General features: G+C 38.8%; 4 protein-coding genes across 4 annotated transcripts; 2 read left to right on the plus strand and 2 right to left on the minus strand.

Annotated features, from left to right (window-relative positions):
- Positions 1-4,314: 4,314 nt before the first annotated feature.
- Positions 4,315-28,826, minus strand: CAPS2 (calcyphosine 2; the record flags this gene model as incomplete). Its single annotated transcript, XM_079714237.1, is given in 12 exon segments — positions 4,315-4,401; positions 4,405-4,490; positions 10,800-10,896; positions 12,855-12,974; positions 15,789-15,943; positions 17,533-17,603; positions 18,656-18,774; positions 21,846-21,939; positions 22,028-22,123; positions 22,990-23,064; positions 24,342-24,430; positions 28,791-28,826. Coding segments are annotated over 12 exon segments (1,125 nt in total).
- Positions 28,827-30,056: 1,230 nt separating this feature from the next.
- On the plus strand, positions 30,057-59,800 carry GLIPR1L2 (GLIPR1 like 2; the record flags this gene model as incomplete). The annotated part of the gene is made up of 4 exons (XM_079715146.1): positions 30,057-30,290; positions 37,973-38,218; positions 40,033-40,136; positions 59,686-59,800. 4 exons carry the CDS (start codon positions 30,057-30,059, stop codon positions 59,798-59,800), a joined length of 699 nt encoding a protein of 232 aa, XP_079571272.1.
- A 28,625-nt stretch (positions 59,801-88,425) lies between these two features.
- Positions 88,426-114,702, plus strand: GLIPR1 (GLI pathogenesis related 1). The gene is made up of 7 exons (XM_079715029.1): positions 88,426-88,524; positions 98,241-98,514; positions 99,318-99,563; positions 108,911-109,023; positions 111,351-111,436; positions 114,290-114,316; positions 114,416-114,702. Exons 2-7 carry the CDS (start codon positions 98,341-98,343, stop codon positions 114,568-114,570), a joined length of 801 nt encoding a protein of 266 aa, XP_079571155.1. The 5' UTR covers positions 88,426-88,524; positions 98,241-98,340; the 3' UTR covers positions 114,571-114,702.
- A 668-nt stretch (positions 114,703-115,370) lies between these two features.
- On the minus strand, positions 115,371-135,122 carry KRR1 (KRR1 small subunit processome component homolog; the record flags this gene model as incomplete). Its single annotated transcript, XM_079715145.1, has 10 exons — positions 115,371-115,676; positions 117,157-117,250; positions 117,359-117,436; positions 119,483-119,653; positions 121,383-121,439; positions 122,753-122,836; positions 122,924-123,049; positions 123,242-123,376; positions 124,772-124,944; positions 135,038-135,122. The coding sequence occupies 10 exons, from the start codon at positions 135,120-135,122 to the stop codon at positions 115,534-115,536; spliced, it is 1,146 nt and encodes a 381-aa protein (XP_079571271.1). The 3' UTR covers positions 115,371-115,533.
- Positions 135,123-144,179: the final 9,057 nt, after the last annotated feature.

Below are 144,179 nucleotides of genomic sequence, written 5' to 3' on the forward strand. Positions count from 1 at the left end.
CACACGTGTATCCTGTCAACAAATTTTGATTTAACACCTACCACAGGTCAGACACAATGCTAGACACCATAACGTTAAATAAGATATGGTTCTTTTTTTTTTTTTTTTTTTTTTTTTTTTTTTTTTTTTTTTTTTTTTGTGGTACGCGGGCCTCTCACTGTTGTGGCCTCTCCCGTTGCGGAGCACAGTCTCCGGACGCGCAGGCTCAGCGGCCATGGCTCACGGGCCCAGCCGCTCCGCGGCATGTGGGATCCTCCCAGACCGGGGCACGAACCCGTGTCCCCTGCATCAGCAGGCAGACTCTCAACCTCTGCGCCACCAGGGAAGCCCCAAGATATGGTTCTTATCCTCAAGAAGCTTACAATCTAGTTGGAGACACATAAGCAAAATAATCACTATAGTATGAAGTGATAAATGCTGGATTAAGGGCACATCCAAGGTGCCAAGAGGATCCCAAAGAAGGGCAACTACATCAGACTCAAGAGTTTGTCTGATGTAGTTTTCTAAAAGACATGGTTCTTGAGGTAGTATCAGAACACAACTATGAATTAATTTAGATGCACTAAGTGGAAGAAACAATTTTGGACAAAAGTAGCAGAGCAATTCTGAAGGCAGAGAAGTTTGAAACCTCACAATCCATTTTCAAAATTGTAAGTAGTTCAGAATGGCTGGGGGATCAAGGAGAGTGAGCTGAGTGGAGAGAGAGGAGCTTAGGGAGACAAGATCGTTCAGGTTTACAAGTTAAGGTTGAACTTTTCTAAAAGATATGGTATGCCAAGGGAAGATTCTAATCATGGAAGAAGTGTACATTTTAGAAAGATCATTCCAACAGCAATACGTAGGATGGGTTGAAGTAGGACTGGGGAAGAGTCAGAGTTGACGAGGCGGTATGTGGTAAAAGCTTGAGCAAAGGCATAAGCAATCGAGACTAGTGAAAGGAACAGATTCAAAAGAAAGAAACCAGGGCTTCCCTGGTGGCGCAGTGGTTGAGAGTCCGCCTGCCGATGCAGGGGATGCGGGTTCGTGCCCCGGTTCGGGAAGATCCCACATACCTCGGAGCGGCTGGGCCCGTGAGCCATGGCCGCCGAGCCTGCGCGTCCGGAGCCTGTGCTTCGCAATGGGAGAGGCCACAGCAGTGAGAGGCCCGCGTACTGCAAAAAAAAAAAAAAGAAAAAAAAAAAAAAGAAAGAAACCAAAGGACTTGGGACTGAGTGGATATACAGAGTGTGAGAAAAATTTAGAGTACCTCTGCCTTGGGCAATTGTATGGATAGTGCTACACAATAGGTGTAAATGACTGAATGAATGAAGTAATGATCAAATGAACAGTGGCTCCAATATGGAATATTTATTCTTTACTATATGAAGACATCCAATACCTAAGTTGTCCTTAGAAGTCTGTATAACCATAAAGTAAAAGTAGGAGGCAATGACACAAGCTTCTTCTCTTATCAGTTTCTAATAATCCCTGTCAACCCATTGGATTCTCTTCTCTTGCTTGGCTTCTGTTATACAGGCTCAGTCCCTTCTACTTCTTTAAGCACTTTCACTGTAGATATTTTTTTCTTGCTGGTCAACCTAGTAGTGATTACAGTTTATCACAGTACATATTTTATTTTGCAAGCACTATAGCATAAACTGTAATCTCACAAATGCATGTTAAATAATCTGCAGTAAGCACAGCTTACTTTATACAATTCTCTCCTGAGGTAACTGACAACTTAAGATTGACTAGAAATCCAAAGTAATTAATAAACTAAGATGTGTTTTACAGCTGCATCTACATTATGAATTATCCTAAGTGACTCTCCCTGTGCAAAATCACTGGCTTATTAAGGACCTATGTTCATATACCATAAAATTTAAAACAGGAACATATACTTTTATCTCAGGTTTATACTCAGGTTGCTCCATCATACAAATGTATATTCTTTCCTAATTAAAATATAGCTAAAAGTTCCTAAATAATATCCCTTTTCTAATTAAATATAAATTTTCCCTGAAAATCTGTAAAACTTTACTTATAAGAATAGAAACAGTAAAATCAATATATAGAATTCAATAAACAGTATGGTTAACTGGAAAAGCAGTTCTATACCACAAACAAACAACTACCTTTTAAAGATCTAGAGAACTATGAAATACTCTTAACCATAAACTTCATGTAACATCGTTACAACATATAACAATATTTTAAAGCTAATCAAGGGATTTTTAGAATATGAAGACTATATTTTTAATATAATTTCAAAAGTCAATTATTATGTTGTGGATGTTTGAAAAATGTAACTTCTATTAAATGCTCTTCTATTAAATTGAATACTAAACAATAGATTTTTACTATACCAAAGAAGAATGCAGACAGTGAGGCAAAAGCATAATGATTTATTGTGCCACCAATTATAATTTAACAAACTATGCCAAATAACATATTGAACATGTATTTTCTAGCTCTACATGGAAATAACAGTGTAAAATAATAAGAAATTAACTACAAGAAGTTACATCTCCTAAATAGAGAAAATTCCTTTAAATGATCACATGAATATTTATATTCAGAGGGTGGAGGTTTACTGAAGAATATGCTGTTATATTAATATGTTAAATCCTGGAAGAATCTCCTTGCCCCCCTTTTTTTCCCAATATGACAGCCTATACATTTTCTGATTATATTCACAGGAAAATATGACATAACAATATTAAGAATAGATCTGTAAAGGAGAACTAAATAAAAATTTACCAATGAAAAATATTACATGCATACTGAACACCCAGAGTTATTAGTCATTTTAATGTAAAAACAATTTGTAGGGCTTAAAATGACTATAGTTGGATAAATGTTTCCAAGAAAAAGAATGTGACTCAGAAATAGTGTTATAGACTTATTTCTGTCAAAACATCTTCCAGCATATTGTTTTAATTACAATAACCTAATTGAAGAGGGAATAAAGAATTTAGCTAGAGAAAATAGCACTAAAATGTCCATGTATACTTTGTTTCTGATATTTCAGTAGAAAGTTTTAGTACCTCCTCGAATCTTGAAAAAGTACTACTTTAAATTTGTGGGGCTCACACACATCACATTTCTGATAATGTTGTCAAAGATATGAAGTTATATGCCAAAATTCATATTCTACACAGTATGTATTTTCATTTTTGAACCACTTCTTATTTTGCTTGACACTATTTTTTATAGTTTATCTTAATACATAAAATTTTAAATCATAAACTTGAAAATAACTCCATAAAGTTTTTTCTTCTCTCTGTATTTCCAAAGAGATGTGAGGAACGTAGAAGTATTTATAAAGAATGATTACATCTAACTGTTAAATAAGATCTATTTAGAAAAAAATGTTTCAGTTGTTTAGTATACCAAAAAGAGGTGTTATTTAGGATAGCATACATTCATTTTAGGACACAGATGAACTTTTTACATTTTGGTTAAGAATTACTAAATTATCCCTCAGTCCATACAAGTGATAACATACTTTTTGAGTTCTTTATTTAATATTCTAGAAAATATTTCTCTTCCCATTTTGTATTGTTTCTAGTTAAATAATAATTCTGTGCAAGTAATAGGAATTGCAGTTAAAAACAGAATAAAAGAACAAATAGAACTGGTCACCAGAATAATTACATTGTGCTCTACTGAACAAGCAATAGTATATGATTTAGAGGACAAGAATTCACAAGTCAGTGTTTAAATAAGGATTTGAGGGGTAAGCCTCCACCATTCTAAATATTTATGTACAGAAAACATCTATAATCACACTGCATGGAAAGTTTCTTTTGCATATCCTTTAATTCATTTAACATTTTCAGATGTTTGAAGCAAGCTGAACTATTTCAGTCTCATAGGCTTTGGGTCCAAGTCTAGTTCATCAAATTGAGAATGGTGGCAATTATATTTTGGGGAATGGGTAGCAAAAAAAATCAATGGACAAGAAACGTGGTTACTGTATACCTGCTCACCTATTGTTTGATACAGATGTTACTTTTCTATGAAGGCTAATAAAATATGACCTACTAAAGTTATTTGAATAATTACTTATTCAAGATAAGTAATAAATCAAAAAGACAGACCTTTATAAACTTATAAGCAGGCAAGCACTCGTACGTGTGTGTGAGTATACACATACCCTTACATCTATCTTTCTGAATACTTCTCTTTCCAGGTTCAACTTTTTTGAGAAAACAACAACAACAAACAAACAGAATAATGAGAGCCCTAGAAAAATACATTCCAGTGTTTGATACTTTAAATTCATCTCTCCTTTAAAATGCTTAGTACTGATGACATACTCATTTTAAAAAACTAGATCCCCCATGGAGTACGTAAGACATTAACAAAATCTTCATCATCTACTATCCCTATACTTAGACCTTCATAGTAATCTTCAAATTAACCATATGACACTTCATCAGACTTACTGCAGGCATCTTTCAATGTTTCTAGAAAAGATGTTTTGATTTCTTCCTCTGTGGAATGTCCTGTAAAATAGTACTATGAAACAATGTCCTTAAAAGTTCAGTGAAATGGCTGATGATGATAAAGAAATACTTAAGTCACCTGATGAAATCTTGCCAACAATTTGAAATCTTATGTCAAACCACCCTTCAATTTATTTAAACATTTTCTTGCATGAACTAGAATTTAATGGTGAGGACTTTAACACACATTTGAAGCATCTTTTAAAAGCGTCTGACAGGGTGTATCCTTATATATAGGCAAAATAACAGTTACTACTGTAGATATTCTTGTATTTGTTAATGTTTTAGAGAACTCGGTTTCATTCCCATTAGAAATGAGGAAAGAAGAAAACAAGTAAATAGTTTCACGATTTATAGGCTGATAACACAGTAATGCAATGTGTTAAAGACATTAGTTACTTTATGAAGCAGTTACTCATAACTGCAGCTAGAAAATATTACTGCAAACACAGGATTCAGAGGCCTATGAAAATCTTTGCTGGAAGAAATTTTACTTGATTAACTCATTCTATTTTTAATCTCTGACACTAAGTAGGCTATTTCCACTGTTCGGTTATACTAAATATGATTAAATTTTACCGATAGGAAGATGCATTGAGAATCACATATGTAACCAAAAACACTGAATTCTTTAGCTTGTTATTTAAAGTGAGAACATAAAATATCTGATTCATCCTTTTTAAAAAATTCATTTGATTTTTTTAATTTAGAAAAGGAACAATAAGCTATTTAAATAATACCTTTGATTATATTATGGCCAGTTAAAGGCAAGAGTGATCTCAGCTTAAATACTTTTTCCTTAGGGAGGAAATATTAGGATATTTTCTGTACCTTCAAATTTTGATAGACATATGTATGTTCATTATATGATAGCTCCATGCCTAGAGAAAGGCATTTGCTTATTCTGCCTTAAATCTTGAAGCATAAGCAGTTACAGTAAAACTAACTCAGAGAACTTGCACATGTAATTATCTATTCTCTAAATCTATTCTGTTCTAACTCAGTTTCATCACATCACTCCTCAACAGGAAATAGAAGTTAATCTCAATTATAAACATAAAAGAAAAAAATAAGTACAGATAATAGACCTAAGAATTTTTAAATTAAGAAGCTCTCCAGTCGCTGCTAATGTGTTTAAGGAGAAAGAGCTCCATGGCAGACCACTTACAGAAAAGAACTCATAGGGCTCAAGAACGCGTCCAGTATCACACAGGCAGTAAATGGTTAAGCAGTGAATTACATGGATCTCTCTGATTGGAATTCCCAGTTTTCCCATTAAACTTTGCTGTATCTCAGGAACGGCCTCAGCCGTTTATAGTAAAAGAACATACTAAAGTTTACTGTTTGGCTTCAAGATGGCGGAGGAGTAAGACGCGGAGATCACCCTCCTCCCAACAAAAACATCAGAACTACATCTACATGTGGAACAACTCGTACAGAACACCTACTGAACGCTGGCAGAAGACCTCAGACCTCCCAAAAGGCAAGAAACTCCCCCATGTACCTGGGTAGGGCAAAAGAAAAAAGGAAAAACAGAGACAAAAGGATAGGGACGGGACCTGCACCAGTGGGAGGGAGCCGTGAAGGAGGAAAGGTTTCCACACACTAGGAGCCCCTTCGCGGGCGGAGACTGCGGGTGGCGGAGGGGGAAAGCTTCAGAGCTACGGAGGAGACCGCAGCCACAGGGGTGCGGAGGGCAAAGCGGAGAGATTCCCACACAGAGGGTCGGTGCCGACCGGCACTCACCAGCCCGAGAGGCTTGTCTGCTCACCTGCCGGGGTGGGTGGGGCTGGGAGCTGAGGCTCGGGCTTCAGTCTGAGCGCAGGGAGAGGACTGGGGCTGGCGGCGTGAACACAGCCTGAAGGGGTTAGTGCGCCACGGCTGGCCGGGAGGGAGTCCGGGGAAAAGTCTGGAGCTGCCGAAGAGGCAAGAGACTTTTCCTTCCCTCTTTGTTTCCTGGTGCACGAGGAGAGGGGATTCAGAGCGCTGCTTAAAGGAGCTGCAGAGACGGGCATGAGTCGGGGCTATCAGCGCAGACTCCAGAGACGGGCATGAGACGCTAAGGCTGCTGCTGCCGCCACCAAGAGGCCTGTGTGCGAGCGCAGGCCACTCCCCACACCTCCCCTCCCGGGAGCCTGTGCTGCCCGCCACTGCCAGGGCCCCGTAATGCAGGGATAACTTCCCCGGGAGAACGCACGGCACGCCTCAGGCTGGTGCAACGTCACGCCGGCCTCTGCTGCCGCACGCTCGCCCCGCACTCCGTGCCCCTCCCTCCCCCTGGCCTGAGTGAGCCAGAGTCCCCAAAGCTGCTGCTCCTTTAACCCCGTCCTTTCTGAGCGAAGAACAGACGCCCTCAGGCGACCTACACTCAGAGGCGGGTCCAGATCCAAAGCTGAACCCCAGGAGCTGTGCAAACAAAGAAGAGAAAGGGAAACCTCTCCCAGCAGCCTCAGAAGCAGCGGATTAAAGCTCCACAATCAACTTGATGTACCCTGCATCTGTGGAATACATGAATAGACAACGAATCATCCCAAATTGAGGAGGTGGACTTGGGAGCAACGATATATATTTTTTCCCCCTTTTTCTCTTTTTGTGAGTGTGTATGTGTATGCTTCTATGTGTGATTTTGTCTGCATAGCTTTGCTTTTATCATTTATCCTAGGGTTCTCTCTGTCCGGTTTTTTTTTTTTTTTTACTTAAAAAAATTTTTTTCTTGATATTTATTTTTTATTTTAATTATTTTATTTTATCTTCTTTCTTTCTTTCTTTCTTTCTTTTCTCCCTTTTATTCTGAGCCGTGGGGAGGACAGGCTCTTGGTGCTCCAGCCAGGCGCCAGGGCTGTGCCACTGAGGTGGGAGAGCCAACTTCAGGACACTGGTCCAAAAGAGACCTCCGAGCTCCACGTAATATCAAACGGTGAAAATCTCCCAGAGATCTCCATCTCAATGCCAAGACCCACCTCCACTCAATGACCAGCAAGCTACAGTGCAGGACACCCTATGCCAAACAACTAGCAAGACAGGAACACAGCCCCACCCATTAGCACAGAGGCTGCCTAAAATCATAATAAGGCCAAAGACACCCCAAACACACCACCAGACGTGGACCTGCCCACCAGAAGGACAAGATCCAGCCTCATGCACCAGAACACAGGCACCAGTCCCCTCCACCAGGAAGCCTACACAACCCACTGAACCAACCTTAGCCACTGGGGACAGACACCAAAAACAACAGAAACTACGAACCTCCAGCCTGCGAAAAGGAGACCCCAAACACAGTGAGTTAAGCAAAATGAGAAGACAGAGAAACACAGCAGATGAAGGAGCAAGGCAAAAACCCACCAGACCTAACAAATGAAGAGGAAATAGGCAGTCTGCCTGAAATAGAATTCAGAATAATGATAGTAAAGATGATCCAAAATCTTGGAAATAGAATGGAGAAAATAAAAGAAGCGTTTAACAAGGACCTAGAAGAACTAAAGAGCAAACAAACAATGATGAAAAACACAATAAATGAAATTAAAAATTCTCTAGAAGGGAATCAATAGCAGAATAAGGCAGAAGAATGGATAAGTCACCTGGAAGATAAAATAGTGGAAATAACTACTGCAGGCCAGAATAAAGAAAAAAGAATGAAAAGAATTGAGGACAGTCTCAGAGACCTCTGGGACACCATTAAACACACCAACATTTGAATTATAGGGATCCCAGAAGAAGAAGAGAAAAAGAAAGGGACTGAGAAAATATTTTAAGAGATTATAGTTGAAAACTTCCCTAATATGGGAAAGGAAATAGTTAAGCAAGTCCAGGAAGAACAGAGAGTCCCATACAGGATAAATCCAAGGAGAAACATGCCAAGACATATTAAACTATCAAAAATTAAATACAAACAACAAATATTAAAAGCAGCAAGGGAAAAACAGCAAGTAACACATAAGGGAATCCCCATAAGGTTAACAGCTGATCTTTCAGCAGACACTCTGCAAGCCAGAAGAGAGTGGCAGGACATATTTAAAGTGATGAAAGAGAAAAACCTACAACCAAGATTACTCTACCCAGCAAGGATCTCATTCAGATTTGATGGAGAAATTAAATGCTTTACAGAAAAGCAAAAGCTAAGAGAATTCAGCACCACCAAACCAGCTTTATAACAAATGCTAAAGGAACTTCTCTAGGCAGGAAATACAAGAGAAGGAAAAGACCTACAATAATAAACCCAAAACAATTAAGAAAATGGTAATAAGAACATACATATCGATAATTACCTTAAATGTAAATGGATTAAATGCTCCAACCAAAAGACATAGACTGGCTGAATGGGTACCAAAACAAGACTCGTATATATGCTGTCTACAAGAGAACCACTTCAGACCTAGGGATACATACAGACTGAAAGTGAGGTGATGGAAAAAGATATTCCATGCAAATGGAAATCAAAAGAAAGCTGGAGTAGCAATTCTCATATCAGACAAAATAGACTTTAAAATAAAGACTATTACAAGACACAAAGAAGGACACTACATAATGATCAAGGGATCAATCCAAGAAGAAGATATAACAATTATAAATATATATGCACCCAACATAGGAGCACCTCAATATATAAGGCAAATACTAACAGCCATAAAAGGGGAAATCGACAGTAACACAATCATGGTAGGGGACTTTAACACCCCACTTTCACCAATGGACAGATCATCCAAGATGAAAATAAATAAGGAAACACAAGCTTTAAATGACACATTAAACAAGATGGACTTAATTGATATTTATAGGACATTCCATTCAAAAACAACAGAATACACACTCTTCTCAAGTGCTCATGGAACATTCTCCAGGATAGGTCATATCTTGGTTCACAAATCAAGCCTTGGTAAATTGAAGAAAATTGAAATCGTATCAAGTATCTTTTCTGACCACAGCGCCATGAGACTAGATATCAATTACAGCAAAAGATCGGTAAGAAATACAAATACATGGAGGCTAAATAACACACTACTTAAGAACCAAGTGATCACTGAAGAAATCAAAGAGTAAATCAAAAAATACCTAGAAACAAATGACAATGAAAACACAATAACCGAAAACCTATGGGATGTAGCAAAAGCAGTTCTAAGAGGGAAGTTTATAGCTATACAAGCCTACCTTAAGAAACAAGAAACATCTCAAATAAATAACCTAAACTTACACCTAAAACAATTAGAGAAAGAAGAACAAAAAAACCCCAAAGTTAGCAGAAGGAAAGAAATCATAAAGATCAGATCAGAAATAAATAAAAAAGAAATGAAGGAAACGATAGCAAAGATCAATAAAACTAAAAGCTGGTTCTCTGAGAAGATAAATAAAATTGATAAGCCACTGGCCAGACTTATCAAGAAAAAAAGGGAGAAGACTCAAGTCAATAGAATTAGAAATGAAAACGGAGAAGTAACAACTGACACTGCAGAAATACAAGGGATCATGAGAGATTACTAAAAGCAACTATATGCCAATAAAATGGACAACCTGGAAGAAATGGACAAATTCTTAGAAATGCACAACCTTCTGAGACTGAACCAGGAAGAAATAGAAAATATGAACAGACCAATCACAAGCACTGAAATCGAAACTGTGATTAAAAATCTTCCAACAAACAAAAGCCCAGGACCAGATGGCTTCACAGGCGAAATCCATCAAACATTTAGAGAAGTGCTAACACCTATCCTTCTCAATCTCTTTCAAAAAATAGCAGAGGGAGGAACACGCCCAAACTCATTCTACGAGGCCACCATCACTCTGATACCAAAACCAAAAAAAGATGTCACAAAGAAAGAAAACTACAGGCCAATAACACTGATGAACATAAATGCAAAAATCCTCAACAAAATACTAGCAAACAGAATCCAACAGCATATTAAAAGGATCATACATTATGATCAAGTGGGGTTTATCCCAGGAATGCAAGGATTCTTCAATATATGCAAATCAATCAACGTGATATACCATATTGACAATTTGAAGGAGAAAAACCATATTATCATAGGGAGTTTGGGAGGGAGACACAAGAGGGAGGAAATATGGAGACATATGTATATGTATAACTGATTCACTTTGTTATGAAGCAGAAACTGACACACCATTGTAAAACAATTATACTCTAATAAAGATGTTAAAAAAAAAAAAGCTCTCACATTTCTGGTTTAAAAAATAATTATTTATTTCCTCACTTAATGGCCTCAAGTCCATGCTATAAGTTAATATAATTTAAAGATAGTATTTTGATTAACTCACATTTTAGAAATCTAATGCATTTTGACTTGTAATAATTACCTGAAATTACTTGAAGATGCTTCTTTGCACAATAACATTTTCTTATGTCTATAACAGATGCACTGCCTGTTTTGTTAAAATCGATTTTCATAAAGGCCTAAATAAAGAGAGAAGTGTGATTTTTTTCTATGAAATCATTAGAGCCTAATTTTCTATTCTGCAGTAGGTTATTTTTGACCTCTAAACAAGACAGTTTAAAGTACTAAACTGGTATATGAAGGAAGCATCATGAAAACAGGGAGAAAGATAGTGGAGCAAGATATTAGGTAAACTGCACTTAAGGTGCACTACCACTTTCTAGCACCCTGACCTTGAGAAAGTAACTTAACCTCTGTTACCCTGGCTTTCCTCTTCTGCACACTGAGGAGTTGGGTAAAAGACCTCTCAGGTAACTTTCAGCTCTACGAATCACATGAAATTGATAAATGGCCAAGACAAATGACCAGGAGTATTTTGAGTCAAAAAGTAAACCTGCAAATATTCCATTACTAAAATCAATGAGAAAGTTAAATAATTCTTAAATGGGTTTTGTTACTCTATTTCCTGAAATTTAACACTACCTTTCAAAATGCTAGTTGTTTTATCACTCCTCTAATTCAATGCAATTCTGAGGATCATAAAATATATTTTATTGAGAGAGGAGTGTGTCCATAGAAACGTACAACTGACCAAAAGCAACATCCTACATGTGCAGATGAGTCAAAACTAGAATCAAGTTTGTTTATTCACAATAATGTCACAGGTATGTGGTACCTGTTATGGGCTGAATTGCATCCTCCCCCAAATTCATATGTTGAGGCCCTAACCCCCAGTACCTCAGCATGTGACTGCAGAAGAAGATAGAGCCTTTAAAGAGGTGATTAAGTTAAAATGAAATCATTAAGGTGGGCCCTAATCCAATATGACTGGTATCCTCATAAGAAGAGGAGATTAGGACAGTGACAACACAGACTGAGGGATGCCCATGAGAACACAGGGAGAAGACAGCCAGTTAATTACAAGCCAAGGAAAGCAGCCTCAGGAGAAACCAAACCTAATGACACCTTGATCTTGGACTTCTAGCCTCCAGAATTGTGAGACAACAAATTTCTGTCGTGTAAGTCACCCAGTCTATTGTATTTGTGATGGTAGTGCTAGCAAACTAAGTCTACTTTTGTCCTCTATTCCCAGGACCAAGACTTATGAAAGAGACAACCTTCCAGTTTCTACTCCTGATACTCACGCATATCACTAGGACATGTAAGGTAAAAATATATGCAAATTTATAAATGTTATGTGGTGAATTTAACATAAGGTTTTTATTTTGTCTTTTGGCCAGTAAAGATAAAGATTTTGACATATTCTATTGGAGATTTGTACCCAATGTAATTGTTCATACTACCCTATTCACAATAGCTTTGTTTCAGTATTAGATAAATATACATTTTATATTAGGTACATATACAAAAGAAAAAGAAAACTACATTGCTCAAAAGCATGCTCTAAAAATGGCTACCAGAACCTAAGTAATATCTTCTCTCCTACATAAGTCAGAGCTCCCGTTTTTAATTACAATTTAACATGATCATTTGAATCTTCATGTTAACATTTAGCATGCATATTTAAAAACTAGAGAAACGTGTTTTAGTCATCATCCTAAGATAATGTGCATTGAGCCTTGACACTGGGACAGCTATAATGCTCATAATTTTACATGTAATACCTTAGACCAGTTCTATGAGATAAGAAACTGAGGCTTGGAAATATTTAATAATAGATATAGACATATAGCTATATAGAGCCAGCAATTTATGGAATTAGTAATTTGTGAACTGAAATTTAATTTCAGATTTTATTTTCCTTTTATACTATTTTCCTAAAACATAGGCATATGTTATGTTGCTTTATTACTGGGTAGATTTGTATGTGTATGTATGTGTTTGTGTTTTACTAAACCCAAAATACATTACAGGGAAAGGAATTTAAAACATTTTCAAAGGTAATTCATTAAAGATTTAAAAGAATGAACCTAAAAATGTATTAAAAGTAGCTATTTGAAAGATTACTTCAGGTTACCTTTTGAACAAATGATTTCCTGTATTCATTCATTTCACCTATAATGGCACGCTTGAATTCTCTGTAATCAACCTTGTCATTGCCATAACCACTTAGAATTAGCCACAAAGATTCAAAATCCTAGAAATAATCACACAGAGACCACTGTTACACCTTTAAGTTATATATGGCCACAACAATAATCATCATAATAGCATTTTGTTACATCTGTTGTAGCCCTAGACAAGGTAATGGACTTAATAAGAAAATTCCAAAAAGTTACATATAAATCCAATCAAAGGCACTAAAAAAGCATATTTAGAGGAACTGTGTAGTGGACAGTTCCATAAAGTTAAGAAACATTTAAGAGTGGCAATAAATCACAAATGTATCTTCTTAATTTTTTTTAAATAAAAAATGCTTACCATTCACTTGAATTTGACCATTTAATTATCTTTAATGTATTATATCAGTGACAATTAAGAAGTCACTTCACTTACTGGAATGCCTCCAAAAAGCATTAAGATACTGACTGTACTTCTGCTAGTCTTCATACTTGAAAGTATAAGAGATTTGAATGACTCTAACAATTATTCCATGATTTACACTGAAAGGTGCTGTTTTGAGTAGATCCCTTATGCCAATTTATTCATTTTACCATTGCCACTTACTTCTTTGGTAAATGCACTATTTAATAGAATATTCTATTCATAAAGTTCCTAACAACAACCAAAAAAATACAGCATGAGATTTTCTTAAACTCAGATAAATAGATTTTCAATATTTCAGTCAAGTTGTTAGCTTTAAATGAGAATATAAATAAAACATCTAGCAAGGTGACTGACAAATAATGGTTACCCCCAAAATATTCTCTTCCATTTCCTCCTAATTTTTTCAATTAAAATTTTAATAAGGAAACTTAAGACGCCCTGCCCCCCCCACATTTCTCAACAACCCATACATTTTTTTGGTCTGTTGTAAGGCCCTGTACATAAAAAGACTTTAAGTTCTATAAAATGAGCTTTTAAGAGTGAAAATGAGCTTAATCTTTAAAATCATACGTAATATGGATAGAAGATGAATTTGCTCACCCAACTCAAGGGATACTAGAATTAAAAGATAATGCTAGAAGCTTAAAAGAAACATTTTTCAAGAATTGAATAATTTACCAAAAGTGACAACAAATTTATATAACTCTTTCTTTCTAAAATATGGTGCAGGATGGAAAATGATAATTCAGTTGAAAAAAAACTAAGGTATATTTATTGATAGTATCTCTATATAAATTAGGCTATTTAGGGGGCATACCAATTTTTTAAAATTTCAAATTAGTAGGAATGACTTTGCCTTCCCCAAAACTACTGCCAGAATTAGACCCAGGTTGGTGATTCTTATGTTCTTGTTTTTGCTTCTCATTGCATGGGCAGTCTCCAGTGATATTATAGAGGAAAAGAAAAAACAGGGTATAAGACACCACATCTTTCTGATTTTCTATTGCTGTTTTATTACTATTATTATTATTATTATTAATGCAAGGAAGAGATGAAGTTAGATAATCCCTAGTGTGTGTCACTAGGTGGGCCACAAGGTTAAACATTGTAAAAAACACAAGACAGGTATGGCACAGCAATGATAAGCAATACCATACTGGCACAGAAGTTTACAATTGATAAAGCATGTAATTTTCTCATTAGAGTTTCAGAGCAACTCTGACTCTAAGTGTTATCTCTGGATTACTCCAGCAGAGTCTGTCTGTCAGAAAGGCCTATTCAAGATCACACATTTCAAATGTTAAGGCTAGAACTTGAAACTTTATCTCATAAATTCGATTTCCAGTGTTCCTCCCACAAAATGTACTATATCTTGTGACAAGACAATTTGAAGCAAAAGAGAACAATGCAAGACAATGCGTTACCTAAACCCTTGAGGTAGACATGTTTCAAATTCATATACACTCAGGATAAAATCCAAACTTCTGAGCATAGCATGCAAAACTTTAATGTTATGGAACCTGCTAGGCTTATTTCTCTCCATTCTTCTCTTTTCCTTCCTCCCACCTATCTATCTATTTCAACTCATGCATCATCTATTTATTCAGCACCTGCCAAATGCCAGGTTCTATTCGAGGTATTAGAAGTAGAGCAGGAAACAAGAAGCACCTTGGTCTCTGCCCTGATGGGACTTCCATTCTACTGCAGGCAGAGCCAGAGAATATATACAAAGTGGTATAAAGAAAACGACATGGATAAATGGTATGGAGAGGACCAGGGATCAGATGGGATGCTCCTTTAGATGGAGATGTCAGTGTAGTGTTCTTAGCAGACAAAACCTGTATGATGAGAAAATTCAGCCATGCAAAGGTCTGGTGGAAGATTACTCACAGCAGAGGGAAAGGTAGGGGTGAAGCCTCTGGGGCAATTCCTGGAACCTGCCACACTCCCTCTCCCCTGGAAGCCTTCACATGTGCTTCTCCCTTTCCTGAAGTAGCCATTGTTGGATCCACGCTCCTCCTCCCCTCTTGTCTGCTTCATTCCTCCTCATCCTTCAAAACTCAGGTCTGACACATACCCAGCTCCAGGAATCCTATGAACTTCCTTCTTAACCTGGCTTGCAATTTATCTCACATGTTCTGAAAGCATTCTCTATTTAACACTTATCATGTTGTTTTGTAATCATTTATATTTTTCTTTCCTTTACTTATGAAGACCTTAAGAGTACAGAGTGTGTCTTCTCACAGTTTAGAACAATGCCCACTTATTAGGCTCTTAATAAGTATATGAGGGAGGGATGAATGTTGACATTTAAAAAATCAGCAGGACTTGCCTGATGGCTTAACACTGATAATGAGGCATAAAGAACGAGACAAATGAGCTACTAAAATTTCAGTAGAAAAGTGAATAAGACCACTGAAGAATATTATGTCATTCACTGCAGAGAATGATCTGTGGTACATACATTTTCAGACACTTCTAAGTGAAATACTTTTAAAGCTTGCTTAGAATCATCCTTATCTAAAAGTCCATTTCCTTCCTTGTCCAATTGTTGAAGGTATTTTCTCAATCCAGTCAAAATACGAACACCTCTTTTACATAGCTGTTCGATTAGCACATCTGTTTAAGAAGAAGAGAGATGGAAACTAATTATTCCTATGCACAAATGTATCAAATTGCAATTGTCTTTCCGGTAAGAAAATTAAAGTTGATATAACTGACATAAGGGATGTGACTATGCAACCAGATCATACGTATGACTGACAAAAGGCTTTGAAAAATAGAATGCTCTTAGTAAAGGGGGTTATATACAAAATCACATGTAAAATATAACAGAACAATAGCACCACTGTGTGGTGAAAGTGTTATATTTTATATATAGGAAAATAATGGTTCACTTTATCAGCATGAAAATAACCTAAATGTTACAAATAAAATCTTAGTTTTTAAAAAATTTCCAGGTTTCCTCTTCATCTATCAAGCCCATATCTTTAATCTCTTTCATCTTTCTCTGTAATTACCAACTGAATTACAAATTTTTGAGTGATCTGCCTGATATCAATTCATCAGTTCAAAATTTCTAAAATAGTTTGAAATCTTCAAACTGTAGGTTATTAAATAGCATCAAGGCTTTGGAATGCTATCCTATACTTATACATTTAAAGTAACCCTTTCTTCTAGGAATTTATAAAAAGTTATATTCTTAGGCTCATTCTCTTTGTGGGACAGATTTCATTTGATGCAGTTTGTGCCATCTTTACTTAAGAAAATATAGGTAACTTTATCAGAGCAGTTATTAAATATAATATATTAGAAGAAAAAACAAATGTCACTAGATACAATAGTGACAAATACCATATTGATCATGATAGAATAGAGAAAACTATTTAGTAACAATGGCATCGAGAATATTTGAGAGTTCACATACCAATCCCAGACAACTTGTTAATCTGTTTTTAGCCTTCTTACTCCCATATCATCTTTTATGATAAATCAGGATTTATCAAAACTTATAAATTATATGTTGACTTCTGTGATTACTTGTTTAATGCCTTCCTCCCTTCTTGACTATGAGATTCAACAAAGGACTTGTCTATTTGAGCCTAGTATACTGTACTGATTACAAGAGTGGATTCTAGAAACAAATCTATAAAATGTTTTACAGTACAAAACCTACATATATTTCACTTATCACCTACAACAACTCTGAAAGTTAATAAAGGAGGTTATTATCCCTATTTTAGATATAAAGAAAGAGGTGCAAGAGTATACACAGTCATATGTCTACTGAATGAAAGGGTCCAAACATAAATCTGGCTCCCAGTCTAGTATTTTTTTTTTCACACTAGGCCGCCACAAATCTCTTTAGGATATCATCTAATGCATAAGACAAGTACTATATTGCAAAAATCACTTTATATTCATTTCATGAATAAAACCCATACTATCTAGTACTTTCTAAAATTTTTAAATTCATAAATCATAAAATACTAGTTATTCAGTTAGACAGGATCATTAAAGTAGGAGAAATACTATAGATATTTTTAAATATGTATATGTGTGTATAAATTTATAAAAAGATAGGAAAGCAAACAGGAAATATAAATCAAGTGCCAAAAATAAGAAATATCTGGAAAATACTGCTTTACTACTTACAAAGAAAATGGTTGAAAATTAAAACTACTTGAGAGTATAGTAATGATACACACCTTGAATGGCCTTGAAAACCAGTCTGTCATTGGCTTCATTGATTACATCATCATGTTCCACAGAATCTGTTCTGCAATTGACATGTTCGCAGTGATAAAAATATATTGTTTTGCAATCTTGAGTATGGAAACTCTAAGCTTTCCCTGCTCTAGACTCAAATAAATTCTCAAATAAATTCTCACTCTTAATAAGCTCAGAAAATTGGAAGAGTGCTTAGAGATTAATCAAGTCCCACCTTTGCTCCCTGCTTTAATCCTTGGGAGAATTAAATATGCTAAATCAAAAGCTAAAATCCTTAAACCTTCCAAGAACTACCTTTAAACATTATATTCAGTTTTGTAGCTATTTCAATGTTCTTTTAAAATACTTAATTAAAACGATTAAATTTAAAAGCAGTTTTATCTTTAAATGTATAAAATGTAAAAATGTTATTTTAAAAAGCAAAAAGAAAAAAAAGCAATCATATTGAGCAATACAGTAAAAGACAAAGAAGCACAGACTTCCTTATAGCCAATTTATGGCAAATGGCCTCTAATGTACAGAGAGCACACCAATTATTGTTATCCTGATTATATTTAGCACCAAAAAACACACCACAAGAATGGCATATATGTTTTCTGTGATAAGAAAAAAGAAAAAAACCTCAAAATTCATTTAAAAGCTTTTGATTCATAGCATTGTTTTTTCATTATATGTATTATCAATCAATGAATACCACAAGCATGTGGGACCCAAGACTTTTTTTAGTGCTTAAAAAAAGGATCACACTAAAAATGTGGAAAAAGTTGTTATTATATTGTATTGTATCCCATCTTTTAAAATGTATTACTTTGGTAGCATTTGGTAAAATAAAAGTGTTATAGTACAGGCAAATTAATAAAGTACTTTAACAAACTTAAAATGGGACATTTTAAATTTCTACTTGATTATAACTGTTCCCACACATGGAATGTATTTGAGTACAAGATATAGCACATAAAATGGATATGTATAGCTATGCTTTATTTTTTTTAATATAAATCTTAACTAAAATCAAAATGATTTGATATAGAATCTCATTTTAATATAATAAAAATAATGTTTTCACTTACCTCCAAAATGACAAATGCATGTTTGACTTACCTGAGAGAATCCAAAGCTCTCTGATCAATATTTGTGATTCGAAGTGTAAGCAATGTGTTTTCTTTTATGCTTTCTGGAAGTCTGGGATGATCAGAGCTCAAAAATGTCAAGTTTTCACCCTAAAGAAATGAACAAATTGAATTATTTAAACTATAAAATATATAAGAAGTAAAATACAACTAATACTAATTTTAAATATTCAAGTTTGATTATATCTGATGTGGTATACTTTTATACTAATAAAAAGTTATATTGAGAGAATATTTAGAAACCACACAGGCTTCAGCTAATAATATAGGAAAATAGGAGAACTAATTTCCCAATCTCCCAATTAGAACAATCTTAGATTTAACAATTCATGTGAAAAAAATAAGAACTCCAATTCTTTTTTAGAATCAGAGGAAGAAAGGACAAGTTATTTCAGTGGAAATTATGACACCCCAAAATACAGAAATAAAGCTATTGATCCACAGAAAGATGTGCTCCAAATTGATGAACTATGACAGATTCATCACCCTCTTTCACCTGGTCTTTTGATGACAAACATTATATAAATGTAAAACTAATTTTAAGCTATTTCGAGCATCAAGGCTTTGGTGAAAAAATTCCCCTCAAAAATCCTTAATCCAAACTTAGAAAATTGTTATTATTTTAATTTCTGAGTTTCTCAAATAAATATGGTCAAATATGGACAAACACAAGTTTAAAATAAGAGGCTTAATTATCTCTTTTGAAAATAAGGGAAGAGATTTCTCTCCTCTCCTTTTTTCTGGAGCATTTACTTTAGAAAACTTGTAGCTATAAGTGCTTTCTTCACTCTTTGAAATGTATATAAATTTTCTTGAAATTATTATTTAAGCAATTAAAGAGACTACATGATATGTGTAGCAGGGTTATGCATATAAGCATATGTGTGTATACATCCATGTGTGCATAACGGTGCATCTATGAGGTCTGTGTCAGTGCATCCAAAGCAATATATGTATGTATGTGAGTGAACATATGTGGGTGCACTTTTATGTGTGTGTGTCTATGGACACAAGTGCATGTTTCTATAAGTATTATCTTAACAGCTGGCATTACAATTTATTTTAGGGAGTATTTAGAAAAAAGACCTTGATGGGGCATATAGAAATGAAAAACTAAGTTCTAGAGCAACACCTGGAAGGCAAAAGAGACCCAATGCCCCCCAAAAAGAAAGAAAAGGTTGAATATTTCTGCACAAAAAATAGAAGATTGTGGGGAAGAGCAAGAGGTGGAAGGAGTCAGAAGATTGAGAGGAGGGCCTTTACCATGGGAAATATTCAAAGGACATATTTTTAAGAATAAGAATATCTAATAACAAATTGTAAATTCCATACACTGCTGCAATATAAACCTCCCTCCATATCCCCTTCAAAATGTCTGCCACACACCCAAGGTATCATATATATAGTTTGTGTGTGGCTCTTTCTCTCTCTCTTTTTCTCTTTCCCTCTGTCTCTCTTTCGCTCTGTTCCTCCCTCCCTCCCTCCCTTCCTTCTTTCTTTCCTTCCTTCCCTCTTCTCTCTCTCTCCCTCTCTCTTTCTCTCTCTCTTTTTCTTGGAAATCATAAGAGGGAGCAAAGCTCCACATCTGGTTCAAGTAATATGGAACAGGGATAGTGAGAACAAATAAATTATTAGAGACAGCAGCTCAGGGCTAGAGGTAACTTTCATCTCTGGGATAGGCATTAAACATTCTTCCTACAGATTGTGAAATGTGAGTTGGAGCTAATTTTCTCAATGTCTAGAGGCTGGCTTAATAGACATACACACAGATATAGATATAGATAATAGATACAGATATAGAGTGGATGCATAATGTATTAAATCCAAGTTTGAGATGTAAAGGTTTTCCTCACCCCCAACTCCTCACCCAGCTGGTCACTACATCTTATGATTCTACTACCTGAAGATTTTTTTTTTAATTTTTCTGATTAGCTTCATAGCCACAGTCACTTGCCTAATTCAGGTTGTCTCAGCTGCCTTCCTAGATTAATGTCGTTCAATCCAATCTGGTCCTTTGTACTGGTCTTCAATCCATTCCCCACACTGCAACCGGAGAAGTCTTTCTAAATCACAAACCTGATGATGCCACCTCCCTTCATTTCATCCACCTCTCCCCTTTCAGTGACTCCCCAAGACATTTTCGACAAGTCTTTAACAAAAGGCCACTCTTAATAAGCTCTGACTTGTCTCTCGCCCACCCACACCTTGACGCAGAGTTCAACAACACTGAACTGCTTTCAGTTCTCAAAACAAGCCATGGCTTTCACGCTTTTGTTCCTTGCACCAGCTGTCTCCTCCACCTGGAAGCCTTTCCCTACCCTCTTCCATCTACGTATCCCAGCCTACCTAGGTCAAGGTTAGATGGCACTTTCTCCAAGAAGCCTCCTTTGACTCGACAAAACTGGATCATTTCCTCTCCTATCTGGCCCTTCTGACTGTTTCCCATTAGACTGTAATTCCCACAAGAGCAGGGAATGTTTTTAAGTTATTCACAGTTCCATTTCCAGTGATTTAGCCTATGAGTATATTTTTGTTACATGATCACTGTGGATAGTGCTACATTGTAATCATGAGATCACATGAATGTAACAATTTAAAATTTAAGAGCACTATACAAATTCTAACATTACATATGATGGACTCATGCTAGGGAATCCTTGTTATACGCTGTACACCAGGAGGTGTGCAAGGCAGGGAAATCACAAGGAAGATAAGCTAACTAGGAAATATATGACAGCTCCAGAAGCCAAGTGCCCCATGTGGAGAAAAATGTGTGTCCTCAGAAGATAAGCCTGCATTAGGTGGAGAATTACTCCTGGTACTATTGAAGTGGCCACTTACCCAGCGGTATAGCCTGGCAGGGCCTTTAAAAGTACCAAGAGACAAGCTCTCCTGGGCTTATATTGTGGGATTGGCGGTGGTGGAGGGAGTGTTACAGGGAATAAATGCTATGCTTAGATTCAGACCATTGGGATCTGGAGTTGAGAGACAGAACCTCCTGGGGAAATATCAACCATTAGCCAACACAAATGTCCCTGCTCAGGAAGGAGGGGAATAAATAAACTGGAAACTAGAAACTCTGCTCCACTAGCCCCACAGGATCCCTCAAAATTCAACACCAGTGAGTAAAACATATGCGCACTCACACACGCTCAACTTACAATATAAAAATCACCAAGTTGGTATTGTTTTCCTTTTCTTTGTCCATGCTGATGACAATAAATGTTTTTTTGAATAAAAGGAAGCACATTTGTTCTAGAAGTTAAATGACAAAAATGTAAAGTTATTCAGCTTCTCTGGGAAGTAATCATCTTGAGAGTTGCAACAACGTTTTATGGCATACCTATTTTTCTCCAATTGCCGATACTCATAAATTGTAAGGGACTGGTCATGAGTAAAAAAGAACCCAACCAGCTCTCTGCAAGCATCACGTCCATTTCTAGAAAAACAGAATAATATCAAAGATTTTCAAGTAGGATACTTTTCATATTTAATAATAAATGGATAGTGTATATCAAGGAGGGATAACAGGACTTGCTCAAATGTGTGGTAATGGGCAAGAGTTATGGAAAACCATGACAGAGCTTGCTGAAGTGTCAACTTAAGTCAGATTTGGATGGAGAAAAAAGCTTTATCTTATACTGATACAAATATGGATATATTACAATATAGGTTACTATTTTGGCATAGACTTAAGATACAGTGAAAGACCTTAAAAAAATGTTGAGCTTGCAAGAAGCCACTCAAAGATAGATATACATTTATTACCTTTTCTCATGGCAAGTTTAAAATCACTGAACAAATATAATTTTTTAAAAACCACCCTACCTTTAATATTCATGTAGAACATCAAGTAGCATTATGTATTACTGAAAGTTTATAAGACTGGATAACAGATTTAAGAATCATCTTCCTTGTCACTTTACATCTACCAATAGTTTAGTGTTAACTTAAGCCATTAAAATGAAATTAAATAAAGCAGCTTACATATGGGTTGATTTTTAAATGGTTTAGAATCTTCTAGTAGTAATATGTATCTTTAAAGATTCACTTGTAAATTTCTTTTTGAAAGACATTTTTAAATCACATTTTAAATAACTTCTAATTGAAATATTTGTCTTTTAGACATACTTCCCATAATTTTTGTAACATTAAATATATATCACCTAAAAACGTTTGTGCTAAGTTCACATTTTTCACTTAAATGTGACAAATTTAACTAATATTATTATTGCTATTTCTATTTGAAAAGAAAATACCTTTTTATAATCATAGGATTAAAAAGTTTAGTAAAATGACAATTACCTTGATATGATCCTACCATCAAATTGTACTTTATGAGAAAGCATACTTTCCGTTAATGTAGACTGAGTTCTTACCCTGTTAGGAAATAGAATTGTTAATAATTATATTTAAATTACAAATTTAAATTTGATGTAAATGATAAAATTACCAAAAAAATTAATATTTTGAAAATGCACATACTGGATAAAGATGAGGTATAAACCTCTTTTTATTCCAGATTGCTAGTTGTGGCAGACAGAGAAGAAATAAGCCAGAGCTATGGTATATAATACATGAATGACTTTAACGTTAGAACTTATATCAAAGTGCTACACAGTCAGTACGGAGCAGAGATAGCACATTTGTGCCTGGCACGGTTGCAGGGCTAGCTGACAGCCATTTCTAACCCTCTTCTTTGCCTCTCTCCCACCACAGAATTTGCTTTCTTAGCCTCTTGCAATTAGAAGTGACTCAGGGACCCAGTTCTTCCAGTAAACTTCCAGGAAAGACTTTCTTTTGTCCTCATAAGAGAGTGGCATGGGAAGAGTTCCTGCCTGTGAACATGGCAGGGATATGATGCTAGGAGCCATTGCAGCCATCAGGCAGCCATGTCGGAGAGGCCAATATGGTCTCAGGGAAGCCAGCCCAGAGCTGCGCCTCACTGAGCCACTGAACTAAAACCAACTTGCCTACCTCCAAGCAGCTAGTTGTATAAGGAAAATAAATCGTGACTTGTTTAAGCCACTGTCAGTCAGGTTTTCAGTTATGTGTAGCTGAAAACATTCTTTGCCAAAATAGAGTAGAGAAAAAGAGTACTGGATGAGGTTCCAGTCTTGGCTATAGTTCTAGCTGTGAAACTCAGATCAGTTATTCAATCTTTATGGCCTTTAGATATCTCAAAAGGACTGCCAGTCCTAAAATTCTATTTCATAATATAAAGCAAAACCCAATGACACATACTTTGACACCCTACTACCAATAATCTCCTTTATATTAAGAAATCTGAAGATTCAGTGATGTTTCTTTACTTCCCTTCCTAAGTAATTTTATGATATTCCCATAAAACTGTAGGTATAATGAAATTGCAATAATGTAAACAGTAAGTCTGTAGCTCATTGAGATCTTGAAAAGTTATACCTTTATAAAATCTAGGTCTCTATGAAAGGTAAGCAGGATATAGCAAATAAGAATCTGTAAACCAAATGAGAGTTTGTGAACACAGAGTGGAGCCATGAAAGCTTGGTCATCTTAATTCAGTTTAATCCGTTAGTATTAATGTGTTTATTGAATGCCCACTATGTGCCTGAAACAATTCTAAATGCTGAGAAAATGAAAGTAATAACAATAGCTATTATTTATTAAGAACTTCTTACACACTAGTCTGTGTTAAAATCATTTTAATGTGTATTGGTTCACTTAATGCTTGCAATAACTCTAGGAAGTAAGTACTATTATCTGCATCCTAAAAATAAAGTTTACAGAGTTATACAGTTAGCACATGGCAGAGTCAAAGAAAATTGCTCATAACCATTACATTATATTGCTTCTCAAAGGTAAACAGGACTCAGTTTAACAGTGATAGGTTGACATAATAGCTTCAAGGAGTCTAGAGTCTTTTTGAAAACATAAAAGAATTAAATCGGCATTTATATTATAAAATGGAAAGTTCCATGTTGGGGTTTTATGTATCCAATAAGTAGCACCAATACTTCTCCAAGTTCTTAACCAACAGAGAAATAAGAATCAGGCAGATGAAGACTTACATATGAATTTTATTATTGATAAAGCACTTGGAAACCATGGCTTAGAAATGTAACAACAATAACCTAAGTCCTTAACACTAGAATTAAACAGACTAAACCACTCATTCCAGCTGGGGAGGGACCCTGTAAAACTTAGTGCATAGGTGAGAATGTGCACTTCTGCAGACAGCTGGCTCCTAAGAAAAAGAAGGGAAGGGCTGCACTACACATGCCAATTCCTGCTTCCCACTCTATGAAGCAGAATTTTCTCCTCCTCCTCTGGGAATAATGAATAAGGGGAGTGAAGCCTATCACTGCAATAACTGTAAGCAATACCCCCATAGGACTTTTCATAGAACTAGACTAGCTAAATCTAAAATTTATATTGAAGAGGAACGAGCCAAGTATGCCAAGACAATATTAAAGCTAAACAAGCTTTAGGTATTTAATATATAACAATGCTAATTAAGACAGGATAATATTGGTGCAGGAATGCATAACAGGTAGATGAGACTGAAAAAAAAAGCCTAGAAACCAACCATACATTTATAACAACTTTACGTATGACCTAAGTGGCATTATGAGGCAGAGGGATGAGTTGGTGGTAGGGAGAGATTTTGTAAAGAAGACACAAAGGACACTAACAATAAATGGAAAGATTGGTAAACTGGTCTATAATAAATTTAGCAACTCTTGTTCATCAAAAGACATGGTCAAGAGAATGAAAAGGTGACCACAGGGTAGGAAAAGATACATCCAATAAATATAGCTTAAAAAGGGCACATAACTAGAATATAGAAATAAGTTCCACAAATCAATATGAAAAAGATAACCCAATAGACTTGGATGGACATTTCCTATAAGAGGATATCCAGATGACCAATATACATATGAAAAGTGTGCAACATCATTAGTCTCCAGTGAAATGCAAGTGAAAATCACCAATATATACCCATAAGAAGAACTAAAATGAAAAATATAGACAATTCCCAGCCCTGGCAAAGATATGGCGCCACTAGCACCTTCCTACTGCTACTGGTGGGAGTTTTAATTGCAGCAACCACTTTGGAAAACTATTTGGCAGTATTTTTTAAAGCTGAACATATGCATACTAAATGGGCCAGCGATTCCACTTGTAAGTGTGTACTAAGCAGAAATGGGTACATATGTTCACCAAAAAAATGCACAAAAGTTCATGGCAGCACTATTCATAAATTGCCAGATTTCCACCAACAGCTGTGAGTAAATAAACTGTGCTATATTTATACAATAAAATACTGTACAGTAATGAGAATAAAGGACAGCTACAAATAACATGGGTAAAATTCACAAACATAATGCTGAGCAAAAGAAGCCAGACACAGCGTCCAAATTTTGCGATTTCATGTAAGTATATAACCAGATAGTTATATTTACAATATCAAGGTAGAGAGGTTAACCTGGCATGGCAGAGGAAGTGGGCGGTAGCTGAGGGGCTGCACGTGGAGGGTTTCTGGGGTAACGTCCTATTCCTTGGTCTAGGAAGGATACATGAGTATTGTTCAGTTTGTGAAAATTCCTATGATGTGCATTTAAAATGTGTATACTTTGTGAATCAATGTTTTATTTCTCTAAAAGTTTACTTTAAGAAAGAGATGTTTAGGTATATGGTAGCTGAATGACGGCCTGCGAAAGATATTCATATCCTAATCCTCAGAACACGTAATTAGTTAATTTACATGATATGGTAAGAGGGACTTTGCAAGTGTGATTAAGTTAAAGATCTGGAAATGAGGAGATAAACCAGGATTATCCAGGTAGGTTCAATGCAATCACAAGCGGTTTCTTTTCTTTTCTTTTTTTTTTTTTTTTTTTTTGCGGTACGCGGGTCCGTCACTGTTGTGGCCTCTCCCGTTGCGGAGCACAGGCTCCGGACGCGCAGGCTCAGTGGCCATGGCTCACGGGCCCAGCCGCTCCGTGGCATGTGGGATCTTCCCGGACCGGGGCCCGAACCCGTGCCCCCTGCATCGGCAGGTGGACTCTCAACCACTACGCCACCAGGGAAGCCCCACAAGTGTTTTTATAAGAGGAAAGCAGAGGGATATGTGACTACAGAAGAGGAGTCTCAGAGTGATATAACACGAGCCATTACTGGCTTTGAAGATGGACGAAGGGGCCACAAGCCAAGGATTAAAGGTAGTCCCTAAAAACTGAAAAAGGCAAAGAAATGAATTCTTCCCTGAAGCCTCCAGAAGGAATGCAGCCCTGTCAACACCCTGATTTTAGGCTTCTGACCTCCAGAACTGGAGAAGAATAAATTTGTGTTGTTTTAAAGTACCGTTTGTGGTAATCCGTTACAGCAGCGATAGGAAATTAATACATGATACCTTCAAATATTTAAAGACATGGAAACAAAGCCTTCCAGAAAATAAGAATGAGATAAAAAGATAAAAGTTATAAGAAAGTACTAACAATTATGGCAGTCTGAAAATATAAAAGAACTGCTGCAGGAACTGGTGGGTTTTCTATTCTCTTAAATCTGAGGCTAGATGTCAACGGTCAGTGAAGTCACTGAGAAATTTCAGTGGACTGCACTAGCAGACTGTAAAAGTCCATACCAAACCAAAGATTTTATAAAGTACAAAGTAAAAGGCAGAAAGTAATAATTTTTAAACAATACTAATTTTGAATATGTCATTGAAATTCAGCCAATATATATTGTGCACATACAAATGTCTCAGTTACTATATTGTGTCTCTTCACACATATTATCACCTAAGGTTCTGGCTGTGATTCCTAAATTCTAAATACAAGATCTGGAGGGCAAAGTGTACCCCAATATCTTAAAGTGGCAGAACTGGGATCTGAACTCCAAAAATTCCACTTTCCTTTATATAGAAAAAAGCAAAAACATGCAGAAAAACTTTAGAAAGAGAAAGACAAATACCATATGATATTACTTATTTGTGGAATCTGAAATACGACACAAATGAACATAACTATGAAACAAAAACAGACTCACAGATATAGAGAACAGACTTGTGGTTGCCAAGGGGATGGAGAGGTGTGGGAGAAAAGGATTGGGAGTTTGGGATTAGAAGAGGCAAACATATATAGGATGGATAAACAACAAGGTCCTACTGTATAGCACAGAGAACTATATTTAATATCCTGTGGTAAACCATGATGGAAAAGAACATGAAAAAGAATATATATAAATATAACTGAGTCACTTTGCTGAACAGCAGAAATTAAACACAACATTGTAAATCAACTATACTTCAATACAAATTTTAAACATAATATCTGTTTCTTAAGGTTTTTATGATTTAAATGAGTTGATATTTTCCAAACATTTAAAATCTCACCCGATAGTTCTGGAAACAACACAGTGAATATAATTGACACTGAATTTTCCACTAAAAATGGTTAAAATGGTAAATTTTATGTATATTTTACCACAATAGAAAACAAACAAAATAGCTCCAGACACACAGCAAGAATTTTTTAAATTTTAAACTAGCACTTTATTACTCTGTATTATAGTTATTTGATGATTTGTATCACCTTTAACTAAAAGCTTCATGTGGATAGACTGTGAATCTAATTTGCTGAGAATTTGTAGCTCTAACACCTAGCATGGGTCTGACACATAGAGGTCCTAAAGAAATACTTATTAAATTAATGAGTAAGTTGTCCAGCAATGACATGGGCTGCCTAAGAGATGGTGACTTCCCTGCTAACATAATTATTTAAGCAGAGGATATGGTGATCACCTGTCAGTGATGTGTCAGATATGTCTAATAGAGTGGGACGAGTAAAAGGCTAAAATTTCTTCCTAATCTAAGTCTGCATTATTGTATTTATCTTGTGCTTTAATATAGCAGTTTTCATAGCCTAACAACAGTACCAACATAATAAAGGAATTCCATCTTTCAGCACTTGCCACCTTGACCCGCCACAATACGCTCTGGTCATACTAAAACACTTTTACCCTTTTTTGATCTCCTAGCATACTACATGCTTTTTCCTTTGTTTAGAATGCACTCTTTAACTTGTGTGCTTCACTTTCTTGATGTCACACTCCCCAAACAGGCTTACCTGGTCCTCAAAAAGGGTGTTAGTTGCCCCACACATTATGCCATAGCACTTTGGCTTTATATTTATCCATGGTATAAAGTCACCGATTTGCTAGTTCTCTAGACTAGCAAACTAGCTAGTTCTCTAAGCTACTTGGAAGCAGGGTTTGTGTCTTGTCCACTGGCCTTTCTCATCCACCTAACACACTACCTGATAATACATATTTATTAAAAGAATTAAGGCATGAGCGAAACCATCTTGTGAGGTCTACTGCTTTCAGTTGTGTACACCATAGATAATCTTTAAAAGCACATTTATTTTTAGATATTTTTTGGTCAGGCAGTTGCAATGCTTTCTTTGTGGCAAAATTCTGTTCCTATGTCAATGATTCTGAATATCTCCTTAATGCTATCCAGCACAAGTGTGATATGCAAATATGTACCCCAAAACGAATATTTGTTTTTATTTTGTGCCTACAACTTATATTCTTCAAAGCAAGTTTTCTTGAGCCAAATACTTGAAGCTAAAGAAACCAGGCCAAAATATGCTAGGACACTAGCCATTTTTGTCTGAAAGAAATGAAAACCAAAAAAAAAAAAAAAATGAGTTCTTACCTACTGTTAACATGACAATTTGTCAGAGAAGATGAATATTGATATTCCAGACATGCTGGTGAAAGTAAAAAATGAAAATATTTTAACTTTATGAGAATTTGATGATCCCTAGTCTACCCCCTACCTGCTGAGCTTTCCACTTTTCCCATTTATCCTGTGGTTTCCCACAAATGATCATTAAAACATTGAGAAAATCTCAGGAAGTTGGCCTAAAAGAGGATATTCTTCTGTCCAGGAGGAAAATAAAAGGAAGGTCTTGCATTAAATTCCCAACTTAACAAGTAAGGATTTTTTTTTTTGGTTGAATTTTCATCAGTGTCACAGAAGAATTAGAAGGTTCCTCAGACATGTTACTTATTCAGCAATTGGCATTTACTGGGCAGTTGACACATTAATAAACGATGACACATCATCTGGTGTCAGAAATCGACTCTGGATATTTAACTACATTAGTTTAGTGAAAAGCTTGCACTCATTTAACTCAAGCCTCTGTTGTGGTTAGTTCTGCAGACAGCTTTCACGAGCCTTGCCGCACTTCTGGTTTCCCTTCATCATTTCCCTCCGTTAGCGGGGAGGCGGGGCCAGACGTGCCTGCACCGCCCCTCCCCGTTGATTGGCAGGTCGCTGGGGCGGGCCGGCGCGTGCGCACTGGCCTGGCCACGGCCAGTGAACCATGGAGACCCCGAGGCGGTTCGCCTGGGAGTGGTTCGCCCAAAGGCTTCCTCGGGCGCAGACGGTTGTTTGGAAGGTGTGGCTTTGTGAGTTCTGGCTACTACTGCTGGGTTCCGGTTTGAACGCGCATTTTTTGCCACACGAAGAGGACGTAACGTTTATCAATGAATACGTGAATCTCCACAATGAGCTCCGAGGCAGCGTCATCCCCCGAGGGGCTAACTTGCGCTTCATGGTGAGGCCCTAAGGCGGTTGCCCAAACCTCCAACAGCCCCTGTCAGTACCGCCCCCTCGGCCGCGGAGAGTCTGGGTCGCTGAGCCTTAAGGATCGCGGACAACCGCGCTTAGAGTTTGGGTTTTAAAATACACGTAAAGTTTATATGTTCAAGAAATAAAAAACACTGTCACTCTAACGCATAGTTATTACCAAGGGTTTGCACAGGGCTTGGACTAGGGTCAGTAGAGGTACTCACCAGAGGTGCAAAATTCAAGGGAGCTTTAATTCGAGAAAATGATAGTCTAATGCAATTTTTTTTGAATTTAAAAATCAATGCAAAAGTATTATTGATGAAACAGAATCACTTTAAACAAAGACAGGATCTTTGAGCTTGAATTTGGGAGAGACCAGTGAGGCACTCTCAGGATAATGCAAATGAAAGGTCAGATTCTGTTCTTACTTAAAATTTTGAATTTTTATCATGGATGTTTTCACACTAATTTTGCCTATTTAAAATATTTTTTATCTTGATTATTGAGTTTTTTGGTATCCAGCCTAAATTTTGCTCCCTAGAGGGTGTTTCATTCACCTCGTCCTAGACCCGGCTCTGATTTCGCGTTCCCTTACAATATAGTTCTTGCTTTCCCATTTTTTCCCCGTGTTTCTTTGTAATGTCTCATTAGCTGTTCCCCTGGTGCTATAGAGTCTTCATGATTGCCATTAAAAACGAATGCAAAATGTATTGAGTAAATATCGGGCAATTAGGGCCTTCCAATTTATGTTGTAAATATTGCAAGGACTGTCACCCTAGATATGTCTTTTCGTCCTTCTGGATTAGTTCCTAAGGAAAAATTCCAGAAATATGATAAAGTATGTGATTTTTTTATTTATACGATACATAGCAATATGCTATACATAGCAATTGCATAGCAATCCCCTGCCATTTCCTGAAGGACTGCCAAATTAAGCAAATATCAGCAGTGTAGAAGTACAGTAAGTCCCCTACATACGAACGAGTTCAGTTCCCAGAGTGCGTTCTTAAGTCCAATTTGTTCCGAAGTCCAACAAAGTTAGCCTAGGTACCCGGCTAACACAATCGGCTATATAGTACTGTACTGTAATAGGTTTATAATACTTTTCACACAAATAATACATAAAAAAACAAACACAAAAAATAAAACTTTGTTTTTTAAAGATGTTGGGGGTAGGAGTTTATTAATTAATTTATTTATTTTTGCTGTGTTGGGTCTTCGTTTCTGTGCGAGGGCTTTCTCTAGTTGTGGCAAGCGGGGACCACTCTTCATCGCGGTGCACGGGCTTCTCACTATCGCGGCCTCTCTTGTTGCGGAGCACAGGCTCCAGACGCGCAGGCTCAGTAGTTGTGGTTCACGGGCTTAGTTGCTCCGTGGCATGTGGGATCATCCCAGACCAGAGCTCGAACCCGTGTCCCCTGCATTAGCAGGCAGATTCTCAACCACTGCGCCACCAGGGAAGCCCCCAAATAAAACATTTTTAACCTTACTGTATAGTACCTTGAAAAGCACAGTAGTACAGTACAATAGCTGGCATACAGGGTCTGGCATCTAGTGAACAGGCAAGAAGAGTTACTGACTGGAGGAGGGAGAGGAGGTGGGAGATGGTAGAGCTGAAGGATTGTCAGCAATAGGAGATGGAGGGCAAGCTGCAATTTCACTAACACCTGTAGTTGATGGCACAGGTTCTGGTTCCTTGCTGGATTCACTTCTATCTACCCTCTTGAAAAAGCAATCCAGTGATGTCTGGGTAGTAGCTCTTTTTTTCTTGTCATAGATGACATGGTAGCACTGGATTGCATTCTGAACGGCTGCTGCAACCTTCGTGTACCATTCTACGTTCAGGTCCTGTGCCTCAAAAACTAACAGTGCTTCCTCAAATGAAGAAAATCCCCTTGCCATTTCCTGTGTCATGAACCTCTTCTGTTCTTCAGTTACTTCTTCTTCCTCTAGTCTCTCTTTGTCCATTCTCTGGGCCTCCATTTCCATCAGGTCTTCATTAGTAAGCTACACAAAGTAAGTACACAAAGCACAACCACTTGTAGAGGATTCATGCACGTGACAATGTACACCAGACACGTGAACTAATTTACTGCACTGGACATGTGACATACCATACGTACATGTGACTGGACATACCACATCTGACTGGCTTGGGCATTTTCAGTCACTTGCTAAACTAATAAATTATAAAAGGGAACTTTGCTTTAATGTTAATTTTAAAATGTTATTTTGATTGGATGTATTTTGTACGTGTTTTGTTCTTTTTCTTTACCTTTTGAATTGTCAGTAAGTTTCCTCTTCTGTTTATATATTTTCTTATAAAAATATATCAATACTAGCATTGAATTTGCTGAAGATAGTTTTATCCAAGCCAATTCTAATCTTTTGAATTTAATTAGAATTTGAGGATATTTGAGAGTTATATCTATGTATTTCCCACCCTTTGTGATGAATTCTATTTCTTCCAAGTTTGAAGATTAGCATTCCTCCTGATAATGAATAAACATAAAATATTTTTAATGCAACTTTTTATAGGTTTTGTATTCCTAATGTCTAAAATTTTTATTTCAAACATAAAGCATAGAGAATAATATAAAGAATAATATTGTGTCCCCTCAATATATATCTTAATATGCGAACATTTTTGAAGGAATAATGTTTTGGGTACAGTTTAAAGCTCCACTCTAAATTTTATCCTTCTCTTGTTTCTAAAAATTTGTATATATTTTCCCATGGGTTTTACTAGGATGTAAATAATAACTGTAAATAGTATAGTCTATCATAATAGTATGGTCTACTTAGAACTTTTCCTTGACAGGTTTGGAAATCATACATTTTATCTTTATTATTTATTGGTTATGCTTAACATTTTTTTTTTTTTTTTTTTTTTTTTTTTTTTTTTTTTTTTTTGCTTTTACGCGGGCCCCTCACTGTTGTGGCCTCTCCCGTTGCGGAGCACGGGCTCCGGACGCGCAGGCTCAGCGGCCATGGCTCACGGACCCAGACGCTCCGCAGCATGTGGGATCCTCCCGGATCGGGGCACGAACCCGCGTCCCCTGCATCGGCAGGCGGACTCTCAACCACTGCGCCACCAGGGAAGCCCTGCTTAACATTTTAATGTATATACTTTACAAAGTCCAAAGTTGATCAACATCTATAACCTCCTTCTAAAGATTAAAAAGATACTACAACACATAAATTGTTTGTCTTCTGCCCATGGCCATGCTGTTGGTGGTGTCACCTGGTGTTTTTGTACTACCTTATTTTTAAACTCAAAACATTTATTGGGGTTTTTTAATTGTAAAATATACATAACATAAAATTTACCATTTTAACCATCTTTAAGTGTACAGTTCTATGACATTTAAATACATTCACATTGTTGTGCAATCATCACCACCATTCATCTCCAGAACATTTTCATCCTACCCAGTAGAAACTCTGCACCCATTAAACACTGACTCCCCATTCCCTTCTTTCTGCTGGCTACTACCATTCTACTTTCTGTCTCATAAATTTGACTACTCCAGGTACATCATATAAGAATCATAAGTGTTTCTCTTTGTGACCGGATTGTTTCACTTAGCATGATGTCTTCAAGTTTCCATTCTGGGACTTCCTTGGTGGTGCAGTGGTTAAGAATCCACCTGCCAACGCAGGGAATATGGGTTCGAGCCCTGGTCCGGGAAGATCCCACATGCCGCGGAGCAACTAAGCCCATGCACCACAACTACTGAGCCTGCACGCCTAGAGCCTGTGCTCTGCAATAAGAGAAGCCACTGCGATGAGAAGCCCATGCACTGCACGAAGAGTAGCCCCTGCTCTCCACAACTAGAGAAAGCCCACACAGCAACAAAGACCCAATGCAGCCAAAAAAATAAGTCTTTTAAAATTAAAAAAAAAAGAATTTCCATCCTTTTAAAGGCTGAATAATATTCCACTTTATGTATATACCACATTTTGTTTATCCATTTATCTCTCCATGGACAGTTGAGTTTCTTCCACATTTTGGTTATTGTGAATAATGCTGCTGTGGACATAGGTATGTGAATAAATATCGTACGAGTCCCTGCTTTCACCTTTACTAGGTATATACCCAGAAATGGAATTGCAAAAACATGTACAAATTCTATGTTTAATTTTTTGAAGAACTGACATTCCGTTTCCCATAGTGGCTGCACATTTCACATTCCTACCAGCAATGCACAGTGTTTCAATTTCTCCACATCCTTGCCAACACTTGTTTTAATGGGTGTGAAGTGGTATGTCATTATGGTTTTGATTTTCATTTCCCTAATGATTAGTTATGTTGAGCATATTTTCAGGTGTTTATTGGCCATTTGTATGTCTTCTTTGTAGAAATGTTTGCACAAGTTCTTTGGTCATTTTTTGGTCAGGTTGTTAGGGTCTTTTGGTTAGCTGAGTTGAAGGAATTCTTTACATATTTTGGATAAAATTCCTTGTCGAATATATGATCTTCAGACGTTTTCTCCCCTCCATAGGTTGCCTTTTCATTCTGTTAATAGTGTCCTTTGATACACAAAAGTTTTTAATTGTAATTAAGTCTATTCTTTTTATCTTGTTGCCTGTGCTTTTGGTGACATATCTAAGAAATCATTGCCAAATCCAATGTCATGAAGCTTTAAAACCCTTTGTTTCTCATAAGAATTTTATAGCTTTAGCCAGCAGGTACATAAAAAGGTGCTCAACATGACTAATCATCTGGGAAATGCAAATTAAACCACAATAAGATATCACTTCACACCCATTAGAATGTCTATCACCAAAAAAGACAGGAGATAACAAACATTGGTGAGGATATAGAGAAAAGGGAAGATTTGTGCATTGTTGGTGGGAATGTATATTCGTACAACCACTATGGAAATCAGTGTGGCGGATTCCTTAAAAAATTAAAAACAGAACTACCATATGATCCAGCAATTCCACTCTTAGGTATAAAAACAAAAGAAATGACAACAGGATATCACAGAGATGTCTGCACTCCTGAGTTCACTGCAGCATTTTTCACAATAGCCAAGATATGGAAGCAACCTAAGTGCCCATCGATGGAGGAATGGACAAAGAGGAAGTGGTGTGTATATACACAATGGTATATTGTTCAGCCATGAGAAAAGAAGGAAATCCTGCTATTTTCAACAACTTGGATGGAACTTGAAGGCATTATGCTAAGTGAAATAAGCCAGACAAAGATAAATATTGCATGGTATCACTTATATGTGGAATCTGAAAAAAAAAAGTCAAACTCATAGAAACAAGGGAGTAGATATTCCAGTGGCAGCAATTCCACTTCTGGGTATTTTTCCAAAAGAAAAAAACAAAAAAACCCCACTAATTCAAAAAGGTATCTGCACTCCTGTGTTCATTGCAGCATTATTCACAATAGCCAAGGTATGGAAGCAACCTAAGTGCCCATCGAGAAATGAATGGAAAGAGAAGATTATACATATACATATATATATATACACACACACACACACACACACACAATGGGATATTACTCAGCCATAAAAAAGAATGAAATCTTGCTATTTGCAACAACATGGATGGACCTAGAAGGTATTATGCTAAGTGAAATAAGTCAGAGAAAGACAAATACCATATGATTTCACTTATATATGGAGTCCAGAAAACAACAAACATAATCAAACAGAAACAGAGTCATAGATAAAGAGAACAAACAGGTGATTGCCAGAGGGGAGTGGGCGGGGGGATGAGTGAAATAGGTGAGGGAAATTAAGAGGTACAAACTTCCAGTTACAAAATAAGTTGAGTCAGGGGAATGAAATTTGGGAAATACAGTCAATAATAAGGTAATATCTTTGTATGGAGACAAATGGTAACTAGACTTGTGCTGATCAATTTGTAATATATGGAAATATTGAATCACTATGTTGTTCATCAGGACCTAACATAGTAGTGTTGTAGGTCAATTATACTTCAAAAAACAACGAAAACAAAAAAACTCATAGAAAAAGAGATCAGATTTGTGGTTATGGGGGTGGGGGCAGGGGGGATTGGATGAAGGTGGTTAAAAGGTACAAACTTCCAGTTATAAGATAAATAAATACTAAGGATGATGTCCAAATGATTAATATAACACTACTGCTGTATGTTATATCTGAAATTGTTAAGAGAGTAAATCCTGAGTTCTCATCACAAGGGGAAAAAATTTGTTTTTATATCTATATGAGATAATAGATGTTCACTAAACTAATTGTGTTAATCATTTCATGATGTATTATGCTGTACACCTCAAACTTACACAGTGCTGTGTTTCAATCATATCTCAATAAAAATGGAAGGAAAAAAACCCACTTAGAATAGTGACATAGTGCATTGTAAGCATGTGGTGTGTAAACAGTATGCAAAATTAGGCAGTAGAAAGATGGTCCTGGAGCATTGTTTGCAAATGGCAAAGAATCTGAAGAGCCATTAATAGTGAAACGGTAACCTTTATTACATGCTGCTAGCCATACTATGGAATACTATGAAACGTTTGCAAAAAATTAGGTAGATCTAGTTGTGCTAATATGGAACAATCTCTCTAAGTGAAAAATGCAAGTTACGGGCCAATAATATTGTGTATGGTATGATTAAAACCGTGCAAAGAAAAAAATCACAAAATACTCATCTAAAACACCCTAACATATCTTATATATGAATGTGTGTGTATATGGAGCTAGAGAAATTTATACATAAACAATTTTTTTAACAATGATTACCTCTGGGGAGGGAAATATTGTGGAGAGGGAGGGGATATGCTAAAGTTTTCTATAATATATTTTCTGTATTGTACTTCTGTATAATCTATGAAATTAACCAAGAAAACTCTAGGGAAATCTTAGTATTGTTTTTCAGAAATGTTTATTTTCAGATTTACTGTAATGTATATATATTTAGCATGTTGGTTTTACAAATATTTTGTTGATTTTTCTATTTGTGTTGTTTTTGTTCTTGTGCTTAACTAAACAATGAATTTAATGAGGCTCTAAATATGTCAGAAATACACATTTCTGGATATTTCCATAAATGGAGGGGAGCAGCATCTTGTGATATTTTCTTGCATTTCTGGGAACATCCATAAAACTTTACATGTGCCTCTTTTATAACATTTAACAACTACCACTATGTGTTAAAATTATATATATATAAATATATATATGTATGTATATATTATCCCAGGTTTTTCTCCTAACAACAGTAAGCAACTAGAGGACAAAATTTATGTTAACTTCATATTTTATTCCTCACAATACAATAATTTGCATATAATCAGTGCTCAATAAATAGTTCTTAAATATTTTAAATTATTGTATTATTACATATAAAAGGCATGAGATTAAAAATACACATTTTCTGAATAGACTACATGTAAGAGTATTATAACCATTTGCATCATCTAACAATCTGATTTTTTAATTACAAATATATGCATAAGACTTCATCTCAGGAAATAGTTGTTTCATTTATAATTGTCTCAAAACACTTTTTCTCCTACATAAATTCCACAAACCAGACTCATAAGCACAAAATAAGAATTGTTTTCCTTACATCTACTTATGAGAACTCAAGGAAAATAATTTAGAGCCCCCCCCAAAAAAACTTGTTAATTTTTCTTCTTTACTTTTTGCATTTTTTTTTCAGACTTGGGATGTAGCTTTGTCACGGACTGCTAGAGCATGGGGGAAAAAATGTGTGTTTGAACGTAATATTCATTTAGAAGAACTAAAAATGGCGCATCCTAGATTTAATGGTATTGGTGAAAATATGTGGGTCGGCCCTGAAAATGAATTTACTGCAAGTGTTGCTATCAGAAGTTGGTTCGCACAGAGGAAGAAGTACAATTTTGAAAAGAACAGTTGCTCTGATAACTGTTCTAATTACCTACAGGTATCTAATTTTATATTATTAATTCAATAGAGTCCTTAATTGCTTTACTACTAAGTTGTTATTGTGTTTCAATTCTATAAATAAACTCAAATGGTAAAATTATTACCTCTAATAGAATCAAAATTCTAATCAGTCCTAGATCTTCTGAATATTCATAATTTCTTCTATTATTTGAACCATGCAATTAAAACATGCCTTTAAATATAGTAAGTCTAATCTCCATACCCAAAGATGAAAGGTACCTTTCTAAAATAATGTACACTGGAAAAGAAAGAAACTAGCAAATAAAAATCAGTTTTAGTTTATTGACTATAAACATAAGTAAAAGATGATTTTTTTGCACAGATCAGTACACATACTACTATATAACTGATTAAAATATTTTAAATGCAAATACATATAATTATTTTCCTACCTTATGTCTAACAATTCACTCTTACACCTTGTACTCCAAGAATACTGAACCACTTTTTATTTCCTATACAAACATTTATTATTTCACATATTACATTGTTTTATAATCGTCTGTTTATATATCTAATACTACACTAAGGGCAGGGGCCTTGTCTTCTTATCCATGTATTCTCAGCACAGCAACATGACATTATTTAGGTCTTCAATAAATATTTGTATCAGGAATCAAGAAACTATTGAATTAACTTCCAAGCTCATTTAAAAGATGATTATTTTTCTGTCAATAGACTGTAATGTAGAACTTAAAATCTTGGAATTTTTTCATTTTGAACCCATGTCTTCCTGTTCCATCAAATGATTTATGTTTCAAAAATTTTTTAATCAATTTTTTCTCCTAGAAAGTTAGAGTGGTTCTCTACTGTCTTACTCATGTCAAAGCTAGACTCCTTAATATGACTTCAATACTCTGAGTAAAATAACCAAGTCTACTCCCTGACCTACTCCTCTGTATTTTTTCCTCCTTAAGTCTAGTTTCCTAGACATTTTCATTTCCTGAATTTGACCTGTTTAACTTCAACTGTTACAGACATTCTATTCTCTATTCTTTTAATGCATCACTCTATTTCTTTTGGAATCACTAAGACTTGAGCTATAGAGAAAAGGAAAACAAATGGTTTCTCCCTCTCCCACAGAGGTTAACAAAACAATTTTTTGTTGTTCACTTGTAATTATTAGGAATATTAAAGCCATTCAGAAATTTCTGGAATATCTTTAATTATTCTCATATTTTCACTCCAAGACCTATTTTGCAAGAAATTGTTTTATAGGAACCAGCTCTTGTACTCATTTTTTTAATGAAAGGCCCAGACTTCATTTTATTTTGTAATGGAATTTCCTCAATAAAAGAAAAGAAAAATGCTGATAACATTCAATTACTTTCTACTCTTGTATTTCTTTTCCTTCCCTTCTGTAATCTTACTATCCCCTCTTTTTTTCCTTTTTATTCACAACTTCCATTCTTCCAAAACGTTTTGTCTTCTCATTTCCCTCTTCCTCTTTGCCAATAACCTAGAACTCTCAGATTCAACAAAAGGTCGAAAATTGATTCAGCAGGTGTCTTCCTTTGGCTCTAAAACATTATTCTGGATCTGTTTTTCTCAGACTCTTTATCCTAGGAATACAGTATTGGTAGAACCTAAAGTGTTTCTCTAAATACAGTTTTGGAAATGCTTCCCTAAATCCATGATAATTCTCTACCTGCATCCAAATGAAGAATTGTTCATATTCCTTGAATTGCTTCATTATAGGTCCTATGTGTATTGAATATACTATTGTTTATACAATGGCAGAGTAAATGTTTAGAATTAAATTTTATGTTTCCTTTGAAAATTTTATTTTAGCTTGTTTGGGACAAGTCTTACAAAGTTGGTTGTGCTGTTACTCCATGTTCAAGAATTGGTCATATTAAACATGCAGCACTTTTCATATGCAACTATGCACCAGGGTAAGTTCCTTTAAATTTTTTAAATAATATAAAAATAAATTGGGGATTTTTCAAGGTTAAGTTTTCCTAACTTTCAACATATTCTTCTAAATGTCTTTGCAAACTATAAAAGAATTAAGTATGAGATAGCAATTAAAGACTTTATATTGAAATATTTTAAATTTCATAATAAAATAAGTCATATTTAGGCATATTGATTTTATGTATAGACTAGCCAAATATTACTTCCTGAGAGAATTTTAACTTTAGTATTATTTCACAGTACCTAGCCTAATTAACATAGGATTTAAATTATTTTCCAAAATTGTTTAGCTCCATATTTATTTTAAAAAGTCAAAAGAAAATAAGGTTAAGTGTGTTGAAATGTATGTTGTAAGAATTGTTTCAAGAGTACATCAGTTTTATAACATGAAGGACACTTTTACTTGACTATCCTCTGGAGAGTGTATTATTAATTGGGGCTAGTCTCATACATATAAGGAATCATAATAACTCACAGGTGGAAAAGTACTTCACAAATCTTCTAGTTAAGCTATGCATATGAAACTTGAATTCTTAACACTTACTTACCATGTGGTTACTTACCTGTACCTAAAAACTTTCCAATGATGGGAAAAAACTACCTTCCAAAATAGCCTCCATCTCTGGAGAACTTTGTTGGAAAGTCTCAAGTTTTCTTACAGGTCAATATGATACTATAAGTAATACTGTTAAAACGTCTAACTGAAGTGAGAAAATATCCTAATCGACATGCCAAGAAAAATTGACTACATGCTAGGATTGAGAAGGAATTTCTTAAAAATAAAATGCTTCTGGGACTAAACCAAAAAGAGAAAGAAAAAAAAAACATTGATTACTAATTAATGATTGTATTCCCCTAGATAGGGAAAATAACAGAACTATGATGTAAGTCGAATTAGATTCAGAAAACCCTTCTTAAATGGAAGCTTTGCTGACTTTGAACATAGGCATGCAAAACAAGTTTGGAATGTAGAGTAATTGCAAAACTGTTTTGGCCTCTTTCAGTCCTACAGACTGGAAGTACTGGGATGATATCTATTACGTGGAGAAACTTTTGAAAGTTAACTACTGATTGGTATTGAAAACTCAAACAGACCACTGGGCATGGGTGGTGGGGAAGGAAGAGGTTCCTCTGGGGTACTACTCTTCATTTACGCTCTCAGCAATTACATACAAGGCTCTGATCTGTCTACTGACAAACCAATAAAGACTGACCATACTTAGTTTGTAGTCTTGGAAGAGAGACAAACAATAAATAAGTGAACATAGAAATAAATGATATTTAACTAAATAATAAAATATGCCATAGAAACGAAGCACAGTAAGCAAATAGGGAATAACTAGTATAGAATATGGAGAGGATAGCTGCAAAAGAGGTGGTATTTAAACTGAAAGCCAAAAGATGAGGAGATGGCTAAAGAATATTTCAGGTGAAAGTGAGAGCACATGTAAAATCTCTGAGCTTGGAATAAGTTTAGCATGTTTGAAAAATGAATAACTGTGGTTAGAGGTAGGAGACGAGGTAGAGAGTTAGGTGACAACTAAATCAAATAGAATACCATAGGCCAGGTTAAGGATGTTGCTGCATGCGGGCTTTCTCTAGTTGTGGCGAGCAGGGGCTACTCTTCGTTGTGTTGCACAAGCTTCTCATTGCACAAGCTTCTCATTGCAGTGGCTTCTCTTGTTGTGGAGCACGGGCTCTAGGCACGTGGGCTTCAGTAGTTGTGGCGCTCAGGCTCAATAGTTGTGGCTCACGGACTTAGTTGCTCCACGGCATGTGTGATCTTCCCGGACAAGGGATCGAACCCACGTCCCCTGCACTGGCAGGATTATTAACCACTGCGCCACCAGGGAAGTTCCTCATCTATGTTTTGAAAAGAAAACTTAGCAATAAAAGATTGCTCTTGCTGTTGTGTTGATAATGAAGTATAGGAAAACAAGGGTACAAAGAGAAACAAGCACAATTAGGAGATTGTTTCTGTAGTGCAGGCTATAGACTGGTATCTTGGATTAGGATTTTAGCATGTGGATTGGTTTTCTATTGCTGCATAATAAACCACAAACTTAGTGACTTAAAACAGCAGCCATTTATTATTAAACAGGTCTGTAGGTTATAAGTCCAGGCACAGTATAGCTGGATTCTCTGCTCAGGGTCTCAAAGGCCAAAATCAAGGTGTTGACTGAGTTCTTATCTGGAGGCTCTGGGGAAGAATCTGCTTTGAAGCTCCTTCAGGTTGTTAGCAGAATTCAGTGCCTTGTGGTTATAGGACTTGGGTCCCCATTTTCTTGCTGGTTCTAAGCCAGTGGTTGCTCTCGTCTTCTAGAGGCTGCCCACATTCTTTGATGTGTGGCTTCCACCATCTTCATATCCACAAAGGCGCATCAGGTCCTTCCCATGATCCAAATCTCTGACTTCTCTTCTGTGACCAGCCAGAGAAAACTCTCTGCTTTTAGAGTGCCCAGGTGATTGGGTCAGGATATTTTCCTGGATAATTTCCCTATTTGAAAGTCAGCTGTGCCAAATAACATAATTTAATCATGGAAGTAAAGTCCATTACATTCACTTTCCTCAGAATTATGCAAGGCCTGTATAGCAGGGGTAGGGGAGCTTGTGCTCCATTTTAGAATTCTGATTACTATACCATGGAAATTGTGAAGAAAGGTCAGTTTCTGGATATATCATGAAGGTAGAGCTAAAAATACCAGTTGATGGATTTGACTTTAGGGATAAGAGGTATAGAATAAACTATGGCGATACCCATGCTTTTAGTCTGAACAACTGGATAAATGATGATACCATTAACTAAGATAAGGAAGAACATCAGAAGATGTGTTTTATGTTTGGACACATTAGGTAGAAATATAAATGTGGAAAATGTAAATGAATCATGAGAAGGAACTAGCTGTATGAGGGTCTGGGATAGGTTTTGAAGTAGAGGAAACTGCTACTATAAAGGCCCTGATGTAGAAATGAGTCACAGTCCTGAACAAGAACCCCCTTATGAAAGAGTGAGTATGGAGACTTAATTTAGGATTAAGTCCTAGAGCACTACAGTATTTCAACTTCAGGCAAAAGAGATAACAAAGGAGAGTGAAGAGGCTAACAAGATAAGAAGGAAACACAAACAATGCTGGTAAGGGTACTTGGAAATCAAGTGAAGAACGTGAGTCATGATGCCCAAAGTGGTTAACTGTATGAGATGCTCCTGAAAGAATGAAAAAAAAAAAAATGAGGAAGGAAAGATGACATTTCTGTTTGATAAGATGAAGGTATTTGGTGACCTTAATAGCAGTAGTGACTGCAGGGTTATCCCATGACTATAGTGATAAGATGAACCTACTAGTTGTTAGGATTACTCTTCTTTCCACTCACCTGTCCCATAGGCTTCTTTGTCTTGAAATTTCTATCAACCATTTTTTCCTTGATACAAACTTTGGAAAGTCCACTTGTGAAGGATCTAGGTTGGCACATATATTATGTGAGTCAACTCAATTATGAGTTGACTGAGTCAACTCAGTCCAATTTTATTTGATATGTACTCAAAATAGGCAGTCATAGGTATCTTTCTTAAGAATAATTGGTAGAAAAATCAATTCATCACAGTCTTATAAAATACTTCGTAGAAATGAAAATAAGAAAGCCAGATTGGGGACTTCCCTGGTGGTGCAATGATTAAGAATCCACCTGCCAATGCAGGGGACATGGGTTGGAGCCCTGGTCTGGGAAGATCCCACACGCCACAGAGCAACTAAGCCCGTGCGCCACAACTACTGAAGCCTGCATGCTCCATGGCCCACGTGCTGCAACTACTGAAGCCTGCATGCCTAAAGCCCATGCTCTGCAACAAGAGAAGCCACTGCAATGAGAAGCTCACGCACCACAACAAAGAGTAGCCCCCGCTCACCACAGCAACTAGAGAAAGCCCGCGCGCAGCAACAAAAACCCAACACAGCCAAAAAAAAAGAAAACCAAATTGAAAATTAGAATGTGTAATGGACTGGATGGTGGCCCCCACCAAAGGATGTATCTAGTTCCTAATTCACAGAACCTGTGAATATTAAGTTACACGTCAAGAGTAAATATTGCCTTATATGGCAAAAGACATGTTTAAGATAAGGATCTTCAGAGGAAGCGCTTATCTTAGATTATTCAGGTGGGACCTAAATGTAATTACTTGTGTCCTCATAAGAGAGAGGGAGGAGATTTCAGCACTAGACACACAGAAGAGAAGGAGGCAATGTGACTGTGGAGGGAGAGGTTGGAGTGATATATTCACAAACCAAGGAACTTCTGGAGTCACCAGAAGCTGGAAGAGTCAAGGAATTCCCTCTCTGAGCCTTTGGAGGGAGCATAGCCCTGCCAACACCTTGATTTTGGACTTCAGGCCTCCAGAACTGAGAAAATAAATTCCTATTTTTTTAAACCACCAAGTTTGTGGCATTGTTAAAGTAGCCACAGCAAGCTATACAGAATGGAAGAATAAAACAGATTTGGCAATAGGAAAAATATGAGTCAACCACGATCTTGAAAAATTTCAGAACACAAAGATGTAGAATAGAAGTAAAAGTATATATGGAAAAAGAAAGGAACCATGTAGGGTGATAAATCTATAAATTATTGCTCCTAAAGAAGAGAGAATAAATGGAACAGAAATAATAATCAAAGAAAAGAAAATAATAAGCAAAAGAAAAGAATATGTATAGATACCTATATAAAGATTAAGGTAGATTATAATGTGTCAGAAAAAGTGAACTGAAACAATATTTACATATGTCATTTTCTAGTGATTATTTTTCAATTTCAAAGATAAAAACTTATACATTTCTGGGAATCCCCTTGCAGTCCAGTGGTTGGACTCCGTGCCTTCACTGCCGAGGGCATGGGTTCAATCTGGTCGAGGAACTAAGATCCCACAAGCTACGTGGTACAGTCAAAAATAATAATAATAATAATAAAATAAAAAACACATTTCTAAGAAAAATAAAACAAAGTAAAATAAAACAGTATTAATTAGATTAGCCTTGAATTTCGGTATTGAACGGGGCACAATCAAAGATGAGCATTAGAGTTTAAGCTTAAGGGATAAATAATTTTATTAACTGAGTTAGGAAAAGATGTAGGGTGGAAGAAAAAAGGATTTGTTTTAGACATGCTGCATCTGCAGGTTCCTGCAGGATCTTTTATTTATTTAAATATGTTTATAGTAGGTACATTTAAACAATAACTAAGCAATAGAATTCCACATTTTTTACATGGTATTCATCCTGAAAACACTTATAGACTGTTGGGAAAGAAATTTAAAAAACAAAACAAAACACAACGTTAACCAAATACATACATCTGTATTTTAAATAGAAAAGATCTGTTGTAAAAGCAGGTATGAAATCATAGAAGCAGTTAGCCAGGATACAGATTCAGAAGCAGTTAAGTTTGATGCATAGAGGTGTGTTAGAAGGGAAAAGAGGCCAGTGGGGGAGGCAAGAGTTCTGAGATTGAAGAAAATGACTTGAATCTAAAGCTGGACCTTTAAAAGAAGTAAATTATAGTGTCCAAAGGTATTTAGTAAAGAAAATTTTCTTTATTTAAAAATTAAGGAAATGCAATCTGGCAGGTGGTGCCATTTTCTTTACTTTATGAACAGACAGCTAGAATATGTTTCCCAGCCTCCCTAGAAGTTTGGTTGGGCCATGTGACTAAGCTTTGGCCTGTGGAATTTAGGCCACTTCCAGGCCTGGCCTTTAAAAGCTTCCTACATGAACCTTCACACTCTTGGTCTTCCCTCATCTACTGGTTGGATACAGAGGATCTGGTGGAGGATTGAGATGTCCTAGAGGGCGGCAGAGCCACAAGATGAAATGAGCCAGTGCCCCAGAATCACTGCATGGAGGAAAGCTCCTGTACACTGCCAAAACCCATACTGTACCATGACATGGATTCTGCCTACATAAAATGGAAATAGCGAGGAAAGGTCAGATTCGGGATATAATTTGAAGGTGGATTTAACTTTAGGGGTGAATGGAATAGAATAATCAAGGATGACACCTGTGCCTTTAGTCTCAGCAGCTGGATGAATGGTGGTGCCGTTAGACAGGGAAGACTTGTGGAGGAGCAGAGCTTGAGAGAGGATCCAGTGTTTTGGCTCAGATACGTTTGGTGGAGGAATAGATGTGAGAAATGTGAATGAATCAAATGAGGGAGCTAGTCAGATGAAGGTCTAGGATGGGTTTTTAAGTAGTGGGAACTGCAGATATAAAGGCCCTGAGGCAGAAGTGAGTCACAGTCCTGAAAGAAATCACCTTGTGAGAAAATAAGTATGGAAAACGGAACAGAAGAGACTTAAGGACTAAACCCTACATCACTACAATATTTCAACTTCAGGCAAAGGAGCTAGCAAAGGAGTATAGAAAGAGACTAGTAAGGTAAGAGGGAAACTAGAACTGTGCTGGTAGATTTTTAAAATAACATTTAGACTTACTTTCTCATCAGTCTCTATTATATATGAGGTGGCTCTCTTTCCATGCTTTTCTTCATGCATAATAATTTATGATTCAATGATATATTATTGTGATCATTTTAGACATTTTGAATAGCAATTTAGATACATAAAATGCAAACAATGCATATAACCCATTTCAGGTATGACAGTATGAAAAGCTATGACAAGTTCACAATGTGCAGTGACAACCATATCACGTTCACTGCCTGGTCAACTGTGATTTTAAGATGCCATCAATGTTAAGATGCATCTCAATTTCAGAGGTGCTAAAATAAGAAAAGATGTACATCTTAGAATTATGAGGCACAGTACATAACTGAAAGAAAAGATTTACAAAACAATGTGTATCCTTGCTATGAATGATAAAATAAAAACATGTTATCAATATATGAAATAGTATATTATTCACAGTTAAGTACAGCTTTCTAGTCTGTCTTATATTCTAAAATATTGGATGTGAACTGTGAAGCACTAAATTTGATTTCATGACCTATTAATAACTCATAACTTGCAGTTTGAAAAATAATAATGCCAGTTTAGAATATTCTATATAGATATTTGGCAACGAAGTAAAGGAAGGTGTGTAGGTGTGTAGAGTTGAGTGAAAGTTTTTGTTTTATGACTTTGGTTTCTAATGTATTTTTATAAGCTAAAGAAAGCCATCGCAAATAGAGAGTAATAGAATATATTAGAACATATGAGAGATGGGGGAAGAATTGAAAAAGAAAGTTCTATCTGGAAAAAAAACAGGAGGAGAGAAGTATAGGAAGAGAAAATTAGAGAAATTCTTAATAGTGAATATTTTTCTTCCTTTCTTGCTCATGAGGGTTTAATCTATTTTATTGATCTTTTGAAAGAAAAGATTTAGGGGGTTATTTATCCTTTCTCATTCCTTTGTTTTGAGATATTTAATCTTCCAAGTACTTTTTAGGGAGAGGGGCTGTTATATGTTGCTGTTTTTATCAAAATATATTACATTCATTTATCTTTAATCCTACTTAATAGTGAAGATATTTACAGTTATATATTTTCCTTTGATTACAATTTTTACTAGACCTTAGGATCTCGTATGACATAGTCTCTTTCTCATTGCTTTCTATGTATTGTAATTTTAGGTCATTTAATAAATCATGTTTAGTACTTGATATATATTCATGATGGAAAAATCTATCCAAGGAGAAAATAATGTTCCCATCCTTGTCTTTCAGTTACTCTCTCCAAAATTTTATCCTAAAAAATATATTCTGTGCATATAGAAAAGTATATCTAATCTTTGTGTATGTGTGTCTGGGTGCACAAATGTGTGCATTTCCATAATTCAAACAGGAGTGCACTACGTTTCTTGTGATGTTATTTAATTTTTTACTTGATATGAACTGGAAGTCTTTCCATTTGAGTACGTGAAGAGTTTTTAGATTCTTTTTAAGAATTTCACAGTTGTTTTTTTTTTAGTGGATTTACAAAAATTAATTTGAATAATGCTCTCCTTCTGATGGACGTTTAGGCTATTTTATTAATTTTATTTCAAGCAGTAATTATCCAGTTAGACATGTAATTCTGATATGAGTTAGTAGCTATAATATAAACGTATAGTCATGGAAACCCTAGGCCAAAGAGAATGTGTACTTTTAATTTGCATAGATATTACTAAATATCTATTCATCATAGTCATGCCATTTTTTCTATTACAACTTTTTTTTACGTCAGCATATAAGAGGGGCTATATTTAAACTCCCTTGCTAAGATAATATATTTTCAAATATTTTTCTATTTACTACTATGAGTTATGTATATATTTAATTTTCATCTTCTATTTTTCATGAGTTTAAGTATATTTTTTTATATTTTAGAATATGTGGATTTCATTTACTGGGACCTGAGGGTTCCTATACATTTACTGTTTTTCTCTTAAGTTGTTGGACTTTTTTTTTTTTTAACTTGTAGGAGTGTCTTATGTACAAGAAAATTAGCTCTTTTATGTAATATAATTTACAAATATTTTCTAGTTTTATGTTTAACTTTTGACTTTATTTATAATGCAATTTATTTTTGCCAAATAGAATTCTTTTGTTTCATTGTAGAAAAAAATGTATCAATACTTTTTTTTTTTTTTTTTTTTTTTGCGGTACGCGGGCCTCTCACCGTTGCGGCCTCTCCCGTTGCGGAGCACAGGCTCCGGACGCGCAGGCTCAGCGGCCATGGCGCACGGGCCCAGCCGCTCCGCGGCATGTGGGATCCTCCCGGGGTTCGTGCCCTGCATTGGCAGGCAGACTCTCAACCACTGCGCCACCAGGGAAGCCTTATCAATACTTTTTTCATGGGTTTTGAGGTTTGTATCATACTTAGACAAGCCTTTCCCGAATATTATTATCTCACATTTTCTTCTAACGATTCTTTTTTTTTTTTTTTTTTTAACTTTTAAATATTTGATCCACTTTGCTTCTGGACATTATGTAAGCTGGTATAAGAATTAGCCTCCTGGGCTTCCCTGGTGGCGCAGTGGTTGAGAGTCCGCCTGCCGATGCAGGGGACACAGGTTCGTGCCCCGGTCCGCGAAGATCCCACATGCTGCGGAGCAGCTGGGCCCGTGAGCCATGGCCGCTGAGCCTGCGCGTCCAGAACCTGTGCTCCACAACGGGAGAGGCCACAACAGTGAGAGGCCCGCGTACCGCAAAAAAAAAAAAAAAAAAAAAAAAAAAGAATTAGCCTCCTGCTTAAAGTAACTATAAAGACTGGACAAAACATATAAAATAACTGTTTTTAGGCATTAGAAAACAACCAGTACAGGGCTATGATCTTTGCAAATAGAAAAGAACTCAGTGGGAACCCTATATGTGCCTTGGTTTTCTCTCTGTGAGCATCCTATTGTACAAACCATAGCCAAAGCAAGCAAAGATTGTGTATTTTCTGGGCAAAGGAGATATCAGTGTTGATTGATGTTAAGTTGTCTAGGATTTAGGACAGGATCCCAAAGAGGAGGGGGCTGCAGAGAAGGACCCCCAAAAGTCTGTGTACAAGTTCTCTGCAAGTCCTTGGGCAGCTCCTAAGCTGCACTCCTCAAAGCGAGATTCTGGAAGGATTAGATAGGAACAGTTACTTGCAGGCTGAAGACCTGCACAGAGATTTCAGAAGTTGCACAGTGCTGAGAAGACAGAGCTGTAGTTTGGGCCTAGCCAAAATGGAGAGATGTTGACGAAAAGCCTGACCAAGCAGAACATTAAAATCCAAAAAACATGTATCTGATTTTATAAAAATTTCAAACTAATTAATGACTAAAGAAATACTATAGGTAATAGCCAAAGAAAAATTGATATACTGGAAAATATGTGTGGAATATATGGCAGAGACAGTCCCCTTAATTTACAAAGAATTCATACAAATTCAAAAGAAAAAAAGAAACAACCCAAGAGAATAACGTGCAGAAGATATGAAGAGGTCATTTACTAATAAGAAAAGAAAATGACCATGAGTCATATGAAAATATATTTAGTCTCACTCATAATTGAAGTAATTCAGGTAAAAACAAAAATAAATGATCACTTTCCACTCATCCATTTGAGAATATAGAAAAGCTTAATTGATACTCTGCATTTGCAATAGGGCAATAAATTGGTACCGTCTTTCTGGGTCTGGCAGTGTAACAAAATTTAAAATATACTTACCATTTGATCTTGTAATCTCCTTATCAGGATTTTATCTTAGTAATATCTTCATGAAAGTTGGCCAAGATATACATACAAGGATACACATTGGAGCATGTTTTAATAGCATGAAACTGAAATTAAAAAAACCAACGACTCCAGCAATAGGGGACTAAGCAATTAATTTACTGTACATTATTGTGTAACCATTGAAAAAACTGGTGTACTTTTCTATGTCCCAGTACGGAAAGGTCTCACTCGTTAGGTGAAAAAGTAAGATAAAAAACAATAATAGGGCTTCCCTGGTAGCGCAGTGGTTGAGCGTCCACCTGCCGATGCAGGGGACACGGGTTCGTGCCCCGGTCCGGGAAGATCCCACATGCCGCGGGGCGGCTGGGCCCGTGAGCCATGGCTGCTGAGCCTGTGCGTCCGGAGCCTGTGCTCCGCAACGGGAGAGGCCACAACAGTGAGAGGCCCGCGTACCGCAAAAAAAAAAAAACAAACAAAAAAACAATAATAAGTAAGAACAGGTCTTTTTGTTATAACAGTTACTATTACCAAAAGATGTAGTGATTCAAGATAAAAGTGGGAAATTTCAGTTTGGTGGGTAGCTGTGCTCCATTAGTCATTCAAAGACCCAGGTTGCTCCTATTTTGTTTCTTCACCATCCCCTGGGAGCAGTGTCTTTGTCCGCATGATCAAATCCAGGGCACAGACATAAACTAGCTCAAGCTCATAGTAAGGGAAAAGAAACATGTTGGCAGCATGAGTACCAGGTGCGAAGTGGTGCACATCACTGCTACTGCCATTCCATTGGACATAAAATTAACCTCATGGCCACATCTAAGTTTCAGGAGAGGTTGGGAAATGTACTGAGACTAGCCTTAATGTGCCAAGGTAAAATACTGTTATTTCAGTACTTCAAGAGATATTTAGATTGACAGCTAGCAGTCTCTATCACAAGCATGTAAGCACTGAGAATTTTTATGAAAAACTTTCTTCTGGAAGGACTCATAAGAAGATGTTAACAGATGTTATCTCTGGAGAGACAGATGGCAAGTGGAGGATGGAGACATTTTTTCCCCTTTAAAGGTGCCCTTTTCTGCTTCCTCCTTTCTATCATATACTTATAAATAATATATATGTATTACTTTTATCTTTTACATCAGCAAGGGATGTCTGGATTGAGATTGGAGACATATTTAAGACATTTCCAGAAGGTATAAACAACAAGATTTGCAGGTCATTGTATTAAGTAATCAGAGAGAGGAAGTAGTCAAGGAAGATTCTCAAATTTATGATCAGGCATGAATGGTATTGGCATTAACTGCGAAGGGGAACACTGAACATTTTCGGAGGGAAGATAATGAGTTCCCCTTTGTACATAATGAATTTGAGTCGGCTGTGAAATACTCACTTTGAGATGTTTAGTAAGCAGGTGGTTATTTAGGTCAGAAGCTCATGAGTGAGGAATGGCATAGAAGAAATATTTGGAGTGCCAGGAAACATAGGGTAATTTAAATCATGGGAATAGATGAGAATGCTTAGCAAGAGAGTATGGAATGAGAATAGAATAGGACCTGTGGAATGTCATGCCAACATTTAAGGGCAGTTAGTGGAAGATAAGTGGGAGACCTAAGAAGAGTGGCCAAACAGGTAGAAGATAAAGCAGAAGAGTATGGTATCAGGGAAGGTGTGGGGAAAGAATAGTTTTAAAAGGAAAAACTTGTCCAAAATTTCAAATTCCAAGATGTCAAGCAGAGTCAGGACTTAAAAATATCAGATCTAAAGAGAAGTTCATTAATAAACGTAGGAAAACTGTTTCTATGGAGTAGAGGAAACTGATGCCAGGTTGGAATGAATTGAGAACTGTTTTGTTGTTTGTATTTTGTTTTGTTTTTAAAATGGGGAGGCTGTGAGCCTATTTAAATATTGACATGAAGGATCTAATACAGAAAAAAAGTAATTCTTTATAAAGAATAAAGGCAGGGTATATGTAAAGATACAAGTCCCTGAGAAAACAGAAGGCTTTAAAAGAGAAAAAGGAAGGCTTTAAAAGAGATTAGGGGGGCTTCCCTGGTGGCGCAGTGGTTGAGAGTCCGCCTGCCGATGCAGGGGACACGGGTTCGTGCCCCGGTCTGGGAGGATCCCACATGTCGCGGAGCGGCTGGGCCCGTGAGCCATGGCCACTGAGTCTGCGCGTCCGGAGCCTGTGCTCTGCAATGGGAGAGGTCACAGCAGTGAGAGGCCCGCGTACCACAAAAAAATAAAAAAATAAAAAAATAAAAAAAATAAAAGAGATTAGGGCTAAAAAAACTATACTTAAAAAAAAAAAAAGCAGACAGAACGGTAGGACAAATGGTAAAAGCAAAGCTATACAGACAAAATCACACAAAGAAGCATACGCACACACACTCACAAAAAGAGAAAAAGGAAAATATATATATATATATATATATATATATATATGTATATATATATATCATTGCTCCCAAAGTCCTCCTCCTCAATTTGGGATGATTCGTTGTCTATTCAGGTATTCCACAGACGCAGGGTACATCAAGTTGATTGCGGAGCTTTAACCCGCTGCTTCTGAGGCTGCTGGGAGAGATTCCCCTTTCTCTTCTTTGTTCGCACAGCTCCCGGGGCTCAGCTTTGGATTCGGCCCCGCCTCTGCGTGTAGGTCGCCGGAGGGCGTCTGTTCTTCGCTCAGACAGGACGGGATTAAAGGAGCCGCTGATTCGGGCGCTCTGGCCCCCTCAGGCCGCGGGGGATGGAGGGGCACGGAGGCGGGGCGAGCGTGCGGCGGCGGAGGCCGGCGTGACGTTGCATCAGCCTGAGGCGCGCCGTGCGTTCTCCCGGGGAAGGCTTCCCTGGATCCCGGGACCCCGGCAGTGGCGGGCTGCACAGGCTCCCGGGAGGGGAGGTGTGGAGAGTGACCTGCGCTCGCACACAGGCTTCTTGGTGGCGGCACCAGCAGCCTTAGCGTCTCATGCCCGGCTCTGGGGTCCCCGCTGATAGCCGCGGCTCACGCCCGTCTCTGGAGCTCGTTTAGGCGGTGCTTTTAATCCCCTCTCCTCGCGCACCAGGAAACCAAGAGGGAAGAAAAAGTCTCTTGCCTCTTCGGCAGGTCCAGACTTTTCCCCGGACTCCCTCCCGGCCAGCCGTGGCGCACTAACCCCTTCAGGCTGTGTTCACGCAGCCAACCCCAGTCCTCTCCCTGCGATCCGACCTCCGAAGCCCGAGCCTCAGCTCCCAGCCCCGCCCGCCCCGGCGGGTGAGCAGACAAGCCTCTCGGGCTGGTGAGTGCCGGTCGGCACCGATCCTCTGTGTGGGAATCTCTCTGCTTTGCCCTCTGTACCCCTGTGGCTGCGGTCTCCTCTGCGGCTCCGAAGCTTCCCCCCTCCGCCACCCGCTGTCTCCGCCCGCGAAGGGCCTTCCTAGTGTGTGGAAACCTTTCCTCCTTCACGGCTCCCTCCCACTGGTGCAGGTCCCGTCCCTATTCTTTTGTCTGTTTTTTCTTTTTTTCCTTTTGCCCTACCCAGGTACATGGGGAGTTTCTTGCCTTTTGGGAGGTCTGAGGTCTTCTGCCAGCGTTCAGTAGGTGTTCTGTAGGGGTTGTTCCACGTGTAGATGTATTTCTGATGTATCTGTGGAGAAGAAGGTGATCTCCACGTCTTACTCCTCCGCCATCTTGAAGGTCCCCCCAATGGAACAGGATAGAGAGCCCAGAGATAAACCCATGCACATATGGTCACCTTATCTTTGATAAAGGAGGCAAAAATATACAATGGAGAAAAGACAGCCTCTTCTATAAGTGGTGCTGGGAAAACTGGACAGGTACATGTAAATGAATGAAACTAGAACATTCCCTAATACCATACACAAAAATAAACTCAAAATGGATTAAAGACCTAAATGTAGGGCCAGACACTATAAAACTCCTAGAGAAAAACATAGGCAGAACACGCTCTGACATAAATCACAGCAAGATCCTTTTTGACCCACCTCCTAGAGAAATGGAAACAAAAACAAAAATAAACACATGGGACCTAATGAAACTTAAAATCTTTTGCACAGCAAAGGAAAACATAAGATGAAAAGACAACCCTCAGAATGGGAGAAAATATTTGCAGATGAAGCAACTGACAAAGCATTAATCTCCAAAATATACAAACAGTTCATGCAGCTCAATATCAAAAAAACAAACAACCCAATCCAAAAATGGGCAGAAGACCTAAATAGACATTTCTCCAAAGAAGATATACAGATTGCCAACAAATACATGAAAGGATGCTCAACATCACTAATCATTAGAGAAATGCAAATCAAAACTACAATGAGGTATCACCTCACACCAGTCAGAATGGCCATCATCAAAAAATCTAGAAACAATAAATGCTGGAGAGAGTGTGGAGAAAAGGGAACCCTCTTGCACTGTTGGTGGGAATGTAAATTGATACAGCCACTATGGAGAACAGTATGGAGGTTACTTATAAAACTAAAAATAGAACTACCATACGACCCAGCAATCCCACTACTGGGCATATACCCTGAGAAAATCATAACTCAAAAAGACTCATGTACGACAATATTCATTGCAGCTCTATTTACAATAGCCAGGACATGAAAGCAACCTAAGTGCCCATCGACAGATGAATAGATAAAGAAGATGTGGCACATATACACAATGGAATATTACTTAGCCATAAAAAGAAATGAAATTGAATTATTTGTAGTGAGGTGAATGGAGCTAGAGTCTGTCATACATAGTGGAGTTAAGTCAGAAAGAGAAAAAAAATACCATATGCTAACACATATATATGGAATCCAAAAAGAAAAAAGAAAAAATGGTACTGAAGAACCTAGGGGCAGGACAGGAATAAAGACACAGATGGAGAGAATGGACTTGGAGAGAATGGAGAGAATGGGAAGGGGAAGGGTAAGCTGGGACGAAGTGAGAGAGTGGCATGGACATATATCACTACCAAATGTAAAATAGATTGCTAGTGGGAAGCAGCCGCGTAGCACAGGGAGATCAGCTCGGTGCTTTGTGACCACCTAGAGGGGTGGGATAGGGAGGGTGGGAGGGAGACATAAGAGGGAGGAGATATGGGGATATGTGTATACGTATAGCTGATTCACTTTGTTATACAGCAGAAACTAATACAACATTGTAAAGCCATTATACTCCAATAAAGATGTTAAAAAAAATGTAGGACCAACAACAACAAAAAAAGTGCAAACAATTAATTATATGACTTTTGAACTTAAAAAAAGAGAGATTAGCCTTAGAAAGAATGAGGAGCAGTTCTTAGGTTGTATTAGAAAGGAGAGGGTAGGTATATTTGTCATATTTAGTGAGAGAAAATTTCTCGAGTTCCAATCTAATAGCTGTTATGATTCTCTGTGAAGTAGAATAGATCATGTCCTGAGAATAAAGGGAGAGACAGTGAAGCTGGAAGTTTGAGGACTGGGAAGATACGAAATAGTTATTATGAAACATGAAAGCAGAAGCTGAATAGAGAATGCTAGAGATATTCTCTACCTAGTTTAATGATTTTCCTCCAGCACCACCCAGCAGCCCTGAAGTAGGAATGGAACATGCAGACAGTAAGATTCCTTCACTTTTTCCAACACTGGGGTTTTGTCAGGTGGATGTAAAGGAAAATAGTGCAAGGAATTTCAGGATTTTAGGTAGAGAACATGCAAAGTGATGGACCTAAGCTGGATTGAGAAAAGACAACACGATGGATAGGGAGAAAAATAGGAGAGAAAGTACACTGTGGAAACAGTGAAATTAATGGACAAGTGTGACGGGAGTGAATGAGTTAGCAACCTGGAAGGACAGGAGGTTACAGTCAATGAGTGGAATGTGTGATTTTTATGGGTTCAGAGGTAGAGCAGATTTAGGAGATAATAAGATGCAGAATGTGGCTACAAAAGTGACAGTTATGGAGCATTAGGAAGTTTTATGATGGTGAAGACATTCAATAACATAGAGACCAAGTCATTGGATGAATTCTCCATTAGCATATTGTAATCCTCTAGGTCCCAAATTTGTAGACAACGGCACAATTTTGACTAAAAAGCAAAATGGTGAGCCAGATACCAAAGTGAATAAGGAGGCATGATCAGAAGGTAAATGGTATCTTGGGGAGGATTAGAGGACGGTACAACTACATAATATCAGCCTCAAGGAGCTTTATAGGTGTTTAACTGTGTTCCCTGGTCCTTTAGGTGCAAGATGTGGAAGTGAAGGGAGGAGATGTGACCAACTGATTTTCACAGAAAGTGATATAAAGTGAGGTAGCTTTGCATATACAGGGATAATTTGAGGCAGAAAACAACAGGATCCATACCTTCCTTGACCTTGAATAGGTCCAAGAAGTAGTCATGGAGTTTTGGGCAAAGACAAATATATTAGATGAATCAGAAGAAGAGCCAGATAGAATCTCTAAAAGATAATCTTTGCTGCTTATTGCATTGTATTTTTCTCTAGCTTATTGGGATAGGTTCTTTAAGTCTCTTGGGAAATCTATAGATGTTTGGATATGAGCCAGAAGCCAGCACTGTGATATTTCTCAGTGCCATATGGATGTAGTAAAAGTGAAAAGAGTTACTGTAGGTGGCCTAGTTATTCTGGTTGTATAATATGGAAAAATCAATATCTATTTGATGTACTCTGGCCATTGTTCCATGGACAATATACAGACTATATGAGTCTGCACATGGAGAACTTTGAAGAGAAGAATCTATCTACAAATTGTAATTCCTAGATTGTCAATCCATGGAGCTGGATTATCTCCTTCATGAACAAAGTGGCAGGCAATAAAAGTTTCCATCACCACCAGAGTTGTGTTCTCATTCTGGAACAATGTAGATCTATTATAAAATTTGAATAATGGTTTTCTAATGGACTTTGGGTTGGGCATAGGAATAGTTTACCCATTGGGCTACCCAGGTGACATGTCCTTATCTAGGGCCTGGACGCATATCCTATAGGTGGCAATATACTGAAGATATGGCCAGATGCAAGTCTAAGAAAAGTTCCCGAGGACAATGTTCAGAGTCAGGACTTGGTCTCAGCGAATGCTTGGGCTGCTTCTCGGAAAAGGCAGATGCCTAAAGACAGAGAATATCATCTATTTCTTCAGGCACCACCAGGGCAGCTATGAAATTTCAATGGACTTTGCTAGTTGTAGATACTTATCTGTTGTTTCCTCCTAATCCAGCCCAATAATTCCAATTACAGTTGTGGACTTGTAGATTCAGACTCAAGTTGCTTTAGGTTAAACTTTTTAGAAACTCAGAACAACAGGAAGATTAACATGAGAGAGTATTAGCTTGCCATTTCTGGCTACCTAATATAAACAGTTTTATAATATTCATATCTTTGAAAAGGAGGGCCCATTGTATTCTAGCACAATGTGAATTTATTTATTTTGATTAATTCATGTATTTATTTATATATTTATTTGCCTTTCCAGAGTTATTCCAGACCATGGTTATCAGACATTATGGTCATGGGATGATCGGCCTATGCTCCAGGTTTTGGGGTTGTTGTTTTTTTTCACATCTTTATTGGAGTATAATTGCTTTACAATGGTGTGTTAGTTTCTGCTAGTTTCTGCTTTATAACAAAGTGAATCAGTTATACATATATCCCCATATCCCCTCCCTCTTGCGTCTCCCTCCCTCCCACCCTCCCTATCCCATCCTCTAGGTTGTCACAAAGTACCAAGCTGATCTCCCCATGCTATGCAGCAGCTTCCCAGTAGCCATCCATTTTACATTTGGTAGTGTATATATGTCAATGCTACTCTCTCACTTCATCCCAGCTTCCCCTTCCCCCTGTGCCCTCAAGTCTGTTCTCTACGTCTGCACCTTTATTCCTCACGTGCCACTAGGTTCATCAGTACTGCATTTTAAAATTCCATATATATGCGTTAGCATACGGTATTTGTTTTTCTCTTTCTGACTTACTTCATTCTGTATGACAGATTCTAGGTCCATCCACCTCACTACAAATAACTCAATTTCGTTCCTTTCTATGTCTGAGTAATATTCCATTGTATATATGTGCCACATCTTCTTTATACAATCATCTGTTGATGGACATTTAGGTTGCTTGCTCCAGGTTTTAAAGGCAGTCTGTATAGTGAGTAGCTTTTTGCATAGGTATAAGAACAGAGGTCCCCCACCCCAGGGATTTTAGAACAGTATAAGCTCTGCTTTTGTGTTGGAGACATCTGTTTCAGTGATAAAGAATTAAGGCAGTAAAAGTAGACTACGGTATTAGGTAAAAGTGACTGGATCAATTCTTGGATTTCTTGACAGCTAGTATTCTGGCTGGGATCCAAACAAAATTCATTTCTTTCTTGAAATGGTTTGATTGTGGAACAGTGAAATTAGAGAATGATATATGATCTGCAAATAACAATAGATATCTGTATATCCTTGATGTACTTGAAAGCTTGCCATTTGAGGGTGTCAGATATCTTATTGGGTATCATCAAAAACTTCTGATAAGATGTGACTCAGAAATTTGATATTCACGTTTTTGAATATGTATTTCTAAGGTTTGGCCATTCTTCTAGATGGCCAAGAGTGGCCTAACCAAGGACCTAAATGCCTAATGTTTGTTTTTATAGCTTGCAACTATATACTGAGTAAATAAGCAATCATGTTTAACCACAATTAATGACCCTCTTCTCACTCAAAAATATATTTTCCCTATCTATCTTCTCTATCTTTCTTATTCAGATATTTTAAAATACGCTTCACAATTCATACCTATTTTGGGGCCTCTTTTCCTAACTTACCTCTGGGCAATTGATGTAATAATTTTTTACTTCTCCCCTGTGCTCTGTACGATGGATTAAACCAACTTTGTAAAATCCCATTTACATTTATTTGCTTGTTTATATACTTATGTATTTTTCATGTAGACCTCAAAATAATCCATGCAGCTGGGTATTTGTGCCAATAGGCATTTCAGGATTTTGCAAATTTTTCAGAAAACTAATATATCATTTATATATAGCTTTTTATACGTATGTGCCAATCAGAAAGCAATTAGTTATAAAACATTCTATAACATCCATTTTTAATGGAAAATTTTGATACAAAATAAAATGAAAGAAGCTTTAAAACCCCCTCATATTTAAATTACAATACTTTAAAATTAATGCGAATTAGTTTCAGAAGACAGTATTTCTGGGGGGAAAAAAGGGGGGGAAGATTACATCTCCAATTTAAGTACTCCCTTAAGTCCATTTTTTAAATTAAATCGCCTTTATGAATTAACTAAAAAATGGTTAACCATATTATTTAAATAACATAAAATTTGAGACTTTTTCTAACAAAATGTTTTCTGCTTTTTTGTAGAGGAGGTCTGTCAAGAAGTCCCTATCAACGAGGATTAATGTGTTCTCAATGTAGCAACTATGACAGATGCACAGATTTTCTATGCAGTAAGATAAAGAAAATAACTGAAACATGAAAAAAATCCATAATGCATTGGATAACAAGAAAAAGAAGTGGTGAACTTTCATTGTCATGTTAATATTGTTCCTTTGTTCAGAATGGTATTGTTATATTATCAAAGGTGGTATCAAACAGTATCATCTTTAGATTATTTTAAACTACACAACCTCTTCTGCCCTCTCTTACTATTATTCCTGCCCCTAAGTACATACTAGAATCTGAAAGAAGGAAAGAGAACTAACAGTTATGCCCTGAAAAAGCTTCTCAGTTAATTCCTGAAATAGCGGCCTGTATGAGAGTGACTGCTCTAAAGGATAGGATATTCCAAAACATGCAGAAAGAGGAAAGAAGTAAAGTAGCAAATATTTAATAGCCTTTTATTTTCATTTTTCCCCTAAACATTCAAAGGATAAAAGTAGAAAATATGTTTTGTTAAATTTTTCTTTTAGTTTTTCTAAACATGAGAGCATATAATCCAAAAGTATAACTATATCTGGAATATATGATGCTTAGAGGAATGTGGTAGGCGATAAAGTCAGACAGTAAATAAGGGGCATATTAGGCTTTTATGTTAAAGAAACTAGTGAACAATTTCATTATAATGCCACTGCTGGAGTGACTCCACATAACATTTCTTCCCCTGCTTCCTTTGAATCAAGATGCAAAACCTTGCTCTTCCTCTTCGCCTTTTCTTTCTCTTCCTGCAAATATCCAGACCTAAAGCCATTGGGTAGGTCAGAAAGAGGTAGGCATCCACACAGAGGGCATCCAGATGTGATATGTTAGAACCTAAGCAAGAAGACAAGGGATTCATACATGATGTGGTAGGCATGGGGAAAGAGCCTAAGTAGGGTGAGAACAGTGTCCACATGGTATGGCCTTGTATGGGAAGTTAGAGCCCTCATGGAATGAGGTGAGTGTACCTGCATGAGGTCAGACTTGGGGTATAAGATCAGGGTAAAGGGATGTCCATGCGGGAGTGGCTCACTATGTGGTGTCAGAGTCCAAGCAAAGTGAGGATAGAATCCACGTGGGGTGGGAAGGAGAAGCCTGACATAACGTATCATTTAAAATAACGTCAAAGATCCACCAGAAGTTCAGTTCATCTCCAAGGTGCCTGAGGAGTGATTTCTAAATTTTCCTCTAAGGGTACCATCATTGCAAGACAAAGCCCTGGTTGACATTGGGCTCTCTATGGGTGAGACTGCATTTATTCTCCCACTCTCCTTTCTAGTGGAATCTGAGAATGATTGTTTGAACTTCTCTGCCCACGTGAGCAGAGGAAGGGAAATTTATTTCCTGAAAAGTATTATGATAACATTGGGCTAGATAGCAAAAACAAGGAATACCAGGCTCTGTAGTTAACCTTGCCATCTAGGAAATGAAGGGCAACTGAAAGCTTCTGAAAATAAGAATTAAATGAATAAAGTGAGTAGATTCAGAAAATTAATTTTGAATGATCTTGGGGGGAAGTGGAGAGAAGAGAGATAAAAATAAGAGATGTTCTAACAGGACATTGCAAATTAACTATACTTCAATTTTTAAAAAAGAGAGATGTAGAATTCTAGAATGTCAAAGATGGAACAATCTTTGAAAGGCAGGAGTGGAGTGGCTTATATAAGTTGTCAGGATTTAGAGACGGAATTAGTACTAGAATCCACACCTCTTCCTCCTGTACTTCCCTGCTCTCTCTGGTAGGCCAGGAGGACTTTTACTAAAAGAAAATATGTTGTACTTTACAATTGGCTACTGGTTGAAGGGGAGACATCAAAGATGAGAGCATGGTGCCTGAAAACTAGGAGAATGATATTATTATTGTTGAGAAACATATCTTATATTCTAGAAAAAGAAGAAATTCTATGTAACTTTATGAACTTTCTTTTTCTTTCTAGGTAACGCAGATCGTGACCAAGCCATATGTATGTATTGTTGTCCTTTATTTCTTGAACGATTTCACTACTTTATGTGAAATCCAGCTTTCAATTACTTCTTTATTTACAGATTACCAATTTTGGTATCCAAGATGGGAAGTACCCCGGCCAATTGTGTGCGATCCACTGTGCATGATTATTTTATTTCTGAGAATGCTGTGTTTTTCACTAAGTGCCACAATTGTTTTGATAATACAGTCTCATTTTCCAAATATGTTTTTGGAAGAAGAGATAGTTTTTATCCCTGAGGTAACTGGGCCAGCAAAGGAGGAGGAAAAGGTAGAGAAAGAGGAAGAGGAGGAGGAGGGGGAGGAGGAGGAGGAGGAAGGGGAGGAGGAGGAGGAGGAGGGGGAGGAGGAGGAGGGGGAGGAAGGGGAGGAGGAGGAGGAGGAAGGGGAGGAGGAAGAGGAGGGGGAGGAGGAGGACAGGACAAAATAGGAAGAGGAAGAGGAAAAGGTGGAGGAGGAGGTGAAAGGGTGAGATTTACCACTATCATAGGACAAAAATGTAATACAAAAAAGGCAAAAATAATAAACACTGAAAAAAAAACCCACTGAGCTTTAACAAAAGAGAATATGCACAAACCACAATTGCAACACCTTTTATTCCCTTCTCTTTCCCATATTTATTCAACAAATTTAAATTTGAAAAATAAAGAAACAAACAAAAAACATGTATTTTATAGTAAGTACTGTAAGGCAAGTTCTTGGACACTAAGAACAAATAAAGATGTGATGACAGAAATACTAAAAAAAGATTTGACCAGTCTAATTAATCTTAAGATTTCACTATGTTATTCTGATAAAGAAGAAATTTCCACTTTCTAAACATGTTTCTATCTCTGTGTTTTTTTGTTTTTTTTTTTTTTTTTGCGGTACACGGGCTTCTCACTGCTGTGGCCTCTCCCGTTGCGGAGCACAGGCTCCGGATGCGCAGGCTCAGCGGCCATGGCTCACGGGCCCAGCCGCTCCGCGGCATGTGGGATCTTCCCAGACCGGGGCACGAACCCACATCCCCTGCATCGGCAGGCGGACTCGCAACCACTGCGCCACCAGGGAAGCCCTATCTCTGTGTTTTAAGTATTTTAAATGGCTTAAAAAAATTCTTGAGTATTAAATAAGATTATACATGTAAGGTGCTTAGGACCATTCCAAGTTCAGGACAACCATTTGATAACTTTTGATTTTGTTGTTTTTATCATTCCTATCACAGTTGTTATTGGTGGTGATGATGGTGGTGATATTTTCCATGTGTTATCAAGGCTTCTAATACCATTATTTATCTTTGTAGTATATGTGTTTTGGAATGGCTTAAGTGGTATTTGTACATGCTGTTAGGAGACAAATTTATTATTTCTACTTCATGTTTAATATTTCATTAAAGCCTTGCTGTACTTCTTTACTAGGCTGTACAATTTGTTGACACCAAGGGCTAATAAATGTCAAAAGTTTAATTATTTGTGATTGAGCAATATGGCTGCTTCCAAATTTTTTTTTTTTTTTTTTTTTTTTTTTTTTTTTTTTGCGGTACGCAGGCCTCTCACTGCTGTGGCCTCTCCCGTCGCAGAGCACAGGCTCCGGATGCGCAGGCTCACGGGCCCAGCCACTCCGTGGCATGTGGGATCCTCCCAGACTGGGGCACAAACCCGCGTCCCCTGCATTGGCAGGCAGACTCTCAACCGCTGCGCCACCAGGGAAGCCCTGCTTCCAAATTTATGTTATAAAATAAAATAAAAATTTTTAAATAGTTATTTACTTATAGTTATTCAATATCTATAGTAAAAGTTCATAACTTAGTAATATAAATTAACTACTTACCACTTGTAGTACTAATAAATGAACTGAGTAAAAATGCGTAACATAAGCAAAATACATCAAATGGTATAAACTTGATGTTTATTAACTGTATTATATCAAAAGCCTGTTCTTAAATGGGACAACATGAGAATTATATAAAAAAGCAATGAACTATCCTCTTGTATTTGATAGTTTCTGGGTTTTTGTTTGCTTGTTTTCACTTGCTTTGTTTTGTTTTTCAAGAGCTCTGAGATAGATATAGATATATAAAATTTCCATGAAGTCAGCCTCTTTTCTACCCAGCCTCCTGAGAAAAAGCCTGAGGTAAAGAAAAGGGCTGGTTCTCTACAGTGATTTTATTTTTTATTATTATCTTATATTTATGTATCATTTCATAGCTTCTGAAGTGCTTTCACATAATTATTTAATACTCAAAGCCACTCTGTGGAGTTGGTATTGCTTCCACTTTTAAACTGAGAAAACTTGTTTTGCATTTGCAAAGTGGTTCAATCTAGGACTGAGAACAAATTACTTTCTGAACATTCTGATGCATTTATAAGCATAAATTCCTCACCATACCATGTTCTATTCCCACTGCGACAAACCTTGATCTGTATCTATAATCTGACTCCTACTCCTCTACATCTACTCTTCGCCATGTTCTCTGGTGATTTCATGGAATATGATTGCTACAGGCCAGTGGTTCTTAACTGGGGGCAATTTTGCCACCTCTCCACCAATGACATTTGGCAGTGTTTGGGAACATTTTTGATTGTCACAACCAGGAAGGTGCTGCTGTTGTCTAGTGGGTAGAGGTTAGAAATGCTGCTAAACATCCTGAAGTACACAGGACAGCCCTCACAACAAAGAATAATCTGGTCCAAAACACCAATAGTGTCATTTTGTTTTTGTGATTCTCTCTCCCTAGTTTGGGTGATGGTCTACTGACCACAGCTGGGCCCAGTCATGGTGTTTGGTTTGGGGATCCAGACAGACATTCAAGGCAGGTCCTCCTTGGTGGCTAAAATTTTAATATGTGAAGCTCTGAGGCTATGCAGCATACCACATGGAAAGAAAGAATGAAGTCCAAACACAGAGAGAAGCAGTGAAAGACTGTTTGTTGTCTCTGATACCTAGTTTCATCCCAACGTTTCACATGAACTGTTTTGTTTTGTTTTTTCAGAATATATCCTAATTTTATCCAGTAAGTTTTCCTCTTTTCTTAGGTTATTTTGAATTCAATTCCTCTGATTCAACTGAAGGACATTCATACTACAAATTTATTTTAATTAAAATTTTCATTATCCTGAAACAGCATGAACAAAAACTCAATTTATAGATGTTCTTCATATCATCATGTGGTCAAAGGAACAGTTTCTTAAGTTTTATTTCCCAAATCTTTGTTTTTGGTATCATCTCTAGCTCTCCTCAAAATGGATTAAAGACCTAAATGTAAGGCCAGACACTATAAAACTCTTAGAAGAAAACTTAGGCAGAACACTTTTTGACACAAATAGCAGCAAGATCTTTTTTGACCCACCTCCTAGAGTAATGAGAATAAAAATGAAAATAAATAAATGAGACCTAATTAAACTTAAAAGCTTTTGCACAGTAAAGGAAACCATAAACAAGATGAAAAGACAACCCTCAGAATGGGAGAAAATATTTGCAAATGATTAATGAAGTTTAATAGTCCTGCTTGGGGTGGAGTAAAAGGACTAGAATGAATATGAGAAGTTTGAGGCCAATTTGTTCATTCTTACACTGGTAAGATTCTTCTTATTATTATTATAGTAATCTAGTACATTTTCTCATCTTTCTCAGAGGAATCTCTCCTTATCCTTTCCTTTTTCAAAATTTTTTTGCTCTTCCCAATCTTCTGAATTGGGATTATTTTGTTAAGTTACAAACAAATCAGTAGTATCTTTAATTGGGATTATTATAATTGTGATTGTATTAATTTATATTATACATTATTGAACTTGACACTTCTCAATGTAGTTTTCCAATTCAAGATGTTAGTTCCAGATTTATTTCATGTACTTTTGTACTGTCACTCATTTCTTAGTTGCTTTCCTCTAAGGGACACTATTTTTGCTCTGTCTCTTGGCTCCTTTTCTTCCACTCTTTTTTCTATTTCTTCCCTGAGTCCTTCTTTCCCACATTCCTTGCTTTTTCCTCAACTCCTGCTGTCATGATACATTACTGTATTATAACCAGGTAATATGTTTATGTATATATTTGAGTCCAGCTTAATAGTTTTCTAATTTATGCATAATTATTAGGACTTAAATAAAAGTTAATGGTCTCATTTAATAGTTAATTTAATGTCAAAGGGACTTTTGCATAAACATTATTCTGTACCTATTTTAATGCTAAATTTATTATTTATATTCTAATAAAAATTATGAACATTAATTTTATTAAACATGTATTAAATATTTACCTCTCCTTAAAAAATAGATTATAATTGCAGCTTTAGAATGAGGTGTTCTATTGAACTATTTATATAACTTAAAAGCAAGACAGGGGCTTCCCTGGTGGCGCAGTGGTTGACAGTCCGCCTGCCGATGCAGGGGACGCAGGTTCGTGCCCCGGTCTGGGAGGATCCCACATGCCGCGGAGCGGCTGGGCCCGTGAGCCATGGCTGCTGGGCCTGGGCGTCCGGAGCCTGTGCTCCGCAACGGGAGAGGCCACAATGGTGAGAGGCCCGCGTACCGCAAAAAAAAAAAAAAAAAAAAAAAGCAAGACAAAAATAGTATTTTTGTAAATATAATAACTTAAAAACTTTGTCCTATTCTAAAATCTCAGTACTCTGTGTTTATTTATTTATCTTCTATTTCTACTTCTGATTCCCTTAGAGGGGTATAATCATGTTTATGTTGCTACCCTCCCAGGATGACACCGAAGAAAACTTTCCTCTAAGCAGGTTCTATCTTATTATTGTCCTCTCAAGTTCTGGAACTCAAGAATTAACATCTAGTCTTCCCTGGTGGCGCAGTGGTTAAGAATCCGCCTGCCAATGCAGGAGACACAGGTTTGAGCCCTGGTCCGGAAAGATCCCACATGCCACGGAGCAACTAAGCTCGTGCACCACAACTACTGAGCCTGCACTTTAGAGCCTGTGAGCCACAACTACTGAGCCTGCGTGCCACAACTACTGAAGCTCACATGCCTAGAGCCTATGCTCCACAACAAGAGAAGCCACCGCAATGAGAAGCCCACGCACCACAAAGAAGAGTAACCCCTGCTCGCCGCAACTAGAGAAAAGCCTGAGCGCGGCAACGAAGACCCAATGCAGCCAAAAATAAAGAAATAAAATTTTTTAATTAAAAAAATAAAAAAGAAATAAAAAGAATTAACATCCCTCAAATCTGGGTTGAATGCTATGTTAGTTTCCTAGGGCTACGGTAACAAACTACCACAAATTGGGTAGCTTAAAACAAGAGAAATTTATTCTCTCACATTTTTGGAGGTTAGAAGTTCAAAATTAAGGTGTAGTTTGGGCTGTCCTCCCATTGAAGCCTCAAAGAGATTAAGCTTCCTTCCCTCACCCAGCTGCTAGTAGCCCAAGGCATTCCTTACCTTGTGACAGCACGATTCCAGTCTCTGCCTCCGCCTTCCCATGGTCTTCTCTCTTTGCCTCTGTGTCTGCACATGGAATTCTCTTCTCTGTATCTCTTCTCCACTTCTTATAAGGACATTAGTCGTATTGGATTACAGTCCATCCTAACAACCTCATCTTAACTTGATTACATCTGTAAGGATCCCATTTCTAAATATCATTATGAGGTTCATGGGGTTAGAGCTTCCACATATCTTTTGAAGGGGCTCAATGCAATCCATAATAGGTGCCTTGACTGGGGATGCTGATATCTCTCTGAATAACTTCTGTTAAAGTAGCTTTTATCTTTCAGCCTCCTACACAAAGCAGAAACTTGCTATCTCCATCGTATCCCCAGTCTGATATAGGCACCATTCCTTCTTTTCTTTTTCTTCTTCATACTTAGAATGTGGATGTGAAGCTGTAGGTGGAGCACCTGTCTTGTGACCATGAGATAAGAAGCATGAGTGGAAAAGCCACACGCTAAAGATGACTAAGCAGAAAAATAGGAAGAGCTAGAGACATTGACCTCATGTTGCCACTGCACCAGCCCTGGACTCCCCACCTTTGGACTTACTATTATTTTAGAAAAGGTATAGCCCATTGTAGTTAAGCCACAGTAGATGAGTTTTTGTGCAACCCTCCCCCCTTCAAAAACAACCTCAAAACAAAACCGCTGTGTTAATGGCCTGCTTCCCCTGGCCTCATTGCTCATGCAAGCTGCATGAAGTCAATCATGTTTATCAGTGATTTAGTACTGGCACATCTTAGCAGCTCAACACAAGCAGCTGGCATCTTACTTTAAATAACAAATAGTATACGTTTTAGTTCTGTTTTTTGTTTTCTTTCTGTTTTAAATCAAAGTGTGACCTTCTCCATTTCCACACCTATTTGCAAAGTTGTCAGTTAAAGTCCCATCGGTGACAGGTGTCCGCCTTACAAAAGGACTATCAGTACCAGCTCACTTGTCCATGTGTCTGACTTCATCTTTGCTAACTTTGATTCTAGATGTCAAATGACCTCAGACACTGCCCACTGACAAATTTCCTGTTTTGGTTTCTGCTTTGACTGGCTACATTTCTCAATCCTTTCTTTCTGCCTGGTTCAGCTTTCCTAACACTGACTTTGGCAGAAGCTTTTAACTCTCCTTACAACTGTCAGCCTCATGGCATCCTGGCTGAGCCTACCTACAATGAGAAAGGCTGACTGAGGAAAAAAAAGAGACAGAAAACAAAAATCACCAGTATCAGGAATAAACAAGGGACACTACTAGAGGTCTAGAGAAATTAAAAGAATGATAAGCAAACATAATGAATAACTGTTTGTCAATAGATTCAACCATTTAGATGGAATGAGCAAGTTCTTGAATGAGTCCACTTCCAAAACCAACACAAGAATAAAGAAAAATATTTGCAATGGCCTCCTGTCAAAAACTGTGAAAGGTCTGAGACTGTATCCTGCAAGTTAACAAGTTAGTCAAGGATACTTAGAGAAAATGCAAGACTTCTGGGTCAGAGACAAAGGACAGTATTTTACTCACAACAATGATAATAAAGCTTTTAAAAACATGTTTGTTTCTTAAATTTTATTTATATTAAAGATATACATATGCATACTTTAAGAAATCAAATAATCCTATAAGGCCTGTAATAAAAACAGAGCGTAGTCGCCCAGAACCACACCTGACAAAACATGTTTTAGAAGATGTTTTAGTAATGAGACTGAAAAAAAAAAAAAAAAGTTCAAAGGAAACGGCTAAATTGCTGTTGAAACCACCATTTCCTTAGGGTAGAGCAAGTTCAAAACAATTTCCTTCTCAGAAATGAGAAGTTAACTAGACTAAAATGTGTAGCTAGTTGAATAGTGTTAACATTGGATAAGTCTCAATGCTACAAGATTATATTGGCTACATTATCTCTTTGACCATTTATGTCTTGTATTCCTACCTGTAAACACTCAGTTTATATTTAGAATGCCTAGCAAGTTTAACTCAGGAATGACTAAATCTAGCAGTGTTATTCAGTATAATGTAAGCACTTCATAAACACAAGCATTAATCTATTAATATTTATTCATTTCTGGATGTTTATTGATTTGGAAAGTACATTTATATCGTGTTTGAATTTATAATGATTTTGAAAACGTGGCCATCATAATTATCTTATGATAACTGGTACTGTATCAGAAAAGGACTGTTCAAAGAAAACATACATTAAATGAGCGTCAAAAATTCAAAATAAAATGTGGGAGAAAATTATTGAAATGGAGTTTTCTTTTAAAAAATGAACGTGCAAGGATTAAGTGTTAGTGATAAGGGAATAGGAATGTTTGAATTGGAAGTAATTGTATATAAGTTTATTAACAAATTTGTGTGTGTCTTATGACTGCTTTAGAACTGTGCCACCTTGTAACTGTGGTGACGATATGAATACTTGGATAATGAGGATGCTATATATTTTTTTTTTTTTTTTTTTTTTTTTTTTTGCGTTATGTGGGCCTCTCACTGTTGTGGCCTCTCCCGTTGCGGAGCACAGGCTCCGGACGCACAGGCCCAGCGGCCATGGCTCACAGGCCCAGCCGCTCCGCGGCACGTGGGATCTTCCCAGACCGGGGCACGAACCCCCGTCCCCTGCATCGGCAGGCGGACTCTCAACCACTGCGCCACCAGGGAAGCCCGAGGATGCTATATTTTAATTGTTACGCAAGAATATGTTGGGACAGAATCTATAGAACCTTCTGATAATGAGGTGGACTAGGCTTGTCACTAAGTTCTTTCTAATTTTAATCTCATATTGATAAGAAACTAGAATTTACTGTACAGTTTGGAGAATTATAAAAAATGAAATATTCTTATAAGTACAGTTTTATACACAAAGTTCCTAGGTGATAATATTTCTTAACTCTATCAGTCTATACTTTTGTGTTAGTCAGTATATTCATACTGATCGTCGTGGGTTATTTACTTAAAACATCACTGTCTAAAGAAATATAATGCAAGCCACACATGTTATTTTAAATTTCCTTGTAGCTGCTTAAAAAAGTAAAAAGAAGCAGGTGAAATTAATTTTAATACTAGATCTTATTTAGTCCAACAAATTCAAAATATTATCACTTCAGCATGTAATCAATATTAAAAGTATTAAGGAGATGTCTTATATCCTTTGTTTCATACAAATTCTTTAAAATCCTGTGTGTATTTTACATTTCAAATACCTCTCAATTTAGACTAGCCACATTTCAAGTGCTCCTTAGCCCATGTGGCTAGTGGTTATAACACTGGACAGCACAGATTTAAAGACTGAGCTCTTGAAAGTGCTTTAGCTCTAGAGCACATCTTATCCAATATCCAAGTAAGCTTCTGTTTACTTTCTATGCTTTGAGGTGGGGATTCCAAATTAGAGGGTGCATTGACTGAATGTTTGTGTCCCCTCCACATTCACATGTTGAAGCCCTAACCCCCAGTGTGATGGTATTAGGAGGTGGGGCCTTTGGGAAGATGAGGCATGAAAGTGGAGTACCCATGATGGGATCAGTGTCTTTTCTCTCTCTCCCCCTTTTCCTCGCCTTCTCCCTCTTCACCGTGTGAGGACAGAGTGGGAAGGTGACCTTCTGCAAGCCAGGAAGAGGGCCTCACCAAGAGCCAAGCCAGCTGGCACACAGGTGGTGGGACATCCCAGTCTCCAGAACTGTGAGAAATACAATTCTGTTGATTCAAACACTGGGAAGAGCTGATTAGAAGCAGTGATGGGTTATCACAGTGTGGACATTCTAATGCACCCCGAGGTGCGTGAGTCAGTGGTGTAAAGAAGCGAGATAACCTTAAGTTTAATTCACTTCTTTCATTTACTAACTGTGTGAATGTCAGCAATTTACTTAATGCTGGCCCCTAAATGTAGCTGTATAATACACACTTTCCAGGACCATAATGAAGTAAACATTAACTGAGAACAGGCTGGGTCATGCTATGCCATGTCATGGATCTCTGTCTTGTGAATGGACCATAGTGAACTGCCAGAAGATACCTGCCTCTTGGAGTAGTCCAGCATGCAATTAGTAGGCTTCCCCAGTCTTGGGCAAGGCAGAAGCTAAAGGCAGAAAGAGAAGGCACAGTGCTAAGGTAACTGTACCCCAGCTCCCTCAGCCTCTCCACATGGCAGCTGATTTTCTTGCACACAATTTGCAGTTTGTACAGAGATCTTAGCTCAGCTGCTGAGGCCAGTAGTATAAAAACTGAAGCATATGAGTCATTCTCTGAGGTTACCCCAGCAGAGAGGCCCTGAAGGAACTTGACAGAGTACACGGTAAAAACTTCTCTCTTGCCTTACGAAATCAGAACAGCATTACTCTATAGTGAAATGGAAAAGGAAGCACCAGGCAGACTTTTATGCCGAAATTGAGTTAACTCAAATTTGGACTCTTATGAAATTAAGAAATGCAACAAGAGGAGGTGAACCCTCAGTAAATGTTTTCCTCTGAAACATATCTATGCTAAAGAAAGTGTTTAGAAATATTTATAGAAAGACAAGTGCAGCTATGTTTAAGAGTTTAGCAATGTTATGTTGCTCAATTCTCATGTTAACATTATCTTTGAATTCATACTTTTAAAAGTGACCACTCTGTTTAAGTATGAGCAGAATTGATCCCAGTGCTTATAACTTTGTTTGGGTGCTGTTCCTTTTGCCATATCGTACAACAAATCAAAGGCAAAATTTAGAAATTCCACTGTGGCCTCCTCTTTGGACAAACTATGCCTCAAAGTCAGCTAAAGTTAGGAGATGATAAACTAAAATCCGGCATAGAAAGGGAGAGAAAATGGGAAGCACCCAAATATGCATATTGACAAGACACTCTCCCTGACCGAACTCTTTAGTCAGACTTCTCTAAACTCTGTTCCTGACTAGGCCTTGAATTTGCATCCTTATCCCCATCCTTGCCAAATGTGCATAGCCCAGTTTTAGCAAGAATCCTGCCAAATCAGTGTAGAGAAAATCTCCCCCACTCTTCAGATCTGATCACTCTAAATAGCTCATCAAATATCTCCTCCCCAACCCTTGCCACCTGATTAGTCTGGCATGCTACTACTAGTAATTTTCCATCCACCAAGTCTCTCCTCCCCCACCCTTGCCACCTGATTAGTCTGGCATGCTACTACTAGTAATTTTCCATCCACCAAGTCTCTCCTCCCCCAGCTCTGTTCCTTGGCTATAAATCTTGGCTGCCTTGTATTGAGCTCAGTTCTAAACTGAAGTCTCTTCAGGGAAGCAACCTAAATGTCCATCAACAGATGAATGGATAAAGAAGATGTGGTACATATATACAACGGAATATTACTCAGCCATTAAAAAGAATGAAATAATGCCATTTGCAGCAACATGGATGGATCTAGAGATTGTCATACTGAGTGAAGTAAGTCAGGAAGAGAAAGACAAATACTGTATGATATCACTTATATGCAGAATCTTAAAATGATGCAAATGAACTTATTTACAAAACAGAAACAGACTCACAGGCTTAGAGAACGAACTTATGGTTACCAGGGGGGAAGGCCGGGGGGAAGGGATAGTTAGGGAGTTTGGGATTGACAGGTACACACTGCTATATTTAAAATGGATAACCAACAAGGACCTACAGTATAGCACAGGGAACTCTGCTCAGTGTTATGTAACCACCTAAATGGGAAAAGTTTTTTTTTTTTTTTTCTGTACACGGGCCTCTCACTGTTGTGGCCTCTCCCATTGTGGAGCACAGGCTCCAGACGCGCAGGCTCAGCGGCCATGGCTCATGGACCCAGCTGCTCCACGGCATGTGGGATCTTCCCAGACCAGGGCACGAACCCGTGTCCCCTGTGTCGGCAGGCAGACTCCCAACAACTGCGCCACCAGGAAAGCCCAGGAAAAGATTTTGAAAAAGAAAAGATACAAGTATATGTAAAAAAAAAAAAAAAAAATTGTTCCACCTCCAATAATAAAGGGTAAATTAAAACAAAAGGAAAAAAAAAAAAAAAAAAACAACTGAAGTCTCTTTTCCCCTATTGCAATAGTTTCTGAATTAAATCTATCTTTACTGCTTTAACTAGTGTCTGGCTCTGGTTCTCTTTGACAATATGCACAAACAGGTACATATATACACATAGTTCTGATGTTAAAGATAATATATGGTCTCAATGTCCATATGATGATAATGGAAGTATAAATTAGTACAAGTTCTGAGAGGGTAATTGGACATTCTGTATCTGAAATCTTTATAACACTCATACCTTGTTACTCAGTAATTCTATTTCTAGGAATCAATCCTACTATATATGCCTTATATTTAAAGATATCCACAGCAGCATTATTTATAATAAAGAAAAATTGAAAAGAATCTGAATATCCAACAATAATTTGCTATGTAAGTTATGAGGCACTCATAATGGTTTGAGGAGACATTGTGCAGCCCTCAAAATGTTTGTGAAAAGTCATAATAACAAAAGACATACTTATGAAATGGTGGTAAGTAGAGAAAAAAGCAAGATACTAAATTGCATAAAATTATGCCCTCATTTAACAAATTTCTGCATGCGTATTATATAGATATTGAAAACGTACATATATATGTGAATGTATATATATGAACGTAAAACACTGAAAGAAGTACACCAAAATGTTAAAAGGTGGGGAGGGTCTTCTGAGGTGGACTGATAGATTTTTTTTTTCCTCCTCAAAAAGTCAAGATTCTTGTGACTTCCCTGGTGGTCCAGTGGTTAGGACTCTGCACTTCCACTGCCAAGGGCCCAGGTTCAATCCCTGGTTGGGGAACTAAGATCCCGCAAGCCACTGGGTGTGACAAAAAAAAAAAAAAAAAAGAAGAAGTCAGGATTCTTAGTTGCAAACAAAAGAAGCCACTCTGGCAAAATTAAGCAGAAAAATCATTTATTAAAACAAATAAGGTAGCTGACAGAATGATTGAGGGGGCTGGAAAAACAATCCCCAGACTCAGCTTCCTAAAGCAATCCCCAGGTCTGGTTGATAAGAAAGCCATCATCACCGCTGATGCTATGTAAGAAATGCCAACAACAGGACTTTTCTACAACTGCTGGCTGTCAGCAATTCTAGAAAGCTACTCTTAAACTGCAAACCCCAGAAGCTGTACATGTCTGATGCCACCCATCCAGCAAAAATGGAAAAAATGCGGAGGCTATTTCCTCATGTTGCTCATCTCCAAGTGATCAGAGGAGTGACATAACTGACTGACACTGTAAAAGGATAATTCTGACTGCTGGGAGGAGAATATAATGTAGGGGATGGGGAGGAAGTGAGAAGACTGCTTGGGAGGTCATTGTGATAATCCAGGTGAGAGGTGAAGATAGACTGGTAGAAGGGGAATGGTGAGAAGTCGTTGAATTCTGGATATATTTCAAGGGTGACTCCTGGATATTGGCCTGAGAATTTGGAAGACTGGGCTGTAATGTACTGAGATGGGAAAGATCATAGGTGGAGATTGTAACCAAGCAATGGGCTGGTGTGCCCGCAGCGCAGAAAGCCAAACTCTGACAGCAGGTGTTTGGAGCAAAGTAAGGGTTTATTGCAGGGTGATTTTGCAAAGCTTTGTGGTCTTATTTTAGGCAGTTGTGAGCAAGAGACAGTGAGGTGTGTGTTACTAATCTAACTTGATATGGTTGGCTCTGCTTGAGAAGAAAACTCCGGTGTCTCAGAGGAAGCAGTCTACACTGATATCAGCTACTTCTCCTCCTAATCAATGTGATCTGAAGGTCTCCAGCATTTGTACCAGAGCAGATGTCAGGTGCAGACTTCTTTCTTTAGCTGTGAAGTGTGTACCCAAGGCACAAGCCCCTGAAGTTTGACTGCCATCTAGGTAGTGAGGAGGACTTTTCAAGGAGATTCAAGGGTAATCTTTGTTATTACTGATTCCAAATCAGAAGGATGGAAAAAAATTGGAAATGTTAGTTTGGAGAGTCCAGATAGTTGAGGAAATTAGAATTCAGGATCCAGTCCAGTTTACAGATAGTACAAATCCACAGAGATAATTAACAGGGTTAGAATCTAACATAGAGAAAGGTAAAAACATAACTTTTCTCTCTACCATCCCCCTCCATTTTTATCAAAGGTAACCTTGGTAAAACTAATTTGCTTGCATTAAACTTGGCTTGATAATTTACATTGACTATATAAGCTCTTTTTAAGGCTGCCTTGCTGACACAAGGCACCAGGTGGATGTTTCCAAGGGGCTTTATTGGCCCCATAATGTCAACCTTCGTTCCTTAAAGCTGTCTGGTCATGTCTGAGTCTAGGCATATCTCTGTCAAATGTGACAATCCAGTCAACTCCTGGTAATATGGCCCATGTTTTCAACTGTGTCCTGTTACAAGGAGAACAGATTCTTATTGAACTTATGCAAATAACTAACTGTATTGCCATGAAAAGAATACTTAAGGGTTTCCAAACTCTGGAGAAAAAGTAAATATTTCATCTTTGTTTACAAAGGTATACTTTACGAAAATGCTGCAAGACATGGATAGCTTGCAAGAAGTTTCCTTAAATTTGGAAAAGCAAAACATAAAAGAATTGGCAAGTTTAAAACAGAAAGTCATAAAAATCATAATCATCCTCATCAGTTTATTCAGTCTGATGTAATTAATACTTGTTCTACTTGAATCTAGTTGTTCCATTAGTTTTGGAAATTTTACCCAGTTCAGTTTTATGATCTTAAAGTTATCAGAAACCTGTACTTGTCAAAAGCCTTTGCATGAATTTCTCTGAAGATGACATATTTTTGCAGAAACACTTCTGCTGAAGCATCTGAGTAAAACGGTAACTCTGTAAATGACAAAAGACCTTTGAAAACTGTTCATTATTAAAGATCTGATGAGAGTGCATTATAATGGAATTTTCAAGGATATTTGGTTATTTCTGTAACATACTGTTTTATGATAATATCTGATCAGTTCACCCAAGGTGGCCGTCCCCTTGTTCTCTGTACAGCCCTTTCTCCTAGTTCTGCTTTACCTACACCCTCCTCACAGGACTGATCTTTCCTCCTTTTTTTTTTTTTTTTTTTTTTGCGGTACGCAGGCCTCTCACTGTTGTGGCCTCTCCCGTTGCGGAGCACAGGCTCCGGACGCGCAGGCGCAGCGGCCATGGCTCACGGGCCCAGCGGCTCCGCAGCATGTGGGATCTTCCCGGACCGGGGCACGAACCCATGTCCCCTGCATCGGCAGGCAGACTCCCAACCACTGCACCACCAGGGAGGCCCTCCTCTTAATCATAGATCCTACTCAGTAAATGCCTGAATACTTGTCCCAGGCCCCAGCTAGTGGTTGTTCTAAAGATTAGGGATGGCTTATCAAAGGGACAGACGGTTACGGGCGCGCTCCTCTGCTGTTTTCCCTGGTAACCAAAGAGCCAACCTGAGGTCAATTCCCTCTATAACTGGTAACTTCTCCCCTTTGCCCCAGTGCCCCAGCCCCTTACCCACCACCCCGTAGCAAGGACTACTGCCATGTCCTGCCTGCTGTCTACCACGCACAGTGGGGTGTTGCTCCAGGACTGCTTCAGACACGGAAGATTCCACCCCTACCCACTAAGCCATTGATGTCTCTGTCACTGACTCTGTAAGAGGGCAGAAACTTTGTATTCTGTTTCAAGTTAATCACTAAAGGGATGTTGCCCATCAGCTTCAGTTATACGTAAGGGTCCATCTGTGGGAACTCTGCCTCTCAGGTAATGAGCATTCAGCTAAAATACCTTCGTTCAGCTCACAGAAAACATCCTGACCAGGCCCACCTGTGAATGACAGCAGGCGGGAAGAAATTAACACACCCACCCCAGAGGCTGATGGGAACCAGGAAATGCTGGTCTTCACTCCCTCCACTTTTAGTATAAAAGAAGCCTGAATTCTAACTCAGGCAAGCTGGTTCTTTGAGGTAGGAGTTCACCGTCTCGTTGGTTGGCCGACTTCCCAGATAAAGTTGGCATTCCCTGCCCTAACGGTTCCTCTCTTGATTTACTGGCCTGTCATGTGGCGAGCGGTTCAAGCTTGGACTAGGAAACAAAGTGTGGCACCGCCAGCAGGGTCCTTGCTACTCCTGGCTAGCCGGACTGATGGCGGAATTTTCGGGTAAGGCCCCAGCAGCTGCGGGATCACTTGTGGTGAGGATATTTCCTTCAAAATTCCCCAAAGCCAGAAACTAACACAACATTGTAAAGCAATTATACTCCAATAAAGATATTAAAAAAAAAATTCCCCAAAGCAGCACCGGCTGCCCCAGTGCTTGGCATTGGAACAAGGAATCAACACTTGGGAGCAGCTGACAGGCTCCATGCAGCAGGGTAAGTCCGTCCAGTGTATACAGCTGGAAACTTTATTTCCTCTCTATCTGGGGCTTTTTCTCTGGAATAAGCAAATCTGTTTTGTATTTGAGTAGGGTACCTGTTGGAGAGAGAAAGAGATTTTGGACTTTTACCGGATTTGTGAACTGGTTCATTTGTTTATTTGGATACTAGCATTTGTGTGTGCAGTTTGTGCTTTGTCTTGAATTTCTGTTTTTAAAAATGGGGAATGGGGCTTCCCTGGTGGCGCAGTGGTTGAGAGTCCGCCTGCCGATGCAGGGGATGCAGGTTCGTGCCCCGGTCCAGGAAGATCCCACATGCCGCGGAGCGGCTGGGCCCGTGAGCCATGGCCGCTGGGCCTGCGCGTCCGGAGCCTGTGCTCCACAGCGGGAGAGGCCGCAACAGTGAGAGGCCCGCGTACCAGAAAAAATAAAAAAGGGGGTGGGGGGGAATGTTTCAACTATCCCTAAAGAAAGTCCTCTGTGGCGCATTTTGGATAAGTGATCTGATTATAGCTGTGAACTCATGGGTGAGAGGAAGATGCTATCTTATTGTAACAGTGTGTGACCACAGTACCTGTTAGGATCTCCACAAGGGGTGTAGGCAGGGTTATCTTGGGACCCTGTGCACCATGTACTGTTACTGTTGCTGTGTTAATTATGTTGTTTATGGTCTCCTGTGTCATTGGTATGTGTAAAACCCCAAGACCAAACTTGAGGGTTTATTTAGGATTTTCTGTTAGCCCTTTGGGTTTTCATTTTGTTTAGTACTGTTTCTCCATTTACACCTGATCTCGGGTGGCCTCGGCCTGCAGCGGCTTGAAGCAGGGTTTCGGTTCCCGGCCAGTGATTGAGGTCGGGACACAGCAATGAGAGTACCGAATCCCAGCCACTAGACCAGTGGCCAGTGACAAGGCCCTGGCCCTATCGCTTTGCAGAAAAAGAATTCTCACAAAGACGGAAAGTAGTGAAACAAGTAAAGTATTTATTAGGAGAAAAAAGAAGTACAGTACATGTGGATAGACACACGGGAGGGCTCAGAATAGCACCCTCCCTCGTGGCAATTTGAATCACTTTTATGGGCATTTCTTCCAGGTTTCTTTTGGCCAATCATTTTGATTTGTCTGGTTCAAAGTCTGTATTTGGTAGAGCTCAGGATTTTCCCATGTGTGCACGCGCATCTCTTAGCCAAGATGGATTCTACCGAAGAGGCCTAAGGGTAGGTTTGGCAACTTGGCATCACTCCCCTTTTGACCTCCAGGGAGCCTTTCTGCACATGTGTAGTCGGGGAGGTCTCTTGACTTAGAGAATGAGGAACATGTGGTCTCTTGTCTTCTATCTGGGCAGGGCCCAGCCTCCGCTCTCAATTGTCCTGTTATTCTGGTCTCGGGAGTATTGAACTCTATTTGCCCTGAGGGCCCATCTGTCTCCTGCCTCACACCCAAATCAGCTTTGTGATATTTAAAACGTTTACTGATGTCAAATGGAGGAAAAGAACAGGAAAAAAAAAAAAAAAACACCTTTCCTTGTTGAAGAGTGGGACATTCCCAGGAAGAAAAAGTTTCTACTTGGTTCCTAAAATCAGCAAAAGCTACAAATAGAAATAGACGTGTCTTTTCCATAAATATTAGTAAAAAGGGCTTAGCTATCTAAACAGGTGAGCTTGATTTGTCTCATCTGCCAGAAACCCAATGTGAATCCAATCTATTTTGTAACTGAGTTTTGTAAGGTCGGATCTTAACAGATGGCACCGCGAAACAGAGGAAAGCTTCACGTGAGATTTATTAGGGGGCGCTCCCGGGCGACGTTCACTGGTCCGAGAGAAAGGGGCCAGAGAAGTCGCCCCCGGCCGAGGGCTGGGCAAGATTTTATAGGGGAAGAAGGGAAAGGGGTGTGGTGAATCTGGGAGGGCGCAGGGAATTCCTTATCTGGTGGTCTCTTCGGGTGTCGTGGCACTATCTGGTGCCGGTTACATCAGTCTTGGGACCCCTAGTCCCGTCCCTCGAAAGGCGGCAAGGCTGGGCCGGGTGGAAAGCCCCCAGGTCAGTTCCTGGAACTGGGTGGTCCTGAATGTCTCCAGGTCAGTTTCTGGAACTGGGTGGTCCGGAGAGTTTCGGTCTGATGCAACCTGTGAATCTGATTGTGTTCCCCTGCCTCGGGCCAGTTGGCCTTACAAGTTTTACAGTTGTATCTGATTCATGGCTGAAATTTTGGAATGGGAGCTATGAGGTCTGTGTTTGTAGGTGTGTTATAGATGTGTGGCATTACCGATATTAATTTGTAAAAGAGCTCTGCTTGATTGACTTAAAGGAAATTAAGTGCTTATATAAATGCTCAAAATATAAAACTGGCCAGAATAAATTTTGGGTTCATGTGATCTAGGAAATATTCAGTATTGAATTAATATCTAGTATTAAAGTTAGCTCGAGCTTGGTGGTTTGATTAATACAGACCGATCTTTAGGGTTGTCAACATTAAGTATAATACTTTTATTGTACCCAGGTTTACTAGAAATCAATAAGAGCTGATTATTCCTGTTACAAAGTTTGTCAGCAAGAAAAATAACAATACGACAAAGCTTTTAAGTAAATAAAATAGAGGTGAATGAGGTAAGAGTTTTAGGTGAACTCTATAGGAATAATTATGTTTTGGGAATGTCTATCTATAATAGTCTCTCCAGATTTTTGTAACTTTAAACTAAGTTAAAAGAATTCATTGACTATCTGGTTCATTTCAAATAGGACAAAATATTAGAACATAAGTTTATCAATCAGAAAATGCTGTTATGACAGTTTACAATTACTTGCATCTTGGTTTTCACTAGAGATTAAGGTTTTAAGATTAAGAATTATGAGGGAAACATTTCAGTATGAAAAAATGTAGGATGTTTGTCTTCAGCAAAGAAGGAATGAGGAGTTGAAACAGGAGGGAAGAGGACAGCACAACCTTTGGAAGAATGACATAGCCCGAGAACATGGCATAAACTGATTAGAAGCAAATGGGTCCAAGATGGCGGACAAGTTGACTTTCACGAGATCTTGAGCCTCAGTTTAGCTCTTCGTAACACATCAGCGAGCTAAATGACACACCCACAGGCACCATGACAGTTCTAAGCCTGACCCTAAAGGTCAAAAAGTGACCAGTGGCCCAATTTCTGGTAATCCCCACACCTTCCCCAAAATAGCTGGAATATTCCTCCTGCTCATTAGCCTATGAAATTACCCACCCCTATCAAAACTGACAACTCCATACCCTGGTGCCTTTCTCACCTTCTGTGGTGACCCACACTCTGTCTGTGGAGTGTGTTTCTCTCTAAATAAATCCACTTCTTACCTATCACTTTGTCTCTCACTGAATTCTTTCTGTGATGAGACATCAAGAACCTGAGCTTCATTAAGTCCTGAAACCAGGTGTGTGAGCTCAGTTGGAAGACTGTGGGTTTTGCTTGGGTTTGAGTCCTGGCCGCGTGGGTTCACGTCCCAGTCTGATGTGCATGGTTTCAGCATGAAAATACATTTTGTTAAAGGGAAAAAGGTGGTCCTGTCCTAGAGCTGGTTGTTTTTAAATGGAAAAGAAAGGAACAGATAAATAAGGATACAGAAAGTTGTGGAACGCTGTGGAGGAGGAACGCTGAAAGAGTTTTGTGCATTGTCAGGATTGGCTAAGGTAGTATTGAACTTAAATAGAATTTTAAAGGTAAAGTGGTACAAAACCTGAATTTGGTTCTCTAAGAGGACAAAGTTTTCTTGAAATATTGAACTTACGGTAACTGAGTTTCTTTAGGTGATTTGTATTTGCCATTGAGATCTTTTATTATTACTGGTTAAAATGTTTGATATTTCTGACAGGCTTCCCAAAGATCAAATTCTAAATGAAGCTCACTTGACCTCTAGTTAACTTTTGAGATTTTTCCAAAGGGTCCCTGGAACACCTCAAATTATTTGTATTCTTTCCATCTCAGAGAGAGGAATATTAAACTAACTAGGCTTACTTGGTATGTTAAATTACATGGGAAGCACTGTCAAATAAATGGTGATAAAACTTCTTAGATTGTATCACGGGTAAACACTTAATATACACATTCTGGAAATTATATGGAACTTCTAAAGTCCTGGAATATCCTGGTAAATGATATCACTAATAATTTTAGTAATTATCTTAAACTGTATGTCACAGCAGTAACCAATTTTCTTTTCAATTGCATTGTAATCCTGGCTGGTTGATGCCAAAGCAAAAAGGCATCCCTTTAATGGTTAGAGATGATCAACTGCTATTTATGGTTTTACAGTGACTTTTGAATGACTATAGCAATTTTGTACAGAAGCGGGGAAGGATGATAAAATCCTTTATGTTCAAGTATTTGTGCTATTACATCACGGAAAATAAAAGGAAGGGAATGAGAGTGAGAATATGTTGCTTCAAACCTAACTCCATTGACTGAGCTCGGGACTTCCCCTCCTTCTAAGGATCAATTAGAAAATCCTGTGTTGACATAGAGAACTGACTTATAGTTGCCAAGGGAGGGGGGGTGGAGGAGGGATGGATTTGGAGTTTGAGATTAGCAGATGCAAACTATCATATATAGAATGGATAAACAAGGTCCTACTGTATAGCAAAGGGAACAACAGTCAATATCCTGCAATTAACCATAATGGAAAAGAATATGAAAAAATTATAGATAATTGAATCACTTAGATGTACAGCAGAAATTAACACAAAATTGTAAATCAACTACAGTAAACTTAAAAAAAGAAAAAATCCCGTGTTTAGTTTCTGGGACACAGGGACTTGGTCCGGTATCGCCATCTAAGACCCAACAGGGCACCCAGTTTGGGCCAGGAGCCACTCCCAGGGCAAGGCACTTTCCATTCCTGTTATCTTACATGAGGGCTAAATGCAAATGACCAGCCAGCTGGGTTTCTCAGACTTGTTTAACTGGAAAGATTGCAACACTCATTTATGGGGAGGATCCACTACACCTGAAAGCCAACTGGCAGCACCCACAGCTCAGCCAAATTGGAGCCCCAATGAGGGAAGAATGCCCTTGTTAGAGCACTACTTATTAGTGCATCTTGGCAGGGCTTTGAAAGAGGGAACCAAAGCAAAAGAGTTTGAACAAAATTCAAGAAACTCAGCAAAAAAACAAATGAAGACATACTGCTGCTATTATATCTGAGACAAAACAAATCCTTAAAAATCTGATCAACTTTCCAAAGAATATTCATGAGTTCTTGAAAACTGTCTTTCTAATTTTTACAAATTCCTTACCTCTTAGTTATCTTTTCTTCTCTGACTCTGTCCGATTTTCAAAATTGATAATCTCTAATTTCTCCCTGATGGAACCAATACCTGTAAACTCTAAACCAATATCTGGAACATTGGTTTTCACAGCATGTCACTCTTAATATATCACCAATAACAAAGAATGATCCACAAAATATTAACAATTCTTTCTCTCTGTTTTTTTCCTTAAGTGTACATGCACATGAAGTTGTAATTCTATCGAAAAATACTAAACAAATGTCAATTTAGACCTCTAATTTTTTCTAATTTTATGAAAATCTTTATTTTTCACCTTTTCCTTTTCTTCAATATTTCACATTCAGAAAACTTGCAAATGTCTCTATTTCTTATACAGATGGGATGTTCTACCACAAACTCAAACTCAACAGAGCAAAGAAAAAAACCCCACCATTTTCATCTCTCCAAATTTTGTCTACTCTCCATGACATTCTCTTCTCTTCTATGACTAGCAAGATTTCATTTTTATATCAAACTCATAGATTTGGGGAAAGCCTCTAACAGAAAATTATTACGTTTCCAAGTATATCTTTTACTAAAATGTTAGGTTCTGTTCCCCAACCATAAACATCACATAGAGATATATTGCAGATTAAGAATTCCAAGCGTGGTGGGCAGACCAAACTAAAAAAGGCTGGTACCTGAATTTGACATTAGCTCCCTATACTGTATCAAAAGATTCTGGAAGCCCCAGTAGTAAAAATTCAAGGCAGACAGGTAAACAGAGAATTGAAAAGGCATTCCATTTAACGAGAGGCATAAGAAACAAGTGTACTGCTTGACTCCCAAAAGGAACTTAGTTCTCATAACAAGAACACAGATCAATAATATGGATGTTAAATTAAAAACAAAGCACAGAGTGTAAGTAAGTCCAGATATGAACTAAACCAACGCATAGGCCAGAGCTATCCTGTAACATTTCCCAAACCAGGACTTACATTGCTCCTAGGATGATACACCTGATAGTTCAGTGGCCCTCTCAGTATGGATTGCTGGGGACACTAGAACAGATCAGTTGACAAAATCAATTGATTTTTTTCTTATCAATTCTATGTCAAGCTTTTCTTTCTGCTCTATCATCCCTCCACTTGTATAGATAGGACTGTGATTTTCTCATTAGCCAAGGACAATTGGTATTCTTTTCATATTTTTCTGCCTTAAAATCAATTTTAAGGTTATTTTTTCTTTTGTGCTTCACTACTGTGTAATTCTCCATTTTTTCCCTACCTCACTTTCTAACTTTAAAACAATTTCTCTTGAGAATATTTAATCATCTACTATTCCGTATTTTTCTCCTACTCTAAATGGTCCCTTTGCTCATCTTTATTCAACTCTTTCTTTTCTCTCTACCTCATCTCTTCCTTTCTGTGAGGGATTTTCATGGGTTATGATACTTGCATCATGTTCTGAAAACATTATTTTTCAACTGAAGCAAACCAGGCCTTCCAAAACTTATCCCCATATACAAAGAAAGCTAGGAAGTGCATTTAGCTCCTGTGTGTGGACTGAAATGTATGTGTCCTTGCTTTGCCAGTTTATGCGCCACCCCTGTCTCTGATCCTAGGATCTAGTTACATGATTTTTCTTCTAGATATAATTCTTACAATTTTATTTGTCAATTATACCTCAATAAAGCTGAAATTTAAAACAAACAAACAAAAACAAATGAAGACCTGAATTTTTGGAAAGGTTTATCAGGCCTACTGACATCATCTTAATGCATATTGTGAGGCCCCTGAAAATATAAGAATGGTAAACTTGCCCCTTTTTGGGGGGCACGGGGAGGGCAAAGTGCTTCAGATACCAGGAGAAATTGCAAGAATTAGATGGTGCATTTGGACTAAATCCTTCTCAATTGGTGGATGTTGCTTTTAAAGTGTTCAACAGGGTGAACAGAAGAAAGAAGATGCAAACAAAACGCCACTTTTTTGGCAGCAGTATTGTATTCCCAGAAGGCTAGTTACTTGAAGAGAGGTAAGCCACTATTCGAGAAGGAACATGTGCTTCCTGTAAGGAGAAAGAACATTGGAAAACAGATTGCCCTAGGCCAAAACATAAGAAAAACAATAAAAGACTTTCTCATATAGTAGAAAGAGAGGAACATGATGAACAAAGAAACCCAGGGGCTCCCTTGGACTTAAGGCGCCTAATTCCCCACAGGAGCCCCATTTAAAAATTGACAGTGGGGAATGAGCTGATTAACTTTCTGATGGACCTCACCCTGAAGCTTTCCACCAGAACAGCTTGACATCACAGTCCAAAAATAATAAAATGACTGCTGTCAGACCTCCCTAGATGGGGACTCAGAACAGAGGAACCTGCCACACCAAGGACTGGAAAATAGACTTTACTCAAATACCCTGAACTGCAGGAAATTCCTGATAACCTGCTAGTGTTTATGGATACTTTTTCAGGATGGGTGGAAGCATATCCCACCTGGACAGAAGTCTCTGAAGTGGTTAAAGCCCTCCTAAGGGAAATTATCCCCAGATTTGGGTTAAGGCATTAAAACTACTTTCATCCTGCAGACCACAATCGACAGGGAAAACCAAGAAAGTGAATCACACATTAAAAAGGAACATCTCTAAAATATGTCGAGACTAATTTAACCTGGGATAAGGCCTTGCCAGTTGCCCTGATACAGATCGGTGGCACCCAGAAGCAAGTTTAAATTAAGCCCCTTTGAAATATTGTATGGTAGGCCATTTCCAGATGTCTGCCTAGGCGAGAGAATCTATAAATGCTCTAAGAGACCCAGCAATTGACAATTACCTTAAAACTGTGGGCAGTATACTAACCTCTTCATGAGTTTGCCCCCAACAGGTCTGCCTATCCAGCTGAAGTAGATGGTAGTTTCATTGTAGCTGGAGAAGAGTCACCCTACCTATGTATGTCCAAATAAATAGCACAGGAATTTAGTATATGTATTGGGAACTGGAACAAAAACTCCAAGTTCAATTACAAATTAGACAACAAAGTGCTAAGGGGTTTCATCAGGTTCGAATAGTTGTAGATAAAAGAGGCCTGACTGGGCTTCCGTGGTGGCGCAGTGGTTGAGAGTCCGCCTGCCGATGCAGGGGACGCAGGTTCATGCCCCGGTCTGGGAAGATCCCATATGCCGCAGAGCAGCTGGGCCCGTGAGCCATGGCCGCTGGGCCTGCGCGTCCGGAGCCTGTGCTCTGCAACGGGAGAGGCCACAGCAGCGAGAGGCCCGCGTATCGCAAAGAAAAAAAAAAAGGCCTGACTAAAGATTCTAAGGAATATTCATCACCTCCATTCAGCAGAAAACCAGGGAAGTCTTCATCCCTTTCACCACAAGCCTGTGGAAGGGATATTGACAGTAGGGTACTGTAATAGGGAAGAACCTTTTGTATTTCAGGTTAATCACTAAAGGGATGTTGCCCATCAGCTTCAGTTATACGTAAGGGTCCATCTGTGGGAACTCCGCCTCCCAGGTAATGAGCATTCAGCTAAAGTACCTTCGTTCAGCTCACAGAAAACATCCTGACCAGGCCCACCTGTGAATGACAGCAGGCGGGAAGAAATTAACACACCCACCCCAGAGGCTGATGGGAACCAGGAAATGCTGGTCTTCACTCCCTCCACTTTTAGTATAAAAGAAGCCTGAATTCTAACTCAGGCAAGATGGTTCTTTGGGACACGAGCCCAACATCTTGGTCTGGTGGCTTTCCAAATAAAGTCACTATTGCTTGTCCCAACAACTTGTCTCTTTTTTTTGTGTGGTACACGGGCTTCTCACTGTTGTGGCCTCTCCCGTTGCGGAGCACAGGCTCCGGACGCGCAGGCTCAGCAGCCATGGCTCACGGGCCCAGCCGCTCTGCGGCATGTGGGATCCTCCCGGACCGGGGCACGAACCCGTGTCCCGTGCATCGGCAGGCGGACTCTCAACCACTGCGCCACCAGGGAAGCCCAACAACTTGTCTCTTTGATTTATTAGCCTGCCAAAGGGTGAGCAGCACTAGCTTGGACTGGGTAACATCTCCGGGCTCTTTCTTTAATCTTGAGGCTGGGCAAGTGCAGGACTTGCAGGCCTGAGGGATGCAGCCCAATAGATAATAACTGGCATTAGGACTGATAATATTATATCAGGACATGTCAGATTTTCAGGAATTTCACATAATTTCCAAAACACTTATATACCTATATAAACACAACATAATCCTAGATCACATTAGCTTAGTTTCTGTTATTTTAATTTATGTAAGTGCTTTTTAAGCCAATTAGATAGAGCTCTTCTATAAATTAATCTTCACAATACCATCCAGTGGTAGATATATGTCTCACATCTACTATCTATATAAACACACATGAACATACAGACAGATGCACAGACCTTATAGACTTGTTCTAAAATTTCAGCCATGAGACAGGTACAGTCATGTAAAGCTCATTAGTTATAAAAGTTGAATCTAAGTTTTTCTGGTCGATGGAATAAGTTAAGGTTACCTGGTTAAAGCCTTTCAATAACATCTGTGGAGAAGCACTTAAAAGATTTTCCTATTTGCCCAAGTTTCAAATTACCTTTCCCCCTTTTGTTTTCCTTCTAACAAGAATTACTTCCTTTAAGTTTATAGAATATTTATATCTCAAAGTACAGGGAAGGAATGCAAGTTCCTCCAAGAAGGACTTTGGTTTCCCAAGGCTAATATTTACAGACCTCTGAGAGGGGAGGTTTTGGGATTGGTAAAGGAATAAGTGAAATTTGAACTGTCTCCAGAACTGCATTTCTAGTTTTACAAGGAACTTAGAGATAAGGAATTAAGAGCAACTGTCTTTAAGCAATTGGGTTGTAACTTAAATGACACCAGAGGTTGATCCACCCAAAATCCTTTTATGAGGGTTTTAGATAGTTCTTCTTTCTCTCTGGGGATGTGGTTTCACTTTAGCTTAGAGGAGGAGGCTTAAAAAAATTCCCTTTAGGCTCTGAATATCAGTTTCCAATTCGGCCAAATTTCTGATCATAAAGTTATTAAATCCTTTCAGAGAAAAACAAATACCGTATGCTAACACATATATATGGAATCTAAAAAAAAAAAAATGGTTCTGATGAACTTAGGGGCAGGAGAGGAATAAAGGCAGACTCCTAGAGAATGGACTTGAGGCCACGGGGAGGGGGAAGGGTAAGCTGGGACGAAGTGAGAGTAACATTGACATATATACTCTATCAAATGTAAGATAGATAGCCAGTGGGAAGAAACTGCATAGCACAGGGAGATCAATTCAGTGCTTTTCACCACCTAGAGGGGTGGGATAAGGAGGGTGGGAGGGAGACGCAAGAGAGAGGGGATATGGGGATATACATATGCATACAGCTGATTCACTTTGTTATACAACAGAAACTAACACAACATTGTAAAACAATTATACTCCAATAAAGATGTTAAAAAAAATAAAATAACAAAGTTATTAAATCTTTTCAAATATCTTGCCAGGTTTCAGTTGGAACAGACAGTAAATATTTCTGGCAGTATTAAATAACTCCATGGACCCAAAAGGCATCTTAGTGTGCAAGTTACCACATTCCCAAGATCTAGAGTCACTCCCATAGATAGCTAAAGAACCAATAACCTGCTTGTCCCAGGCAGGCAGAAAGCCAAGCCAAGCTCTTAGGACACAAAACTAGACAAGTAAGAAGGCAATAGTTGTCCCTGGGAGAGGAAGCATAAATAACCAATAGGTCTGGATTTGGAAAAGAAAGGGACAACGTGAAATTCTACTCTTCTCTCTCAGCTGATCATTACAGAGATTCAGGAGATTGGGGTAAGAATTCTCACCCTTCAACTGGCTTCTGCCAGTTTTTCCAGGAATCCCCTCTGCAGACTGGTTTCTTATTCATTTTAATTTTAACTTCCCTTGGCTATTTAAGAAAATAGCATAGCACTTTCCCAGGGAATCCTTTGGAGTCTTGGAGTCCCATCAGTTCTGGAAGGGGCCTATAAGGGGGCATACCTTTAGGGGTGGATTATGAAGGCATTTGAATTGATGTTGACAAATCACCATAGGCTCTTGAAGGGTAACCTCTTTTCTAGTGTCTCAGTTGATTACAACTAAAACAACAGTCCCTAGGTCAGTGTTTTAATGACGGGCCCGTAGGAATGTGCCCTGTGGGGGGCCAGGTGTTTTAGGTGCTTGGCCCTGAAGCTGTTGTACTTGTAAAGCTAATGGTTTGGTGAACTTTTACTTATGATCTCCTGTCTTTAAATCTTCATTTGTCTTCTGCAGCAATCTTTTTTTTTTTTCCCCATGAAGCTATTTTGGAATTTTGAAGGCTTTTGGATTCCTCTGTGTACTAATTAAAATAGCTATCCCATTCTGCTTGCTTAATTTCGGAACCCTTACTTTCTTTTTTTTTTTTTTTTAAAGAAGAGGTTGAGGGTAGGAGTTTACTAATTTTATTTATTTATTTTTGCTGTGTTGGGTCTTCGTTTCTGTGCGAGGGCTTTCTCTAGTTGTGGCAAGCGGGGGCCACTCTTCATCGCGGTGCACGGGCTTCTCACTATCGCGGCCTCTCTTGTTGCGGAGCACAGGCTCCAGATGCGCAGGCTCAGTAGTTGTGGCTCACGGGCTCCGCGGCATGTGGGATCCTCCCAGACCAGGGCTCAAACGCTTGTCCCCTGCATTAGCAGGCAGATTCTCAACCACTGCGCCACCAGGGAAGCCCCGGGAATCCTTACTTTCAAGTGCACTTTTTAAACGATCTTGTCTAATCCGAATGTTCTGTCATGGCCATTGTAGTCTAGGTTATAACTCCCCAAGAGCTGGCAGCAATTTGGTAGGACCTAGGCTGAAAATGGAGATTAACCCACATCTCTGTCCAGCCGCCAAACTGTTTGACCCCCAACCTCACGGTTACCAAGCCAAATTCTTGGAGCTTCCACGATAAATAGTTCTTACCTATAAAATAGGTAGGTGTGCCGTAAGGTAGTGGCACTTAACTCTTTGGATTTTAAGGAACCCATTTTTGATTTATTTAGTTAGTTAAACCTTTGCGTCTCTCAGCGTCAAACTAACATCTAAAAAGTGACGTGCTGCTGAGTTGGAAATTGTGTGATGTTTCACAGTGTACCTTCTCGCACAGAAATTTTCTAGAGGTTGGCGGGTGACCTAGTGTCAATCTAACCCATTCTGTGACCAACTTACCCTAACACAGGAGTTTTCAGGTTAAGTGGTGAGTGCTGTAACAGTTCTTAAATGCTCAATGCATGCCCAGCCATTTTTGCAGCTTTTTGTGACTCAAGTTTCTCCCATTATCAACTAGACTTTGCTGGACTTAGTCCAGTTCAAGTGGGACCCAATCCAACCTCAGACTCAGTTGGGTTTTTAAGTTGGACCCAGTCAACTCTGGCCAGTAGCCAGCATGGAATCTGGGGATTGGGAGACAAAATCAAGGTCAGAGTTTCCAACCAAATAGGGAACTGCAGAAAGCCAGTTAGATGGGGAGCTCCATGCAAAGAGAGTGGAGCTTAAAACCAAAAGGAACTTACCAATGGCCCTCAAAAATAACAGGAAAGACAGTGAACTCAAAGGTTGTATGGGGGTACCACACCTGTTTCTCTTTGTCCCTAAATGCCATCAGAAGATAACTTTGGATCCCACTGTCACTGCCACCAAATCTGTTAAGTAACAAAAATTCAACTGAGTAAATGTGAAGGTCTAACTGGCTTTATCCAAGAATTGGGCAGCAACCCATCTAACAGAGAGAAGCTCAGAGGAGCTGTACAAAATGGAAAGCTCATCTTCTTTTGGCCGATAGAAAAGGGGCTATGTGGCAGATGACCTCATTGGCACTGACCAGAAAATTCCAGACTGAGCAATTAAGACTACATTTCTGGGGGAGGTTCTAACTGCAATTAGGTTAGGTATTAAGCCTTCGTGAGCTCAACATAAGTGAATCCATTTGGGGCCTGTGGTTTCTTTTTTTAACAATTACACAGATCCCATGGTTCTCTGAAGTAAAAATTTCAGTTTATTTTCTAATTATAAAAGATAGTATATGCTTATTGTAAAAAAACAAAAAATGTAAATAACACAGAAAGGAATAAAAAAGTGCCACTATTCAGAGATAAACCCTGAAAACAAATCTTTCTTAACACACACATACTTTCAAGGAGATCATGGTGAAGATCCATGATAAGAAAAGGAAAGACTTGGCAAAGTTGTGAGCCTGTTGAAACAGGTAAAAGTTCCTGTTGTTCTGAGCAAATGACTTCTTTGGGCTTTTGTTGTGGGAATGTAGTATGAGTTAAGAAGTTTGAGGGTTGTAGCTTTGAGGAGCTAAATTGCTCTGCATAATCATGGAAAAAATGGTCTCAGTAATAGCAGACTCCATTTTGCTTATTTTTGGAAATTAGAGAAAAGTAATTAGTTTATTTCATTACCAAGATAATATTGCTTATTCTTGGGAATTGTACATGTACAATGTGGTTTGCTGAAGCAACCACAAAACATCACTGAATTTCCTTGCTTGCAAGTTCTCACCTCTCTTGTTCTTGTGTTCAAAACCCAGGCAGTCTAGTTCAGAGACCCAGAACAAGATGGAAAGCAGGCTTCAGGCCTGGTTACCAACTCAAGCTGGAGGAAGGTCTAACTGTTGATTGTCACTCCCTTGATCAAAAGGTTGCCTCTGAGCCCCACACAAGGAGATGCTTACCCTAGGTCAATATAATGGAAAGGAATGCTGGTATAAATTAGGCAGCCTGGACATAATTGAAATTATAATATATGAGTACCTTGTGAGGTGATTTTTTGTGCATGTGTGTGGCAACAATAATTCCACCTTAGGTTTCTTTACTTTTTAAGAGTTGCCATTAGATATTAATACCTCCCCCACCCCATTCCATTCTCCATACCTCTTGATTTTCTAAAACACTGGTGTTCTCTAAAACCAGATTACACCCCACCTATAGCCCTATAGCTAAAAATCTCTCCTATAACTTCCCAGCAGCTTTGTGATAAAATCCAAATCACTGGCAGAATCCAGAAGTCCTCCGTAATCTGAGTCTTATAGCTCTTCCTGATTGGCATAAAAGCACCATTTGGATTCTAAATTCCATGAGACCAGGTATCATGTTTCCTACCAGGCATAAGCAATACTTGAAGTCATCTTTATAGAGAGAGACGATGTGAACTGGCTCTTCCTCTATTCTTGTCATGACATCATGTTTCCAACTTCACAACTAGAAATCCAGTTCCTATCCCCCAAATTTCCTTCATCTCTCCATCCCTTTTTCATTTGATCAACAGCAACCCAGCTCAGTGAAGACCTCACTGCTATATGTAGGAAGCCATCTCTACTTTTCCCAGAATGGGTTAAGCATCCTCACCTGTGAGTCCTTAGCCCTTGTTCTCCTCTACCCCGGTCTTCAACTCTCCCTGTCTTTGTCACCACCAGCTCACAGCTCTTACCACTGCGAGCTTCTTGAAGGCAATGACTATGTTTTTATCTTGTATTACTAACTTGAATACACAGAGCAGGAATTTAGTTGTGTTGAATTAATATGTTAGCTAGTTCATTTGATCCTCCCAAACCCTCTCTGATGAAGAAGGTGTAACAGAAAAGGTCCTCTTAGTCTCATTCAATAAACAGGCAGCTGAGGATTAGAGAGTTTGATAAGTCATCTGAGGTTTTACAGCTAGTTAGGAACAGAGCTTAAACTGAAATCTGAAATTGAGACCAGTATTCTTTGTACTGTTCTCTCTCTCTTCGCCCTCTTTCTCCTGGGCATGCTGTCACCCCCTCCACACACGTATATGACACACATGCATCTGTGGGGAGGGGAAAGTTATCCCCTTCCCCTCTTGATTCTTTTTGGCTGGTCATATAATTAAAATGGCAAAAAGGAGATTAAGAGGAGAAAATCAAGTTTAATATGTACATAAGGGGAATTCACATAAGCATGAGGAATTACAAAGATAGTAAGGCAAGATGAGGTGTATATGTCCTTCTGGACCAAGGAGAAGGAGGTAGAGGTTTGGGACTTCTAGGGGAAGTAAGATAATCCACAAGAAGATGAAAAGAGTTAACGCTTAGTAAACAAGTGTTTGCTGGGACATCTAGAGATAGTGGGACTCAAAGAAGACTTTGATCAAACAGGCCTTGCCAGGTTCTTTCCTGTCTACCACACCTGGTTTATATTATACTATAGTTATCTATGGTGATAGTCCCTTCTTGAAGCCGGCCTTCTAGCTTATCTTAGTGGCAACAATAATTCCACCTTAGGTTTCTGTAATGTTTCTTTACTTTTTAAGAGTTGCCATTAGATATTAATACCTCCCCCTTTTTAAAAATTTCATTTCCCGTCTTGAAGCAGTTTGGTTTGTGTGTGTGTGTTTAATCTATTTATTTATTTATTTTTGGCTGTGTTGGGTCTTAGTTTCTGTGCGAGGGCTTTCTCTAGTTGCGGTGAGCGGGGGCCACTCCTCATCGCGGTGCACGGGCCTCTCACCGTCGCGGCCTCTCTTGGTGCGGAGCACAGGCTCCAGACGCGCAGGCTCAGTAGCTGTGGCTCACGGGCCCAGTTGCTCCGCGGCATGTGGGATCCTCCCAGGCCAGGGCCCGAACCCGTGTCCCCTGCGCCGGCAGGCAGACTCTCAACCACTGTGCCACCAGGGAAGCCCTAAGCTATTAACTTCTGATTGGAGTATTTTCAGGGTTTGCATAGCAGTATTGAACTCTTCTTCCATTACTGCAGAGAGATTGCTTTTTCCAATTCATAATCTTTAAAGCTTGGGAATAAGACCCTCAGTGCTGAAAAGACATTGGGATTGTGATACGCAGCAGATTCCCTGTGATTTCTCGGCAAGCATGTTTATGTGGCACAACTTTATGAACAAAGGAGCTCATGTTTGTAATTTGGCTGGCATTTAGGGTGGAGTATTTGGTGACAGAAGGGGACTGGTATCCAAATCCACATGGTCCTGACCATTTAGTCAGCAACCCTTTATACATTTGGTTGTCACATAAAATAAAAAGACTAGAGTGGTTTATAGACAAGGTTAGAATGGAAGCTGTAATTCCCAGGGTCTGGGGTATTCCATGACTTTTGCCAGTGGTGCTGTAGTGTCCAAACACCTCCCTTCTCCATGCGCTCCTGTTGACATGTGAGAGTGAAACAGATTGCAAAATAGCTGATATAGGAGGTCTGTTGTCTGGTTTTGGCAGCTGTAAAGCTTATTTCTGTCACCTAACTAAAGTAAGTCCAGATTTTTGATCCACCCATATGTAGTTTGTGGTTTGGGGCAGCTTAATCATGGGGGCAGCTGCAATATCCTAAATTGTACAAGGGTGACTTCTGAGACATCTGGAACATGTGGTGATTTGGCAGACATTTGTTCCCAAAATGGTGGTGCTAGAGTCATTTGCAATTTCCTTGAGAGGTTTAAAGATGTCACTTATGGAATCAAACCACAGAATTTGATTTGCAATATTGTCCCGGTATGTCACCCAAGAAAGGTCCCGTGTCATGTTTGCTTTTAATGCAAAGGGAAAATTTTTCTCCTATTTATCTGAGTAAGGGACAGTCTTTGGGCTTCTACAGATTATTTTCTGGGGCCCAAATGACTCACTAAAAGAAGATGAAGAGTGATGATTTTCTTGTCATGGATATCATACCCTGCCGCTCATCCATCTTACTTAGCCCACCACGTTCACATCAGCAGGAACCAAGACTAGTTCAGGCTCTTTTGCACTATCCAGATGTTGACATAATCAACAGTCAGGCTGAGTTAGCGTGGCCAGGGTTTGGTAAATTAGCATAAGGGGGTAAGGGAGGGTTAGTAAAACAAAACACAGGTTGAAAACGAGCCCAGAGTGGAGACTTAGAGGAGAAATAAGATAGAGACAAGCACTCTCCAGTTAGCCTTCTAATAAATGATTAATAAATGCAGAGAAAGGATTTGTTAATAAGAAAAAGTGTTTTGTTTTTTAATGTGTGTGTATAGGGAGTCTTAAAAGTGGGGAAAGGGAGATAGGTGAAAGTGAGGCTTCTTGATCTGTGATCTTGGGAAAAGCTGTCTACTTCATGATGCTGGCTGCTTCTGGGGCCTGGGAATTGGCCCTGGAAATCTTTAAAAGTCACCTGGGGGGGCTTCCCTGGTGGCGCAGTGGTTGAGAGTCCGCCTGCCGATGCAGGGGAAACGGGTTCGTGCCCCAGTCCGGGAAGATCCCACATGCCGCGGAGCGGCTGGGCCCGTGAGCCATGGCCGCTGAGCCTGTGCGTCCGGAGCCTGTGCTCCACAATGGGAGAGGCCATAACGGTGAGAGGCCCGCGTACCGCAAAAAAAAAAAAAAAAAAAAAAAAGTCACCTGGGGGATCTGTCTCCCACTTGTCTTGAGAGGGATGTTCTGGGCCTATGTTGGCATGGCTCGCATGGATCCAGGAGGATTTTCCTTTTGACGACAGTGTAGGTGGTTGGCAGTACCTCATAAGGTCCTTCCCAGGGAGGTGACAGCACATGTTTTCTTCTAAAGACCTTGATGTACACTTGATCTCCTGGTCGAAAGGATGGCGAGGCTTATCAGTTGATGGAAGCCAAGCCCCTTTTACCTCCTTCATGTACATTTGTTGTTGTATCTAGCTAGTCATATCATCAGGTTGTTCACTTAAGTTCCCATAATCTTCACTTAACCCAGGAATGGAAGGTTTAGAAATACCAATGGACATTGGGTATCCAAAGACCATTTCGGAAGGGGTCAGTCCATGTCTCTTATTTGGAGTATTCTGGATCTTTATAAGGGCCAAGGGCAAAGCTTCTGGCCATTTAAGTCCAGTTTCTTGACGGATCTTTCCTAAAGTTTTTTTATGTCTAGATTTTTATGTTTCACGTTCCCTGAGGATTGAGGATGATATGGGGTCTGAAACTGTAATGAGTACCCCAGAGTTTTTGCAAGCAAGTGCTTTATGTTGTAAAATGAGTTCCTTGATCTGATTCAACCCATAAAGGAATGCCAAAGTGAGGAATAACCTCAGTTATTAATGTCTTTACCACTGTTGTGGTTGAGGCACGTCTAGTCCAATAGGATTCAGTCCATCCACGAAACATGTAGACAACAGCCAAACGGTGAGAATAGCCTAAAGCGGGGGGAAACCTATAAAATTCATTTGGAGTGCCACAAAGGGGGATGTGGGTCTTGGAGGATTTCTTGGGGGTATCCCAGGTATTTCCCAGAAACTTAGGGAGATTTACAAGTAGTGCACAGGGAAATACTTTGGTCAGAAATTTTATGGATGCCAAGGCAAAACCAATTGTCTTGTAGTTCCTTAATTCTCCCCCATCTGCACATATATCCCACTTGATGGGATATAAGCCAAAAGGTTAAAGGAAAGGGGGCTATAGGAAGTCCATTTGGCCTGATGTATCCATCTGGTAATTGCTTAGCACCCTTTTGTACCCATTTGCCTCTTTCAGACTGCGGGGCATTTGCTTAACAGTTGATAAAATCAGTCAAGAATAAAGGCAAGTTTAAAAATTCGGTAGAGAAGGAATAAGGGTGGGGCTTCCCTGGTGGCGCAGTGGGTGAGAGTCCACCTGCCGATGCAGGGGACACGGGTTCGTGCCCCGGTCCGGGAAGACCCCACATGCCGCTGAGCGGCTGGGCCCGTGAGTCATGGCCGCTGAGCCTGCACGTCCGGAGCCTGTGCTCTGTAACGGGAGAGGCCACAGCAGTGAGAGGCCTGCGTAGTGCAAAAAAAAAAAAAAAAGAAAAAAATAGGGTGTCCATTTTGAGCTGGATTTTAGCAACTCTGTCAGCCTGATCATTTCCTAAAGGTATAACATTTCCTTGGTATGGGCTGAACAATAAACAACGGCAGTTTTAGGAGGTGAGTATCTTGTAATAAGGCAGCTGCTATACGGTCATTAGCAATAAGATTACCTGCAGAAGTTAAGAGGCCACGGGATCTGCAAATTGTGCCAACAGCAAGACAGACTCCAAAAGCACATCTGGAATCTGTGTAAATAGCGGCAGTTTTCTCTTCTGCTAAGGTACAAGCTCTAGTAAGAGCTATGAGCTCGGCAGCTTGGGCTGATTTTCCTGTGGTATCAGAATGAGCATCAGGAGTCCCACGAGGGGAAACTGCAGCATAACCAGTTATGTTTCCCAAGAAATTTCATTGACGGGAGCCATCACAAAATAGAAGTCAGGCTGGGTTACCTAAAGGGGTGTCTGAGAGAGCCTCTCGTGGCTTTGAGACCATTTCTACGGCTGCAAGGCAATCATGTGTGATACAGCGGGGCTCTCCATCAGCGAGGGATAGTAAAGTAGCTGGATTCAAAAGGTTACAACGATGTAAGATGATGAGAAAGTCAGCTCATAAGTGGCCTGTCACAGTGTAGAGAGTTGCTGTATCCTTTGAACTTGTAGAATAGCTGACACAGCCTGGGGAACATAGAGATGAATAGGGGAGCCTAACATGCACACTGGCTTTGTCAATCAAGGCGGCAGCTGCAGCCACTGCACAGAGGCATGGGGCACAGCTAATGCCGCAGGAGCTAACTGGCATGAGAAACACGCTACAGGGACGTGTCTTGAGAAGCAGAAGATTGTCCTAGAATGCCTGCAGCAGTCCCATTATTTTCATGGCAGTATAGATGAACAGGTTTGTCAAAATTAGGTAAGCCAAGAATTTGGAGTGTGGACAAAGCTAATATTAAAGCTTCAAAGGAGGGCTTCCCTGGTGGCGCAGTGGTTGAGAGTCCGCCTGCCGATGCAGGGGACATGGGTTCGTGCCCCGGTCCGGGAAGATCCCACATGCCGCGGAGCGGCTGGGCCCATGAGCCATGGCCGCTGAGCCTGCGCGTCCGGAGCCTGTGCTCCGCAACGGGAGAGGCCACAGCAGTGAGAGGCCCGCGTACCGCAAAAAAAAAAAAAAAAAAAAAAAATGCTTCAAAGGAGATTAATGCCTGTGAAGGGCCAGGACATAGGCTCTGTGTTGTGATCTAGGAGACAAGCACACAGAGGTTTGGCAAAGGCTGCAGAATTAGGAATCCATTGGCAGCAGTAGCCAGCTGCCTCCAAAAGCTCACGTAACTGGTTTTTTCATTTGGGGAGGGGAATGGACAAGGTCGATGTAACCCCATCGCAGTCACCATCGTGCATGGATTCTGGGTCGAGCGATGATGTTAACCAGATATTCTAACCACGGTGTGCTGATGTGACTCCAAAAAAAATGTTTTTAAAAAGTATTTGGCAAGACCTTTATTGAAATAAGAGATGTTTTTGCTTAACCACCAGAACCTCAGTAAAAATTGGGACTATTATTTCTGGAGATTCCAGAACTTCCTTTGGAAACATCCCCCAACTCTAAAGAAAGTCTGATGTAGCCTCGTAAAAATCCATGTTGTAATAGGTGCTGTGTCACTGAGAACCACCGAAAAGACAGGGTTAAGGGCAAAAAACGAGCTGCAAACCATATATGGAGAAACCCTTTTCTTCACACTTGTGATGAACTCATGTTCTGCTTTCCGTTTTCTCAAAGCTGAAGTCGACTGTGCTTTGTAAAGCTGGCTCACCGACCCTCGGGACCTGCAGTGCCTCTGGATTCCAGCCTGCGGGTCTCCACGCCAGACAGTCTGAGCATGCGAGTCACACTTGCTGTGACAGCCTGGATGCTCTCTGTGGTCTCCAGTTCTTCCTCTCCAGCAAATACTTTGCCAGATATCGAAAATGAAGATTTCATCAAAGACTGTGTTCGAATGCACAACAAGTTCCGATCAGAAGTGACTCCAAAAGCCAGTGATATGCTCTACATGGTAAGAAAAACATGAGTGCTTGTGGCAGAAGTCAGTCAAAAACAACTGATGTGGATTGATTTTGGTGGTGAATCCTTGGTAATCCTGACCAGTGCTCTCGCGGTGATGAAGGTGTGCTTTAACTTCACCACCTGCGATCAAAACAAACCCAGTTTCGCTCTGCCTGCTCAATGCGTGTTATAAAGCAAGTGTGTGTTACTTCTCTTTTTGGACACGTCCTTTGCACACGTCCTCAGGTGCAATTTATGTCTCTTTTTTGCCTGTTAATTTTTGTGAGGTTTTTTTTGGTTTCGTTTTTTGTCTCTAGGTTGACTTTTTTTTGTTGCCGGCAGAGTACTGACTTTCTCAGGGAGGCCGCAGGGCATCTGGGGGAAAGGCTAGGATTTTGATTCAGTCAGGCTTGGGTTTGAATCCTAGGTCTGTGGCTTTGGCCTGGTTTTTAACCTTTCTGAGCTTCTTACGATAGGGGCTATTGTAGGTATGAAATTACAGAAAATATGTGAAACCAGCATATGTTATTTTGCAACATAATAGACCTTCAGTGAAATGTTGTTCTGTGTCACTCACTTTGATTCTAAATTCCTCGAAACTAGATTATCGTGTCTCCCACTAACCCTAGTCAAAACTTGAAGACTATAATGTGATCCTCCACATATGGAGGACCTACATGTTTGTGGTCCTTCTCCATTCGGGACATCGTGCCTCACCTCCCATGCAAATTCCCACTTTGCTCATTGTGGTTACAGCGTTGGGTAACAGGTTCCATTCTTGACCCTCCTAGTGTTTCGTATTTATTTCTGCAGACTTGGGACCCAGTACTAGCCCAAATTGCAAAAGCATGGGCAAGGAACTGTCAGTTTGCACACAACATACAGCTGAAGCTACCCCACAAGCTGCACCCAAATTTCACTTCACTGGGAGAAAACCTCTGGACTGGGTCTCTGCACCTCTTTTCTGTGTCTTCAGCCGTCACAGACTGGTACAACGAAATTCAATACTATGACTTCAAGACTCAGAAATGTGACAAGGTCTGTGGCCATTATACTCAGGTAAGTATCTGCCTTATATTCTCTTGAAGCCGTCATTTCAAGGGTGAGGAGAAGGCTGGAATCTGGTGTTAAGAAAAATGTAGAGTAAGGTAATGTCCCTGTAAATATGAGAGAGTAGGGATTACAGGCTTACTTTAAAAATAAATAAATGGAACAGACCCCAATACCAGAGGAGATAGTGCTTGAAGAGTGTAGTTACATGGACATAGGTGAAACGTGAGGCCCACCAATCTGCACAGCCTTTGAATAATTTTGATCACACCTGTCTTCCCGTGGTATTTTGTTCCATTTGTGAGTAATCAAAGGACCTTATGAGTAAATGGATTTATTCCAGGTACAAGTTCTCTAGGAAATTTGAGTCAGTTGTTCTGGGACTATAAAACTGGGAGAAATAAGCCTCTCAGACAGAAGCATCAATAAGAATTGAAGGGGGCTTCCCTGGTGGTCCAGCAGCACAGACTCTGTGCTTCCACTGCAGGGGGGCATGGGTTCGATCCCTGGTCGGGGAAGATCCGCATGCTGCGCAGTGTGGCCAAAAGAAAAAAAAAAAACTGTGGTAATAATAGTTATGCTTCCATATCCTCTTAGTCTTTCAAACATGGCCTAAGAATCTATGATGTGCCACATAAAGAGGAAAAAAAAGTCCCAGACCCAGTGGAGAGGTCAACATATAAATTTGTACAAATAATCCTGTAGCTACCCTGCACCCACATCTACAGTATTAGTCTCAATAGCCACATTCAGAGCTTCTTGATGAGATATTTTTTTTTTTAATTCAAGCTGGTTTTGGCTTCCTAACTCTAACTCACATTTGCAACATGGTGGAAACAAATCCCTAGGAAAAGTCTTCTATAATCTTCTTAATATACTGCCTCTCTATACTGGCCACGTTTTATTTATTTTATTTCCTGGCGGTCCTTGTCAAACCAATAACTAAAGGTAGTGAACCTATGTTTGACTGTTTTTTTGTTGTTGTTGTTTTATTTGCGGTACACGGGGCTCTCACTGTTGTGGCCTCTCCCGCTGCGGAGCACAGGCTCCGGATGTGCAGGCTCAGTGGCCATGGCTCACGGGCCCAGCCGCTCCGCAGCATGTGGGATCTTCCCGGACCGGGGCACGAACCCGTGTCCCCTGCATCGGCAGGCGGACTCCCAACCACTGCGCCACCAGGGAAGCCTTGACTGGTTTTAATGTAGAAAAAAATTGTTGAAATGACGTCTGAGGGCAAAAGCATTTCTAACAAGCCAGTTAACTTGGAATATTAGGTGTTTTTAAAAAGCAAAATGTTGGTAGAAAAACTCAATATAGTTCAGCCTTATAAAGATTCTGACCTCACTGGTGGTGTTACAGATGAAACACGTTTGGCACAGTTATAGGAAATTGTTATAATGAGAGGGAAAGGGTTGATTTCAGTGAAGTTTTCATCTTAAGGTTATTGTAATCAAGGAGGAGCTATGACATCATCAGTAGCCTTGGTCCCTTTCTTGGAAATATAAGTAAGGTCTCCCCTAGACTTGCCCAATAAGCCATCAATTTTGGTTTATATTAACAAATAAACTTAACCAGAAATGAAATTTCATTGGATTCCCACAAATCCTAAAGGGCAAGAAAGCTAAATCCAGAGTGCCTACAAGTGGTATCTGGTGCCATTATGCACTATGGTATTGATCTCCAGAAGTAATTGTCAGTCTGAAGGCGCTGACTCTCACTCAGTCAGTGTTTAAGCTTCTCCCCTATTCTAGGCACTTTGTAAGGTACAGGTCATGCGTTGTAGTCCAGACTCCTGAAAAAACAGAGCCTGAGATAATAGCTTATGTGCTAAGATTTTACTTGGGTGTACGATTGCAGAGAAGTGAGAGGGAGGAGAAATGGCTTGTGGGGCAGGGAATGAGGGGCACAGCTGGGAATGGCCCCTGACTCTTGGGAGGTGACTTTTATTTGGAAGAGACGTGTGTAAGTGGATGTATTATAGCGCATAGCTAGTGCAGCTCGGAGAAACTGACAAGGTGCCATGGGAGCAATGGGGAGAGAGCAACTGACCTGGCCAGAGGGAGGTATGGAGACACAGGACTTGTCCATACAGCAGGAGACATGTACGTTGGTTCTTAAACTGAGTGAGAGTTTGTCAAATGAAAAGGAAGGGAAAAAGAACTCCAGGCAAAATTAACAAGGTGTAGAAGATGTACAATGTGTACAAATGGCCTTGGCATTTCAGAAGAATGGCAAGCAGCTTAACCCACCAAATACACAGTGATCCAAAGACTGTTAAATTGACAACAGTCTCCTAAACCCTGCAAGTTAAAAGACACTTCATGTCCATCATTCCAGGAAGTCAAAACAAGAGGAGGAAACTTCATTATATGTCATAGAGGCCTGAGATCTCAGAGGTGGCCCTCCCCAAATTAACAGAGCTTACTTGTAAATCTTCCTTTTGCATCTAGGGGAAAGAAAAAAATGGCTAATATTTGGGACATAAGAAAACATTTCCTAAAATCCAGTTCCTTTCAGACAGGTAGCAGAGCCCAAAGTGAGTGATCCTAACCTGTTCTCTTTAAGAGACCACTACAGTCCACCCCCCAACTCAAATGATGGAGAGGATGTCCAGAGACCCCCTGGGTCTGGGAGGAGGCAGCAGCAGCAACTACTTTTTAAGTGAATGTGGTCCTTAGTTCTCTACATTTAAGATCTCATTCAACTCTCACCACACACCTCTAAGAGATGCTATTGTCCATAGATGAATAAACAGGCTCAGAGGGGTCAAGAAGTTGTTATCCCAGTGTCATTTAGCTAGTAAGAGGAAGAGCTGCGACTCAGATATATGTTGCTTATCTAGTAAAGTAGTAGTATTTAGTAGTCATTGAACAAAGTTTAGATACCTTCCATGAGCCGTTTTTCCATCAATTGGAAGAAAGCTCTGACAGCTTGATTGAAGACTTCCTGTTGTTGGTTTTTGTTTGTTTTTGCACTACGCGGGCCTCTCACTGTTGTGGCCTCTCCCGTTGCGGAGCACAGGCTCCGGACACGCAGGCTCAGCGGCTATGGCTCACGGGCTCAGCCGCTCCGCGGCATGTGGGATCCTCCCGGACCGGGACACGAACCCGTGTCCCCTGGATCGGCAGGCGGACTCTCAACCACTGCGCCACCAGGGAAGCCCAAGACTTCCTGTTTTTATCCTTGCAAGAAATCTTGCTGGGAGTTCCAAGATTACTCAGTTGCCATTTTAAATTCATGCTGGAAATTACCTCAAGCGGCTATTTGTAACTTCCCACTTACCCTCATCTTAATTGTTAATAAAAAGCAAGCTATTTTCAGATTTTGGCCAGTGAGCAGTGGTTGTACAGAGTAAAGACAGTAGATTCAGATGCATTATTACTTTTTGGCTGCATTGCTGTGCGTAGGCTTTCTTTAGTTGCGGCGAGCGGGGGCTACTCTTCATTGCGGTATGCGGGCTTCTCATTTCAGTGGCTTCTCTTGTTGCAGAGTACGGCCTCCAGGTGCACGAGCTTCAGTAGTTGCAGCACCCGGGCTCTGTAGTTGCGGCACGCGGGCCCTAGAGCGCACGGGCTTCAGTAGTTGGGGTGCGTGGGCTCAGTAGTTGTGGCGCACAGGCTTCAGTAGTTGTGGCACGCAGGCTCTAGCTGTGGCGCATGGGCTTAGTTGCTCTGTGGCATGTGGGATCTTCCCAGTCCAGAAATCAAACCCATGTCCCCTGCATTGGCAGACGGATTCTTTTTTTTGTTTGTTTTGTTTGTTTTTTTGCAGTACGCAGGCTTCTCACTGTTGTGGCCTCTCCAGCTGCGGAGCACAGGGTCCGGACGCGCAGGCTCAGTGGCCATGGCTCACAGGCCCAGCCGCTCCGCGGCATATGGGATCTTCCCGGACCGGGACACAAACCCACGTCCCCTGCATCGGCAGGCGGACTCCCAACCACTGCGCCACCAGGGAAGCCCATGGCAGACGGATTCTTAACCACTGCACCACCAGGGAAGTCCCCAGATGCATTATTACTTCATGAAAGTGTGATATTTCTTGACATGTTAACGCTTTAGTTATGTCTTCACTAGAGATTTAAATTGTGGAAGAATTCTGGTGTATTAATATGGAAGATTATTTAGGTTAGATATTTTGTTGCCGACAGTGCATCTTTGTAAAGTTTGGGAATAGTTTGACTTAAATAGCTGGGTGGGGGACTTCTCTGGTGGTCCAGTGGCTAAGACTCCACGCTCCCAATGCAGGGGACCATTTTAAATTCATGCTGGAAATTAACCTGCTCAGGAAACTAGATCCCACGTGCCGTGACTAAAAGATCCCGCGTGCCACAACTAAGAGCCGGTGCAGCCAAATAACTAAATAAATACTAAAAAAAAATAGCTGGGTGGGCAGCAGCTCAGGCTTGATAGTGCTAAGAATGCCCACTAGATGGCACTAGTGATCTCATTTCTTTTTATCCCCACCCGTTGAAATTTTTATTTTTACACCCTCCCAAAACCAACGGAAGTGTGCGATGTTTCACTGTTTGTCTAGCTGATTTTGTACATGTTGCATATTACTGATAATGAGTCAGATGGACTCATACTGAGAATTGAAAGGGGAAGATGGTGTAAAGGGGTTGTTAGCTAGAAGGAAGAGACGTGCCTGCCCCCACTGGGTTGGGCTCCCCAGATGCAATGCTTTTGTTAGGTATAGGTTCCTGATTCTGCTAAAAAGGAAAGCACTCTGGAAGCATCTTGCTTAGGGCGTGGACTGTCCTCACGGCACTTTGTGGTCAAGTAGCATTAAGTTCCACCCCTCATCTAGGAAAAATTGGGGCAGCATGTATTTATTGATTTGTTATGCGGTTAAACATGTTGCATGTAACATGCTGAACACCATCCGGCCACTAGGAAAATTCTCAATGAGTAGCTCTTAATTTTTTAAAATTATTTTTGTTTACCATATTAAAAAATGAAAACATGCAACAGGAATCTGCCTGATTAAAAAAAAGTTTTAAAACAGAAGAAAATTAGTCATAAGAGAATAAAACATGAACATCTGCTGAGAGCTTGCTAAGTTCCATAAGCTGTTCTAATCACTTTCTTATTAGCCCATTTAAAATGTCAAAATAAGCCTGTGGAGTAGGTGGTGTTACCCTCATTTAATAGATGAGGAAGCTGAGGCCAAGGTCACACAGTGGGTGGCTGAGCTGAAATATGAACTTGGTCTTTGTAACCCCAGAGCCCACAGAGTTGAACCCAGAATCTGAATGCCCATGAAGCTATTAAAAAGAGGCCAACTTGAATGGATAAATAAACTGATACATCCATGCAATAAATATTACTCGGCAATGAAAAGGAGAGTGACTAGTAATGAATCCAACAACGTGAGTGAATCTCAAATGCTTACGCTCAGTGAAAGAAGCCAGATTGAAAAAGCTACATTTAAACTGATTCCATTTATATAACATTCTGGAAAAAGTGAAACCACAAGGACAGAAAATAGATTAGTGATTGCCAGGGGCTGGGGGTGGGAGCTGACCACAAAGGGGCACAAGGGAGCTTTGGCGGAAATGTTCTAGATATTGAATATGGTGGCGGCTGCACAACTACATGCTTTTGTCAAAATTCATAACCTAAAAAGGATGGCCTCTATGTTAATTACAACCTGATTTAAAGAGAGCCCAACTAAAACACAAGATGAATGGTAACTAACATTTGCACTGTCTTGGAAAAAAGAGATCAGAAATGTAAAAGAAAGTAGAATAAAAGAAATAGCATAAAGCATTAAATGTGTGTGGGAGGAACCCAAAGATTAAGAGTACTTGAGACTTGAGATACAACACTGGAGGAAAGTGCTCAAAGACCAAAGGATCAAAATATAAAATGATTGACTCAGGCGATTGTACTCCCAATATGGCCCATTAGCATGCATAAGAATCACCTGAGGAACTTGTTAAAACAGAGAAACTTTTTGGCTGAATAATGTTCCAATATGTGTGTGTGTGTACCTGTGTGTATGCGTGTGTATATAAATATACTACATTTTCCTTAAGGAAATCCTGTCATTAGCATAGATCTACAGGTATTATGCAAGTGAAGTAAGTCAGACAGAGAGACAAATACCGTATGATCTCATTTATGTGTGGAATCTTAAAAAAATAAAACAAACTCTTAGAAAACAGATTGGTGGTTGCCAGAGGTGGGGGATGAGTGAAATGGGTGAACGTGGTCAAAAGGTACAAACTTCCAGTTATAAGATAAATAAGTCCTGGGGATGTAATGTACAGCATGGTGACTAGAGTTAACAATACTGTATTATGTATTTGAAAGTTGCTAAGAGTATATCTTAAAAGTTCTCATCACAAGAAAAAACTTGTAACCATGTGTAGTGATAGGTGTTAACTAGATATTGTGGTGACCATTTTGCAATATATACAAATACTGAATCACTGATTACACTGTACACCTGCAACTAATATAATTTTGTATGTCAGTTATATCTCAATTTAAAAAAAATACAGATTTCAAGGACAATTCCAGTGACTCTCATGCAGTAGGACTGAGATGGGCCCAGAAATCTGCATTTTAAACAAAGCACCCCAGAGGAAGTCACTTGGAGGTGCAGTGAATAGAAATGAAGAAATTTAAAAATAAATACAAAAATGATTGGGAAATTAAAGTACAAGCATCACACCTGAGAATGGTCATAAAACTAGGTGCTCTCGGGGAGATAGAGGCCTGATTTACTTGGTTACCTGGCGTTCCCTGCAGGGGATTCCGGGGTGTGAGATGGGAAGGGAGACACCCCACCTCAGCCAGGGAGGGCCGTCCTTCCCCAAAGGAGAGCGCTGATCCTCTGTGGGCGACCAGCACCTGCCTCCCCGGGTCCTCCCCAGCCGTCACACAGGAGGTGGACAGATTGCAGAGCGTCCCGGCGCCCGGCACTGCCCAGCCCTCGCCAGCTCCTCCCCCACCTCCTAGTCCGTCCGCGAGCCTCGGAGGAGCTGCCTCCCTCCTCATCCCCTCCCACAACTCTACACTCGCTCCCCAGAGAGCTGCCCTTAATTGATTTTTTATTTTTGAGTAAATTTGACCTTTTTCAGCAGACACAGCGGCCTTGCCTCAGTTCTGTGCGTCTTTCCCACCTCGGGGCTGGCTCACACAGCTGTGCCCTCTGCTGGGAATCTTCTCTGGCCTCCCGGACCAGCTCACTTTCCGCATCGGCCTCACTAACTCACTCAGAGCAGGATCCCTGCCGTGAACCCCCTGCGCGCCCTCCGCTTCCCCTTCACAGAGCTCAAAACCCTAGCCTGACGGTTTCTTGACTGCTTTTCTCTGCATTTTGTGAAGGCACCCGCTGGCTCCAGCTCATTCATCTCCCTGTATTTGGTACAACTAGTCACAAAGTTGCTAAATATATATATATATATATATATATGTGTGTGTAAAAATAATGTAAAATTCAATTTCGTATCACTGTAATAAAGGAGTGCATTTAATTGCTGGCTTAAACCCACATACTAGATTTTTAAAATGCTTTAAATACTTTTTTCTTCCGCCTTCTATTACAGCAAACAGTCTCAGTTAGGATGAGCTGTGTAAGTTGTGTGGCCTAATGCAAAATGAAAACGTGGATCCCCTTGTTCAAAAATCATGGGAAAAGTGCCACTGAAAGTGCTAAAATGCGTGACAGCACTGAACTAAACCAAGTGTGGGGCCCTTCTGATCACGGGGTCCAGTGGGACAGCACGCCCTCTCCCGGAAGCTGGCCCTGTTCTTGCTTTCCCTCCTGGGCCACCAGCCACTCCTTTTCAATGTTTTGCTGGCTGTTGTTTTCTTTATCCCATGCTCTCATTTAGTTGTTTATTATCTTTGCTTACAAGATCTAATCCATTCCCACGTCTTCCAGGTTTGTGTCTCGAGCCACGCTCTGCCCTCTGACCTGCAGATGGTCGTCTGACGGGCATCTCAAGAGTAGCAGGAACTGAACTGAACCCCTTGTCTGCGTTCCCACCCACTTCCTCCTTCCCTCATTTCCCCCGTCTCAGCAAATGTTGTTCAGACCCAAACATTGACCTGATTTTTCTCTTTCGCTCTTACCCCACCCTCAAACCCAAAGCAAACCCTTTCAGCTTCACCCCTAAGCTGAACCACGAACCTGGTCAATTCTAGGGAAGCCCCTGCCACCACCGCAGGGAGAGTCACCATCTGCTCTTTCCAGGACCAGTGAAGCACTCTCCCCGGTTCCCTCCCTCTTTTCACCCTTGTTCTTAGTCCATCTAGTTTAACAACCAAAGTGACCTTCCCAAGACCTGGAAAAGGGACTCTCCCTCCCTCCACTGCAAGATTCCCATGAGCTGCTCCTCTATCTCTGACCTCATTGCCTGTGCTTCTCCCCCACTCCTGGATCCCAGCTCCGCTTGCCTTTATTTATTTATTTTTGGCTGTGTTGGGTCTTCGTTGCTGCGTGCGGGCTTTCTCCAGTTGCAGCGAGAGGGGGCTACTCTTTGTTGTGGTGCGCGGGCTTCTCCTTGTGGTGGCTTCTCTTGTTGCAGAGCACGGGCTCCAGGCGTGCGGGCTTCAGTAGTTGTGGCTCACGGGCTCTAGGCATGCGGGCTTCAGTAGTTGTGGCACGTGGGCTCAGTACTTGTGGCTCACGGGCTCTAGGTGCGCGGGCTTCAGTAGTTGTGGCACACGAGCTCCATAGTTGTGGCTCGCGGGTTCTAGCGTGCAGGCTCAGTAGTTGTGGTGCACCAGCTTAGTTGCTCCACGGCATTTGGGATCTTCCCGGACCAGGGTTTGAACCCGGGTCTTCTGCATTGGCAGGCGGATCCTTAACCACTGCATCAGCAGGGAAGCCCCACTGCTTGCCATCTTTCTGCCACTCTTGCACGCAAGCAGACTCCACGCCAGGGCCTTCGCCCCAAGGGCTCCCTCTGCACGGATGCTCTTCCTCCATCAGTTGGTCTCCTGCACGTTTTGAGCGCTGCCTCCTCATCATTCAGGCCTCACCTCAAATGCCGCCTCCACACTCGAGACGCCTTCCCTGCACACCCAAGTGAAAGCAGCCCTCTTCCTCCCCAGCAGTCACTCTCTATCCTGTTAGCCTATTTCTTCATTGCACTAGCTGTCAAAATTAGCTTAGTTATTATTTGTTTATTTCACACACACACACACCTTGTACACACACACATTGTACACACACACACACACACAACTTCCAACCAAATTCTGACTACCTAAAACTTCCCTGGTGGTAACTGCTTTACCTAAGTAGAGTTAATATGCCTCACTGTGTTTACGAAGGCCTAATCATACTCAAGTGTTCATTTTAGTATCTCTCTCTTCTTAACAATCCGTATTTTCTTTCAGATTGTTTGGGCAGATAGTTATAAAGTTGGCTGTGCGGTACAGTTTTGTTCTCGAGTTTCTGGCTTTGAAAGTCTTCGCAATGGAGCACATTTTATATGCAACTATGGACCAGCGTAAGTGCCCAAATTAACCTCTTTCTGGGGGAAAAAAAAACTATTTTAAAAGTATTTACCTTCATTACAGAAAATAAATCTGGGTAATAAAGAAAGTGTAAAAGAGAAAATTAACGTTACCCTTAACTTCTCTGCCCAGAGATCTACTCCATTTACATTGATACATTTTTCTTTGTATGTGTGTGTGTGTGTCTGTGTGTACACCTTTATAAACACTACATAAACACACACACACGCGAACACATTTTTAATTTATTTATTTATGGCCGTGTTGGGTCTTGGTTTCTGTGCGAGGGCTTTCTCTAGTTGTGGCAAGCGGGGGCCACTCTTCATCGCGGTGCGCGGGCCTCTCACTATCGCGGCCTCTCTTGTTGCGGAGCACAGGCTCAAGACACGCAGGCTCAGTAGTTGTGGCTCACGGGCCTAGTTGCTCCGCGGCATGTGGGATCTTCCCAGACCGGGGCTATGAACCCGTGTCCCCTGCATTAGCAGGCAGATTCTCAACCACTGCGCCACCAGGGAAGCCCTGAACACATTTTTAAGAGTAGGAGAGGGGCTTCCCTGGTGGCGCAGTGGTTGAGAGTCCGCCTGCCGATGCAGGGGACACGGGTTCGTGCCCCGGTCCGGGAAGATCCCACGTGCCGTGGAGCGGCTGGGCCCGTGAGCCATGGCCGCTGAGCCTGCGCGTCCGGAGCCTGTGCTCCGCAACGGGAGAGGCCACAACAGTGAGAGGCCCGCGTACCGCAAAAAAAAAAAAAAAGAGAGAGGAATCCATGAACTTGGATTAGAAAAAAGTTACATCTTTTTCACTAACTTCTATTGAAAGTAACATTTCTTTATGAAGATAACACTCCAATCATTATCAGCAATAGCTATGACTGTACTGCACTACCTGTATCTTTATCACAGATATGTTCATATCACTTTCTAGTTGCTGCATCTCTCTCAAAAGTTTTTATCACTACCTTGAAATTACTGTAATTATTAGACTCCCTGCTAGCTCTTACCTAATACTTAATAGAGAAGTACATATTAGTAGATCACAAATATTTTTAACAGGTTAATAACTATTTCAACTTAATTTGTTTCCTTTATAATCCTATGAACTTTATTTTAGGTATTTTTAAACTATTTTGAGAAAGAGCCCGCACGCTCCACCAGGCTGCCAGAGGGCACAGGACACAAAAAAGTGAAGAACTCCTTTCCAAAAGCAGAGTTCCAAAAAAGATGAGAGCAGTGGCAGGCTCACTGAAATAAATGTACAGCCTTTCATCATTGCTACTCCAGAGATATTCATGGGGACATAAAATGTTTGGTTATTATTTCATTTTCTAATCTGTGATCTTGGTCAATTACTTGCACTCTGTGCCTCAGCCTCTAGCTATGGGGATTAAAAAAATTATAGTATCTTCCTCATAGGGTTATTGTGAAGATTGATTCATTCGAGGATGCTTAGAACAGTGCCTAGTACACGAAGAGTATTCAGTAATTATCTATTATTCATATCACATCTTTTATGTGAAAACAAATTGCATTATAGAAACTCCCCCATATTTCTTGTTATATTCTTTTAGAAAGCTCTTTCCCCAGCCAAATGGCTCCTATCCAATAAAAACTATGGAGGTTTGCTAGACTGAGGAGAAAAAAATGTGGGTCATGGTAGCTTTTCTAAGACGGACAGTTTTTTGGATGGCAGTGATCACACAGGCCAGAAAGTAGAGGGAGTACTGCTCTGAAATCAGACAAATCTAGGTTTCGTTCTGACTCTGACATCTGTACCTTGTGATTTTTGGCAAGTTACTTTATTTTTTTTATTTTTAGTGGTACGCGAGCCTCTCACTGTTGTGGCCTCTCCCGTTGCGGAGCACAGGCTCCGGACGCGCAGGCTCAGCGGCCATGGCTCACGGGCCCAGCCGCTCCGCGGCATATGGGATCCTCCCGGACCGGGGCACGAACCCGTGTCCCCTGCATCGGCAGGCGGACTCTCAACCACCGCGCCACCAGGGGAGCCCCCTACTTTATTTTTTAGAGGTTTAGTTTCCTTATCTGTAAAATAGAAATAAAAATAACTTCCTCCCCAAGTTGCCTTAAGAATTAACTGGGATGATTAAGACACAGGTTCCTAAACGCAGGCACCTAGAATGAACTCTGCAAATAGTAGCAGGCTTCCATTTCTGCTTCCCCCTCTCCTCTCCTCTTCCCCACCCTCTGGATCTGCTGACTTCCATCCTAGGATTTAGCCAAGGACCATAATAAATTGCAATTGAAAAAAAAAAAAGACAGAAACCAAAAACTCTCCTAATGGACAGTTTTCCTCTACTTCACAGAGGCAATTACCCAACCTGGCCATATAAAAAAGGATCCACATGCAGTGCCTGCCCCAGTAACGACAACTGTCTGGACAATCTCTGCGGTGAGTAAAAGGAGCAATCTACCAATAATACAATGTGTTCAAAACTCTTGTAACTTTCTACAGAGCTAAGAATGCAAACATTTGTTTTATCCTAACAGCTATTTTCAGGGAAAGTGGCATCAGGTAGCAATCAAACCAGTGGCTTACTGTCCTGGGAATGAATATATGGTTCAAGAGAAATTTAAAGAAGCAAATAATATTCTTTAGTTAGTGCTAATCAGAAAAGCAACAAACGACTCTGATGCTGGGAAACTGTAGACCCAAGATTTGCTAATTTCAGCAAGATCAAAAATTTGTATAACAAAGTTAACCAAAAGAATTCTAAATTGTGTGATACTACCTGTCCAAGCACTCAAGACTTGCATTTTCATCTGCAGAATCAGATAAATGAAATAAAGCTGCAACATGGCACTTTTTACTAGACAGCATTTAATGAGGAACAGTGTAGGCCAATGAAGCTACGTTTCCAAGGATGCTTTACCTAACTTTGAAATATTAATACACCATTGGCCAAGAGTCTATTTATGGTTCCTGTCCCAGACACATTCCTTTCCATCTCAGTATGGTTTTTTTTTTTACTTTTTGCCATGGTGTGAAGGAAAACCTCAATCAAGCTACTGCAGTTGTGCAAATCCTCTATAGGACTTTTGTGTCCAGACCTGTAACCAACTGAACCCCTCAGGGCTGCAGGGCTGGGGCGGGGTGCTAGGAGCAGCAGGGTAGAGTGGACTGAGTTTAACTGCATACATTTTTGTTTGGCCAAAGTGTTGCATTGCTTACACGTTTCCTAAGGTCCCTTCCGGGTTTAAAATTATAAAATTCTTTTCAACTGCTTTTCCCTTCCTCCTGATTTGTAAACACTGAGTTCTCATTTTTACTCCAGCTACAGAGACGCTTTTTCTACCGGCTTTCTGAGCCAGTCATTTCTCTCCAGTTCAACCATTCTTTCCCTCATAATTAGTTTTGTTTAGAGAACTCACTAACATGTAGCCATAGTGCAACAAATCCCTTCTCAGAGCACCAATATGTTAACTGAATTTTTCATGTTACTCCAACACTACGAAAGCATGTCTTTTTTTTTCCAAGTTAGGCAGTATGACATAAGAGTTAAAACCACAGATTTTAGAAACAATATTTGAGTTCAATTTCCAGTTCCATGATTGTGACGCTGGGCAAGTGTCTGGATCTGTTTCCTCATTAATGAAATGTAGACGGTGGTACCTCTTCACAGGTTTAGTGAAACGAATGAAAAAAAATTATATCTAGAACAAGTGCCTGGCATACAGTATCACTCAATAAATAGTGTCTATTATCCCCAAATTCATCCTTCCTGTAATCTCAGATCTTGAGTTTACTCTTGGTATTTTGGTGTCTTCTTTATGCCCAAAGTCTTAGATGATATGTTTTTATGCTCATGAACAAGACTCATGCTTCTTTAGAATCTGTGATGAAAACTGAGACAATAATGTTAAATTATGTAAAAAGTAATTTAACTGTTGCCACTGGTTAGCTGTCTTTCCCACTAGACTCTGAATTCCAAACAGGCAGGAATTATGCCTATCTAATTCAACTTTGTAACCAAAGTGCCTAGTCTGGAAGGCAAATAATGGCTAATTTGCATATTTCCTAAAAAAAATCATTCTCTATAAAAATCTAGACAGTAACACCACCACCAACACAATGATAACAAGAAGAAAACTGCTGGAGTTTTAGCTTTTGATCTTAGAGATCTAGCTTGAAATGGTCTCTAACCTTGTGGGATAAAATTCAGAAAATTAAGGCTGTAGTCCAATAATGAAAAGTCCCTGGGCTCTTAAGAGAGACAAAGGAAAACGCATGCTAATTTGCAGGGGGGTAAGGGTTAGAGGATAAAAGCTTTTATTTATCAGATTTCGTCTCTGACAAATTGTGGCAAACACTGGAGGAAAAAAATCCCTTTGTGGTCTTCTAGATACTGGTAGGTTCAATAAATACCAATGGAGGCCAAATCAGGATGGTTTTGCAAAATGTGCTGGGCACACCAATGGTACACAAGCTGATTTTAGCTAGTGCATGGATGACATTTGTTTCAATATTCAAAAGTTGAATGTTTAACAAACATTTTAAAAATATATATGTAAGAAAAAATATAACTAGCAAGCATATCATACCTTGATTTCATGGATATAACTGCCAAGAAAAGTTAAAGAAGCAGAAGCTTCGTGGCAATTCACCACAGACAAAGCCCAGTCAGTCACAGGTATGATGACCAGGGATGCTCACGAGTACCAGAGGGTCAGCTGCTTGATGGATTCCACCATAGGAATGCAACAGCAGCTGGCATAGAACCAGTGTAAAAGAGGTGTCTGACCATTTAAAAAGTGTAAGGCTATGGCAGATGTGGAATTCTCTTCCCAGTGCTCTGAATGTCAAAATCTTAATAAAGCTCAGTGGAAGGAGAGGAGTAAATACGACTTTGATATCCAAATGCCCTGATATACTAATGACAGACTGGAATGTACGAGAGAGGCCGCTGTCTCTTCATTACTGACTGATCGTAGATAGTAGCATTCTTCTCAGGAGAAACTTATTTTCAGGAAAATGTTTTAATAAATTGCTCACACTGATTATTACTAATACTTATTTTTGATTCTGTTTTATTTTAATTGCATTTATTTTATCTGCCAGTTACATTATGTAAAATGATTTTCCATTTATAGTAGTGGTATATAGAAAGTTTATATATAAAGGTTATATAAACAAGTTGATTGCAACAGTCAATGGTTATAATTAAGAGACTTGGCTTTTAAAAAGAAAACAAAAGCCTCACCAATATCCATTCTTTTAATTTTTTTCTTTCTTCTGATTTTATAGCTAACCCACAACGAGACAAAGTGACACGTATGTATATAAACCTTAAATTGTATAAGCTCTATCTGAGCTATGTTACTGCATTATGAGGAATAACATTTAAGAGGATATTTTATGTTTGTTTCACAGGTTACTACTCTGTTGTGTTTCCAGACTGGCCAATATTTCCACGTAACAGAAACATGTCTCTTTTCCTCATTGTTACTCCACCAATCCTAATACTGAGTGTTATAATTATCAGTTTAGTCAAGCACAAATACCCTCATTTAGCTCTTCTGAACTAATACAATCCGGGGGGGGAAAAGCCTCAATCATACATGGCTTTAAAAAATAAATAAAAATTGGGTGTATTTCTAATTTGCAGCAAACCCTTACTCAAAAGAAGAAATGGTTCAATTTCCTAACATTAGAAGATAAACTCATCTTTACTTTCCACTTTTTATGAAGAAGCATTGTTTTCAGGCTGCCACAGCTGTGACTTTCAGTGAGTAACCTATCCCCTGTATGCCTTAGCTTCTAAATATGTAAAATCAGTGAGCTAGATTTAGGTGAGTCCTGGCCCTCATCAGTAAAAGCATTTCTATATAGCCTGTTGCATGCTGCTTCAACTCCAAATATCTGGTTTCCCCTGTTCTCTTGCAAATTTGATGTCTTTCTGGTTTACTATTTCCTCAGACTCATATTGGAATAGTAATTAAGGGAATTAATTTAAAAGGCCTTGCACTTTTGGATTATGGATTAATCTTAGAACAAAATGTAAAATGAGATTACAAAAAGGGATAAACCTAAATGTTTACTTGTTGCCATTAGAGCACTGAAAAATCTATTTTCCTCAAAACCAAATGCTGGGACATGATTATATTTAAAGACTAACCAATGGCCTCAGACATTGGATTTGATGGATAATAACAGTAGCCACATTGCAAAAATCTTTACATAAACAAACAACCTTAAGAAGTACCCCTAATACCATGCCTAGACAAAACGTGCCTGGAATAGATTAGGTGCAATGCATGTAAACACATATATACCACCTTCTAGTATATAATTTTTCAAAAAACATGGAGAATACAGTAATTTATAAAGAACTGCTGTTTATATAAAGAACAAAACAAACTCAGAAAAAAGTGATCAGGGTATTACTTCTCATGGATAAGGCAACTAATGCCCTAGTATCTCAAAATCCTTTACAAAAGGAGATAGCTTAATAAATTCTAGCTCAGGGTTTTTTGTGTTTTTTTTGTATGTTACTTGTTTTTCTTCTTTTTCTTTTCATCTGCTTCCATTTTAAGCTTAACTTCTTCAGCTGTAAGAGCTCCCAGTTTCTTACTCTTTGCTTTCTTAACCTTTTCCTTGATGGCGCCCACATCAATTTTAGTTTCAGTAGAAGCTAAATAAAAACAATACATGTAATTCTTTAGATTATACCAAATAAAGAATACATATATAAGAATAATTTCAGAGTACTGTTGCAACTGAAAGATCATGTTATAAAATATAAAACACTTGCTTAAAGGAAAGTTAGAAATTTCTTCTAACTAGGAGAAAACAAAGTACTTTAAAAATACATTAGTGAAAATATACACGAAAATGGCATTACACTTTAACTATTTGAACCAATTACTGGATTCAACTATATTAAAATTACATTTTTTCCCTTAAATTGTTGGTGATAAGATTATTTTTATTTTCCATATTTTGGAACTTTAGAGTATTCCTTAAAAAACTTAGTTTTCTGAATATTCAATTAATGACTAGTAGTATTTCATTTAACAAGATTTTGGTAATAAAGACAATAAGCTGAGAGTATCTGGAGGTCCTCCTAACAGAACCCAACCCCATGTATTTAACACAAAAAGTGTGAACAAAACAGAAAAGCAGTGAAAAGAATAAAACTTTTTCTTATTATTTAAAGAACAGGACATAAAAGAACCACAAGATAAAATGTCATCAAACAACCCAGCAACTTGAGAGCAGACTTAAAGCCTCCACTAGAGTGGAATAGCTACACTTTAATCAGTAATAAACCGAGATTAAACTAGCTATTGAATACCTTCAGAGTACATAACTGACAGATTGTACAAACTAGAAATTATAATGCTTATGATATTTTTAACTTTTATATAACCAAGGATCTAAATAGAATACAATACTTTTAAAGCTGTTAACACTGATATAAATGAACAAACCAGTACTGTTCCATGCGGCTTTGACCAGCAGGTCATGTGCAAGGCCGCTGGGTGACCTCCCTCCCCTCACTGTGCCACTGACCACTTGGGAGAGTCACCTTACAGAGGAGTACACATGTTACTAGTGGAAAAGAAAACGCGAAAGAGGAGAAGATAGATCAAAATGAGGCTAGGAATGAGAAGAAAAGGCATCAGCGTGTTTTCTGTCTTTTTAAAAGCCCCTGAGTAAGAAAGATCGTCCTGCTATTTTGTTGGTGTCTTTTAGCCCAAGTGATGAGAAATCCACGCTAACCGTACAGAAATCAAATTTTAAGCCACAGATCACGTAAGTAAAGAAAGTACAACTTTTGATAAGCTCTTTTTAAAGGGCATGATAGCAGAGCTCAGGGATCTTACTGTTTTATTTTTACAGAAGATTCACTGCCCTGGTTTATATCTTTCACAACAGAGTCCTTCCTCAGCACAGAGGTCAGGAAGGGACTGTCAATCTGGGATACTCTTAAATAGGCATTAGCTGCTACTAAATTATAAATTATCTCAGTAACCGCTTTTCCCTAGGATTTGTGATTAATGAAATGCTAAGAGAATAACACTCAAAGAGCTTCAGACAAATCCACTATGGGTTTACTTTTCCTCTAACAGACTTTTACAGCATAACAAGAGTTGGAAAACAAGCATTACCTTCCTTAGGTTTCACAACTGGTTTTTCTTTAGGTGGAATAAATGCTTTGTTTCTTTCCTCTTGCCTCCTACTAAGAGCTTCTGCTTGTTTAGCCTACATCATTAATAAAAAAACTACGTTAAAAAACGCTTTTGTAGTTAAATAAGAATTCAAGTATCTATACACTTTGCAATTAGTGTTGTAAGCTAGACATAGTCTTACCTTTATTGCTTCCATTTTCTGTCTCCTCTTTTGACTTGCCTTCAGAAAGTATTCACCAGTAGCCAATTCTTTATCAATCTATTGAAATCAGTATTTACAATACATCATAAATAATGTAGATGAGAAGTCAATTCCTAAGAAATTCACAATGACCTTAAGGTAAAGACAGTGGGGTCAAAACTATGATTACTCTATAAAGGTAGCAACATAAAAAGAAGGCAATGTCGTTTAAGCTGAGGGGAATATATGTGCACAAAAGCATGTAGGTAGGAAAGTAGGTGATGTGTTCATGAAATACACAACACACTGCTTGAGGTGGGGAGGAAGGTCAATGATTCAGAAAAGTGTGAGAGGAAACGGGAAAGACAGTTCTGCGGAAGCATGAAGAAACATGAATGACAGGTAAGGGAGATGGGAAATGACTTAGAAACGACTGAAGGTTCCTGAGAAGAGTGAAGAGAGCAAAGTAGCACTTTATAAAACGTACAGAAGAAAGGAGAAGAGAGAAAAGCCTGTTTTTAAAAAAAAGGTTGCAGCATACAAAATGAAAAGCAAGAATTGTCAGGATGTGGAGACTAATTAAGTACTAATTAGAGCAAGCAATAGCAAATTCATTAAGTGGATAGTCAACATATAATTAATTGGTCTACCTAAGGCAATGTTCTACTAAACTCTAACACTAAGCTCTCTACAATGACTAACTCACTTAATCCTCATTAACAATTCTGAGACAGGTATGATCATTATTCCTGTTTTCTGTACAAAGAAACTGAGGCATGGATGGGTTAAATAAATGATGCCCATAATTACACAGCAAGTAAGTGGCAGAATAAGTCAAATGAGACATCGCTGATTCGAGAAGCTTTACAGTCATAGGAAAAAAAGGTAAAATGACAACTACTAACTACAGTACAGGGCTATACAAAATATATTGGGGGTTACAGAAGCACGGTTTAGTAACTGGATCACTCCACTTTCCCCCAACTAACACTTTCCTTCTGGCTTCACTTTCTTTGTTTTCCAAAGTAGACCTCAAGATCCAACACTTCCACTGTTTGTTTGTTTTTTTACTATGATGATCATCATTCCTTTTTTACCTTTAACCTTTCATCAAACCTTCCTGGAAAACTACAAACACCGGGCTGTGGGGAAGACAAGATATAGTACACAGAAAGAGATGGGGTTTACATGCTAAGCACAAAGAACTCGTAAAAAGGGAAGACTTTAACATACAGCCAAGGAAGGGAATAATGAAGCAAGACACCTCAGAAGACAGGTAAAGACAGAATTCAAAGAACAGGCAAAGAAAGGACTGATGCAGATGGAAAAAAAATTGTGAGATAAGAGGAAGTTGAAATAGTTCTTGCCTCGTAGTCTCAAATACTTCTAGTAGATGACACTGCACTTTATTTTACTGCAGTGGGAGGGTGGCTAAAGAATTAAGAGGACACAGAGCTGCCAGAGAATACTGAAGACCTATCTGAGGTTGGAAACGTGAATTTTTAAGGGATATAATCCAAAGATATGACTTTCTTCAGCTATGTTCAATAGCCACGTTATGGGAAAGAAGTCAAGTTTTAGGACTGATCCAAGTTTTAGTTTTGCTGGGCAGGTGTGATAGAAGAAAAGGGAGTATGAAAGAAAACAGTGATGGGCAAGAGAGAAAAGGAAATTTTAGAAAGAGAATGATGCCAGAGGACAGTTGACAAAATTAGACGCATTCATGTCTTAAAAAAAGGATAGATATTAGACTTAAGATTTCAAATCCAGAGCAATCCTATATAGTACATGGTCACATGAATGATGCTAAAGCAGAGTAGAAAGCATTGTGGACTAAATCGTTGAATTTTTTTTAACCATGGAACATTTATAGTGGCTACAGATACACAACTGACACCACCCACCTTGACAGAGTTTACACTCAAAGTATGAAGCTTCCACTCCCCACCCCCATACAATTAGTTCAAAATAAGCCTATTCACACTTACCTTCAGTTTCTTATATCTCTACACATCCAAACGTACATACACAGAAATTCCACCCAAAATACCCTCAAAGTTTCTGACAAAAATAGATTAAAATGGTTTCCCCCTCATGTAAAGAAATTCAACATTTAATACTGACCTGACTTTCTGGCTGTGGTGGTGGGAATGGTGTATACTCCTTCTTAACAGTTTTCTTCTTTGGTTCCTTGCGTTTATTCACATTTTTGTGCTTGAACTGTGGCAAAAATCTTTCCCAACTCTGTGATCTTAACTCAGAATCTTTCGCCAACTCTCGTTTAATCATTAAGGTCTTCAACCATGGCAATATATGAACAAAGTAAACTTTTAATTTAATTCAATTTTTTTAAGATTTTTTTTTGATGTGGACCATTTTTAAAGTCTTTATTGAATTTGTTACAATATTGCTTCTGTTTTATGCTTTTTGGTTTTTTGGCCACGAGGCATGTGAGATCTTAGCTCCCCAACCAGGGATCGAACCTGCACGCCCTGCACTGGAAGGCGAAGTCTTTTTTTTTTTTTTTTTTTTCCATTTTTATTTATTTTTTATTTTTTTATTTTTTATTTTTTTATTTATTTTTTTTATTAGTTTAAACATTTTTAATTTTAGCAGTCATATGTTTCTCAACCTAAGACATTATCAACATTGTTCCTATAAATAATAAAATTAAAAGGAACAATTCTTAGTCTCTTCAGTAGGATTAAACCAATTCCGGAAAGAAAAAATATATAATCTCAAACATGCATAATTAACCAAGCATCAGAAAACCATTAGAAATTTAGAATTGTTAAACTGAGATGAAAATAAGACTCAGTTTTTCAACCATTATTTCATTAAAACCTTTAAAATTCAACCTAACAATAACAGGGAGAGTTCTTAATTAGTGATGTTTCCTACAAGCAGGAAGCTTTCAGTAGCACCTGAAATATCACAGGGAAAGAAAAAAAGTTTCTCATGATCAACAAAACGAATGTTTTCACACTTCCCCTACTCCATCTGAATTTTATAGACATTGAAACATCAGAGGATGCAAACTAGGCATCAGATGCAAGACAAGCTCTCTTTATCTTTAATGTCCCAATGTAACTCAAAATCGTTTTTTCACCCCAATCTAAGAGTGACTTTTCAACTTAACTTCATTAAATTCAAGGATTGTTTAACAAATCTCCATCATAAAACAACTCATTATACCATGGTTACATTTCCGAGAACAATCATGAACTTTATGCATACAGGGATACAACAGATCTCTCTCGAAGAGCCTATAATTTGAGTGTTAAATTCCAAAATAGGTTTTAATGCAATCTCAAATATTGCAGACTTTACTTATAGAAAAAGGCAGAATTCAGGACTTCCCCGGTGGTCCAGTGGTAGAGAATTCACCTTCCAATGCAGGGGACATGGGTTCGATCCCTGGTCAGGGAAGATCCCATGTCACTGGGCAACTAAGCCCGGGCGCCTCAACTACAGAGCCCATGTGCCCTGGAGCTGGCGCACCACTAGATAGAAAACCCGCACGCCACAACCACAGAGAAGCCCGTGCGCTGCAATAAAGGATCCTGCGTGCTACAATGAAAGATCCTGTGTGCCGCAACAAAGACCCAACACAGCCAAAAAAAATCTTTTAAAATAAATTAATTAATTTAAAAAAAGGCAGAATTGTAAAAGATCACATCTTTAAATATAATATGTGGGCTCATACCCTAAGAAAACTGGATTGGTACCATCTACTACAAATCCTATGAAGCTTATTTTATTTGTATTGGAAGTGAATCACTACATTACACTGTCCCCTTCAATAGCTTTCAAACTGTACTCCAGAGGCCTAAACTTCCAAAGAAGTAACTACAGGACTGGGATAGAGTTGAGTGGGCTGAACTCTATCCCAATTTACCCAAAATAGCTCTGCTTTATCTGTTTTGTATATTAGGCTTTCATAAAAGATTTACTTTCAAGAAAGGTTTCTGTAGCTAAAAACAATTTGATAACCACTTTGTAGGAGTATATAGTGAACACTCACTTTAATGTTATAAATTGGATGAATATTCTTCATAGTGTCTAGGACTACTTTTCGAACCTGAAATTTGCAAAGAAAAATGAATCAGTCATGTATAAAGATTTTAGTGAACTAGGTAGACGAGGATTAATGTATCACAAAATAGCCTATGAACCAGGCAATGACTACCAAATTGGATACTGTAGTCCCTTCAACTGTTCTGAGTGGCTTCTAGATCTTTCATAATAGTCAACCTCCCTTGGATACAGTGAAGTCTCTCAACTTTACTGATAAAAAGCTATACACAGAATTAACACAACACTCTGGAGCTGTAAAATTTAGGGGGAAGAGGGCTGGATTTAGAGTTAGAAAATATGCACTCAAGTAGTGGGACTGCCACTTCATACGGCAAAGGCACTTAATTTTCCTATTCCAGCTTTTTCATTGTAATATGGAAATAAAACTACCTTAAGGATCTGTCATAAGAACTAAATAATATACTTGGACTCTACAAAACTGTGAAATATTCAAAATATTTAAGTTATTATTGCCCCATGAGAAAAAAGCAGATAACTTATGAGAAAGAGGTCCAATAGAATTAAGGTTAAAGGCCCTGGAAAGCAAGTAAGACCTCACTGCCAGATACAGACAACAAAAGCCTCAAAAGGAGTTAATAGAAACAGTATCTGCTCCACAGATTTTCTCATAACATCTGACAAGCTAAAGAAGATGTTCATAAAAACATTAACATTCAAAGAAAATATATCTTAAAGGAAGTTTTCTGAGCCTGACCTCTACTGGCTGAATGCATTACTGCAAAGAACAAGATCTGTTCAATTCTCCAGTCATTAAAGTGCACGTAGGGGCTTCCCTGGTGGCGCAGTGGTTGAGAGTCCGCCTGCCGATGCAGGGGACACAGGTCTGTGCCCCGGTCTGGGAAGATCCCACATGCCGCAGAGCGGCTGGACCTGTGAGCCATGGCCACTGAGCCTGCGCGTCCGGAGCCTGTGCTCCGCAACGGGAGAGGCCACAGCAGTGAGAGGCCCGCGTACCACAAAAAAAAAAAAAAAAAGCATGTAATTACTTCATGTTTCTTATGTTTGCTACAGACTGAGACCTTAAATGCCCACTTAAAATGCGAGTGGAGGGAGTAATGATGTGCAGACCTCCTAATTCATAAATGGATCTCTCTTCAGTTACCAAAGGTTGGCCATAATATGTTAAGGTCCAGGAAATTACATGAATTCCCTCAAAATACATGAAGAATTTACTAATGGAAAATCAAACAAAGCATATTCTAAAAATATATATATAAAACAATATATTATCCAATGAACTATTATATTATTTCATTTATTCTCTGTGGAAAATTAACTGAAGAGAATAGTTCTCACCTCTTTTAAGCCACTAAAAGGTCCAATGGCTGAAACCGTGTTTCCCTGTACCATAATGTAACAGTTTGTTAAGAGTTCCAACGCCTATATCAAAAGAGCAATAAGTTGAAGTTCAGTACACTTAAAAACTAACAAAAGAGGAAGACATACTTTTTCACTAATAAAAAGTACCTTCAACGTAGATCCTTTGGGACCAATAAGCCGTTGTCTTCTTTTTACAAATCTTTCTTTATTTCTAACTAAAGAACCTATTTTAATGATGTCACATGCAACATCATCCTGAAGAATTCGTACTGCCTTTTGGGAAAATAAAAAAGTACTCCATCAATATTCTTGACAAGTACATATCTTCTCCAAGCCAAGAAATTTAAGCACAAAATGACATTTAGGCACAAAAATGAAAACTTTATGTTGCAGGAGGAGACGCAGTGTTATATGCTGTCTCTAATGCTGATGCAAATAAAGCAGTCTCTGTAATTCTAAATTTACCTGTTCAAATGAAACACTCCTTGCTAACAGTTTTATTAGGTCTCTGGCCCTAATGATGATATATGGATCAAATGTCTTCTTTGTTGTACAGACAGTCATGCTGCCCTCAATCAGGTCCAGGGTTGCATTAACATGCTACAATACAAAAAGGGCAAACAAGCAGTTGTCTAAAAATGAATTCAATTTTAGATAATTACAGGGCCGATCCTAACCAAATTAATAATCTCTGTGCCATTAAGCTATCTCAAAATTCATTAACTCTCTCCTTGAATAAACTAGAAAGTTAATGTAAATAATGAATACTTGATTACTTTTAGACTTCAAAGAATATAAAAAACTCAGGCAATTGAAAACATTTGTAATTGGCTTTAGAATAATTTATACTTATTGGAATAAAGATTATGTCTAGTTTAAAAAATATATATCAATCAAAATGAGGCTACATTTAAAAATTAAGGTAAAAATGTAAAGCTATATGATTTCCCTACCCTGGCTGGATCCAGCTCTAATCTCTAATCTGCTCCCTAGAGTAAGAATGGACTTTGCCTTTCAAACTTTTTTCTAGCTGGTTTGTATTAGCTAAATACAAAGTAAAAACAAATTATCATAGGTTTAAAAATAAAAGCAGTGATTATGATTACTACAGTGATTAAAACTACACACTAACTTTCAAATGGAAGAATCAGATTTCAACAAAGCAAATAAAAATGCTGTTTTCTAACTTGTGAGCATAATCTGAAGAATATTTCAATATAGTGAATGACGAACAATTAAACCTAAGGTTAGCTGTCTATGAGTTTACAAAAAAAAAAAACCAAAATTGAATCTAATCTCCGATGTAGACAGCTGTAAAACACGCCTGCAGTTTGCTAAACCACCCTCATACCTAATGCACACAAATGACTCTAGAGCAGTGCCACAGCTGAGAAATACATTTTCTATCAATCTAGTGTATACACACACACAGGTGAACCAAAAGCTTCATTAAATGATACTTATCCTTACCACTTGTACCACACATTGATGTATTTTTTTCTGAAGGCTCATTGTATCCACTAAATTGACTTCGTGATTCACTAAGGGGTCTCAATCCAGTTTGAAAAATAAAATCAAACACACTGCTCTAGGGGCACGGCAGAGGAAAGTTGGTCACATCCACATCTTTCATTTACAATGAAAGTTAAACAATGCCAGGAGTATGCCTCAGCTCAAACTGTACAGGTTCATGGCAACCATTATAGTAGAGAGTAGACATTCTGAAATTTGGAGTTCACAAGTGAGTTTCAGACCATCTGTGAATTCCCTAAATATTTAAAGGCATGTGAATTTTTCCAAGTAATCTATTATTCACAAAACTAAAAACAAATGAACTGTAAAGATAAAGCTTACCTAGTCTGTTTAAAATATCAAAGGAATCAAATTAACCAGCTATGGTAGCACCTTTAAAAAAAAATCCATCAGCACACATTCAGTTACTTAAAAGATATAAGCAAAAACAAAATCTCAAAGAAATACATAAGATATGCATACATGTTCACTCAAGGCTTTCTGTACCAATGGCCAGCACTCTTTCAAGTAAGCCTCTCTATATTTTGGAAACAAAGTTGCAAAACTGCTCTCCTCCAAGAGTCCTCTGGGATTGTCCTCTTTGGAAAAAGCTGGCTCCTTCCAACCATCAGGAACAGTGAGGAGTTCTGATTCATCTACAAAGGGGGAAGAAATCTATACATCAGATATAACTTCTTTTGGACCCTTTTTGAACACTTGTATGCATACATTCACAAGCTTCCCAATACTCTCCTCGCATTTCCTTTTCCCCTGCTTTTTATATTATTCAACAGTCCAAGAACATGTCTCTGTCATTATCACCAAAATACTGTATTAAAATTGTGTGTATTTCAGTCGCCTCAGAAGACAAAGTTCCTTCAGGGCAGGGACTCTTCTTCGATCCACACTTATTGGCATACACCTGGTACATAGTCAATACTTACAAACTTCTACTGCACCACACTATCTCAGAGTTGAAGATCCAAACACCATTTTGTTTATATTACTATTTTAAATATAAGTAACCTTTCAGACTCAATGAAGTGCAGCCTATGTGTATATATATATATGCATGTGTGTGTACATAAAACTTTCAAAAGCTTGATCCCAGTGTACCCTTTCAGTTAATGTTCACTAGTACAGGGTTTTAGGTTTTCCAAAGAGCTTTCATGTGCCTTATTTCTGTATACTCTCACGACTACAAAAGGTAGGAAGAACTGGTATTATTATTCCCATTTTATAAAAGATATTAAGTTCAAAAATTTTAAGTGACTTGTGTAAGGGAATGTGAAGCGAAGTCTAGGTCGCCTCTCACGAGAACAAGATGCCACCTAAGGGCTATAAATTATTTCCCATATCATTTATCAAAACTCCTGGTCCTGGATTTTAAGAACCTCTTAAATCCAACAGCTGTACTTCAATTCGGTACTACTCAAAGATATGATCCACAGGCCTGAAGCACCAGCATAAACTGAGAGTTTGTTAGAAATGCAGTTCTTGGGCTCCATCCAGACCTACTAAATGTGAATCTCTGGGATGAAGCCCAGGAATCTTTCTTAACAGTCTCATGAGGAGATTCCTATGCATACTAAAGTTTAAGAAGCAGGTCTTACAGTTCATGTTATCCACTCCAGTCCGGTAAACTTGCTTTCTGTTTCTCATACTCACATCCACTTTGTTACTTCTGGTTCAAATCACAGAGAATTAGCTAGTCTTTATTTATTGTTCACTTCTCAATATCCCCCCCCAAAACCCTCAAATTCTACAATAGTGATTACTTAAAATGCATATCTGACCAAGATCCTACCCAATTTAAACACTTCAATGGTTATGAATTAAAAAAAACAAAGGAAAAAAAAAACCCCATTGGCTAAGGAAATCAACAGGAGTTTCACAATAGAGGAAGTACAAATAATAGCCCCAAAACATGTAAAGATGTGTAACCTCATTGGTAATCAGGAAAGTCTGATTTAAAACCAAAATCAGATATGATTTCACACTTAACAAAGTGACAGAAATGAAAAATTCAGATAACAGCAAGTGTTAGTGCTCATCTACCGATAGCGGGAGTGTAAAGTGGCACAACTCCTTTGGGAAGATGTAGCATTATTTGCACATCCCCTACCCTACAATTCAAGGATTCCAATCCCATGTAAGGTACATAACCAGAGAAACTCTCTAACATGTCAACCAGGAGGTATGTACACAGATGTTTATACCACATTGTTTATAATAACAAACAATGGGAACAATCCATATGTCCAGCAACATTAAAATGAAAATATAGAGATAGCCTCATCCACCGGAGGGCAGACAGCAGAAGCAAGAAGAACTACAATCCTGCAGCCTGTGGAACAAAAACCACATTCACAGAAAGATAGACAAGATGAAAAGGCAGAGAGCTATGTACCAGATGAAGGAACAAGATAAAACCCCAGAAAAACAACTAAATGAAGTGGAGATGGGCAACCTTCCAGAAAAAGAATTCAGAATAATGATAGTGAAGATGATCCAGGACCTTGGAAAACGATTGGAGGCAAAGATCAAGAAGATGCAAGAAATGTTGAACAAAGACCTAGAAGAATTAAAGAACAACAGATGAACAAAACAATAACTGAAATGAAAACTACACTAGAAGGAATCAATAGCAGAATAACTGAGGCAGAAGAACGGATAAGTGACCTGGAAGACAGAATGGTGGAATTCACTGCTGTGGAACAGAATTAAAAAAAAGAATGAAAAGAAATGAAGACAGCCTAAGAGACCTCCGGGACAACATTAAACGCAACAACATTCGCATTATAGGGGTCCCAGAAGGAGAAGAGAGAGAGAAAGGACCTGAGAAAATATTTGAAGAGATTATAGTCGAAAACTTCCCTAACATAGGAAATGAAATAGCCACCCAAGTCCAGGAAGTGCAGCGAGTCCCATAGAGGATAAACCCAAGGAGAAACACGGCAAGACACATAGTAATCAAATTGGCAAAAATTAAAGACAAAGAAAAACTATTGAAAGCAGCAAGCGAAAAACAACAAATAACATATAAGGGAACTCCCATAAGGTTAACAGCTGATTTCTCAGCAGAAACTCTACAAGCCAGAAGGGAGTGGCATGATATACTTAAAGTGATGAAAGGAAAGAACCTACAACCAAGATTACTCTACCCAGCAGGGATCTCATTCAGATTCGACAGAGAAATCAAAAGCTTTACAGAAAAGGAAAAGCTAAGAGAATTCAGCACCACCAAACCAGCTCTACAACAAATGCTAAAGGAACTTCTCCAAGTGGGAAACACAAGAGAAGAAAAGGACCTACAAAAACGAACCAGAAACAATTAAAAAAATGGTCATAGGAACATACATATCGATAATTACCTCAAACATGAATGGATTAAATGCTCCAACCAAAAGACAAAGGCTTGCTAAATGGATACAAAAACAAGACCCATATATATGCCGTCTACAAGAGACCCATTTCAGACCTAGGGACACATACAGACTTAAAGTGAGGGGATGGAAAAAGATATCCCATACAAATGGAAATCAAAACAAAGCTGGAGTAGCAATACTCATATCAGATAAAATAGACCTTAAAATAAAGAATGTTACAAGAGGCAAGGAAGGACACTACATAACGATCGGAGGATCAATCCAAGAAGAAGATATAACAATTATAAATATATATGCACGCAACATAGGAGCACCTCAATACATAAGGCAACTGCTAACAGCTCTAAAAGAGGAAAGCGACAGTAACACAATAATAGTGGGGGACTTTAACACCTCACTTACACCAATGGACAGACCATCCAAAATGAAAACAAATAAGGAAACACATGCTTTAAATGACACAATAGACCAGATAGATTTAATTGATATTTATAGGACATTCCATCCAAAAACAGCAGATTACACTTTATTCCCAAGTGCACACAGAACATTCTCCAGGATAGATCACATCTTGGGTCACATATCAAGCCTCAGTAAATTTAAGAAAATTGAAATCATATCAAGCATCTTTTCTGACCACAACGCTATGAGATTAGAAATGAATTACAGGGAAAAAACCGTAAAAAACACAAACACATGGAGGCAAAACAATACATTACTAAATAACCAAGAGATCACTGAAGAAATCAAAGAGGAAATCAAAAAATACCTAGAGACAAATGACAATGAAAACACGACGATCCAAAACCTACGGGATGTAGCAAAAGCAGTTCTAAGAGGGAAGTTTATAGCTATACAAGCCTACCTCAAGAAACAAGAAAAATCTCAAACAATCTAACGTTACACCTAAAGGAACTAGAGAAACAAGAACAAACAAAACCCAAAGTTAGCAGAAGGAAAGATATCATAAAGATCAGAGCAGAAATAAATGAAATAGAAACAAAGAAAACAATAGCCAAGATCAATAAAACTAAAAACTGGTTCTTTGAAAAAATAAACAAAATTGATAAACCATTAGCCAGACTCATCAAGAAAAAGAGAATCAATAAAATTAGAAAGGAAAAAGGAGAAGTTACAACAGACACCACAGAAATACAAAGCATCCTAAGAGACTACTACAAGCAACTCTATGCCAATAAAATGGGCAATCTGTAAGAAATGGACAAATTCTTAGAAAGGTATAACCTTCCAAGACTGAACCAGGAAGAAATAGAAAATATAAACAGACCAATCACAAGTAATGAAATTGAAACTGTGATTAAAAATCTTCCAACAAACAGAAGTCCAGGACCAAACGGCTTCATCACAGGTGAATTCTATCACACATTTAGAGAAGAGCTAACACTCATCCTTCTCAAACTCTTCCAAAAAATTGCAGAGGAAGGAACACTCCCAAACTCATTCTATGAGGCCACCATCACCCTGATACCAAAACCAGACAAAGATACTACAAAAAAAGAAAATTACAGACCAATATCAGTAATGAATATAGATGCAAAAATCCTCAACCAAATACTAGCAAACAGAATCCAACAACACATTAAAAGGATCATACACCATGATCAAGTGGGATTTATCCCAGGGATGCAAGGATTCTTCAATATATGCAAATCAATCAATGTGATACACCATATTAACAAATTGAAGAATAAAAACCATATGATCATATCAATAGATGCAGAAAAAGCTTTTGACAAAATTCAAAACCCATTTATGATAAAAAACTCTCCAGAGAGTGGGCACAGAGGGAACCTACCTCAACATAATAAAGGCCATATACAACAAACCCACAGCAAACATCATTCTCAATGGTGAAAAACTGAAAGCATTTCCTCTAAGATCAGGAACAAGACAAGGATGTCCACTCTCACCACTATTATTCAACATAGTTTTGGAAGTCCTAGCCACAGTAATCAGAAAAGAAAAAGAAATAAAAGGAATACAAATTGGAAAAGAAGTAGGAAAACTGTCACTGTTTGCAGATGACATGATACTATACATAAAGAATCCTAAAAATGCCACCAGAAAACTACTAGAGTTAATCAATGAATTTGGTAAAGTTGCAGGATACAAAATTTTTTTTCTTGTTTTATTTTTTATTTCGACCCCGTTTACTTTTTAAATTAAATTTTCATTTAAGATCATTGTAGATTCACATGAAGTTAAGAAATACAGAGGAGTCCTGTATTGTTCACCCTGTTCTCCCCAATGGTAAAATCTCACATAACTATAGTACAGGATATTGACATTGACACAATCCTTTGATATTATTCAGGTATCACTAGTTTCATGCATGTAATCACCACCACAGTCATGACAAAAAGCAGTTTCATTGTCGCAAGCATCTCTTGTGCTGCCCCTTTATAACTACATCTATCTCCTTCAACTACCCTCGTTCCTAACCCCTGGCAACCACTAATCTGTTCTTCATCTGTATAATTTTGGCATTTCAGAAATGTTATATAAATGGAATCATATAATATATAGTCTTTGGGGATTGGCTTTTCTCAGTCTGCATAATTTTCTGAAGATACATCCAAGTTGTTGCAAGTACCAATAGCTTGTTCCATTTTATTGCTGAGTAATATTCCATGATATGGATGAACCAGTTTGTTTAACAATTTACCCACTGAAGGACATTTGGGTTGTTTCTAGTTCTAGGCTATTACAAGTAAAGCTTCTGTGAATATTCACATCACATACAGGTTGCTGTGTGAAATATAAGTTTCATCTGTCTGGGATAAATGTCCAAGAATGCAATTGCTGGGTCATATGGTAATTGCACATTTAGTTTTATAAGAATTTGCCAGATGCTTTCCCAGAGTGGTTGTATCATTGTTAAGGTCCTATTAGCAATGTATGAATGATCCAGTTTCTCCACATATTCTCCAGCATTTGCTGTTGTCATTTCTTTTTGTAATTTTAGTCATTTCAATAGGTATGCAATGATATCTCTTTGAAGCTTACATTTGCATTTCCCTAATAGCTAATGATGGCAAACATCTATTCATGTGTTAATTTGCCACCTGTACATATTCTTTTTTTTTCACACACATTCTGTATTTTACTTTTACAAGGGAAAAATAAACTGACACCAAGCATTGTAAATGGATGACCACAACAAAAGCAACAATGATTGCAATTACCAAACATGAAACACACTCATACTATGTCATAATACTGACATTCAGTCCAGTAATCCTCCACTGTAACAGGTCCTTTACTTTGCAGTGAAAATTGATTTGTATATTTTTTGCCTCTGAGTCCTTGTGGGATTTTTTTTTATTCAAACAGAAAATTAATGCACAGAAATCTCTTGCATTCCTATACACTAATGATGGAAAATATGAAAGAGAAATTAAAGAAACCCTCCCATTTACCATTGCAACAAAAAGAATAAAATACCTAGGAATAAACCTACCTAGGGAGACAAAAGACCTGTATGCAGAAAACTATAAGACACTGATGAAAGAAATTAAAGACGATACAGACAGATGGAGAGATATACCATGTTCTTGGACTGGAAGAATCAACATTGTGAAAATGACTATAGTACCCAAAGCAATCTACAGATTCAATGCAATCCCTGTCGAATTGCCAATGGCATTTTTTATGGAACTAGAACAAAAAATCTTAAAATTTGTAATGGAGACACAAAAGATCCCGAATAGCCAAAGCAGTCTTGAGGGAAAAAAACGGAGCTGGAGGAATCAGACTCCCTGACTTCAGACTATACCACAAAGCTACAGTAATCAAGATAATACAGTACTGGCACAAAAACAGAAACATAGACCAATGGAACAAGATAGAAAGCTCAGAGTTAAACCTACACACCTATGGTCAACTAATCTATGACAAAGGAGGCAAGGATATATAATGGAGAAAAGACAGCCTCTTCAATAAGTGGTGCTGGGAAAACTGGACAGCTACATGTAAAAGAATGAAATTAGAACACTCCCTAATACCATACACAAAAGTAAACTCAAAATGGATTAGAGACCTAAATGTAAGACCGGACACTATAAAACTCTTAGAGGAAAACACAGAAAGAACACTCTTTGACATAAATCACAGCAAGATCTTTTTTGATCCACCTCCTAGAGTAATGGAAATAAAAACAAAAATAAATGGGACCTAATGAAACTTCAAAGCTTTTGCACAGCAAAGGAAACCATAAACAAGACGAAAAGACAACCCCCAGAATGGGAGTAAATATTTACAAACGAATCAACGGACAAAGGATTAATCTCCAAAATATATAAAGAGCTCATGCAGCTCAATATTAAAGAAACAAACAACCCAATCCAAAAATGGGCAGAAGACCTAAATAGACCTTTCTCCAAAGAAGACATACAGATGGCCAAGAAGCACATGAAAAGCTGCTCAACATCACTAATTATTAGAGAAATGCAAATCAAAACTACAATGAGGTATCACCTCACACCAGTTAGAATGGGCATCATCAGAAAATATACAAACAACAAATGCTGGAGAGGGTGTGGAGAAAAGAGAACCCTCTTGCACTGTTGGTGGGAATGTAAATTGATACAGTCACTAAGGAGAATAGTATGGAGGTTCCTTAAAAAACTAAAAATAGAATTACCCTATGACCCAGCAATCCCACTACTGGGCATATACCCACAGAAAACCATAATTCAAAAAGACACATGCACCCCAATGTTCACTGCAGCACTATTTACAATAGCCAGGTCATGGAAGCAACCTAAATGCCCATCGACAAATGGATAAAGAAGTTGTGGTACATATATTCAATGGAATATTACTCAGCCATAAAAAGGAACGAAATTGGGTCATTTGTTGAGACATGGATGGATCTAGAGACTGTCATACAGAGTGAAGTAAGTCAGAAAGAGAAAAACAAATATTGTATATTAACGCATGTATGTGGAACCTAGAAAAATGGTACAGATGAACTGGTTTGCAGGGCAGAAGTTGAGACACAGATGTAGAGAACAAACGTATGGACACCAAGGGGGGAAAGCCGCGGGGGTTGGGGATGGTGGTGTGATGAATTGGGCAACTGGGATTGACATGTATAGATGTGTATAAAACTGATTACTAATAAGAACCTGCTGTATAAAAAAATAAATAAAATTCAAAAATTAAAAAAACGAATACTAAACTTACTTTGGGTTATTTGTACGGAAATGTGTTAATATAAATGTTTCAGACATTACATGAAATTCCTAAAAATCTTACATGTTCTGGTATAATGTTATAGGTCATAATTCTAGTTATCATTTTAAAATGTGTATCTCAGAAATAACTAAATTTCCCTGTCAATTGCATTATTATGAACTTTCATCAAATCTTTAACTGTGGTCATTTTTTAAGTCTTTTGTCATTTACAGACAGTTCTGGGTGTACTCTGATGCTTTTGCAAAAATGTTCCTATAAGAGGGTTTCATCTTCAAGGAATTCATGGAAAAGACTCTGACAAGTACAGGTTTCTGGTAACTGACTATACTGCTGAACTGAAGGAATAAGCATTTTCAGAACTCTAATGGAAAACTGATGAATTCATAAAAATGCTAACAAAAGATCAAGATGAAAAAAAATTAATTACATGGGACTGAGTGAACTGATGAGGATGACTGTAATTTTTGTGACTTTCTGTTTGAAGAAGAAAAAAAAGAGATTGTAAACGTTGTTGTTTAAATTGTATTGCTTTTGTGGATTTAAAGTGGGTTTATAATTGTATATTATAATATATTTAGTATAAAAATAGAATGTAAAAAAAAAAAAAAAGACACATGCACCCAATGTTCATTGCAGCACTATTTACAATAGCCAGGTCATGGAAGCAGCCAAAATGCCCATCAACAGACGAATGGATAAAGAAGATGTAGTACATATATACAATGGAATATTACTCAGCCATAAAAAGGAATGAAATTGGGTCATTTGTTGAGACGTGGATGGATCTAGAGACTATCATACAGAGTGAAGTAAGTCAGAAAGAGAAAGACAAATATCGTATATTAACGTATATATGTGGAACCTAGAAAAATGGTACAGATTAACTGCTTTGCAGGGCAGAAATTGAGACACAGATGTAGAGAACAAACGTATGGACACCAATGGGGGAAAGTGGCGGGGGGGTGGGGGTGGGGGTGGGGGTGTGATAGAAAAAGAAAATGAAAACATAAATTAGCCCATATTCATACAAGGGAACATCATACAGTAGGAAAAAGAATAAACCACCAGCTACAAGTATTGCCCTGATTGAATAATAACAACAAAGTTTAGCCTAAGAAGCAAGACACAGAAGAATATCTACAATCCTTTCTCATTCATATAAAATTCAATAACTGACGAAATTAAAACATTCTGTGCATAGGTGGTAAAGATCATGAAGAAAGGAAACAGAATAATCAACACGATTCAGAATGGTTACTTTAGGGCACGTAGTGGGCTTTGGGGGTATGGTAATGCTCTATTCTACTTAATGGTCTGAGTGCTCCTTTTCACCTGTTGGTTTTATTCTTTAAGCTGCATATATACCGTCCTCTCTGCCATACACTTAATTAAAACAACAACGAATCACGTTTAATATCTCCCTTATGCCTACAGAATGAGAGTTCAAGGTTTTTAACACTTCCAATAAGTCTGGCTGAGCAGGCCCCGGGCTATTTCTCTGGCCTTTCTGTCAATCATACAGAAGTTAACGGATAAAACAAGATTGCAAAGCAAGAGAGCAATTAACGCAGTTGAAAGAACAGGAATTGTGTTGGCTAATACTTCAGCAACCTGATAAACACGAACAATAATAAACGTTCCGAAATTTCTTCACTGGCTGACAAACTAGCGCTAAAGACACCCCTGGTATCTCCTTCTATCACTATGTCCGTCTCAGTCCTTCATTATCACTCTATCACTCGTTCACTCATATGCATAACGACCTCCTACTCCCACCTCATCCCATCCCTCACTCTGCCAACGATTTCCAGACACCGCCGCGAGTTTAAGGTCCCGAAGGGCCTTCCTTATCCTTTTACAGAAGACGCATCCAGCAAGACCCCTACTTTGGGGGCTTCCAGCAAAAGCGATTAGTTAGGAACACGCGGTCGGCACCGTACAGGTGGACTTGAGCTGCAGTATCGACTCCCCTGGGTCTCCACCCTGCTGGCCCACCCTGCGAGTCCGGCCAACAACCCCAACCTTCAGCAATTACAGGTACTTAACTTCAAGGCGGCGTTACACGTTCCCAGCCAGCGAAAGGAAAAAAACCCAACTCAAAACCCCCAAACCCCAGTCTTTGGTTTTCAAACAACCTCACCTCGGCTCTCCGGCTTCGGCTTCTGGCTACGAAATTCACTTTTCCTAGACGCTGTAGCTTGCCCGTCCTGCTTGGAGGACGCCATCTTCAAACTGCTTCCGGTGTTACCGGAAGTGAACCCTTCCTTAAATCCTACCGGCTAAAATCCCCGCGCTCAAAATGAGTTCCGCAGAACTCAGAAGAGATCTGCGCAGTCTCCGTGCGTGCGTAAGCTAGAGCCCGCGTATTTGCATAAACTACTACGCTTCTCCCGCGGAGCCAATGGCGAGACGGAGACTTCTCTTCCCGGACGCACTGAAACTACGGAATTTCACAGCATGCTGGGAATTGTAGTTTAGCACTGGTGGGGGGGCGGGTGAGCCGGAGACGGTTTTATCTATCGTTTTCTCATGGCCTCAGGGTCTAACGCGGAAGGCATTTAGCCAGAGTGCAACCTGAATCTTACTGATGTCACTCGTTCACTCATTCGATAAATATTTATATGATCGACCAATATATGCTAGGCGTTGGGAAGGGGTACAGATATGAGAATATACGGTCCATGACGGCAAGAAGCGACAGTAATAGCTACCATTTATTGTGAGACTACTTTGTGCCGGGCACTTTATTTGCATTATTTCTAATCCTTAAAACGAAAACAAAGTTAAAACCTCTCTCAGGTTGATTTTTTTTTTTTTTTTTGGAAAGTAAGCTTTCAAAGTCATTGCTTCTGATGGTTACTTTCTAGGATCGTGGCATTTCTCTTTGTAAGCCAGAGGTGTAGTAACTAAGCGACCCTTCTGAAGTTTTTCACCTAGCCTAACATTTCCCAAAATGACTAACTCCTGTGTAACCCAACACTGCATATATAGCTGACGTCAAGATGTGAGGTTCATCTCTACTACAAATCTTTATACTTCTCGGAACCTAAAAGTTCTTACACACGATAAAGGTAAGACTTCTTTTGTAGAATGGTCTTATTGCTCGCCGTTTTTAAATTTTTCTGCAGCACAAATAGGGAAAGTGTTTGATAGGTTGAATTTCTTGCATTAGTGAAATGGGGCGCTTTTATCTGAAAATCACCCTCTTGTATCTTCTATAAAAGATTTTCTTTTATAAGATACATGAGTAAAATAGACAATTACTTAGGGACAGAAAATCACAAGACACATAATTATGTAAAGGGTTTTGCTTTTATCCTGTGTGTCTTCTAAATGACAGGCAGTGATTTCATCCCTATATTCTTAGCAATTTGATAAAACTAAAAAAAATTTTTTTTAAAGGACAAATCCCTAAAACCTAAAATAGAACAAATAGCAGCAGGTGAAAGTGATAAAGTGAGAAGCAACAGCTTCAGTGTTCCCAGAAACCCTATGAGGCAAGTTTTTGGTATCCTTATTTTAAGGAACTCAGTCACTAGTAAGTGGAGAGCTAGACTTCAGGTCCAAGCATTCTGACCTTTAATAGCTCCAGAAAGGCTACTATACCAAAAGGATTAGTTGTTGCAAATATGTTGTCAGGAGGGCTCGGTTTTCTGCCTCATAGCTTTTGGACTTGAGCTGCAGTATCGACTCCCCTGGGTCTCCACCCTGCTGGCCCACCCTGCCAAAAGCCCACATTTTGGACTGTTCATGCCTCCATAATCACCTAAGTAATTATATATTCTGGGTCTCCTCCCTGCTGGCCCACCCTGCCAAAAGCCCACATTTTGGACTGTTCATGCCTCCATAATCACCTAAGTAATTATATATTCTGTGTCTCTGGAGAACCCTGACAAATATAGCAATTTATAGTAGAGCAAATCCAAATGGCTGATGAACATGACACTCTACCTCACTGTCAGAAAAGCACAGAGACATAACAATAAAATATCACTTCTCACCCACTACATTGGTAAAAAAACATATATATATATATAAAATATTTTTTAAATGATAATATGCTGAAGGAAAGAGGACTCTCATATACTGTTGGTAGAAAGGTAAACTGTTACTGCCTTTTTGCAAAGCAACTATCAATATAAAGTATACAGGTAATGTTCCACAGTAATTCCACTCCTGGGAAACTGTCAACTAGAAATAAAGCACCATTCCATTAGGATGTATGTACAATGGTGTTGATTACTGCCTTGTATAGAACTAGTTCTGTGAAAGGTACTTTGGAGCCATACTGACTAGTTTGCCATCTACTAGCTATACAGCCTTGGGCAAGTTTCTTATCCACTCCTGTTCAGTTTCCTGCAATGGAGAGAATAACCTTAATTCAGTGACTTTATACACGTAAAGTGCTTACAAAAAAAGGCTTTGCATGTGGTTCACACTCAGTAGGTGTTAGCTATTATTTCTTTACTGTGGCAAAAAAGTAAAATCATCTTGACTATCAATTAGGGATATAGTTAAATAAATTGGTGTTGCCTTCATAACTGTGAGATATTATGCAGCCATTCATAAGAATTAATTAATCTATATGGAGAGATTATCTAGAGGAATTGAGGGATAAAAGCCAAATACAGAAAGATGGGATAATTATATATATATATAGAAAGAATAATTATAATAATTATATATACATGTATATAATTATCCCACTTTTATGAAGCAAACCATTCATTCATTTAACAAATATTTATTGAGCATCTATAATGCTGCAGACACTGTTTTAAATACTTGGTTCTGTTCTATGTTCTGCACATAATAATAATTACATGTGTGTATGTGATTATACAATGAACAAAGATTTGCAAGGATACACATTAAGCTTTCAAGGCTACCTTAAGGATGAAGATGATTAGAAAAGAAAAAGGAACTAGGCAAAAAGACTAAAAAAACTAGACGTCCATGGTAAAACAGCATGCATATGTTTCTATTTATGTAAAACTGTCCATATGTGTGTGTGCTCCTGTGTGCTCATAAGGAAGTCTATGAAAAAACGGTCACCAAAATGTTGACTACGTTACCTCTCCATATAGAGACATTTCAAAGGATGGCAATTTAAATAGCAGTCCAATGTAAATCAGTCACAATTTACATCATTTTATTTTAACTTCCTTGGAAATCTGAATATAAATATGTACTCAGATCTGCAAGGTTATTTCCAGAAATTGCACAAACAACACTAAAAGGGGAAAGCAAAATCGCTGTCTCTAGGGTTTCTTGGCACAAATCAGGCTCGGACGGTCTCTCTGGCAGGCAGACCCGTTTTGGTTTTGACTTCTCCCCTCCTTGGCCTGTTAAGCAACCTAGACCCACGTGCAGCCATCCTCCTATAGATGATACCTTTCACCAGTTCTTACCCTGCTTATTCATTTTCCCATGAAAAGCAAATTGGCCTCACAATTCTCCTTTGGAATTAGAGACCTTAATTCCCACAAAATTAACCCAGAGGGTAATGGGCAGAGAAGTCAGGATGTATGGCCTAATGTCAGGGGTGTGCATTTATTTCTTACTTTACAAAGCAAAAAAAAGTAGGCAAAGAAGTGTGATTTGTTTTCCATTTAACATTTCTATACTCACTTATCAGAGATAAAAATATTTTTTCACAGTAATCTATTGTGGGGTATTTTTTTTGCTAATTTTTAAAAAATAAGCCATGAAGAGAGGGTGTCTCAAATACAAAGCTTTGACACATTTTTATTTTCTAACACGGATAAGCTGCTTTCTATTCCAGACAACCTCACAGACAGGTTTAAAATCTTCAATCAACATTTATCCATCAACATGAATAACAGTAATTTAATAACTGTGGCTGTAAAATAAGGCCTCTTCTAACTCCAAGTGATTGCATATTAAAAAGGGACCTCATGATAACAGTTGAAAAGAAAAAACACAATAAAGCAGCCCAGCTGTAAACTAATCATGTTATTACCCTATCTTTTAAAAAGTAATGTCAATAAAAGTGAAGTATTCTGCATGAAAACCTAGGAAACCTGGGAATCCAGGAGAGAGACCAAGTTAGAGAAACATATTCATCCAGTCCTGGAATGTTTTCTGCTGTGCAGCAGAATGTTTCATGTGCCAGGGTGCTGGGAAATAGCTGCAGGATTTCCACCTCTTCCTGCAAGGGCTTGCTTAGCAAACTGTCTGCATAAGGAGTTGTGGTGTACTGCCTGGGCTGCTAACTAGCTGTTGGATCTTGAGTAGGCACTCACTCAACCTCTGTTTCTTCAGTTGTGAAATGAAGGAGTTGAGTTAGATTACTGTTTCTCAAACCTTAGTCAACATCAGAATCACATGGAGGGGTGACCCCACTCCAAGTTTATAGTTCATCAGGCCCAAGAATTTGCAGCCCTGACAACAATTACACAACCCCCAAATGTCAATAAGGCTAAGGTTGAAACACTCGGGTCTACAGGTGTTCTTAACTTCTATGATTCTCCCTCAAAGGGCCAATTAGGGTTTTACTCTCCTAATCAGGCACACAATGGAAACCAAGTTATTTTCCACTCTTTTTACCTACCTAGGGCAGAGATTGCCTGGTATCAAAAGCCAGAGTTTCCAGATGGCTGTTCATTATGCTGGGATCCTCGGTAGACAACCCTGCTCCACTTCCCTCAACTCTGCCCCGTCCTTCTGGAATTCTGTTGTCTTATTACCCAAATGAACAATGGGACTTGTACATACAGTAGATGCTTGGGGTCTAAACCACTCATTACTGCTTGAGTATTAGTCTCCCCAGGCCCCAGCCCCACAAAACATCAATATTTCACTGGGAATCTAATCTAGCCTCTCCAACTGTTTCCAGGGCAATCTTCCTTCTTTTTCTTCCAGATTGTTGTTGTTGATAAGCAACAGCTTTTGATTTAATGTTCAGTTATAATATTCTTCTCCCTAAAGGAAAGCTGGAACACATTTCATGATATGAGGTTCCACCATAGCAACAGAAGGCTTTTTAATGCATGCATGAATATTCAAGATCTAATCAGTGGCATGTGAATGTATTGATGCTGCTGAGAATTATTATTCTATGCAGATAGAACAAGCAAACTACAATCTTTTATTTGTTTACATGACACTGGGGGGATATTTGAACTTTTCTAGGATGCACTTTCTAGTCATTTGTTAAATCTATATGCCTCTTCCATCCTTCAGATAGTGGAAACCACAGATGGCCCACAATGAAATGAACTTTTAGATGAAGTATTTTAAACATTTAATGGGTTTTTATTTAAACAAGTAATTTCATGGTAGTAATAAGATGGTGACATTGCTTCTTCATTGTTTCAAATTCTCTAATTAAAAAGTCTAGCTACCTGACACACTTAGAGTCATGGAAACTCAGACTTTAACACTATATTTTGCCTTTGATCATCTATCAGGGATATAACCTCTTTTGGTTTACCAGTCCCTTTACTAATGTGATGAAATCTATAAACCCTTTCCCCAGAAAGCACATATATTTGGGTACACATAACATTTCACCCACAATTTGATGGGATGTTCACATATTCTTCATAGAACCCCCAGAGGATCAGGTTATTGGGCTAAGGACCCTTGCCTCAAAGCAGCATGGGAGGAGTGTCTCAGAAGCCTGGATCGGATCTTATGAGCTCTCCAGTTCCCTGCTCTTAGAGCTCCCCAGGAAAAGCAGGGCGGTTGGAGGGGCTCCTTTACCCTAAGTAGGCACATACCTTCTACAGTTAGAATTTTAGGATGCTTTAGTACTTGTCTATAGGTATGTGCAAGTTTCCTTTGACTGCAGGTCATAGAAACTCAAAGTAACAAGTGAAAAAGAGGATTTATTGCCCTGCATACCTGGAAACTGGATCTAGGACTTCAACAATGGCATGGAGACATTCATGCTTTTTCTCAATCATGATCTTGAGACCTCTCTCTCTCTCCCTCCCTCCCTCCCTCCTTCCCTCCCTTATCTTTTGGTTCTGCTTCCTCTCTGTTATCTTTATTCTGAAGCAAAAAATGGCTACCAGCAGCTCCAGGATTAAATTCTCAACCAAAGAGGAGTTTCTTTCTTTCTAAGAGTTCCATAAAAAGTCCCAGGAAGACTCTCAGTTACCAGTCCCAGATCACATGCTGCAGCCAGCGGTGGATCATAAACCATGTGGGCTGGGAACAGGAAGGAATGATCACTAAGGGGACATTGAGAGCTGCTGCTAAAGGAAGGGGAATGGATGCTGGCCAGAGGGGCAAACACACAATGTGTACTACCATACGGAGAGCAAGTTACCAAGGGATTAATAAAATGTTAGGCTTTATCCATCATCTTCCCTCATTCTCATGTCACCATTTCATTAAAATAAGCCACACACTTAAAGAATGACTTAGACTCAGTCACAATATAGATGGAGGAATTATTTGCTAAAATTTTACTGGGGGAGGAGGATAATAATTCTCTATATTTGCTGTGAGGCTTTAAAAATGCATTGATTGGTCTAATAAGTTGATTAATATTTCTCCAGGTACATGTGGTGATACTGAAAGGGTGATCTCCTGAAGTTGTGGTGACTTGGTGTAAACTTCTTTAAAAGGACTATTCTCCCGTGTAGCATATTTCCCTATGGTAAATGACTATATTTTTTTCTTTTAATTTTGAAAAAAAGAATAAAAAAGGAAAATGCAAGGAACAATGCAGTTGTCATCCAAGACCCCTCTACCTATAATTAATAAATGTTAGTATTTTGTCATTTTTGCTCCAGATTTACATAAATGTTTATACAATAAAATCTTACATAAATGCAAAATGAAGCCACTCTCCACAGTCCTATTTCTCTATTTTCTAGAAGCAATAACTATATAATTTGGTTTTTTAAGAAACTATTTCAGACTTAAAAAAAGCAGATAGACTAATATAACAGATGCTTTGTAGTCATACTTACACTTAAGACATCAAATATTGCCAGTTGAGGCCCCTGTGTGTACACCTCCCTAATCCCATTCCTCCCCCGTTCCACCAGAGGTGACCACTATGCTGAGTTTGGTGTTTATCACTTCCATGACTAGTTTTGTTTCTATGGCTACTACTGCTACTACACAGACACATACACACACACACAATTTTTAATCAAGATAAAGTAGACTAAGTATTTTATATATGACATTTATATATTATACATTAATAAATTTATATTTACTTATATAATCATATAAGTATTTTATATTAGTTATAGGTATATAAAGTATTTACTATACATATACAAAGTTCTATACATATAAATGCTGTATGTATTTGTACAACTTGCTTTTTTAGTGGAATAGTTTGTTTTGAGATTTACTTATGTTGAAGCTATGTAATTCTAGCACATTCACCCATGGTATGTTACATTTGAAATTAATCTGTAAAAGACATTGCAGCTTCTGGCTTTCTCTCTCTCTCTCTCTCTCTCTCTCTCTCTCTCTCTCTCTCTCTCTCTCTCTCGTGCTCCCCCTGGGAAAGCCAGCTGCTGTATCTTCAGCAGCCTCGTGGACAGACCCACATGGTAAGGAGCTGATGCCTCCAGCCATCAGCCTCCTGAAAGGCACTGGAAGCACATCTTGTAGTGTAGGCAAGCTCTCCAGTGTCTGCAGCCTCCTGAGAGACCCTGAGCCAGAAGCACCCAGCTAAGCTGCTCACGAATTCCTGACCCTCAAAGAAACTGTATAAATATTGTTTCCAGCTGCTAATTTGGTGGGGGGGTGGATTTTTACATGACACAACTAGAACGATATTGAAGCAAGTCTAAGCATTCATCAAAACACCACATTTTGATGGAGTGCAGACGTGAAACTTTTTCTCAGGAGGAATAATTTTCCCTGATTCTTACCACTAGAGGGCAAAATAGTCACAAGCGATGGCTTGAGGAAAGAGTTGAAAGGCTTTTTCTCTTTCCACGGAACTACAGATGTCAGAGACACAGAAAAAAACCTCAGAGATCATCTGGTCCACTCTGTGAGGTCACAGATGAGGATTCTAATGCCCAGAGATATAAACTGACTGGTTCGAGGTCACACAGACTTAGGTCTAAATGTACAAACTCAGCTGCATATAATAACACGTAGACCAGGTAACTGTCAATCAATTCTGTTGTTTTTTTTTTAATCGCTAGGTACAGAATAGAGAGAGAAGCCTTTTTAAAATCCTCTGTATTTCAATTAACCTATTAATATCCCTAAGACCAAAAAATGTATAATTGGGTGCCTATTATGAGCCACTTACCAGACCTTATGTACTATACGTCTTCTCATTTAATCTGCACAACAAAGCTTTGAAACTTATACTTATCAATGCATGAGGGACAGTATTTTCCAAGGACATATAGCTAGAAAGAAGGAAAACAAATTTGACTCTGGTACAAGTTAAATCTCACTACAATAATTTTGGCAGGGGTGAGGAGACAGCTCAATCTTTGATTATACCAGGAGTTTGTTGCTTCTGGAAATCTTTTAGTACATTAAGATACTTAGGTGGTTGCCATATAGCATTAAAGAGGAAAGAAAGGAACAATTTTGGTGACTCTCCTTCATTGTTTCCCCGAGGACACACTCTCTCTCTCTCTCTCTCTCTCTCTCTCTCCCCCCTTGCCTTTTCCCTTCTTTCCATCTGACCAGCTGTGTGATCTTCGTTAACCTTCCTGGAGCTTCATTTCGTTGCACCCCCTTCATTTCCAAAATGAGAATACATCCACCTCCTTCAGACTTTCAGCAGGGATGCTGTGATGATTAATGAGGAAGTCGTTACGAATCTCATTTGATTTTGCTGAAGACAGGTGTTTAATAAAGCTGATGAATCATTATAATGGTAATCAGTCATATTTTAGGACATATGGGCAGGTGTCTGGCAGCAGTGACTTGGCTGGAGCTGTCACCACACCAAAGCAATACAGCTCGGTCAACGTGTCGACTGCATCAAGTTAGGAACAAAAAGAGTGCAATATCTGCCCAACTCACACACTGCTTTGATCACCATCCCTGCCTGGCACATACTGGTGCACAGTCACAACAGTCCCAAGGCAGGCAGGCATGCAGGCAACCCTGGAAGAACCACCTTATTACTGTGATATATAGTCTCCAAGGAGAGCCACCATTGATGCCTTCTCTCCTTGTATATGCACACCATTCCTCGTATATGCATGTATATGCACGTCACACCAAGAGATTGAGCCTATTTCTCCTCCCCTTGAATCTGGACTGACTTACACCAGTAGGTTGCTCTGGCTATGACTCTGCTTATTCCA

The sequence above is a fragment of the Hyperoodon ampullatus genome, assembly GCF_949752795.1.
Source record: "Hyperoodon ampullatus genome assembly, chromosome: 11".
Taxonomy (NCBI): Eukaryota; Metazoa; Chordata; class Mammalia; order Artiodactyla; family Ziphiidae; genus Hyperoodon; species Hyperoodon ampullatus.

Excerpts from the sequence above, each read along its gene's own strand:
- GLIPR1 (XM_079715029.1), top strand. The coding sequence starts at position 98,341 with ATGCGAGTCACACTTGCTGTGACAGCCTGGATGCTCTCTGTGGTCTCC. Across the intron at positions 98,515-99,317 it reads CCAGTGATATGCTCTACATG|ACTTGGGACCCAGTACTAGC; the intron begins GTAAGAAAAACA and ends TTATTTCTGCAG. Across the intron at positions 114,317-114,415 it reads ACAACGAGACAAAGTGACAC|GTTACTACTCTGTTGTGTTT; the intron begins GTATGTATATAA and ends TTTGTTTCACAG.